The 141,813-nt window shown below is 46.9% G+C and overlaps 5 protein-coding genes and 2 long non-coding RNA genes across 14 annotated transcripts in view; 4 read left to right on the forward strand and 3 right to left on the reverse strand.

Moving 5' to 3' along the window:
* The window catches only part of LOC121012158 (uncharacterized), a 31,574-nt gene extending 27,324 nt beyond the window's left edge, over window positions 1-4,250 (forward strand). The window contains exons 4-5 of one of the 3 annotated variants that reach the window (XR_005781975.1): window positions 1-2,777; window positions 3,377-4,250. The exon at window positions 1-2,777 is cut by the window's left edge and continues 2,946 nt beyond it. This is a non-coding gene — a long non-coding RNA (uncharacterized LOC121012158). Of the gene's footprint in view, window positions 3,095-3,376 lie in introns of those variants that run through there. The other 2 variants (XR_005781974.1, XR_005781976.1) reach the window with 2 other exon arrangements.
* A 5,458-nt stretch (window positions 4,251-9,708) lies between these two features.
* On the reverse strand, window positions 9,709-20,590 carry R3HDML (R3H domain containing like). 2 transcript variants are annotated; one of them, XM_040446990.1, is made up of 6 exons: window positions 20,448-20,590; window positions 19,379-19,681; window positions 16,315-16,433; window positions 16,059-16,191; window positions 14,360-14,475; window positions 9,709-10,018 (listed from the first exon to the last, which is right to left on the reverse strand). In XM_040446990.1, exons 2-6 carry the CDS (start codon window positions 19,634-19,636, stop codon window positions 9,886-9,888), a joined length of 759 nt encoding a protein of 252 aa, XP_040302924.1. In that variant the 5' UTR covers window positions 19,637-19,681; window positions 20,448-20,590; the 3' UTR covers window positions 9,709-9,885. The 2 variants fall into 2 exon arrangements, with proteins under 2 accessions (XP_040302924.1, XP_040302923.1); XM_040446989.1 differs by having other exon boundaries at window positions 19,379-19,685; window positions 20,448-20,589.
* A 14,151-nt stretch (window positions 20,591-34,741) lies between these two features.
* FITM2 (fat storage inducing transmembrane protein 2) lies at window positions 34,742-40,321 on the forward strand. Its single transcript, XM_040446991.1, has 2 exons — window positions 34,742-34,986; window positions 36,988-40,321. The coding sequence occupies exons 1-2, from the start codon at window positions 34,814-34,816 to the stop codon at window positions 37,601-37,603; spliced, it is 789 nt and encodes a 262-aa protein (XP_040302925.1). The 5' UTR covers window positions 34,742-34,813; the 3' UTR covers window positions 37,604-40,321.
* A 9,943-nt stretch (window positions 40,322-50,264) lies between these two features.
* GDAP1L1 (ganglioside induced differentiation associated protein 1 like 1) lies at window positions 50,265-101,358 on the reverse strand. Of its 5 annotated transcripts, none has more exons than XM_040446995.1 (8): window positions 101,258-101,358; window positions 90,133-90,267; window positions 77,089-77,230; window positions 69,175-69,367; window positions 67,974-68,147; window positions 63,470-63,567; window positions 62,575-62,689; window positions 50,268-51,700 (listed from the first exon to the last, which is right to left on the reverse strand). In XM_040446995.1, exons 4-8 carry the CDS (start codon window positions 69,278-69,280, stop codon window positions 51,357-51,359), a joined length of 837 nt encoding a protein of 278 aa, XP_040302929.1. In that variant the 5' UTR covers window positions 69,281-69,367; window positions 77,089-77,230; window positions 90,133-90,267; window positions 101,258-101,358; the 3' UTR covers window positions 50,268-51,356. The 5 variants fall into 5 exon arrangements, 4 of the variants coding, with proteins under 4 accessions (XP_040302928.1, XP_040302929.1, XP_040302931.1 ...); XM_040446997.1 differs by having other exon boundaries at window positions 69,175-69,420; XR_005781977.1 differs by lacking the exons at window positions 90,133-90,267; window positions 101,258-101,358 and having other exon boundaries at window positions 50,265-50,943; window positions 51,043-51,700; window positions 77,089-77,386.
* A 148-nt stretch (window positions 101,359-101,506) lies between these two features.
* Window positions 101,507-115,448, forward strand: OSER1 (oxidative stress responsive serine rich 1). Its single transcript, XM_040446998.1, has 4 exons — window positions 101,507-101,636; window positions 105,842-105,958; window positions 108,870-108,983; window positions 114,616-115,448. The coding sequence occupies exons 2-4, from the start codon at window positions 105,882-105,884 to the stop codon at window positions 115,301-115,303; spliced, it is 879 nt and encodes a 292-aa protein (XP_040302932.1). The 5' UTR covers window positions 101,507-101,636; window positions 105,842-105,881; the 3' UTR covers window positions 115,304-115,448.
* Window positions 115,449-122,511: 7,063 nt separating this feature from the next.
* JPH2 (junctophilin 2) overlaps window positions 122,512-141,813 on the forward strand; it is a 69,945-nt gene continuing 50,643 nt past the window's right edge. The window contains exon 1 of the mRNA XM_040446792.1: window positions 122,512-123,680. Coding sequence (XP_040302726.1) covers window positions 123,302-123,680 — 379 coding nt within the window. The 5' untranslated portion in view covers window positions 122,512-123,301. The remainder of the gene's footprint in view (window positions 123,681-141,813) is intronic.
* LOC121012164 (uncharacterized) overlaps window positions 136,647-141,813 on the reverse strand; it is a 6,554-nt gene continuing 1,387 nt past the window's right edge. The window contains exon 2 of the long non-coding RNA XR_005781978.1: window positions 136,647-137,183. This is a non-coding gene — a long non-coding RNA (uncharacterized LOC121012164). The remainder of the gene's footprint in view (window positions 137,184-141,813) is intronic.

The following is a 141,813-nucleotide window of genomic DNA, read 5'->3' on the forward strand; positions in this document are numbered from 1 at the left end:
GCTGTTGTAGGAGTTAAAGTAATAGGCATAGAACATCCATCCATCCAACCATCTATCCATCCAACCATCCAACAAATGTGTGTTGAACACTTGCTTTATGGTGAGCACTGCGTACAGGTCGGGATGAAGGGGCATGAGGCCACCCTACAAAGTACATAGACCTGGAATACAGTGAGAAGCTGTCAGGTTATATTATTATAGTACCCCCCTGGGAGAAATGTGGGGGGCCTTCTGTTCATCCCTAGCCTTGGCTTGTGGCCTGGGGCCCTCCTTCCACAGCAGCTGACTATCTGGTCCCTATGCAAGACACAGTCTTGTTCTGGCTACAGGGTCAACCAAGTCTTATAATTGTGTTTCAACCTTGGATGGAGCACCTAAGACATGCCTAGCCCTTCAACTGTGCTATCTCCTCTCACTGCACCACCCTCTGTGAGATAGGTCCATTTTCCAGGTGAGGAAATAGATTCAGAGAGGGGAAGTAACTTGCCCAAGGTCATACAGCTGGTATGGGATGGATCCCCAGGCTATTTTGGGTTCCTTAGCCTCTGCTCCTTCCACTACAGCACAAACTTCTGTTTGGTGGTAGGTCGAAGAAAGATCCCAGTGGACCAGTCAGGAGACCAGTCCTTGATTCCTTGAGGCCATCTGTCCTCAGCTAATGACAATATTAAACAATATTTGTTGAGTCCTTATCATGTGCCTGGTGCCTAGGGCTTACACCCTTGGTCTCCTTTAGTCCTCTGTGAGGGCCTGTAAGACATCCTATCTCCACTTCAAAGAGAAGGCAACTGAGGCACAGAAATGTTGAATAATTTGTCTAAAGTCACAGAACTAGAGCCTGGATTCCAGAGGCCAAACACTATGTGTGTTTGTGTGATTTAAATCTCTTAACAAAACGCACCTAATTTTTAAAAATCCAAAATGTGCAAGAAAAGGTTGAAAAAAAATTTATTGAACCTCCCTCCTCAGAAACACAACTCTGTTACCAGTCTCTTCCTGTCTGTCTACTGGCTTTCTATGCAAATACAAACGTGTGTGTACATATACATGCGAATATCCGTTCTGTTATCAGAAATGTAAAATGCTACACACAGTGCTTCGGTTTGTTTTTTTCACTAAGTGTAACCTGGAGGTCCCTCCCTATCTGCAAACAGATCTACATTTTTGCTCCTTCAACAATGGGCTAGCATTCCTTGCTAAAGATGCATCACGCTGTGTTTACCCATCCTCTACGTTTGCTGCGTTACCTCCAGTATGGAGTCACCCCAGCCACAGAGCCCAAGCTTTCACCTTTCAGTGACATGTTCTTCCCTGGCCTTGCACCTAAGTTTCATACATCTAGCAAGAGACCATTCTTTTCCGACGCCCCACGCCCCACGCTGTGTTGCTCGACTTGGCTTCCCTTTGGTGAATTATCCAGAGCTCATCAGAGCGGCCTGCCCCGCCCTCCCCCGGGGTCCCATCCCGCCTAGACCCTGAGCCAGCTCTGTGCTAGGCCCAGCAAGGCTCCGGTCGGCTTCCACTCGTCCCTGGTCCCTGGCAAATGGGTTGGTATTTCCAGCCCCGCCCTCTGTGGAATTTTGGAAAGACCCTTGGGACACGTGCCCAGGAAAGCAGTCTCTCTTGGCCGAGGCGAAAGGAGCAAGCCCCTGCGGGGGGGGGGGGGGGGGGGGCTCCTACGGCCCCTCCCAGCCCTTCCCAGACCAAATCTGCCATGCCTCTGGGACGTTAGCGAAGCAAGCCACATGCATCCCCTGAGGTTCCTGCCATTCTGGAGGAGGCCCTAGAGAGTCGTTGTGTTCCTCGGAAACACATAATGGGGCGTCCCATGGCCTCCCAAACTTGACCATGGTCCTGCCCTGTCCAGTCCTCCCCCCACCCGACCCTTGGTCCCACTCACCATAGGGACTCTCCACTGGAGCCCCGAGGGGCGCGTTCACACTGACCATGGCCGAGCCCACCCAGCCAAAGACGCGGGGGCATGGAGGAGCCGGGCCCCACACACAGCGGCAGCAGGCCACCGGGAGCCAGTCCACCAGGAAGGCAGTGAGTACAGCCAGCTGCCACCGCCTGGTTATCTTATTGATTCTTCTAATCACCCAAGGTGGGTGGATATGTTAAAGAGTAACCAGTCACTTAGGGAACCTGCGGCTGAGGACTGTCACTGTTACCATGGCAATGGCAACCTGGCCAGATCCGAGGTCCACTTGGGCCCCAGTCCTGCTCTCTGGGGTTGGGGGGCACCTGGAGCCAGATGTAGGGGACATCAGCCCCTCACCCCAACTTGAGGTAAGGGACTGGCCAGGAGGCGATGAGGAGGTGAGAGTCCAACCTGGGTTGGGTTTTATGGCTCCTCATAATGGGTGTGGCATTGTGGCAGGAGGGAGGGGTAGCAGAGAAAGGAGGGGAGTGGAGGACTGTATTATTGAGCACCTACTGGATGCTGGGAGTAGCACACAGGTATTGCCACATTTAAATTAAGCCTCTGTGAGGAAACTTGAGCCACAGAGAGACGTGGCCTGCCTGTAATCTCACAGCTGGTGACAGAGGAGTTGGGTCAGCATTATAAACCACAGTCTCCCCTTCATCGAATATATATTTACTGAGCACCCACTGTATACCAGGTCCTGTGCTAGACTCCAGGGATACAGAAACAAGCAAAGCAGGCATCAGCCCTGCACCCATGGAACTTGTGGACGACTGGGGGAGATGGGCATTCATCAGACGATAGTAAAGATTATTCAAAGATATTATGACACAGACCTGATTACAAACCGGTGAGTGTGTTGAGGGACGGAGAAACACAAACCAAATGTCAGACTCTGCCCACCCCCTCTCCTGGTCCACTGGTCTCCTTCTTACTCAAAAGGCAACTACTGCTGAAATCTGCATTCTGTTCTCTGACGGCAGAACCCTCCTGCATCTCAGCTCTCTTGCATGCACACCTGCTCCCTGGCTTCTTTTGGAGCAGTCCCTTTTCTTTTGTCCCAGCACTGTGCCCAGTGGCTTGATTTGGGATTCTGAAATCACCAGCTTCGACAGACCCCTCCATGCCACCCTGAGCTTCTATACTGTTTCCTTTATCCTGGCTTGTCTAGTCTCTACCTCTATTTCCAATCTTTTTTTTTTTTTAATGTTTATTTATTTTTGAGAGACAGCAAGTGTGAGGGTGCGGTGAGGGGGGACAGAGAATCCGAAGCGGGCTCTGTGAGGTCAGTGCAGAGCCAGCCCGACATGAGGCTGGAACTCACAAACCGCGAGATCATGACCTGAGCTGAAATCGAGAGTCAGACGCTTAACCGAGTGAGCCACCCAGGCGCCCCTCTGTTTCCAATCTTTTCACTCCTCGCAACTTTTCCTTTCTCATCCTCAGCAGGACGAGACTACCTCTGCACAGAGAAGAAGCCTTAAACCTGGACATGCCCAAATGCCTCACCCAAATTCACCTGCACCTCCTTCACCCAGATCCACCTGGTCTGCACCTGCCTCTTCCCCCTGCTCAGGAACCCCCCGTGAGCCCATGGGGTTTCTCCTACATATTTGACCTCTCCCTCTTTAGACTTTTAAAATCAACTTTCTGTTGAAAGTATAATTTACATATAATCAAATGCACTCTTTTTAGGTACACAGTTTCATGAGCTTCGATAAGTGTATGAACCCATACAGAACATTTCCACGACCCCCCAAAACTTCTCTTTGTTCCCCTGCTGTTAATCCTCCAGCACCTCCCCCTCCACGCAACACTGACCTGCTTTCTGTCACTCTACATTAGATTTGTCTTTTCTAGAATATCATAGAAATAGAATCAGACAGCATTTACTCTTTTGTGTCTGGCTTCCTTTGCTCAGAATGTTGGTGAGGTTCACCCACATTCAGGTCCCTTGGTACTACCTCCGTATTCCACTGAATAGATACTCTGTAACTGGTTCACCCAGTCACAGGCATTGAAGTTGTTGCCAGTCTGGGGCTATTGTGAATTACACAGCTACATATGGTCATGAACAAGCCTTCCTGAAGGCATATGTTTTCATTCCCTTGGTTAAATTTCCAGGAAAGGAATTGCTGGTTGATCAGTTAGGTGTGTGTTTAATTTATAAGAAACTCTCAAACTCTCAAACTCACCGAAGTGATCAGACTTTTGTATGAATACCATTTTGTAGTCCTGCCAGTGGGGTAAGAGAGCTCCTGTTTGCTCTATACCCTTATCGCTGTTTATTGTTGTCAGTCTTTTTAACTTTAACCATGTGAGATGATCTTTCCTTTTGCTTTCACTTGTTTTAAACTAGTTTTTTTTTTTAATGAAAAAAGTAATACGTTAGCATATTAAAAATGAAAATTGTGCAGGGGCGCCTGGGTGGCTCAGTCGGTTGAGCGTCCAACTTTGGCTCAGGTCATGATCTCGCGGTTCATGGGTTCAAGCCCCACACTGGGCTCTGCGCTGACAGCTCTGAGCCTGGAGCCTGCTTCCAGTTCTGTTTCCCTCTCTCTCTGCTCCTCCCCTGCTCACACTCTGTCTGTCTCTTAAAAATAAATCAACGTTAAAAGAAATATAAAAGAAAAAGAAAATTGTGCGAACAGCATATGATGAACAATAAGCCCATCTCCTATAATACAAATTCTTGTTTATATTCCCAGAAATTAAACATATACACACGTACACACTGCTGTGGACTGAATTGTATCCTCCCCAATTCCTATGTTGAAGCCCTAACCTCCCAATGTGATGGTATTTGAAGATAAGACCTTTAGGAAGTAAGTAAGGTTAAATGAGGTCATAAGGGTGGGGTCTTGCTTTGATAGGATAAGTGTCCTTCCAAGACTGTGGGAGGACACAGTGAGAAGGTGGCTATCTGCAAGCCAGAAAGACCGTTTTCCCCAGAACCCAAGTATTCTGGCTCCTGGATCTCGGACTTCCTGTCTCCAGAACCATGAGAAATAGTTTTCTGTTGTTTAAGCCACCTGACCTATGGTATTTTGTTATGGTAGCCCAAGCTGACTATTGCATAGACACAAATGTAAATGCATAAAATGCACGGGAACGTGTTAAACACACTCTAATGCCACTTGCTCCTTTCCCTGCTTGGTATCTAAGGGCTGTGTCCGTCCTGGCATACCTACCTCATTCACTTGAGTATTGATCCAGTTGTGTGAGTGTCCTATAATTGATTTGACTAGTGTCCTCTTGCTGGACATTTAGGATGTTTCCAGGCTTTTGTCACTACAAACAGTGAATGTCTTCCTGCACAGGTCTTGAGCCGCATGTGGGGAGTATATCTCTAGGAAATTTCTAGAAGCAGAATCCTATCAATATTGAAATATGCTATAATATCTCTTTTATTAAAAAAAAAAAAAAGCCTTCCAGGGCACCTGGGTGACTCAGTCGGTTAAGTGTCTGACTTTGGCTCAGGTCATGATGTCACGATTTGTGAGTTCAGGCCCCACGTGGGGCTCTGTGCTGACAGCTCAGAGCCTGGAGCCTGCTTTGGATTCTGTGTCTCCCTCTCTTTCTGCCCCTCCCCTGCTCGTGCTCTGTCTCTCTCTGTCTCTCAAAAAATAAAATGTTAAAAAAAATTTTTTAATAAATAAATAAATAAATAATCCTCCCTTAATAACTTCCTTCCCATCTCTGCCACTGTATCACCTTTCTCCTCCCTTCACTGCTGAACTTTCAAAATAGTCGCCTATACCAGGGCTCTCTTTTTTCCCCATCTCCTGTGGCACAGCCCACTTCAGTCTGGTTTCTGTTCCAACTGCCCCCTACACACACACACACACACACACACACACACACACACACAGAGTCTTCCTTGGTGGAAGAGATGATTTCTTACTGAAGCATTCAAAGGACATTTGGCAGCATTTGACAGTTGACTCCTCTTCCGTTAGCATCCACACTACTATAGTTTTCTGGATTCCTTCCTTCTTGACTGTCTCTTGACATTTCATGCTTCTCAACCTGTCTTTAAATACTAAAGTTACTTGGAGCTTAATTCTAGATTTACTTCTTGTTTTTCATTCTGTTATCTCTCCTCCCATAATCATATCCATTACCATGGCCTCAAGGCCAACTGTATACTCATGACTCCCAATTATGTATCTTCAACCTAAATTTCTCCTCTGGAGGCCAGATTCATATATCCAACTGGCCTCATCTATCTCCTAGATATCTCCACTGGTATGTTTCACAATCTCAAATATGATATGCCCCTATCATTGCACTCCTGGTCTTCACTTCCATCGAAACTCCTTCCCCTAAATTCCCCGTCTTGATAAAATGGCACCCTTCTCTACTCCACTTTCTTCACACCCGCACCCAACCACTACAAAATCCCCCTGCATTCCACTTAAACATCTCACAAAGGCATCCACTTCTCCCTGTCTCCAGTGCCATCATCTTGGTAGGAGTCATCCTCATTTCTCACCTAGATGATTGAAATAGCCTTTCACCCAGATCCCAGGATCCATTCTGACCCTGTCAAGTCTATTCCCCTTGAATGCAGCCAGAATTATCTTTTCAAATGCAAATCTGACATGTCTTCCCACTGTTAGAATCTTGTGGTGCCTCCCCCTTGTCCTTGAGTGAAGCTCCAAGATTGTGCCTGACTTGGCCCCTGCCTCTCTTCCCAGGATCAGTTCATTCCCTTTCCCTCTCATCCAGCCGGCGTCTTTTAGAACCTGACAAAGCCCTGTGCTCTCTCCCCTAGCTTCCTGCCCCCTTGTCCTTATGGGAGCCTGTAATTCCCTGTTCTTCTCCCAGATGGCACTTACTTCCATTACAATAAAGTATTTGTATTCATCTTCTGTTTAATGCCTCCCTGTCACACTGGAATTACAAGCTCTAGGAGCCTGGGAACATTATAGGTCTCAGGGGTCAATAAACATTTTCTATAAAGGGCCACAGAGTAAATATTTTGAGTTTTAGATATGCGGTCTCTTGCAACTACTCCTGTCTGCTGTGGGAGCATGAAATCAGCCATAGCCAATATAAAAACAAATGAGCTTGGTTGTGTTCTAATAAAACTTTATTTATAAAAACAGGCAGTGGGCCGGATATGGCTTGTGAGCCATAGTTTGTCCACCTTGATCTGTATATTAGTGACCACTGTGCTCAGAGCTGACACTTTTATAGTACTTACTATATACCAAACACTGTTCTAGGTGCTGTCCATGTATTCATTCATTTAATGTTTTGAAGGACCTCATGAGGCAGATACTATTAGTGTCCCCATTTACAGATGAGACGGGCACTGAGAGCTCACAGTAATCTACCCAAGCACACTTAGCTCTGAAGTTAAATTTGAGCCTCGGCAATCAGGCTCCAGAGTCTATGCTCTTAACAATCTCAGCTGGCGAATGAGCAACCAAATGAGGTTGGGGTATGAAAATCTTCAAAAAGTAAAATCCTACAGAGGCTTCAATGTTCCTGCAGATTTCTTGCAGGAGAAAGTGGGAAGCACTGTTGCCCTTCAGTGGGAACAGCAAAGTAACAAACCAGGATGCTATGGCAACTCCTCTCAGCCTGAGCCCTCACCCTGGGTCTGCAGGGTCCAGGGCTTGGCTGGCATCAGCAAGCCCAACCTGCTCATTTCTTGGTCAGCGTGGGCTCTGCTCAAGGGCAGTTTCATGAGAGGGAAGCCCCAGAGGTCACCTGGAATTCCCGCCCCTACAATGTCACTTTTTGCTTAATTGTCCCTACCTTTGTCCAATCTCTGAGTTTCTCCCTTCTTAGCTGAGAAGCAGAGAGCAAATGGGTTAAGACATTGGGGTTTTGAGTCACATAGAACATATTCAAATCCAGCTTCTTTAGCCTCAGTTTTTATGTCTGTAAAGGGCAGATGGGAACAGCACTTATCACTTAAGATAGCTGTGATAATTCAATGAGGTTGAGAGGGGACTAAACAGTTCATAGATGCCAGTGATTGTCCTTGCCATTCTGGTACTTCGGACACAGGAAGGCAATGTCAAAACAACACAGGCTTTGAGAGCAGATGAAGCTGAATTCAAATCCTACATCTGCTCCCTACTAGCTATATAACCTTGTGCATACCTTTTAATTCAGGGGATCTCATGCCACTTAAATTTCCAGAACATTTTGGGAAATTGGCATAGGGTGGCAAGCCTTTCCCCCCCAACATAAGGACGTTAATAATTTTTTTAAGTTTATTTATTTCTTTGAGAGAGACAGACACAGCATGAATGGGGGAGAGGCAGAGAGAGAGAGAGAGAGAGAGAGAGAGAGAGAGAGAATCCCAAGCAGGCTTCACACTGTCAGCACAAAGCCTGATGCGGGACTTGAACTCATGAACTGTGAGATCATGACCTGAGCTGAAACCAAGAGTTGAGTGCTTAACTGACTGAGCCACCCAGGCGCCCCAATATTTTTTTTAAAAAACTAACATTTATCATCACCACTGTTTTACAAATGAAAATACTCCATCCCAAAAAAAAAAAAAAAAAGTAGGAAGGATATAATCTGCGAATAATAAACTCACAACAGTGTATTTGTTTCCCGCATTTGGAAACGGGCACTCATCCTAAGCCTCACTTTTCCCACCAGTAAAATGGAACAGTAATACATACACATGCAGTTGCACGCTGATCTATTTGTCGTGCCTGGCACAAAACAGGGGCTGAGGGGCCGTTAGCCCCCTCTCCTGGTCTTCCTCTGGAGCTGGTTTTGCCCTCACTCCATCTCCCCCTCCTCAATTCCCTTCCTTCCTTTTTTGACCCCTTCTGAGACCTAAGAGAAGGAGGAACCAGAAAGAGCCACCACATCAGATCTCAAAGGACTTTACTGGGGGCCCGAGACAGAGGGTGGAGAGGTGTTGGCATGCACAGGTCGTGGCCTAGGTGGGAATGACCAGTGGGAAGAAAACTCACTCCATTCAGCGCGATGTAAGGAGTCTAGGGAAAGGGGCTGTTTTTCCATCAGGTCTTTGAATGGAGTGTTCTCTGGTCAGGCAGGGAGTGGTCCCCAGCTGGAGGGCAAGGTCTGTGGGGGAGATTTTACTATCTCTGGAAACAAAAGGACTTTTGTGTGTTATGATATCTGGGTGGAGTGGGGCGGGGAGAGGGGAAATGGTTTATGGGAATGAGAATGAGGCTCTATGGGATGTGGGGGAGAGAGAGATAGACAGACCAACATGTGGAGTGGTAGAGAAAAAGACAGGCTCAGAAGAAGACAATTCTCTCAGGCGGCATGGGCTGAGCTTTGGTTTTGCACTCCATCTGGGCACTCAGAAAGGAGTCAGACAGCCTGTAGGGCATGTCAGGACCTGAGCTCCCAGCTGGGTGCCCTTGCAGACAAAGTGTGAAGCCATCAGTAGGTCACACCCTCCTCTGAGCCTCAGTGTATCCATCTGTAAAAGGGGAGCTTGACAGGTGGCTCCAGTAACACGCAATGGGAGTGAACCACAAGTCCTCAAAGTTTGGCTGTTATTGAGTGAATGAAAGTGGGTTTCAGGCTAAAGATCGTTTCAGAAATACTCTTCACTGGATGGACAAAGACCTGTGGGTTTGGGACCTGAGAGTTAGCCAGGCAGCCCCATCTAGCCCTGGCTCTCTGAGCACTGAGTCAATGAAAGATATGGGCCTCTTTCCCAGAAGTTGGAGAGAAGAAAGCTGTAAGAAAGAAAGAAAGAAAGAAAGAAAGAAAGAAAGAAAGAAAGAAAAAGAAAGGAAGGAAGAAGGGAAGGAAGAAAGAAAAGGTTGTTTTCTTCAGGCACATGCTGGACATTTTGGGAATGGAAGGAGTCAGGAGGGAAAATTCAGATCAGAGGAGTGAACCCAATTATGTCCTTTAAAAAAACAATTATTCTTTGACCTGGTCTTTGGGAAGCGATCCTCTGGAGGAGGCCAGAGGCACCGCCAGGGCCTGGGGGAAATTTAGAACCACAGAAGCTTATTGGATTTGAGTCCAGAGAAACACATGTTGCTACTGCAGGTGCCTTGGTAACTTGGGGGACAGGCAGAACATGGCCGCCCCATCTTGTATGGTGCCTCGCCGATCCAGTTGCCCCTGGAAGAGAAAAGGTCCCAAGGAGATGGGGACAGAGAGTTATGTGAGCAATGTTCACACAGGTTTCCAAATCCCAGCACCACCACTGACTGGCTATGCGACCTTGGGCAAGTCACATCTGTAAGCCTTGGTCTCTTCATCTATAAAACCAAGAGAAGACTCCTCTCTCTCACTGGGATGCAGCGAAGATCAAATAAGGGAGCCCTGTGTGCATGCACCCAGCACCATGCCTGGCGAATAAGCGACTCTTCAGTAAGTGTTGGGTTTCTTATTTCCTCCACCCCACCTCCCATCCCTGACTCAGGCAGCTCTGAGTTCTGGTCTGGGATTCTGCCCAGCTGGTAACAGAATAAACCACCTCGTTTCTTCTGAATAAAATAAAGAAATGAGGGGCACCCGGGTGGCTCAGTCGGTTGAGTGTTCGACTCTTGATTTCAGGTCAGGTCAGGATCTCGCCATGGTGAGATCAAGCCCTGCGTCAGGCTCTGCACTGACAGTGCCTGCATGAGATTTCTCTCTCTCTCTCTCTCTCTCTCTCTCTGCCCTTCCCCGCCCCTCCTTCTCTCTCAAAATGAATGAATGAATGAATGAATGAATAAATAAATAAATAAATAAAATGGTATCTGCAAAAATGTGTGAACATTTTATGACCTTCAAAAGTTCTGTGCAAAGCTAGAATAATCAGATGACGAGTATAATTCAATCATGGGGGCACATGCCCTTGAAGCCTCATCATGGCCACTGCTGTCCGTTTCTTCAACAGCCGGATCCCAAATCCATCCTACCTGAGTTAGTCCTTTCAAGAGACCATGATGGCCTTTTGGAGGAAGTGGGATAGGGAGTTGATTGTTCGGTGTTTACAGAATTTCTCTTTGGGATGATGAAAAAGTTTGGGAAGCAGATAATGGTTATGGTTGCACAGCATTGTGAATGTAACTAATGCCACTGAGCTGTATGCTTAAAAATGATAAATGGTAAATGGCAAATCTTACGTTACACATATTTTTTAAAAATTAATAATGTAACAATATACCAAAGCCCATTGAATTGTACACTTCAAATGGGTGAGTTGTATGGTATGTGAATTGTATCTCAATAAAGCTGTTAAAAACAAACAAACCACTTTCATCACTTTCTCCTGCTCAAAAACTTTTAGTGGCTTCCCATTGCCTGTGCAGGGGTCGACAATTTTTTTTTTTTAATGTTTATTTATTTATTTTGAGAAAGAGAGAGAATGTGCGCATGTGGGCATGCATGAGCCGGGAAGCGGTAGAGGGAGGGAGAATCCCAAGCAGGCTCCGCATTGTCAGTGCAGAGCTCCATGTGGGGCTTGATCTCATGACTGTGAGATCATGACCTGAGCTGAAATCAAGAGTCAAACACTTAACTAACTGACCCACCCAGATGCCCCAGGGTTGGCAATTTTTTTCATGTAAAGGGCCAGATAGTAAATATGTTAGGGTTTGTGGGCCGTCTATCTCTACTGCATTGATACCAGCCCTGGATAATATGTAAATAAATGGCGTGGCTGTGTTTCAATAAACCTTTATTTACAAAAACTAGCAGCACGCAAGATTTTGGCCATGAGCCATAGTTGGCTGACCCCCAGCTCACAGAAGCACATGTGCAGCTTTTGGGCAGGTGTTCCAGACTGCTCCAACAGATCTAACTTACATACCCGCTCTTCCCCATCCCAGCCCACAGATTTTTCTTTTCTCCCTCCTCTTCTCAAGGCCTAAAATCATTCCCTAGCTCTTGCTCATGACTGCCTCATCATCTCGCCACTGTTAACTTTGCCTTATTTTCTCGCACTTCATATGAATACTCATTGTGGGCAGAAAGGATACCTTTTATCTCCAAAAGTGATTGTTGAACGACTGTAAATAAAGTCAGCCAAAGTGCTTAGAAAAGTATGCATTTCTGGTTTTATATGGAGTTCACTCACTTATTCATTCAACAAACACTTCAGGAGCAGCTATAGGGCACCAAGACTTGTGCCGGATGCTGTGAGTCCATAGTTTTCGAAAGGTGCTTCTGGAAGTTTGGGGGCGGTGGGGGGGTGGGGCGGTGGGGACACCTGGGGGTGATGGAACAAAAGTCATTCTTTTTTTTTTTTTTTATTTAATTTAACCACTGGGGAAAAAGTTCTGCTTTTAAAAAAGGGGGTTGAAATCATTGTAGTAAAAGGATATAAAAATGAATTAGGTCTATTTCGAAGAGTTTATAACCTAGTTATAATCGTGGCCACCATTTACTAAGCATGTACTGTGGGCAACTATGTGCTGTGATGTTCTGTGAGGTAAGTAGGATTTAGTCCTATTTTATTTAGGGGCAGAGAGAGAGAGAGACAGGGAGACAAAGGATTCAAAGCAGACTCCGCGACGAGAGTGGAGAGCCCAATGCGGGGCTCAAAGTCATGAGATGTGAGACCATGACCTGAGCTGAAGTCAGACTCTCAATCAACTGAGCTACCCAATTGCCCCCAGGATTAGCCCTCTTTTAAAAGAGGAGAGTGAGGCCTGTAGAGATGAAATGCCTTATCCAAAGTCCTCATATGCACATGGTAGAGCTGGACATTAAACCCAGATGTGGTCGCAGCAGTAAGCATCAACATATATTCTGACATTATCATGAGCCCGGGGGTGTTACCTGGGTCAAATCATTTACTTCTCTCAGTAATAACGAGTAGGTACTATTTTATTCTCATTTTGCAAGTGGAGAAACAGGCATGGAGAAGTGAAGTTAAATCACAAATTTGAACCCTGACAGTCTTGACTCCAGATAATAAAAATCTTAACAATTATGCTGTTAATGCTGCAAAAGTTTGATGTATCAGCAAATTGGAACAGCCCCTTAAGCCATTTGTAACAAAATTTGCTTTGTGTTTTTGTGTCTGATAAAGCTGGGCTGATACTTTGTTAATAGATGTCACCATTAACAGGTAAAGGGCTTGAGAACTTGTGTTCAGGCTACCAATGACTTCCAGAATATCAGAATAATGTAGTAGACAAAACATAGGACTTGAGGAGCACCTGGGTAGCCCAGTTGGTTGGGCTTCCGACTAGATTTCGGCTCAGGTCGTGATATCATGTTGTGTGAGTTTGAGCCCTGCTTTGGGCTCTGTGCTTGGAGAGCATGGAGCCTGCTTGGGATTCTGTCTCCCTCTCTCTCTGCAGCTTGTTCTCTAACTCTCTCTCTCAAAAATAAACTGAAAAACAAAAAAGAACATAGGACTTGAAATCAAGACTTGTGTTTCAAACAGCTTTGCTACCTCCTGGCTTTGTGACTTTTGTAAGTTACTTAACCTCCCTGATCCTCAATTTCTTACTCTTTAAAAAAGGAAAAAAGTTTCCCAGTATCACTCTCATTTTTTCTTCCTTCTTTCTCTTTCATCTCTTCAATGAGATAACGAGATGAAAATATTTTGTAAATGGCTAAGGACTACTTGAGAGTAAAAGGTGCTTATCAGCATGTGATTTTGAAATTCTAAATATTATGTTTACTTAGAATTTGTTCTTGTTTTTATTTATTTAGTTAGTTAGTTAATGTTTACTTAGTTTTTTGAAAGAGAGAGAGACAGAGCATGAGCCGGGGAGGGCAGAGAGGGAAGGAGACACAGAATCGGAACCAGGCTTCAGGCTCCGAGCTGTCAGCACAGAGCCTGACTCAGGGCTCAAACTCACAAGCCATGAGATCAGGACCTGAGCCAAAGTCAGATGCTTAACCAACTGAGCCACCCAGGTGCCCCTGTTCTTGTTTTTATATGAGAGTCTGCAATGTTCGCAAATTTGTATAGTGTAAGTCGGCTGTAACTTCCATTCCTCTTTCTCCATGTTTCCAAGAGGCTTACCTACGAAGGCCACTCGTGACCTCCCTCCCACCAAGCTGATTGGAGAGTCTGGAGGAAGGAACTGAGTGTGCTTCTTCTCTTTCCCTTGGGATCTGCCTGGCTGCAGGGAGCGTGTGTTCTCGGTTGCTCTGTTCCTGTGACGAGCTTGGAGGGGCCAGCAATGCACTTACTGGAAGAGGACTGCGGTTGTCAGGTGTCCCCAGTCAATCGGTGTGCAGGTCCAATTTGAGAGTGAGCTATTTGCAAGCTTGCTTGCCTGGCACATCTCAACCACTTTCTCTGCTATTGACTCCATCAGCGCGGCTGCCTATCCACCTGACTTGGTCCTCTGTCTCCCAATCACTTTTGCAATTTGGGTAAAGAAAAAGAATTATCAATTGACTCTAAAACTACCAAGTTGTATGGTATTGAGGTTTCTTTGAATTCTGCCCATTCCACCTTCAGGGTCCACCCCTGTGCCCCACGGCCCCCTGCCTGGGGGTTGCACTTACTTAATGGCGTAGTTGCAGACCAGGTACACTGCCTGACGCCAGGTGTTGCCCCAGACGTTGATGCTGCCGCAGGTGTGGAGGGCACAGCCCAGCCGATTGGAGGATGCCCACACCATCTGAGGAAGGACAATGACAGGGGAGGCTTTGAGAAGAACTCAGGGGGGCCCAGGCCCCTTGGCATAGGGAGGCTCCTGGCTGTGGTTCAGGGTGTGGGCATTACGTGAGGTCTTTCCGGGGAAGCCATCTGCCTCCTGTTCCTGGAGACACATTGTGCTATAATGTTTCTCAAGGTTTTTGTTTTTTTACTACAACCAACAGTAAGGAATGAATTTCGAATTGTTAGTGCACAAAATACACACACACACACACACACACACACACACACACACAGCTGGAACACACGTTTTGTGAACCCATATTTAATATTTTCATGTGTGACATATGCTAATATTTTCTATACTGTTCTATTAATTTTCTTTCTTTCTTTGTTTCCTAGTGACTACCGCTTGAAAATCATTATTGTGTTAGAGTTAAAACACAAACTTTAGAGTTAAACAGCCTTGGATCAGAATCTCAGCATCACTAGTGTGTGGCTTTGACCAAGTCATTTCACCACTCCACACCTCAGTTTCTTTGGTAAAGTGAAGGCAATAATGTCCTCTGGGATATCAGGAAGGACATTGTCTAGGCCTCATATTTCCTAGAGGGTCTCCAAGGTAGAGTTTTGACATTAATTCCAAATGAGTCACAGAGAGATAGACAGACTGAAAGAAAATATTGGTCCTGGGACACCTGGGTGGCTCAGTCAGTTGAACGTCTGACTCATGATGCCAGCTCAGGGCATGACCCCAGGGTTGTGGGATCAAGCCCCGAGTCAGCCTCCACACTGAGTGTGGAGCCTGCTTAAGATTCTTTCTCTCTCTCCCTCTGCCCTTCTCCCCCACGCATGCATACTCTCTCTCTCTCCCTCTCTTTCTCTCTCTCTCAAAAAGAAAAGAAAAGAAAAAAGAAGAAAAAGAAAATATTGGTCCTGTGATGGGAATTTTCGGTCCCATTTCCTACATTACGTGGCATTATATTTTTTATGTGTAACAAGTGGTAACATATTTAATATTAGCACTCAAAATATACTACAATTTTGTCATTTTATTTTACCACTTTTTTAAGATAGTGGGGTTCTTAGAATATACTAGAAAGTGTTTGGACCTATTGAATTCAAAAGCATTCTTGAACTCGTCAGACCACACATCTCCATTTTGGGGGTCAAACAATCTGGTCAGGCCCACACAAGACACTCAACACAAGATGCAATTAGCTCAGTTCAACATACACACAACCTTCCAGGAATATGCTTATTGTGTGAGAGGAAGTCCATAGGGCCTCTGTTCTATTTATTTTTTTTTTTCATGTTTATTTATTTATTTTTGAGAGAGAGAGAATACAAGCAGGCAAGGAGCAGAGAGAGAGGGAGGCAGAATCTGAAGCAGGCTCCAGGCTCCGGGCTGTCCGCACAGAGCCCAACATGGGGGCTCGAACTCACGAACCCAGAGATCATGACCTGAGCTGAAGTCAGACGCTTAACCACCTGAGCCACCCAGGCACCCCCTCTGGTCTATTTCTAATTTCTGTCCCACCGCATTCTTCTTCTAGGCTCCCAGGATTTGTTCTCCCTCGGCCCTTCCTCCCAACAAAGGGGTACCTGGGTATAGTGGGAGCAGACAGGGCCGCTGCAGCGCCAGGGGCAATGTGGGCGACAGTCCCTGGGGGCCGGAAACGAGTAATGCCGCTTCTCCTCAGACCAAGACTTGACGAGGTCCACCACCGAGTGGTACCTGGGGAGGCAGAGCAGATGGAAGGCACACTGGCTGGGGAATGGAGGAGCTACCCTGCCGCCACCACCGTGCTCCGTGACCTCATCGAGTGACCGAGAGGACGAAGGGAAAAAGGTCACTCACCGGCCAGAATGGATGGACAGGTTCTGGCCCACGTGTCTCATCAGCTGTGAGGGCCCGTGGGCCCAGATGCACTGGGTGGCCCAGGCCTCGGCAGACCTGGCCAGCCGCTCGTCCCAGACCTGGGGAAAGAAAGGCCATGAACCTCCCTGGGGCCGGGGCACCGGCGTGGGCGGGGAGGAGGGGGAACCGCTATCCCAGCGGTGTCCTGAGATGGGCATTGTCCTGGTCCTGTTTCTCCTCCATCTGCTTGGAACCCTGCACCAAATCCACTGGACAAATCAGAAAACTAAGAGTCAGAGAAGGCCTATGACGTCAAGGTCAACAGCAAGTCCACACCAGAGCCAACATCCACCCTGACCTCCCATTCCTCGTCTGGTACCCACCCCCACTCCCGCCACTGGACTTCAGGCTGGGGGCTCTCGGCTCTGAGCGGGCTCTGTGGTGTTTGTGCGGGAGCTCCTAGCAGTCCCTGGAAGTGACTGAGCCCAGGGTGATGGGGAGGGAACCGGTTTATTATTTTATTTATTGTATTTTTAAAATGTGTTTATTTTAACATTAAGCATTTTGAGTTCAAAAGGTTTTTTTTTTTCCTGAATAGTGAAAACATGCACAAATTTAATATGTGAGATGCCTAAAGGAGGAAAAGTAGAAAGTTTCTCATCTTTTTTTTTTTTAATTTTTTTTTTCAACGTTTATTTATTTTTTGGGGGACAGAGAGAGACAGAGCATGAACGGGGGAGGGTCAGAGAGAGAGGGAGACACAGAATCTGAAACAGGCTCCAGGCTCTGAGCCATCAGCGCAGAGCCCGACGCGGGGCTCGAACCCACAGACCGCGAGATCGTGACCTGGCTGAAGTCGGACGCTTAACCGACTGCGCCACCCAGGCGCCCCGAAAGTTTCTCATCTTAATCCTAGACTTCCTCCCCCACCTGTCCTGCCCCATAGAGGCATCCTCCTCCAGAAACACTCTATACCTGTACAAGTATATATACATGAATATACATGCATACATATAATTATATAAGTATATGTAAAATATATGATTATATAATACATATAATTATATAAGTATATATGATTATATAAGTGTATATAAATATATAATTGTATTTAATATAAAAGTTATACATTTTGTTGACAAATGGCAGCTAACCAGACCTTCTATCAGGTTCCTGGCTGCTTTTGCTCAACCAAACAGGTTATCTTAGTGGCTATTCCACATCAACACATAAAGAATAACCCCCTCCTCCCTCCCAACAGCTTCATAATTTTCCAATGTGTGACTGCCGCAAGTTTTATAACTTGAAAAAGGACCCCTTTTTTAGAAAAATACCAGTTTCCTTCCACTCTGACTTCCTAGGATTCTCTGAGATACTATTCATTCATTCATCATATTTGTTCACTCAGCAAATACTGAACAATATTTCTAGGCACCCAGAACTGACGGTCTAGCAAGGAAATGAGACATTAAACAATCATTACGATCCTGGTGGGTGTGAGCATGTGAAACAGGCGACGGGAACTTTTGGGGAGGCTGTGGGAGAGAAAGGATTCCTTGGGCAAAGGATGCTTAGTCAGATGGCTGTCCTGCGGGCAGGAGGCAGCTAGTGAAGAAGCCACAGGGATAGCAAGAGAGGGGTCCAAACATGTTTCCAGGGTTGTCCAACTGGCACTCTTAGGGAATGCAGAGGAATGTTTCCTTCGTGCACCAAAGGAGTAAAATGAGGGAAAGAGCATGCTAACATCAAACCCACATTCATTGACCCTGCTGGGGTCCATGGTGAGCTGTTTTCACTCTCTCTGTTCCACCACGCATGCAACAATTAAACACTCGTTGGGATGAGTGCCTTACACACACTCTGGTGCACAATAAACGTGTCATTGTTTGAAAAATGGAGGACCTTCCGTGTGCCAGCCCCTGTGCTAATAAATGCATGAGTCAGTCAATGAACAAATAAATGACTCCCCCACCTCTAGCTGCTTGCCGATCTGGTTCCTATCCCCGCCCTTCCCCAACACCTTATGCCTACTTGACATTGTATTACCCATTTGTTATGTTGTGGATGTTTGTTTTCTGTCATCCCCATGAGGGAAGACACCTTTTCCATCCTGTTCTCAGCATCTCCATGAGGCTTAGCGTACTGCCTACCTCTGAGCCGCGGTTACTACCTAAGTGAATGGACACATTGCAAAAGCATAGGGATTTGCAGGCTGTTGAGAAGCACATGTTTGTCTTGGAGCGGGGAGACTGGCCATCTCTTTCTGTAAAGAAATCTGTGGGTGGGCTAGAAGCCTATCTCTCCAGGCTGGTTTGAGACAAAGGTCCGGGGGGAGGGACTGTGATAAAGAGAAAGTCCCCTCCTCCACTCTGAGAGTCTGGCTTCTGTGGGGCTGGGGTGACAGCCACTGGTCCCGCCTCCTTAAGGGAATATCTCTCAGCTTCTTCAGCCGCTCAGCTGCCAGTTTTCTTCAGCTTGAGACCCCAGGTACCAGTCCCCGCTGCTCCAAACTCTCCCCCCACAGGCCTGCTGAGTACAGTCTGTGAGTGTCCATCAGACCCCTACCGCAAAGAGACAATAGCATGGACCTCTCCAGCCACCCACCCCCTGCAGACCCCAGCAGGGAGCCAAAATCCTTGGGCAAGGTGTTGTGTTGGTTAAGACCACAACCTTTCGCAGTAGGCTGACCTGGGTTAGAATCCCAACCAGATGACCTTTGGCAAATCTCTGCCTCTTGGTTTCTTTATTTGGATAAAGGAGACTGCAATCTCCACGTCGAAGGCAGAGGAGAACCCTCAGGGTTATGTGTAGGTGAGGTGCAGGCACACAGTGGATGCCCCATAAACAGCAGTCTGCTGACCCCACTTCCCAAGACAACCTGTGCGCATGGCCTTAGTGTCCTCATCTATCAAATGGGGAGAGTAATTCCTGCCCTTTGCACAGGACCCAGACACCGAGATACTGGCTAGTGGGGCCAGGCTGGCAAGCGGTCCAGCCCTTCCAGAACACGATGAGTTGACTGACATTTGCTGGAAAGGGCACAGGGGAAGGCACGGGGACTCACCATATACTCCATGTTGGCCGCAGGTGGGTGCACACTGGCCCGGATGTGGTTGTGATAATCCAATAAGGCACTCATGTCCCGGGCAGAGATGTGGCGCTTCCGCCGGTACCGGGGCACCCCCAGGCCACTCAGGGGCCACACGGCTGTGCCCTCGGTCCGGGCCAGTGCCAGGGTGGCATTGGGCATCAAGGCGTTCACTGCCTGGCCTGCCCAGAAGAGCAGGCCTGCCAGGCCCACGGTGCTGGGCAGCAGGGGCATAGCTGGCTGGAAGGGTCACGCGTCACCTCGTGCAGTCAGCGCCGGCTGCCTGGAGGGGGTGGGCACGAGGGCACCAAACCCTGAGCGTTCTCCAGCACTGCCACCCTGAGGGTGCTAACTAACCCCTGGGAACTTGGCAAAGATCTCCTGACTCAGCTCTAGTCCTGATGCCCCCACACCCTGTCCTTCCCACCCCCGTGGACTCAGTGGATCGGGCGATGGAGGGACATGCCCGGACAGCAGCTAATCCTGATCAGGCCGTGTGACACAGATGGAGCTGGCATCACAGCCAGGGTCCCATCCCACGAGCCCAGGAGACAGACACCTGTCCTCTCCAGCCCGGACACCCTCTTCACCAATCCTGCTCCCAGTGGGCTCCATCGATGCCCTCAGAGGGCAGGGCCAACCTTCCCCGGGGCATACTGCCAGGCCCTGTCATCCCTGAATTGCTGTGTTTTGGGGGTTGAGAGTGAGACACAGGAAGAATCGGGTGGCAGAGGAGATGGAGGAGGATGAGGCAGAGAAAAAGAGAAGCAGCGAGGAAGAAAAACGAGAAGAGACCCAAGAGCCGTCTGAAAAAAAGACAGAGAACAGGGGTGAAGGAAATTGGAAGGTGGAAAGATAAGGAGAGAATGGGAGACAGTGACGGGGGAAAAAGAGAAAGAGCATGGGAGAGACAGAAGCAGAGGGAGAAATTCTGACAGGGGAAAGAAGAACAGAGAAGACGAGGGAGAAAACAGTTAAAGAGAAGACAGCCAGAGAGAGGCGTGCGTGCGGGCGACCACGCAGCAGGCTTCCCAGGGGCGCGTACCCAGGCCGGGCAGCCCAGGCGGGTGGCAGCGGGCGTCGAGGAGGCAGGGACCTCTGCAGACACCCTGGCCCGCCTGGCAGCGCGGCGACTTTAACGGTCCCCTGGGAGCTGATGGCATCTGACGTCAGGGCCGCACAGCCCCCTCCCCTTCCAGCCAGGCCAGGCTTGGACCGAGGCTCCGCCTGCCCGTTTGTGGGCTTTCCTCTCCCGCCCTCTGGCGCCTCTGCTCTTCCTGCTTCCACCTGGGGTGTGCAGGGCTGGGCTGAGATGCTGGTTGGGGTAGGGATGTGACAATGGCAGGGACTCCAGGAGGAAATAGCACTCCTACCTTGGAAACCCCAGAGACAGAGGCTTTTCTCTGCCTTCCAGACCCCAACATTAAGGCCACCTTGCTTTGGGAGAGTATTCTTTGACTGTTTTCCCTACGAAGCTGTCCAGCCTCAGAGTAAGCAATTAACTTGGTCCCATCTAATGAGCACCTACTATATGCCAGGCCTGGGCTGAGTGCTTTACACACACAAGTTCAGCCAACCCTCAGAAGCAGATACTATAGCTCCCCATTTAACAGGTGAAGAAACTGAGCCCAAGAGATAAAGGGACGAGCCCAAAGCCAAGCCAGCCGTCTGCAATAGAGACAGGATTCAAATCCAAGTCTGATCCCAGAGCCCTGTTAGTATGTAAAGAGGATGCCATTTTCTGGGTTTCTTTGTTTGTTTCTAAGGATGCTATTTTTTTTTAAAACCAAACCAACATCGAAGCCCAGAGAAAGAGCCCAGGAGGATGTTCACTAGCATGCCACTCGAACGGAGCACCATGCAGCCTAATGAATTAAGCGATGGATCTGGGTTCAAATCCCCATTATTTCGCTCACTAACTGGGTGTCCTTGAGCAAGTTACTCAGTCATTCTGTGCCTCGTCTGTAAAATGGGAGTAATAATGGTACCTACCTTCTAGCACTGTTGTGAAGATAAAACAAATTAACATTGTGGAGCGCTCAGAACTATGCCGGTACACAGCATGTGCTCTGTGCGTGTGCGTGTGTGTATGTGTGTGAGCGCACGTACGCGTGTGTGTGTGTGTGCTTGCACAGACACATGCACCAGCGTGCAGATGTCTATACAGGCATGTGCACGTGTGTGTTGTCAAAGCCCCTTTGGTCTCTGAGTTGCTGTATTTCTAGGTTAAGACAGGAGTTTAATTTCTCCTCTCTGATTACTTGTATTCTTCACAAATAACAAGCAATACTTTTGTAATGGAGACAGTAGACTTACAGGAAAGAGGTTCTATGAAAACACCCAAAGTCGAAGCATTTGTAAGCCTTCAGCCTCCTCTTCCAGTGACCTCTGAGAATCCCCAGAACTCAGTGTTGGGGTCCCCAGCTGAGCCAGGTGGCAATGGAGCGCTGGGGGCTGGGGTTCTCCCCAGACACATGGCATTCCCGCCCTTGGCAGCCACCCAGCCTCAGCCTCCCGGCCCAGACCATGCCTGCTGCCAAAGCACACATCTTCCTGCCGGAGTGGCTGCCTGCTGGACGCTGGGGGAGGTGGGGCAGGCCGAGGCAGTGAGGGCTGGGGGTGCTGGCCCTGTCTGGGACAGGCTTTCACCACCGTGCCAGAAAGACAAGGGGGCTGGGCTCCAATCTAGCCCCATCTCTGCCTCCAGAGTGCTGTGTGTCCTGAGGTAAGGTCCTATCCTTCTCTGGGCCTTAGACGTCCCATGAAAAAAGCTGGACTGAGGGCTTACCCGCCTATGGCAGGCTGGGACCCACGGCACCCAGGGGGAGCTCTGCAGCCCAGGGTAGGCACACGCGAACAACCTTGGCCCTTACAGACCCAGGAGTGCCAACGATTATGCCCCCCTCTGTCAGCACGCTCAACGGACCTTCTTCTATGGCTTGCACACGAGTGGAGCTTCACATCCACGGTTCACTGGTTTTCACAGCAGCCTTTGAGGCAGTAACCCCACCCATGGCACAGCTGGGGAGACTGAGGCACACAGAGCCTCAGGGACTTGTCCTAGGGCCGGGAGCTTATTTGTGTGGTAATGGGGACTCTGCAGTGAACATCCTCACATGTTTACAGAATGCACATGCCTCCCCTGGGCACACACCACACGTACCTGCATATACACATTCCCGCAAGCGCATCCTCCTCCTACAAACCACGGAGATGGCTCAATTCCCCATCCCCTTAGATCCTTTCTACTGTGCCCCCTCGGGTGCCCTTGCATAAATATACAGGAACTCACCCTTTACACATTTAATCCTGTGAAAACATATAAGCCATCCATACTTGCTCCTATCTCAGTGCTCGGCACTATTTTAAGCACTTACTTGGATGAGCTCAATGAATCTTCAGAAAAACTCTATCAGGTAGGTACTAATATTGTCATCATATCCATTTTTATAGGCACATGGCAGCTAAGTCACAAAGAGGTGAGTCACTTGCCTGGGGTCACACATCCAGTGGGTGGCACAGATGGGTCAGGTGCCCGGGCAGGCTGGCCACACTGCCTCCGCACAGAGACACAGACAGACAGCTCCACATACAAAAGCATCATCTCCTACCACACACATTCACACATCCACAGAAACCCAGAAAATTGCACCGGGCAAACACACAGCAACACCCCCAGGCCACTCCACCAGGTGGGAACGTCTCTGCTGTCCTCCTGGTCTGAACCTGTTCCCGTGCCCCTCTCGGCAGGTTTTCAGTAGATCAAAACAGTAGGGGTGGGGCAGGAAATAACCAGGGATGGCCCAGATTAACGTCCTGGGCCGGGATCTCATTTTAGGGTAAGAACACCTTCTCACCTCTGGATTTTACCAGCTGGATTCAGCTACTACGTCACCCTCCTCCCTGTCGGAATTCTCTCCGGGCTTGGGCAAGCAAAGGGAAATTCTTCCAGAGAGTAGTCGTATTTGAGGCAGTAGGGCTCAGTGGCTACCAGCACAGCTCTGGATCTAGACACCCAGGTTCGTGGCTTACCATCTGTGCGATGGTGGGCAAGTTACTTAACCTTTCTGTGCCCCAATTTCCTCATCTGTAAAATGGGGCTGCCTCACAGCACTGTTGTGAGGATAAAATCAGTTAGCACATCTGAAGACACTTGACACAGAGTAAGCGGTCAATATACGGTAGCCCTAAGAGCAGCTAACAACAATAGCAACAGCGGTCAACTGTGATTAGCACATACTAGGTGCCGGGCACTAAATGCTTTAGGGGCCTGATCTTATCTAAGCCAGGCTCCAGTTTCTTGCGTGAGGTATCAGAATCCCCATTCTATAGACTAGGAAGTGAAAACTCAGAGAGGTCAAATAATTTGCCCAAGTTCACACAGCTAGTGCCAGTGGAAACTGGATTCCAGAGTCAGGTCTCTGATCCCTCACCCTGTAAAGTTGCTTTTGAGTAGACTGCAGGACAGAAGTCTGGTGTTCGAGGAAGGAGGCTGAGAGCTTCTAGGTCCCTCATTTGCCAGTTGAGGAAAGAGGTTCAGAGAGGTAAAGTGACTTGTCTAAAGTCACACGGCAACTGGCAGACTCGGGACTGGAACCCAGATCCACATCACTCCAAATCCAAGGAGGAGAGGGAGGAAGCTAGAAGGTGCTTTCCCAAGCATGTGAAAAATAATAGCGATGATCCAGACTCTTCAAAACTTTTCAGGTCAAATGCTCCAGATTCTTCCAAAAGATAAATTAAGAAAATGCAACGGACAAGGGAGGAATCAGTAGAGATTTAAAAGATACACATTTTTTAATATGGACAAGGCTAACCTATAGTCTTTAGGGATGTGTACTTGGGCAATAAAACTATAAAGAAACACAAAGAAATACTGTCAAAGTCAGACTGTGATCAGGCTGGGACATTTGAGGGGTTCCTATTTCTTGGTCTGACTGGTGGTTACAAGTGGTTTGCTTTATTGGGTTCCCTCTCTGTTTTGTGTGACTTTCTGTATTCGTTTTATTTTACAATAAAACAGGCTTTTAAAAACATAACAGCAGGAGTCATTTATACAATGACATCCTCCATCTGTTACCACCTTAACCATGCATGAGGATTTTAATCTCCTTTTAATAGTTAGAGGATGCGAGGCTCAAAGAGGGAGGCAACTTGCCCACAGTCACACAGCAAATAAGTCTGGGAGCTGGGACTCGACCCCTGTGGCATGGTTTGTCTCTGCAGCACAGCAGTGGTTCGGCTGCCGGTGGTAGTTCCTGGCCCAGCAAGGAGAATCAGAAAGGCCTCAAGACAGATGCAGAGAAACTCACGCCTTAGAAAATAAATCACACTCAGAAGCACCTCTGGGCTCCCAGGTCGGCCTCCTGCTCTCTCTGCAGCCCGATAGCAGTGTCACCTCCTTGGCAGGTTACCCAAGAGGGGGCAGGATGGTCTAGCAGTGGGTAAGGAGTAGAGCTGTGGTTTCAGACACGTGACCTGGCTCTGAACCCTTTCTAAACCTTAGTTTCCTCATCTATAAAATGGGAACAATAAATAGACACTACCTTATTTGGCTATTAGGAGAAATTCAGCGTGATACATGTTAGCACACAAGCCAAAGTTTGTTCAACGTTAGCCGTTAACCTCCCCAAACAGAAACACGGTGTGATTCCATTGACACACTGCGCAAAAGCAGGTAACACTAATGGAAGATAACAGAAGTCGGAACAGAGGCTACACTGAGGGGTACTGACCGAGGGGGGCAGGAGGGGGCTCCCACTGAGGGGCTGCACCTTTTATTTTGATCCAAGTGGTGGATCCAAGGGTGTGTGTATGTAAAACTTCATCTAGTTGTATACTTGAGATTTCAGCACTTAAAATTAAGTTATGCTTTAATTTTAAAAGTTGGACTTAGGGGCGCCTGGGTGGCGCAGTCGGTTAAGCGTCCGACTTCAACCAGGTCACGATCTCGCGGTCCGTGAGTTCGAGCCCCGCGTCGGGCTCTGGGCTGATGGCTCGGAGCCTGGAGCCTGTTTCTGATTCTGTGTCTCCCTCTCTCTCTGCCCCTCCCCCATTCATGCTCTGTCTCTCTCTGTCCCAAAAATAAATAAACGTTGAAAAAAAAATTTAAAAATAAAATAAAATAAAAAAATAAAAGTTGGACTTATATATGGTTTAAAAAGTCTTTGTTTAACGTAAAAGAGTTTTTTCAACAAGTATAACATGAAAGTCCTACGTAAGAAAAAACACATACCAACAGAAATATCCCATTCTTGTCTCCCCAACAACACATCCATTCTCCCCCATACACCCAACCTAAATCCCCAGCAGTCTACACACATAACCAAAGACCCCAATATCAACACAGACAGAAGTCACCATCCAACAGAGCAGACACATCTGCAAACTCCCACTCAACCCCATAGCACATCCATATTCAAATATAGATGCTTTTCACTCCGGGCCCCTGGAAACACACCCTCCGTGCAAACACACAAACAGACACACACAAACACGCCAAACCCATAGACCAAACTGATTCAGTGAGTAGATTCGTGAGTCAGACTCCACCACTTCCTCACCATAGGACCCGAGGCAAGTCATGTAATTCCTCTGCGCCTCAGTTTCCTCATCCGCAGAATGGGCCCAATGAGATCTTCTCTCATGAAATAAAATACAATAAAAAGGAAGACAATGGGCAAATAAGCGCTTTGAGGGAAGGAGCTGTGTGTTTTGTGTCTCTATCTTCAGTGACGCACATCACGCCATTATTAGTGAACTTGAGTATGTTGTCCGTTCTCACCAAATTACACTTTAGATTCAAAGGGATCTTTTTTTTTTTAAGGACATGATTTTAATAGCCTTTATGTAGTTATTTTATGCAATTTATGTAGCTTTTTAAAAAAAGTTTACTTATTTATTTTTGAGAGATAGAAAACATAAGTGGGGAAGGGGCGGAGAAAGAGAATCCCAAGCAGGCCTCGCGCTGTCAGCCCACAGCCCCGATTCCTGAGATCATGACCTGAGCTGAAATCAAGAGTCAGGCACTTAACTAACTGAACCGCCCAGGCACCCCTAGTTTCAGGACGCACTTAACCAAAATTCCAAGTTATTTTGGAGGAAGTTGGCAAGCTGATTCTAGGCTTTGAATAGAAGAGTCACGGCCTAAGAGTTTTCAAGACATTCTACCAGTTGAAACGTGAGTAACAGGTGATGATTAAGGAGAAGCAGAGACATGAGTTGGGGGTGAAGCTGGGACACAGGGTCGGGACAGGGACACCAGTACAAGCACTGGACGGGCGTGGGCAAAGGCTCTGAGGCAGGCAGGAATTTGGTGGGTGTGAAGAACTAAAAAAAAAGGCAGGTTAGGGAAGACTCCCGGGGTAAGAGTGTGTAAGGGGTTAGGTTGAGAGATGGGAGCACATCTTACAGGTTGGAGACCTTGGAGGCCATGCCAGCCACAGGGTGGGCGATGACCTGAGGGCCTCCTTTTCTGCTTTGCCCTGTGCCCAGTCCTGCCGGTGGGGGTTGGGGAGTGTGAGGGGGGCAGGGAGAGCAGACCAGGGCGTAGCCCTTTAGGGAAAGGGGGCACCTCACCCTAGTCCAGAGCAGGGGAGGGGCAGAGAGAGAGTGCTGGCACCAGGGAGCCCCTCACCTCCTGGGTGAGGGTGTCAGAGAGGACTTTCCCCTCCAAAAGAGATGGGGGAAGCTGGAAAAAGAGGCTGGCCAGGGGCGATCCAGCTAGGGGAGGGGGCGCCCAGTGATCCTGCGCCCTGGCGCGCCGTCCCTGCCTAAGGCCGCGGCTTGGGGGCCGGCGGCTAGAGGACTGGGGAATCCTCCTCCGGGTCCAGCCTGGACAGCTGCATGGCCAGGTGTGGTCGCGGAATTTGCTGTGTCGCCGGCCGCTGCAGCTGGAGCGGAAAAGCCTCTGTGTCAGCTCCCCCCCCCCCACCCCCCCGCCTGGCCACCACCACCGAGGCGCCCCACATTCCTGCTCCGGGCGCGGAGCTTGAGCCCCGCGGCCACATCCCGGCTCCATCTCCGGACCCTAAGAATTCAGCAGGGCGGGGGCGGGAAGGGACCAGGGGGAGACTCTGTGGCCTGAAAACTGAGTCAGACTTCTCGTCTGTTCAGTGAGGACAGTGACACTTTGCTGTGCCTGTCTGACAAGTTACTATGAGCAAAGATGAGCGTCTTTATTTCAGGGGTGACCATCTCTTGTGTGCCTACTGTATGCACACTTAGTACAATAAGGTTTCACTTATTTATCCCCGCAACAAGGCTGGCACTCCAGCATTGTCGTTTTTCAGATGAAGAAACAGAGATAAATGACTTGTCCTAGGACACATAGGTAATAAATCCTGAGTCTAGACTTGACCCTGTGTCTGCCTGGCTGTGTTCTTAACCAACATACCACATGGCTGCTAAATCTTCCCAACTGCGCCAGTGGTAAGCTTTGCAGAATGCTGTGTGACCCTGTGAGTCGTCTTTTCTTTGGCGGGCCAGTGAGGTCAGAGTGACAACCCCCAGACCTAGGAGACAGTGGTGGCTACTGGTTAAGCGCTTCACCCTGTGAGGCATACTTTACCCTGGTCTGAATCCCAGCTCTGATGGCCTGCTGGCTGTGTGACCTTGGCTAAGTTTCTTGGCCTCTCTGTGCCTCAGTCTTTGCAGAATGAAGTAATAACAGCCAAATACAGTAAAGCATTTAGTGCCAGACACTTAGTTAAGTTTCAATAAAACGGGTTCTTCTTAGAACCTAAGTATTTTATTCCCAGTCTGGTGTTCCTTTTTGAAATGTATACCTTCTCATAAATTGTGAAATATAACATAGGTACTAGATTTATAAAATACAAATATACAGTTTATTCCATTTTTATTTTTTTTTTAAATTTTTTAATGTTTATTTATTCTTGAGAGACAGAGCATGAGTGGGGGAGGGACAGAGAGAGAGGGAGACACAGAATCTGAAACAGGCTCCAGGCTCCTAACTGTCAGCACAGAGCCCGATGAGGGGCTTGAACTCACGAACCATGAGATCATGACCTGAGCCGAAGTCGGCGCTTAACCTATCGAGCCATCCAAGGGCCCCTAATCCATTTTTAAAAGTGAACATCTGACAACCCCCAGGTAAAGAACTAGAAAACTGCCCATACTCTCTGTGATCCCAGTGCCCTCCCTTCATCCTATAGGTAACTGCTCAACAACACTGGAATACTTGGTTCCTTTCTTTTCTTTCTAGTTTTACCAACATTCTTTCAGTACCCCAAACCTCAGCCCTGTGGCCACCTGAGACAGGAGGGTCTGGGGTCTGCAGGAGTCTGTGGCCAGTGGAGGGAGTGGGGGTGCTTGGGGTGGGGTAGGTCCCAGGCAGCTCCTCGCACTGCTGTGTCTGTGGCCCGTAGATGAGCAAAGCCAGATCCCTGTCCTCCTGCAAAGCCCTTCTGACTCTGTGCCCACATGATGAGCAGTCGGGGGTTGTGTGTGTTGGGGGCACAGCCAGAGGACACAATCCCCTCCGAGTTAGCAGTCTGGCCTCTGGCAGACACAGGCTTTGCTCAGCTGCCTCACCCCAGGGAGTGGCTGGTTGTCCCCTCCGGCCAGAAAGAGGTGGCCAGAGGTTAGGAATGGGGGAGGCATTGCAGAGGAGAGTTCAGAAGGAAGGAATTGGTCCTGGCTGGCCAGGAGCTGTGGACAGAGCCAGCTGCCCACTGGGAGAATTACCCGGCTGCCTACCCCCTCCCCCAACCCAGAGTGAATTATTTCCCACACACCAGCCAACTAAAGGGCACCTGCTGGTCGCTCTTCCTGGAATGATCGCTTCCCACTGTTCTTCTGGACAACAGGGGTCGAACCCCATCAGGGGTTCTTCTTCAGATGTCCACTTAGATGGAAATCATCTCCTTCAAGAACTCTTCCCTGACCCTTCCCTGGCCCTATGTGGTCTTTTCCTCAGTGGCCTTGAGCATCCTCTACTTAATCCATTGTCATTCTGCTGCAGCTTTGTTCAGACTTTATGGACCAGAAAATCTCTTTCCTGGTGATTTATAATCTTTTTGATCTTAAGATAAATAATAATAATTTTATAACTATTATTCTCTGTCATCTCTCCTCAGTTTGTAAAAAAGCAATTTAAGTTTAAAATAACTTCTTTTACATAAACATATTAATATTAATAAGGATTCATTAATTTATTTAACAACAAAAAGAGTGCTTAGGAGGTGCCAGCCATGGTTCTAGACACTTGGGGTGCATCAGGCAATGTTCCCTGCTCTCTGGAATTGACATTCAACTAGGGGAGACAGAAATTTTAACAAATGAATAAGTAAATTATAAAGTGTATTTTTTAAAGTCTATTTATTTATTTTGCAAGAGAGAGAGGGGAAGAGAGAAGGAGAGAGAGAATCCCAAGCAGGTTTTGCGATGACAGTGCGACTCGAGATCCTGATTTGGGGCTCAATTCCACAAGAGTTCATAATCAGAGCCCAGGTTAAGAGTCAGGCTCTTAACCAACTGAGCCAATCAGGTGCCCCTAAAGTATATTTTTTTAAAGGATCCTAATGATACTCCTGATTCATAAAGGCCTTCTAGTCTTTGCCATTTAATCAAGCGATTCAGACCAATATACTTTAAAACAGACCAAGATCATTGTCAAAATAAAGATCTCTTTTCCAATGAAAACAAACACTCAGATTTTTTTTTTTTTTTATTCTACTCGGGCAGAATGTAATCTCCTTATAAATCAGTGGCACTACAGTATAATGTTATAAAGAAGAAAAATTCTTTATGAAAAGGCAGCACAAACTTATATTTCCTTTAAAAAATTTTTTTTCAAGTTTATTTTTGAGAGAGAGAGAGACAGAGTGTGAGCAGTGGAGGGGCAGAGAGAGAGAGGGAGACACAGAATCCGAAGCAGGTCCCAGGCTCTGAGCTCTCAGCACAGAGCCCAATGCCGGGCTCAAACCCACGAACTGCGAGATCATGACTTGAGCCAAGGTCGGATGCTTAACTGACTGAGCCACCCAGGTGCCCCCTATATTTCCTTTTATTTAATCTTGAGCTTATATATATATATATATATATATATATGTGTGTGTGTGTGTGTGTATATATGTATATATGTGTGTATATATATGTATATATGTGTATATATGTATACATATATGTGTGTGTATATATGTATATATGTGTATATATGTATACATATATATGTGTGTGTATATATATGTATATATGTGTATATATGTATATATGTGTATATATGTATACATATATATATATATGTATATCTATATGTATATATATGCCTGTCCAAGCTGGCTACAGCATAATGAATCGTAACGTCTGATGATTTCCACGCAACCATTCCACACTTAGTGATTCTGCTTCCAACTAGAACAGATTGTGTTTTCAAAGGGTGATAAATCTTTGGTTATCAAGGAAACTCACCTATTCAACACACTGGAAGTGCTAACATCTAACCCAATGCTTGGTTCATTAGTAACTTAATAAATGTTGCTTGGCTGAGTAAATGAATGATGATCACCTTCACTGGATTTTAAGTTCCTTGAGGTCAGAGACCACTAGATTTTAAGTAGTTGCTGACTAGATAAAGAAGGAATGAAAATCAGCAATTAGGTGGTACCATGGAAGCAGCGGGAAGGGAAGAACTCTGGAAATTGTGGCCTTCTATCACCCTCTGGTGGGGAAGGGCGGGGCATTGTCATCCAGTGCCTTAAAATCTTCTGTGTTTTTCAAACTATAGATCCCCACCTATTAGTGAATTGTAAAATAATTCAGGGGGCATGACCAGCATTTCTAAAAATTGAATTTATGACTAAACAGAAAATATGAGAGCGCCTCACACCCAGCAGAGGCAAATTCTGTCATGAACTGTCATGAAGCTGTATTTATAGCTATGTCTATTTATCTGTTAGCATGTATATTCATTCATATGTTACATACTATTTTTGTGTATTTACTGGGTTACAGCCAGTGATTTGTTGATAAATGTTTAACAACTAGCTCTCTAAGAAAATGTATAAGTATATATATACATAGGTTTTTCATAAAGTTTTCTCAACATACAGAATGTGTAGCACATAATTTACAAATAATAAAATATACAAGTATTCTTCACTGTACATTTCATATAGTGGATCGATTCTCACAGAACACTTTCATTGCTTTTTGCTGGACTCTTGTATCTGTAGACAATTTATCGTTTCAGTTCAACCATACTTGACAAATGGAGTTGTATTTCAATCTACACAATCAACAAACCAAATAAAGCCCTGATTTGTAGTAACTGGTGAAAAGACTCCCACCACGGATGGTTTTGAGCTACCAGTGTGATGTCACTGAACGTGCAGCTGGGAAAATTGTGCAGTAACATGCCATACAGCTACAACCGATATGAGTAACCCCAAGAGCATAGATAAGAAGCACAGGTAATTGGAATATGTAAGGATAGGTAATTAGGAACGAATGGGTTTTGAATATTAACGTTGAGTTTCACTGTTAGTTTAGATAATGTAATTTTTAATAATGGCCATGTTTAACAATCATCTTGCCAAAGTCCTGAAAATGGAACAATCTGCTGTCACAGGCCTGTATAGTTGGCTCCAGGACACCACTGAGTTCACAACATAAACATATATTTCTTTTTTTTTTTTTTTAATTTTTTTTTCAACGTTTATTTATTTTTGCGACAGAGAGAGACAGAGCATGAACGGGGGAGGGGCAGAGAGAGAGGGAGACACAGAATCGGAAACAGGCTCCAGGCTCTGAGCCATCAGCCCAGAGCCCGACGCGGGGCTCGAACTCCTGGACCGCGAGATCGTGACCTGGCTGAAGTCGGACGCTTAACCGACTGCGCCACCCAGGCGCCCCAATAAACATATATTTCTTAATATGGGTTGAGGTAGGAAGAAAGAAGAAAGAAAGAAAGAAAGAAAGAAAGAAAGAAAGAAAGAAAGAAAGAGAGGGAGAGGGAGAAAGAAACGGAGGGAAAGAGAGGGAGGGAGAGAAAGAAGGAAGGAAGGAAGGAAGGAAGGAAGGAAGGAAGGAAGGAAAACTGCTCTAAAGACGTATAATTTTTCAAGTCTGGGTTTAACCTAGTCTGCAAAATTCTCCAGGGATAAAACTACATAGTCTTAAATGGAACAAACCCTTATCCTTTGTACAGAAATACAAATCCTGAAAGTTTCAGGAGGTACATTTTTTAAAGTTCATTTGGGTGATGTCTAGAGTTTCTGTTCACGCAGAGCTCTTTCACCTTTTCTTGGAGTGGGGGATCAGCATCTGGATTTTCACTGATGGAACCGCTTTAATAATATCCAATTACCTCCCTGTTCTTGACATTATGCAGTTTGCCATGGAAAGTAACAATGGTTGAGCATCTGGCAACCTTCAGCAGATAGAGATGGTTTCAGACACTATTTACAAGCTGCCTTCACAAATGGCATCTTTCTAGCTGTGTACTTCCCATTCCCCACCATGAAAAGCCACGCGGGTGTGATCACCATTATAGATATATTTTCTTAAGAATGTAACTTTTTGAAGGCCCAGAGATATCTTGTTACAGAAGAACCCCAATTAGATAAATGTGATTTTCAGATATGAAGATCATCTTGAGATGGTTCTAAGGAATTAATGCTGTTGTTCTCATTAGTTTATTAATTCCCTGCATGAGAGGTTTTTTTTTAATTTTGTTTTTATTTTTTGAGAGAGAGAGAGACAGAGACAGGGAGAGAGAGAGACTCCGGAACAGGCTCCACACTGTCAGCACAGAGCCAGATGTGGGGCCCAATCTCAAGACCATGAGTTATGACCTGAGCCGAAATCAAGAATCAGACGCTTAACCAACTGAGCCACCCAGGCGCCCTTCTGCATGAGGGATTTTAAATGTCAGTCCATTATAGGCATAGATCAGGTCAGTGCTTCCCAAGTTTGGGGCATGAGAATATTTTAGACAGCTAGTGATGATGAATCCTTGATTTAGGGGCATGAGAATATTTTAGACAGCTAGTGATAATGAATATTTCAATATAAATGTTTATTTGTGATAAATACAATTGGCACACATAATCCATAATCTCAAGGATATTTTTGCTCGGGAAGCTATTCGGGAGGTATTTAAGTTTGAAATGTGTGTTGTTTAAAGAAAAGCTTTAAATAAATATTAGTATTGGTGGTATGTGGACATAGCAAAAGCAGCTAAGATAGCCGTAATGGCCTAAATGGTGATCCTCAAAAAGATGTGTCTTAACCCTGGTACCTGGGAATGTGACCTTATTTGGAATGGGATCCTTGCAGATATAATCAAGGGTCTCAAGATGAGATTATCCCGGATTTACGGTGGACCCAAAATCCAAGGACTATTACCCTGGTTAGAGACAGAAGGAGAAAGACACACAGACGGGAGAAGGCTGCTGCTGATGGAGGCAGAGACCGGAGTTACACAGCTACAAGCCAAGCAACGCCCAGGATTGCAGGCAGTCACCGGAAGCTGGGAGAGAGGCCTGGACAGGAGTCTCCCTCAGAGCCTCCGGAAGGAACCATCCTTGCCAACAGCTTGGCACTTCCGGCTTCCAGAACTGTGAGAAAATAAATTTCTGTTGCTCTAAGCTAAGCAGTTTGTAGTAATTTGTTACAGCGGTCCGAGGAAACTGATACAGCGGCAAAAAAAAAAAAAAAAACAAACAAAAAAAAACAAACCCCAAAAAACAAAACAAAAACAAAAACAAAAAAAGCCACAAGTTTGAGAAACACTGAATTGGGCACCCAGCCATGATGGGGGTGAGAGGATTTAGCTCTGTGATAAACTGAGCAACTGAGTCACCAACACTCTCATCTGACCTTAACCCCCAGAGTCCAGCATTTTCACTCAATACACTAGTTGTTTAAAATGAATCGACCAGTTGATAGAATGAAATCTCATGTGCCTATACCTGGATCACCGTAATGACCTCGGGGTCATAAACTAACTCTTGGGAAGGGTTGAGCTCCTCTTGGCTCCCCATTTACGGATGAGAAAACTAAGGCGCAGATGGACGAGGTGTCTCCAAGCTTCCAAAAGAGACTAAATGATTCTGTGACCACTGCTCCAATCCCTACAACACTGCACTTAACTCTTTCCGGTATCCAGCAAATACTCCCGGAGCGCTTTTTCCCAGACCCAGAGAAGACTCCGAGGCTGCCACCTGGCGGCGGGACTGGGAGAAGTGAGAGAAGGACCGCGGCGTTCCGCAGCGGACGCCCTGCAGAGGCCGTCAGTGGCCAGGAGGGGGAGCGCGAGCGCCCCGCGAGGGGTGGGGCTCACGGGAGGCGCGCATGCGCCCAAGAGGAGGCACGGCGCCTTCCCGAGCGAAGGGCAAGACGGTAGCCGGGAGGACACCGGGAGGCGGACGGTGGCCGACGAGGTCGGGCATGGAGCATCTGGAGTGCTGCGCGAGGTTCCTCCGGGGGACGCTGGTGCGAGCGGCGGTGCGGCGCTACCTGCCCTGGGCGCTGGCGGCCTCCATGCTGGCGGGCTCCCTCCTCAAGGAGCTCTCCCCGCTGCCCGAGAGCTACCTCAGCAACAAGCGCAACGTCCTCAACGTGTGAGTGCGTCCCGGGTCCTCCCCTGTCCCCGCCATAGCCGACCCGCCGTCGCCTCGTCCAGAGAGCCGGGGCTTAGCTGCCCTGATGGACGAGTCAGCGGAAGGGGAGGCCTTCCCCGTCGTGACAGGTGCATCTGCACGCGTGTCGCGACCGAGGGATCCCCCGAGTAGCTAGTGTCATTAGCAGTTGGCGTTTGCACGCCCAGACGAGCCAGCCTGAGTTGACTGGGCAGGGAGTGACTTGCAGGGCTGTGTGCGTGTCTGTGTGCGCCTGTCGGGGTGTGGGGTGGGATGGGGCGTTGAATTAGCCTCTGTCGCTGCGCCCCCACCTCCCCGTGGAGTCCGGAGTCAGCCCTGGACCTGCTTGGGTGATGCCACCTCTCTGCTGCCTGCCTGTATCAGACCCCACGCTAAGGGGGGGGGGGGGGGGGGGGGGGGGGGGGGGGAGGGAATCCCGTCACCACCTGTGAAAGACCTGCCTTCCCCTGCTGACCCTGCAACCTTTGCGAGCCTTGCCCCGGCCTCTGACCCAACTCCCGCTCCAAGACAGTCCCGAGGAGTGGAACCCTCCAGCCTCTGACCTTTCCCCTGGATCTCCTGGGACCTTCTCAGCCACTCCGAGTTCATGGCAGTGGCCCAGGAAAGTAAGCCCAGTGGGGCTCTTTGAGACATCTCCTTAACTCCACCCACTCACGCCTTTTTGTTTGTTTGTTTAACGACTGGATTTTAAGTTTATTGCACAAAAACACTGTTGCGGTCTTAAAGGGAAACTCTGGAAGATAAGACTTGGCCCTTGAAGTGAACTTCGATTCTCCTTTAGAATTACAGTGTCAGCAGCATCTCCCAAAAGTCAACCTAACTTTCGTTACCTGCGTGAAACCCCGGTTTCTCTCCGCAGCAGTTTTGTCAAATGCCTGACAGATCTTGGCTCTGGCAAGATCCTTGCATATCAGTCCCAGGGAAGAAGTGAGTGTCAGGCTCTTGGGTGGTGTGTGAGAAGCCTTTGGAACCCGGGAGAAAGTCATCCTGTCCTTGGCCCCCCTTCCTTCCTCATGCCTCCATGGAGGCTGGGCTAAGAATAGATGGATGATGAGTGTGGTTGTTAGCCCCAAGTCTCTTGCGTGTCTGTTTCCTGTGGCCGGTCCCCAGGTCAGCCACCTTTGATGAGCAAGGGGGGACAGGCAGGCAGCTGCCACCTTATCTGGCCTGGGTGAGCTGGGAGCCAAGCAGCCTGGCAGACGAGTCCCTGTTGTGTGTGGGTAACCATAGGTTCTGATGTTTGGTTCCAAGCCTCTGTGCTAATTGGAGGGAACCAGTGAATCATTGGCTCTGGGAGGGATTTCAAAACTCACTTGGCCTCCTCAGCTCTATCTTTACAGCTGGGGAAACTGAGGCCTGGAGAAGTGTAGTAACAAGTTGAGTCGGAATCAGGATTTGAACCTGATCTTCTGACTTGAACTCAGGCTCTGTTCTGAGATCATTTCTGCCATGTAGGAAAGAGCCACAGTGTGGGGGAGAAAAGACATGGGCTTTGGGCTGGCCAGACCTTGGTTTACTCTGGGTTTGCTGGAGGTTTGATTGTGACCCTGGACAGGTTATTGAAATTTTCTGAGCCTCACATTCTTTATAAAACGGGGCAAGTGAGACTTTCTTCCCAGGGTAAGTGGGAGTGTTCTTTGTGTTCACTTTCCCAGAGCCTGGATCACAGACTAAGATCCCAGGCCCTGGACTTGAATCCCAGCTGCACCACTTGTGACCTCTGCTTTGGGCACAATACTTGTGTACCTCAGTTTTCTGATCTGTGAAATGGGGATAGTAACGGTAGCCAACTCCTAGAGTTGTTTAAAGATTACATTTAAAGAACTTAGTAAGTGAAGTAGCTATCAGTAGCTGTTGTCAACTTTTATTTCCCCTCCCTTGAGAGTCTGGAGACCTGAGTCATGACATTGTTTCCTCTCCACCATGTCCCCTCTCTTCACTTCCACTTTCCTCCTCTGCCAGGTATTTTGTCAAACTGGCCTGGGCCTGGACCTTCTGTCTCCTCCTACCTTTCATTGCCCTCACCAACTACCACCTGACAGGCAAGGCCGGCCTGGTCCTGCGGCGGCTGAGCACCCTGCTTGTGGGCACGGCCATCTGGTATGTCTGCACAGCTCTCTTCTCCAACATCGAACACTACACGGGCAGCTGCTACCAGTCGCCGGCCCTGGAAGGGGTCAGAAAGGAGCACCAGAGTAAGAAGCAGTGCCATGGGGAAGGAGGCTTTTGGCACGGCTTTGACATCTCAGGCCACTCCTTCCTGCTGACCTTCTGCGCCCTCATGATTGTGGAGGAGATGGCTGTGCTGCATGAGGTGAAGACGGACCGAAGCCACTGCCTCCACACCGCCATCACCACCCTGGTGGTGGCCCTGGGCTTCCTCACCTTCATCTGGGTGTGGATGTTTCTGTGCACGGCTGTTTACTTCCACGACTTGTCCCAGAAACTGTTTGGCACCCTGTTCGGTTTGCTAGGCTGGTACGGGACCTATGGGTTTTGGTATCTGAAACCCTTTTCCCCAGGACTTCCTCCCCAGAGCACTAGTTTGAATTTGAAGCAAGACAGTTACAAGGAATAAAAGAGAAACAAAAGGGGTGATAGATAGCAGGGCAATGGCTAATGTATTTTTCATGATTTTTCTTGGCTACTTGACTAAAGTATCAGTCCTCCTTCAGTGAGGGAGCTCACCAGGCGGTTTTGGTGAGTGGCGGTGGAGTCTGGGGAGGGACTTGAATCCCCACACTTCTTGGCCATGTCATCTTGTGTCACAAACACCACCCTTCCCAGTCGGGCACTTTTTGTCCCTGGCAAGACTTGACCTTAATCTGGAATGTCCCTTTTGTCCCTAGAGGGCAGAGCTAAGGCTCAGAGAGACGACAGAATCAGGAAGGCCTCCACTGTGTGGCTGGAGGGGAGGCCAGGGCTTCAGCACCCTTCTCTGCCACTGTCATTCTCTCCCTGATTCTAGTCGTCTTGTATTTTAATGGCTGACTTAACGCTGTTATTTAATAATATTACCCTCTGGTCAGCTTTGCGTAAGCATTTATTTCCAGCAGGGTTCTTTATAAAACAACCACCTGCCTGAAGATACTCTCTGGTGGTGGTATTTGTTTATCCTCAGAATGTTCTATATCACAACTGGCTTGTGATTACCTACCCAAACAGTTCAACTGGAGTGCCTCTGTGGCTGAGTATTGGATGATTTTTGTGTAACGAACATTGCCAGTTTTCTGTCTGTGTTGCCCAGTTTTACTGGCTTTTGGAGCAATAAGGTTACCTTTTTTTCCTACTATTTTGAGCAAATGCTTTATTGTTTTCAATAACAACTATGGCGTTTGTTCTGTGTTGACAAAACTCCTGACGATAACCCACAACCTCGATGCTGCACTTTGGCACGTGCGTGGATAGCTTTGAGGGTTTTCTTAGAACACTAATTTACTTTTTATAAACTAGACTCCTGGATTATGGTATTAAACTCCCCCTCGCTTCATGGGGCTGTTTTCTCTATTAAGAATAAAACCTGAAAGCAGACATTTTAATACTAACTTGATGAAATTTAAGCTGAGTCAGAGTAACTGCAAAATGCATACTTGCACTGAAACTTTCCTGACCACGCATCAGTGGTGTAAGCTGAACGGTGTCCTTCAGACTCAGCTGATAAGTACATTGACCAGTCTGCTGTGGCCCAAGGAATTTTTACATTTTGGACAAGATTATGATAAATTGGAGGTGAAGGAAAACGTCTTCCATCGTCTCTGATGGCAGGAAGCCTACTGTTTGCAAAAATGTCCCTGTTAAATGTCGGCACGACTTTGGCCCTACCCTCCACCAGACCCAAACTGGGCCTGCTCAGCTGGCCTTGAAATCGGTCTTTCCTTTCCCCTTTGCACACTTCTCAGTGTCCAACCTGTCCTTCTGTGGCCTGTCACCTTCACCCGCAAAGGTACGTTTACAGCTCTGTGATAAGACACTCCCCCGCCACCCGTCATCTCCACAGGTTGCAGGCTGTCTATTTACTGTCTCCTTAGGCCTTTTGTACCCAGCCCTTCACATTTTGGATAATCATCCTGGAAGCTTCCTTGATGCTCCTTCTCTCCCTCAAAGCTAAGCCTGACAAGCACTACACTTAACTGCCTTAACTCAAGCTTACGTGTTAGGAGCTTGAGGCCTGAAAAACCTTCAGGGTAAATTGTCTTTCTTATAAAGATGTATTTAAAATATATATTTGGTATCCCACCAGGCTGCATGTTAATTTGTATCGATCAAAATGTGAGGTATATACGTTGTACCGAAAGGTGGCAGAAATGCTGGCTCTGAGATTTCGGAGGTGTCACCCGTGGTGCTTTGGGACGTTGGGAGCGTTGGCAAGATATGACGGGCCCCATGAGATTTTTTTTGCCCTTTGGAGTTTTTGTCTGTAAACGGGGAGGTAGAGTAGGCGGGGTGGGGGGGGCTTGTTGAAGGGGTTGAAGTCTCTCCTGAGTTTCATGTTCAGCACCAAAAGGCAACAGACACAAGGTGACTCTATGTGTCTATTTGTCACACTTAAATACCCAGACGTTTCCCCCTGGCAGATCTGATTCAGGCTCAGCATTAAAATTAACTCTGTGGAAAGTGTCAGTTACCGACCCTTGTGTACTGAGCAGTCTTCTATCACTTCCTGTTCAGTCTTAGCACCCTCGCCTTTTCCTTGGGAACGTGCTCCCTACCTCTCTGTGAGGCAGCGTGGTTTGGTGAAAGAGTTTGGGCTTAGGAAAATTCGAGATGTGGGTTCAAATATTGGCACCACCACTGAGAGGTGTCTGACCACAGGCAAGCTTCGTGTCCACACCTGGACAATGGAGATGATACGTTAGGATTACGGGAAATGATGTATGTAAAACACCCAGCACATGCGCTTAGCGGACCAAAATCCCTCATCTCCTTTTTCCTCACCTAAAGCCTTTAGAACTTTTTGGCTCCTTAGAGGAGGCAGGGAAACTAACATCTACTTTTGAGTACCATTTGGGGTCTGGGTCTCCTGTTGAAATAGTCTTGTATCATCTTTTGAAAAGTGTCTGTTGTCCCCAGGTGCTGAGCAAGAGGCTTTGAAGGGCATCTGTGATTCCAGAATACCACCATGCTTGTTTGGCGTCTCCACACTGAGGTTCATTCACTGACACCTCATTTTCCATGTGCATCTGTCGCAGTCTGAGTACCAGATTGTATTTAGAGTTTGGCTCCTGCCACTGCTACATACACACAGATCGTGTGTGTAAACAAGCAAATTAAGTAAACTGGAGATAATGAAATCCCACGTTCTGTGTTTCATGTGTTCCTTTCTAAACCCCTTAAGAAAGTCCAGAACCAGGAAAGCGCAGCCTACTTTATGAAAATGGTATAGTTCTTACTTGAGCTACTCGTTAGATACAGGGTGTTTCATGACTATGGTTACTCTTTTTTTTTTTTTTTTTTCCTCCTCAATTCTATAACCAAGTATATGTTCAGTCATATTATTTCTTTTTATGGTTTTGTTTTCCAGTCATACATTTCTTAGCTTGATTTACTCCTTCCCTTTGTGTCATAGCTATGTCTGAGAGGCCTGAGGTCTGAATCAACCAGATTTGGGAGTTTTCTGGGCAGAAGGAGAGGAGTTGAGCCTCATGGGAGTAACACTGACGAGCGGGTACAAAGTCCACTCCAATGAGGTCTGCTGTGAGAGTGCCCTGTGCCCTGGAGGCCTAGACCTCTTAGTGCCTGCCTACTCATTTGTCAGCCTCACCTGGTTGGCATCTCCAGGTAGTGTCTGTTGAAAGCTCCAGAAAGCTCTACGGCTGTAGGATTAAAAGCTCCTTAGACTGCTGTACTTCCCTCTGCAGATTTCGTCAGCAGCACCAAGCTTCCTGAGTTCGTACTGTGAGCCAGGAGCTGATGGTCAGCATAAACTCCCTCCCCGCTGGAGTTTGTGGTCCAAAGTCTGTCCGCTCAGAGCTTCAGGCAGGTGCTGGGGTTGCAGAGAACTTGATACATCTGTGCATTAGAGGAATTTTCAGTCTTGTGGACGAGACACAAAAGGAATCAACAACCACCATCAAGTGGTTTTTTTTTTAATGTTTATTTATTTTTGACAGAGAGAGAGAGAGAGAGAGAGAGAGAGAGAGAGAGAGCGAGCAGGGGAGGAGCAGAGAGAGAGGGAGACACAGAATCTGAAGCAGGCTCCAGGCTGTGAGCTGTCAGCATGGAGCCCAGTGGCCGGTTGTGGGGCTTGAACTCACGAACCGCGAGACCATGACCTGAGCCGAAGTCGGACGCTTAACAGGCTAAGCCACTCCGGTGCCCCTGAAATGTTCTGAGTGCTGGGGCAAGGTCAGGGCCTGGGAACATAGAGCAGGGGACAATCAGATGCCCTGGGAAATTAGAAAATATTGTCACAGAACATAACCACTCTTTTGGGTCTTGAAGGTGGGGAGGAGTTCAGGCAGTTAAGGGAATCCAAGCAAGTGAGAACAGGACGCACAAAGGCACAAAGATATGCTACAGGGACTTTTATCCAGACATCCCTTCTCAAGGAACATAACATTCCCCCCATTTTCCAGAGCAACGGAGCATGAAGAAAGGCATGAAGGACTGCAGGGGTGATGGATGTGCCCTGCTATAACATGGAGAGCCCGCAGCTAGAGGTGAGGATACCTGGCTTTGTGCTGGATTCTGCCACTGCTGATTCTGCTCTCCTGTGTGACTCTGGATTCGTCAGTCACCATCCCTGGCCGTCAATTCCTTACCTGATAAAAGAGGGGGGTGGACTGAGTAATCTCACCAACGCGTCTGCTCTATTCCCTTTCTCTGTTCTGCTTCCCAAGCTGGTTATGATCCTATTTTAGGAAACAACATGAAAAGAAACTCCTACTCAGAGCTGAGGTGGCAGCTGGTTTTCTAGTGAGTGATGGAGAAGCCCACCTCTGGGTGCTCTTTGTCACCCCCCGCTTTTCTGTGCATCCATAGCCTAATGTAGTTCAGACCTGATTTGTACACATTCATCCGGACTTACTGGACATGGGGAGCTGAGCCTCATTCCCAGAGGGATGAACTCCAGAGGCCTTACCAAAAGAAGTCTCTAAACTCAAGCCATTTTTGACAGATCACTTTTGACCAGGGAAGGGGTAGGTTCTGTTCAGAGAAACCCTGTGCAGTGTAGTCACCTTCAGAAATTGTCCCCAAAGCCCCTAATACAGTCACTGAGTTTTGAAAGCTGAACACACAGCACAGAAAATAGGTGCCCTCCTTCCCTGGGGAGAGGGGAGGTAGTAGATTGGCACCACGTGTTTAGAAGGTAAACTAGTAGTGTCCAAACTTAAAATGTGCGGACCCAGCAACCTCTGTCTCGGGCCGTGGGCTGTGGAAACGGGTGTAGAAGCGGGCAAACGAGTATAAAGACCTCATTGCGGCAACTTGTAACAGCGAGAAGTTGTCACGATCTGTTGTCTAACCAAATTACGGTAACTATATCAAAAATAACAGTGCAGTCACTACAAAGAATCAGTGATGTATCAGCATGGAATCGAGGCAGGCAGACTCGGATTTGCACTGCCTGGAACTTACGGCTGTGTGTCCTCTCTCCAGTCATTCTCTCTGAGCCTCTCCTCCTGGGAGTATAAGGCCGGGATGATGGTGGCTTCCCTCACCCAACATCCGGGGCTTCAGTGTTCAAGGCACACTGAGGGAACCAGGCACTGTGCGAGGTCCAGTGTTAATTCAAAGAGACACGGTGCCTTTGGGGGGATTCGTCCAGCTGGGTGCAGGCAGTGAATTGAGGAACTCCCAAGCTGTGCTGAGATTCTAAAGCACAGTGTGCCCCCAGCCTACTCTGACCTTGTCACAGCCCAGGCAGAAATGGTTTGTATAAAGCGCTTAGAAAAGCAAAAGAGGGAGGAGATTAACGTGGACTCCAGCCAGACTGCCTGGGTTCAAATCCTGGCTCTGCCACACACACTCTGGCTTTGTGACCTTGAGCGAGTTCCTTAATCTTCTGGCCTCGGTTTCCTCATCTGTACAATGGGGATGATATAAGTACCTAGCTCATAGGGTTGTCATGAGGATTAAATGAATAGATACCTGTAAAGTGTATCTTAAGTGGATTAGAACAGGACCTAGTTTATTGGAAGTACCATACACATGTCTTCAAGGGCACAGTAAGTCTAACGTGCCATCATTACCATAACTTACTTTAAAATCAGAAGAAAGGAACCCCATACATGTCAGCACTTTAATTTTGATCAACTCAGAAGTAATTAAAATGGACAGGTAATGAATGTAGAAGGCCATGTCCCAGTGACCTAGCGTGGGAATGGGGCCTCTGAGAGTCTGCGGTCTGCTTTCAGGGCTCACGGAGGGATGAGGGAAAGCAAGAGAGGTGTTATCCAGAAGAGCCGAAAGGAAAGGCCATCTGTTTATCCATGGGGATTTGGGGGCAAGGAAAAGTAGGTCTCCCTGTTTGAGGTGCTGTCCACTCACAGGCAAGCTAAAGGCTGGCTGACCCGGCTTTCCAGGCTGCTTATTTTGGGGAACTGGGCTGGGTGCCTTATCATGGAGCCTGCCTTCCCTCGTCTTCTCTGCCAGGGCGTGGCTGAGGTGTCTGAGTGCTTAGGAGATAAGCAGGTGGAGAAGCCTGGGAGCCACCCCTCATAAGCATCTTAATTTCTGGAGCAGTGTTGTTCAGGTCCTGCCCAAACAAGCTGCTACCACCCACTGCCCCACCCCACCCCTACCCTTCCATCCCTTTTTGACTTCTGCTCCAATTGCCTGAGGATTCTGTGTCTGCTCTGTGTCTGCCAGATACTCCCCTGCTCCTGGGGACTAATGCAGGGGTTAATGGTGACTCTCATCTGGAGTTAGTAGAAGCTTTGGATTAGAGCAAGCAGACTGCATTCAAATCCTGCCTGTCCACTCCTGCCTGTCCACGGCTGTGTGACCTTAGGCAAGTCACTTAGCCTCTCTGGGCTTGTGAAATGGGGATAGGACTTTTTTTCTACCTCACTAGTCTTTGGGTGGCTTAATGAATATCATGGATGGGAAAATATTTTATAAGTTTTAAAATGTCAGGCACCCACGAGGGCTGCTTATTACTGAAGAGATTCACCTTTGTGTAGTGAAGCTAGAGCTAAAGCTAGAGCTTTGTCTTTCTCAGAAGCCTGGGCCCTGTAACCCCTGCATGACCCCAGGAACCCTAAAATGAGCTGGTGTCATCAATATAATTTTAAAAATGCAACATTGAATTAAATTAGTAACAGCTAGCATTTGTTCTAATTTTTTAAATCTGGTGCCTGACGTTTTTATTGTATTATCTCAACCTAGGCCATAGAGAGAACAGGAAGGTCTTTGGCTTCTAACACAGTTGGTTTCATATCCCAGCTCTGCCACTGTATTGGTAATGCTTTGTAATAATAATGCTTTGTAACAAACCTCCCCCAGCGTGATGGCTTATGACCACAGATGCTCACAGGTAACTGCAACTCACTGACGTGGGCGGGTCTTAACTAGTGACCTCTGCTCCAGGCCACAGCTGGGCTCAGGTCTGTTCTACTTTCATTCTGGGGTCCAGACTAAAAGGGCAGCAACTACGTGGGGCATGTTCTTCTTGTGATGATCCCCGGGGCACAAAAGCCTAAGACGAATTGAACAGTACATGCAAGCCACTGCTTGTGTCACATCCTTCCATTAACATTCCACTGGCTCAAGGTGGTCATATGGGCAAGCCTGGCATCTGCAGGAAAGGAAATAAAGAAAACTCCACCCACAGTGGGACATGCTACAAAATTATATGGCAAAGGCTGTGGATGTATAATCCTGTTAGGAAATCCAGCAACCCAATCTACCCCTTGTGCCTTGGGTGCTTAACTCTCTAAGCCTCTGTTTCTTCATCAGTGAAACATAAAAGTCTATGTTTTGCAGAGTCAGAAATAATGTATGTGAATTTCCTAGGGCATAGTTAGTATTCAATGGATGACAGCTATTATTATTATCAACTCCATTTTAGAAATGAGAAAACTGAGGCCTCTAGGCAGTGTGGTCTTAGATTGCGAGGGAAAGATGAAACAGGTCTTTGGAGATATGTTGAAGTGACCTGGACAAGTATTCTGTGGCTTTGGGAGTAAAAGCTGTGAGCTGAAGAAAATAGGGCCTTATTGTCCTCCCCGCTACAGATCTGTGAATGATGGAGAGACATTTTGCAACAGTGTAAACTTTGGGGATGCCATTACCACGTCTGGGTGGTGGTGGTGACTGAACTCTGATAGCCCCACAACCTCCTCCTCTCTGCTTCCCTCCATGGCACCTCACAGAAGGCTCAGCAACTGATGGATTCTGAGCAAATGTTTGCATATTGATTCTTCTTGTCCTCCACCCTAGGTTCTCTCCATGACATTCCAAGAGACAGAATGGGACCAGGGAAAAGACTCTTGGCTTTAGCTCACTCATAGTGGGATCCTGACCAAACCAGAAACCAGCCCATCTAGGGCCTCAGTTTCCCCATATGCAGAACAGGTGGGAGGATGTTCACAGTGTCTTCCAGCCTGGACTTTGAGTCTATGATTTTCTCTAACCACCTGCCTGTGCCTCATCTCATTCAGTTATTCCTTGTGTGAGAGTCTGCTAGCTGTGCACCAAGATCTGTTCTCTCCTTCCTTAGCAATGCTGTGCAACCGCAGACATTTTCCAGTCTCCTGTGCAGCTGGACAAGGCCATGCGATTAAATTCTTACCTATGCAATGTGAGTGGAAGTGATGTGACCCTCTTTCAAGTGTAGGCCTTAAAATACTGGACACACACTCTTCCAGCCTCTCTTTCCCTTCTGATCAGATAAAACCTGGGCCTCACGTGCCCTGTGAATGAGGACAATGCACAGGAGGAAGGAGGGGAAACAGCATGGAAGGAGTCTGGGTCCCTGAACAAAGACAGGAGACAGACTCCAGGCCAGTTTATACCACTCCCCTCATTAATGGGACAAAACTGAATTTCTACTCTCCTAAGTCTTGATGTTTTTTTTCCCCCTCTTGTTAAAAATTGCTTGGGGGTGCGCCTGTGTGGCTCAGGTGGTTAAGCGTCCGACTTCGGCTCAGGTCATGATCTCATAGTTCATGAATTCAAGCCCCGCATCGGGCTGTGTGCTGACAGCTCAGAGCCTGGAGCCTGCTTTGGATTCTGTGTCTCCCTCTCTCTCTGCCCCTCCCCCGCTCACATGCTGTCTCTCTCTCTCTCTCTCTCACTCTCTGTCTCTCTCTCAAGAAAAAAATAAATAATAAACATTAAAAATTTTTTTTGTAATAGAAAAACAAACGAAACAAAACAACAACAAAAAACTCACTTGGTCAGTGTAACAATTCTGCCTTCCCTGCCTGCTGTACTCCATCTCCTTTATTCCCACTTCTCCAGGCCTGGCTTCCTTGCTCTCCAGGCAGATGCCCTGGGAGATGCCCTAATGTGTTAGGTGTTTGGTGGAGACACAGCTCAGTTGGGCATCAACCTCTCTGCCAGCTCTTCTAACAGCTGAAGACCCTGTCTCCAAACTGACATTGACTGCTTCTTAGTCTTTGCTGTGGGCAGTCACCTTACAGTCTCAGCAGGACCAGACAGACCTCCACCTCTTCCTGCTGGTCAGTCACTGCCTTCCCCCATCCCAGGCTAAGCCTCCACTCATCACCCGAGGCAAAGTCATGTGTTAAGGCCATCCCAACATTTCTACCTCTCCAACTAGGTAGAAGAGCTATTCGGGTAGACCAGGGAAAGTTCCTGGAACTCCCCACGCCCCCACACACCAGACTAGTTACAACACTGGAAAATGGGTGGGTCTGGAGAAGGGTCATGTTTCATCATGAACTCCTTCAGGTGGTGACTCAAACTGCCGCTTTTCAGATGTGGCTTCTTTACTAAAGAAAATCAACACAGTGTCTAGCACTTTTAATGCAACATCTGGTCTGGAAACTGTTGTTCTCTCTACCATTTGGTGAGGACCACCAAAAGCCATTTGCTGTTATTGGGCAGAGCAGTGGCTTCTTACTGTGGGGCTATGTCAGCTTTTTTGTTCTCTGTCGTAATCTCATGTATAGAGACCTTGATTACCCTGATGTCCCCATAATGAGACACTGACCCACTACGTTGATGACATCATGTTGTTCCCAGTGAAAAGGAAATGGCAAGTGCACCAGATGCTTTAGAAAGACCCACACATGCCAGAGGGTGGTATATAAACCTCAGGAACATTCAGGAACCTGTAGCCTTGTTAAAATTTCTAGGGACCCGGGGGTTAGGAAATGTCAGGCTATGCCTTCCAAGTGAAGAAGTTGCTATGCCTGCCACTAAGATGGAAGCACTGCGATCAGTAGCCCTGTTTGGATTTGAGAGGCAACGTACCCCCCTTTGTGTGTGTTGCTCCAAACCATTTACAGGGTAACCCATAAGACTTCTGGTTTTGGGTGGATCCCAAAGTAGATGCAGGCTGCAGTTCAGATGCTCGGAATGACCCAGCAGATCCAATGGTGTTGAAATTGTCTGTGGTTTAGACATGGTGGGTGGAGCCTCCAGCCAGCCCTAATAAGAAACTCTCAGCACATACCCCCACGCTCTTGGAACAAAGTCCTGTCCTCTTCTGCATATAACAACTGTCCTTTTGAAAATTCGTTTCTGGCCTGCTACTGGGCCCTGGAAGAGACTGAACACCTGACCATGAGACACCAAATGACTAAGCAACCTGAGCTGCCTGTCGTGAACTGGATGCCATCTGATTGATCAAGCCATAAGGCTGGGTATGTAGAGCAGCATTCTATCAATTGGAAGTGAAACATCTCAGAGGATGTCAACTATTCCTGCCACATCACCACCTCTTCCTCATCCAACACCTAAGGCCCTGTGACGAACTCACTCTGATCAAATGATGGAGGAAGAAAAGTCTCAATCCTGGTACCAGCTGGAAGTGGGTGGTCGCAGCACCACGGGGAATGCCCTCAAAGACATTGAAGAAGGAGAATCCTCACTGTGAACAGGACTTCAAGCAGTAACTGTGGTTGTCCACTATATCTAGATGGAGACAGAAGTCCAGAAAGACGGATCTACACATATTCATGGAATGGATGGTTTGGCTGGATGATCAAGAGCATGGAGGGAGCGAGAATGGAGGATTGGTAACAAGGATATCTGTGAAAGAAAGAATGTGGGCGAATCTGTAACAATGGGCACAGAAAGAGAATGTTTGTATCTCCCCCAAAAGTACTCATTGTAGAGGAGCGTGTTAACAAATATTTGGACAAAATGACTTGTTTTGTAGATACAAGTCATTCCCTTCCCCCAGCCACCCTAGTGCTCGCTCAGTGGGCTCACATACAGAATGGCCATGGTGATCGAGCTAGAGGTTCTAGGTGGACCCAACATGGACTCCCTCTCAGCAAGACTGATCTAGGTAATACCAGCATCAAGTACCCAACATGCACAGAATTCCTGATATGGAGCCATTCCCTGTAGGAACTAGCCACCTAGTGGCAAACTGGTCACATTGACCCCTTCCATCATGGAGAGAGCAGCGAGCAGCAATTTGTATATCCTACATATGGATTTGCCTTCTTTGACCACGACATCCACGGACACCTTGGCTCCAGTCCTGGTATTCCATACAATATTGCTTCTGACCAAGGGGTTGATATCACTGCAAAAGAAACGCAACGGCGTAATTATCCCTGTGGAACTTTCTGGTCTTACCATGTGCTCTATTATCTAGAAGCAGCTATGCTTACAGAACATTGAAATGGCCTATTAAAGACTCCATTACAGCACCAGCCAGGAGACACTGCAATGTTGAGGTGATGTCCTACAGGATGCAGTATAAACTTTGTATGGCCCATAGTGCTGTCACTTCCCCATACAGAAAACATAGGTTCAGCAGTGCTGAGGTGGGAATGGGAGACTAGCTCTCACTATTGCACATAATAGCCCATTCACAAAAATGTTGCTATCCATTCCTGAATCTTTGGACTTTTATGGTTTAGAGATTATAATTCCCAAGGAAGGAATGCTTCTGTTGGGGAATACGTCAATGGTTCAACTAAATTAGTAGAAGCTGGGATTATAATTTGGCCATTTTGATCTCCTACCATTGAAACAACACGCAAAAAGTTTACAGACTAGGGTGATTGGTCCTGGTCGTCGAGGGTAAATGGGGTTGCTGCTGCAATGGTGGCATGGAAAACTATGTATAGGAAATAGAGGATTCCCTGGGGTGTCCCATGGTATTTCCATGGCCAATAGTAAAAGATTAATGGACGACCACAGCAACTCAAGACCACCAAAGCCTGAGTCAGATGAAATACGCCAACCATGAGGTGCTGGTCCTCAGACAAAGAGAATATGGGATAGCTAGTGGAAAAAAGAGAAATTATAAGTATCAACAATGGCCTTGGGATCAATAACAGACATGAGGACTCTGGCAGCTATGAGGATTTTCTTCCTCGCTTGTTATGTGTGTGTTTACATTGTATACAAGGAATGCTAGTGATGGATAAATTAACATTTTAATATGTAGATTAGAGTATACTGAGGAGTGCCTGTGCCCTGCAGAAGTAGAATCCGATATCATCCAGAGTGATGTTACTGATGAGGCTTTGTGAGTCTCATTTTGGAGAGAAGGTGCAAGCAGACCAGTCAACCTCATCGGGATTAGGCATGATGTCATTGTTCTTAAGTGGAGTTTAATTATGTGGAGAGTCTGTGTAGATGTTTGAGTAGCCTAAGGGGTGGACAGTGCCAGATGGTGACTATTATGTCCCGTGCTTGTCCTATCAGGGCCCTGGCTATTTTTTTCTTTTCATCACACACACACAAAAAAAGGGCAAATTCTTATACATTTTTGCAAAATCAATAAACTATGCTTTATGTTCTATAAGTTATATCCCTGGTTTAATGTTCTTCAGACATTTTAACTCATTTTCCCCTCTGGGAATGTGACCTGGGTATACCCTGGTCTATGTCCAGGTTAACACAAGCAGATGGTTGTGAACATGCTCTGTAAACTGAGAAGCCCTGTGTCCAAGTGAGGTGGGTTTATGCCAAGGTCAGGACATTGCAAAGTCCACCCAGAAGCCATCCCCACAACCAGCAACTTGAGACCCGGACTTTATTCTTGCTTGCTCTTGCGAACCGCTGAATCTGAACCTCGAGTCTCTGCCTCTCTGCCCCAAACTTTGGAAAGGAGAGATGGATGGACAACACATGTCTAGAAATGAAAAGCAACTGCTCCTCCTGAATGCTTTATTGGGGGCTTTCGGTGGTTTCTAAGCATGAGCGGCAGTGACACCCAGACCTTCTCCCAACATGCAAAAGGCACAGGAAAGTGAGACACGACCAGGGAGGGCAGCAGGGATGCAGAGACACCACACTCCCCTGCTCCATGTGGCATGGTGGGGCACAGGGGAAGCCCCACGTGTGATGGGGAAGGTGGGCAGTAAAGGAGGTGGCTTTGGCAGAGGCAGAGGGAAGGACCTGAGTCCATCCACCTCCAGACCCACCCCTGCACGCAGGCCAGGACTGACCTTCTGAAAGAAGGTCAACATGGCTTTTGCTGCAAGTCCACCTCCCATGGTGGGAAGTCAACCCCCAGCGGGAAGAGGTGATGGGTGGGTGCTCTTCCAGGGACTTCTGGTAAAGCAAACACATTGGCCAAATCAGGAGGGGATGAGAGGGCGTGCTCATGGTGTCGGTCCCAGGCATGGCCTGGTGGTTGGGTGCCACTGTCTTGGCTTGTGCCAGTGCTGTCTCAGTCCACGTGCAGGAGAAGAGTGGAGCCCCTTGGGGTCTTCAGGAGCCTCCCCAGGGTCCGCGGTCTCCAGCCCCAGCCCCAGCCGGAGGCACCACTTGGAAGAGTCAAGTGTTGATGTTGGCTTTGTCCTGTGGAAGAGTTCCCTGGGCAAGAGGGAAGGGGAGGCGAGGGGATCAGGCCCTCTGAGCCCCCAGCACCTCCCAGAATCTGGGCCCTGGTGGATCAAACAGCCTGGGACTCACCTCAGATCCTAACCAGTCCCCACAGTTCCATCTTGAGACCTTGAATCAAAAGAAAAGGCATTCGTGTTTTCTGTTCTCTCTCTCTTTCACACTCACGCTCACTCTTTCTCTCCTTTAGTAGAGCCGTGGCCTCAACTCACGGCATTGGCAACGTCTACTTCTAAACTATGGAATGTTTTCACATTGACGATAGAATTACTCCAAACGGGGTGGGGAGTGGCTGTCCAAGTGTTCATGAGACAGTGCGTTACTGAGAGCTTGCTGGGAATCACACAGTACAGAGACACCGACAGGCGCTGAGCCTGGGCCTGGCTCTAGATGTATTTTTTCTTGAGGTACCAGTAGGCAAAGTAGCCCATCCCCCCCAGGGAACCCATGAGGAAGGATGCCCCAAAGAAGGATGGGGGTTTCCGCTTGACCAGCCGGAATGCGTTGGGGATGACGGCCGACAGCAGGGTGGTGTGGATGTCTCCGAGAACTTTCCGGAAGGCCAAACGCCTCTGGACCCTCTCAAAGAAGGACTGCAGGTTGGGCCGGCTCCCATCTTCCCAGTATTTCTTGGACAGTCCCAGGAACTTGAGACGGTGCAGGGTGGCTCCCAGGAGGACATCGGCGAGGGTGAAGGCACAGCCACAGAGCCACAGCTCACATTTCTGCCCTGGGGGGAAGGGAGAGGAGATGGGGGTGGACAGGTCAGCTTCGTCCCATCAAGCTGATGGGACTTCTCTCCCTTGGACTCCTCCAGCCTCTGCCTGCCTGCCACAGCACTGCCCCGAGGTCACTCACTTCCATACAGCTTTAATGATGTTTGCCTTATGCTTATACTACCTCTATTACTATTTTTTCTTTGAACCAACTGACTTTTTAAGTGCAAATATATGTATTTAAACTCTAGCCTCCTATGTCTAACTTCCCATTTTACAGCTCCACTTGGATGTCCACTATGCATTTCAAGCTCAGTATGTCCAAAATAGAATTCCTGATAGTCACTTCCAAACCCACCACAGTCTTCCCCATGTCAGCAGCCACATGCCTACCCTGTCAGTTGCTCAGGCCACAGCCCCATGCCACATTGAGTCCTCTTTCTTTCATTCCTCACGTACAGTATGTCAACAATTCCCATCGGCCTCTCTTCAAAATACATCCAGAGTGTGATGTTACCTCCATTGTTACCACCCTAGTCCAAACAAACATTCTCTCCTACCTGGGTTATCATCATGTCCTCTTACAAGGTCTTCTTGATTCTGCCCTGGACTTCCTAGAGTGTGTTCTCAACATAGCAGCTGGAGGGACTGAAAATGGGCATGGCTTGCCTGGGGGACCCAGTGGATAAGTGGATGATTCATGAGAAGTCAAGATTAGAGAAGTGGATGCAGATAAACTAGTGAAAAGGCTTAAAAACCAGGCAAAAGAATTTGGACACTGACATGGTCAGTGGGGAGAATGACGGGGTTTTGAACAAAGGTGATGTAGGAGACCAGAGGAGCTGCCTGTCCACCTCCGGGCCTTTGCCCCTGCTGTGTCTCATGCCTGGAGACTCCCCTCTGCCTCCTCTCTGCCTCCACTTCCTGTGAGGTCTGCTGTCCTAGGAAGCTTGCTTCTGCATCTTTGAGCAGGTGTCCCTTTCAGCTCAGATATTTCCTGAATCTGATGCCCTCCACCATCAAAGCCTGATCCCTTCCATCCCTTTCACTCTGTATCTTCTTGTTCATTCATTTATTCATTAATCCAACAAATGTTTATGTATGTGCTGGACATGAAGACCTGACCTGACATGACACAGGACAAGACAGTGTCTTGAGGGGTTGATGGTTTCATGGAACGAGGAGGTAAAGTGTAATGAAGGCCCTAATAATCTGAAGTTTGTTCTTGAACAACATAACCTTCAAGATGCCCGTTGGATAGCCAAAGGGAGATGATGAGTCGGCAGTTAGAGGTACATGTACCTAGTTCAGGTGTACATAATCAGCATGGAGGTGGGGGGACATCAGCGAGAAAGTGAGTGCAGACGGATCTGAGAATAGGACCAAGGACTGAGCTTGGGGGTTTTAAGATTTAGATATTGGGCAGCAAGGAGAAACCAGCAGAGGAGCATAAAAAGGAGCACCTGGGAGGTGGGAGATAAACCAGGAGACTGTGTTATCCTGGAAGTCAAGGTTAGGAAGTGTCCCAAGGAGAAGGGAGTGCCCGGCTGTGTTCAAACGCTGCAGAGAGGTCAAGTAGGAGGCTGAGAACTGTGGTGGCATTTGGTGACTGGTGACCATGACAAGAGTAGATGCTGATGTTGAAAGCCTGGTTGGAAGGAGTTCAAGAGAGAAATGGAGAAGAGGAACTGGAGACGGTGAGCGAAGATCACTCTTTCAGGGAATTTCGCTGTAATGGGAAGGATATGCCAATATGAGAGACAGGTCCAGAGTGTCTTTGCAAGTTGGGAGAGGAAACCCAGGATGTTGATGGGAATGATCTAGCAGAGAGGGGATGACACTACAAAAGACAGTGGAGGGAATTACGTGAGTCCTTGCACGGGATGGCTAGTATTCACGGGGAAGAGTTACTAGTCGAAGGACAGTTCACTCTTGGGAATACGAGGGAGTGTGCGGTACTACGTTTCATCAAATCTAAGTTGCTGTCAAACGTAAGACATCCACCCTGGAGAGAACAATGGTGCCAATTAAACTTTGTGAGAAACGCTGCAATTTCAGAGATGCTGAGATGTGACATAAGAGAGGTGCACCTTTGAGCTGCTAAAACATGGTGTGTGTATGGGCACTGATGCTGGTCGGGGAGAGGTTTTGGGGTCAGAGATCTGAGGGTCTCCTCCTAAAATTTCCATTTTCTCAGTGATATAGAAACAGTCAGTGAGGGGAGGGGTGGAGGCAGTGGTTAGAAGGTTGAGGAGGAAGAAGAAAGTATTATTAAGTAGTCACCTGGGGAGGGGGACAGGGGTGGCCCAGGGCAGCCGGAGAGCCATCTAAGGCTAGTGGTCTTGAATCCAAAGTGAGACCAGCCTGCATGCATGTGTATTTCTCTAGCCTCTAACTTGGGTTCACAGGTGCCGGTGCTGACTAGGTCAAGTCGGGTGTAACCATGTTTGAGGTTTTGCAAAGTATGATAAAGCAAGAGAAGGGCACGGAAGCCGACGGTGCAGGCCAAGGAGTGCTCTTGCTGGTGGACAAGGGAGTTACCACTAGGTCCGGAGCAGGGTGAGATCAGGATGGGGGTGAGGGGCAGTGAAAGGAAGCAGGACCAAGGGGCCTGTAGACCCCAGTGACAGACTGGAGGAGACAGACAGGTTTGAGAACAGGACCAAGGACTGAGCGCTGGGGCACTCCAAGGTTCTCCAGTGAACGAGGAGAAACCAGCAAAGGCACATGAGAAGGAACAGCCTGTGAGGTGGGAGACGAACCAGAGCACGTGCTGTAATTTCCTTAATCCTCATGACAACCCTATCAAGTAGGGATTATTATCCCCACTTTACACATGAGGCAACTGAGGCACAGAGAGGATAAGTAACTTGGTCAAAGCCACACAGCTAGTACACGGCAGAGCAGAACCTGGATTTGAACCGAGCCCATCTGGTTGCAGAGTCTTTGCTTACAACCACTACATAACACTGCTTCTTTCCGTGTGCAGATGAAAAAGCGCGTATGCATGTATCTCCACATACACTCGGGCCTCTGGGTGGCTCAGTCAGTCAAGCATCCGACTCTTGGTTTCAGCTCAGGTCATGATCGTATGCTTTGTGAGACTGAGTCCCGAGTTGGGCTCTGTGCCGACGGTGCACAGCCTGCTTGGGATTCTCTCTCTCTCTGCCCCTCCCCTACTCACACTCACTCACTCTCTCTCTCTCTCTCTCTCTCTCTCTCTCTCCCTCAAAATAAATAAATAAACTCTAAAAAGAGAAACAAAGAGGTGTATTCTTTGTTGGGTCTGTGTGCAGATCTATGTGTCTGTCAGCCTATGTGTTTGCCTGCTCAAGTCCCCGCAGCTGATTGTGTGTGCACACGTGGATATCCGCACACCTGGGCATCTGTGTCCGTGTGGTGTGGAATCCCCGCGTGTATACGTGAAGTGCCTGCCCACATCCACTTGGCTGTTGGCCTGCAGACAGATGCTCACGAGCATGTATGTGCATGTCGCTATCTAAGTGTGGCCATGCCTGTGTTTACGTCTGTGGGCAAATTCTGATAGCCATGACCACCACGTATGTAGACATCTGGTATGTCACCAGAGGGCCGGATCCATTCGGTTTCCCCCTCCCCTCCAGCTATGCGTTCCCTTCGGAAAGCCCCCAGCCCTGGACAAGCTCTGTCTTGTGCCTTCTCCGAGTCTGCCAGCTGAGTGTGCTGGAGACAGTGACGCTGACTGGCTATGCCTCAGATTCATAACCACAAAGCCCAGGACAGCACTCAGCCATGCCTGGGCCTCTGATAGTTCTGGAGTAGGCTGGCTTTCCCACGCCCTGCAAAGACAACCACACTCCTATCCTCACACTCTGTCCCCAGTCCTCACTCAGCTGATGATGCCACCGTGTGCTTCATTCAGAAAATAGGAGTCTTCGGGGGTGCCTGGGTGGGTCAGTCAGTTAAGCGTCCAACTTCAGCTCAGGTCATGACCTCACAGTTCATGAGTTCGAGCCCCGTGTTGTGCTCACTGCTATCAGCTCAGAGCCTGGAGCCTGCTTTGGATTCTGTGTCTCCCTCTCTCTGCCCCTCCCCTGCTCTCTCTCTCTCTCTCTCAAAAATAAACATTAAAAAAATTAAAAGAAAATAGGAACCTTCAGCCAGAAAAGCCCTCACTCCAACCAGGAAACCTACAAAGCCAGTCACCTACATGCACACTACCTTGGGCCACCCCGCGGTGGAGGGCGCCAGCCACCTCCTCTCGTGGCCAGGTCCTCTGTGGGTCTCTGCCCCCCACCCCCCGTCCGAGGCCACACATCTTCCCTTTGCCTTCCAGATCTACTCTCCTCCCTTCTCCGTGAGGCTCTGTGCCACAGGAGAATGACTTGATGGAGAAACCGGTGGGGCTCCATGCCCTCTGGCTCCAGCCACTGGGGAGCAGAGGCAGGAGATGGGAGGGTGGGCGAGAGTGAGGTCAGAGTCTTGCTTCCCTCAGTGTCCTCTCTGTGCATCGCCACGGACTGGGTGTGTCCACAGACTGAAGGTCACAGCTCCTGCCAGGGGGTCCCCCTCTCCACACAGCCTCTCTGTCCAGGTTCCTGAAGCTGCTCCCACGCCTCACGACCTCGCGACCTCAGGCCCAGGGCACTGCATTTGTCCCTGTGCTCTTCCTGCATCCTGCCCACATATTTGTAAATAGTCCTTTGATTAAGTGCTTTTCACCTTTACCTGATTCGAGGTGCCCTGTTTCCTATGGGGCCCCTGCCTTGAAGCAGGTCCCTAGTGTCCCCTCCTGGACTGGGTGCCATCCATCCTGCAGCACTGATTTCTCCCTCCCACTGGGTTACTTCTACCAGCTTGGAAATATGCTCTTGGATGTCCTATCTTAAATTTTTTTTAATGTTTATTTATTTTTGACAGAGAGAGAGAGAGAGAGAGAGAGAGAGAGAGTATGAGCTGGGGAGGGGCAGAGAGAGAGGGAGACACAGAATCCGAAGCAGGCTCTAGGCTCCGAGCTGTTAGGACAGAGCCCGACATGGGGCTCGAACTCACAGACCGCGAGATCATGACCTGAGCCAAAGTTGGACGCTCAACCGACTGAGCCACCCAGGTGCCCCTTGGATCACCTATCTTAAAAAAGATTCCTCTCTTCACCCCGCATCCTTCTTCAGGCACCATCCCATCTACTCCCACAGCTAAACGTCGCAAAAGAGGTGTCTTCATTCTTCACCTCGTGTTTACTCTTTAGCCTTCAGCCCCCACATTCCAACTAAACTGCCCTTGGCAAGGTCACAGCCAACAGCCATGAGACAAAATTCATGGCTTGACACTGTTCTTTCCTTAAAGCACAACCCTTTCTGGGTTCCATTCACACAAGGGTCCTACATCACTGGCTCCTCTCTCTGTCGGCTTTGCTGGCTCCTCTGCCTCTACCCTCTCCTCGATGTGGGGGGATCTCAGGGCAGGTGTGGTAGTTTTAAAAATATGCTCACAAAGGGCACCTGGGTGGCTGGGTCGGTTGGGCATCCAACTCTTGATTTCAGCTTGGGACATGGTCTCGCAGTTCGTGGGTTCAAGCCCCTGGTCTGGAGCCTGCTTGGGATTCTCTCTTGGTCCCTCCCCTGCTTGCATGCAAATGCTCACTCTCAAAAATAAGCACGTGAACTTTAAAAAAAGTATACGCTCATGAACTACTCAATACTTCTCCGATGGAACCCAATTTCCCTCCCCTTGAATATGGACTGTATTTTGTGACTTGCTTCTAATGAATAGAATGTGACAGAAGTGACAGTGACTTCCAACAGTAGGTCATAAAAGGCATTGTGGCTGCTTCTCTCTCTTTCTGCGTTCACCCGTTCAGGGGAAAGCGATCAGCCATGTTGTAAGGAATCTCAAACAGCCCCACTGAAGCTTAGGTAATGAGGAACTGAGGCCTCCTGCCAATGGCCAGCGGGGAACTGAGACCTTTAGTTAAGAACCATGTGAACGAGGGGCGCCTGGTCTGACTTGGGCTCAGGTTCTGATCTCACGGTTCATGAGTTCGAGCCCCACATTGGGCTCGCTGCTGTCAGTATGGAGTCTGCTTTGGATCCTCTGTCCCCCTTCTCTCTGCCCCTCCCCTCGCTCTCGCGCGCGCTCTCTCTCTAAAGTAAATAAACATTAAAAAAAAAAGAACCACGTGACTGAGCCATCTGGGAAGTGGAGTCTCCAGCTCAAATGATTGCAGCCCCAGCCAAGCTTGAGTGCAACCTGCATCATGCAACCATAAATTTAGAACCAGCATCTACCCTGCTCCAGAATTCATGACCACAGAAAATGTGTGATGTAAAACATGTGGGTTTTGTTCCTGTTTCAGCCCCTAATTCAGGGGAAATTTGCTGTGCAGCAAAAGGACACATCAGTCCTTGACTCCTCTGTTTTGTCTCTCTCCACTGTCTCCCTGGATGAATTGCCCAGTTCTATGGCTTTAAATACCACATATATGCTGGAGTCTCACCAATCTCTCTTCAGATTCCGACCTCTCCATTACAAGGCAGACTAGAATACCAATGGCTATGTGACACCCCCTCTTGGGTGTCTGAGAGGCATCTTGAACTCACTGTGCCTCAAATTGAACACTCAGCCTCCTTTGCCCGTATCAGGAAATGGCACCACTCAGTAGCTCAGACCAAAACCCAGTAGTCATCCTTTTCCTTACTCTTCCCACCTCACTCGACCATTCAGCAAGTTCCAGTTCATTCTGTCTCCAACATGCCTCTCAAGTCCATCCACGCCTCCCAATCACCCCTGCCACTTCCTCAGTCCAGGCCAATATCATCCCTCCTGGGCTGCTGTGACAACCTTCCATCAGTCTCCCTTGAAATCCATTCTCACAGCAACCAGAGTGCCCTTAAAGTCAGAACACCTCACCATTGGTGGATTGCAACAATGGCCACCAATTTCCCCCATCCTGTGTGCATGTGGCTTTGCTGCTTCTGCCAACAAGAGGCAGAGTCTTCACCCCTTTAATCAAGACTTGCTCTAGCCAACGGGGTTCTAGTAAATTCCACACAAATAGAAGCTGGAAAAGGGTTTATGTGCTGAGCCTTTGCTCCCTCGCTGCTCAGAAATGGCTTTGACCACCACCATACGAATGAGCCTGGGTTAGCCTCTGGGCGATGAGCAACATGTAGCCCACTTACTCCCATTGACCCTGCCAACAGCAAGCCAGCCACCAGACATGCCAGGGAGGTCACTGACTGCCAGCTGGCCACAAATACCTGAGTGATACCACCACCAGCATGTGGGACAGAGACAAGCGATCCCAGCTGAGCCCAGCCCAAACTGCCAAAGCACAAATCATGAACAAATAAAAGGTTCTTTTAAGTCACTCAGATTTAGAGTTTATTCGTTATGCAGCAAAAGCTAACTGATACAATCCCTTTCTCAAAACCCTCCAAGGATTCCCCATTGGATGGATTTGTATATAGTATAAAATCTAAATTCTAAATATGAATAAAATATAAATATGGGTACATTCTAAATTCTAAATACAGGTCCATTATCCTGCATCTCTCTGGCTCTCTCCAACCTCACTCATGCCACTCCCCCCATTACTCAGCACACAGTAGCCAAGTACTGGAGAGCTCCCAGCTCTCCCCCCCGCCCCCACCCACTGCAATGGTATCCCCTCAGTGTGGGACACACCTGTCCTGCTTCTTCACAAGGCTGGCCCCTCCATATCCTTCAAATCTTATTTGAAAAGTCACCTCTTCAGAGAAGCTTTATCAGATTTTCCCTGCTCTTTTCATTATCAATCTTAACACTTACCACTGTGTACAATTCTGTTTTTACTGATGGGATTATTTGATTAATGTCTTTCTTCTCCATACAACTGTAAACTCCATGAGAGCAAGAACAATATCTTGTTTTTTCTTGCATTTTTATCCCCAGGACCTGGCACACAGTAGGTGTCCAAGAAATATTACAATAAATGAATGAAAAGAATGGTAATGGTAATTATTTTTGAAACTGCTATTTCTAAAACATTTTACTTTTAGCCAGGTAATGTGGAGAGTGACCAATACTCATTATCTTTATGAACCCTCACAACCTCCCTGTGAGTTGGATTCTATTATTACCCACATTTTGTAGAAGAGCTCAGAGAAGTGAAGTGAATTCCATAAGGTCACAGAACTAGGAGACAGCTGATCAAGAACCCACATCAGTGTCATCTGGCTCCATGCTAGGGGTCTTAGCTGTGACATTATAATACCTCCCAACCCTGGGCTCTGCCTCACGAGGGGACAAGTGGAGGGCATGAGTGATCCCCCCAGGGAAGTTTGGGGATGCCCCAGTGGGTGAATGAGTGAGAGACCATGTGGGCCCAGCTACTTCCTGGACCTTTGCTGCCTCCCCCAGCCATGGAGGGACACAGGACTGTCCAACATCCCCATCTGGAACAGCCCCAGTCATCTTGCCATGGAGCAGTACAATGTTGCCTCCTCTTGGAAGAGCTCATGACGAACACAGAGACTGAGGTCAGGAGGCTTCCAATCTAGGGATCACCTGAGCATCCAAAGCTGTTCTCCAGGACTATCAACCCTGCTCTCCATCTAGGTCACACTCTGTGTCTCCCTTGATCATATCAGCAGCTAATATTTGTGGACATTTCCATACTGTGTGTCAGGCCAGGTGTTTATTCCCTTTCACGTACTTTCTCATTGAGCCACACAACAGCCCTGTGAATAGGCTTTCATTTTATCACAGAAGAAGTGGCAGAGTTTGAGCTTAAAAACTCAGACTCTGGGAGCCAGGGTTTAAATCTAGGCTCCCCCATTTCTATCTGTGTGACCTTGGGAAGGTTACTGAACCTCTCTGTGCCTTAGTTTCTTCATCGTAGTTACTCATATTATCTCCTAAAGTTGCTATGGGGATTAAACTATGTGAAACAGAATAGTACTCGACACACAGTAAGTGTTGTTAAAGATGAAAGCAGTATGGGTTGAAAGGTGTCCTTCCAAAATTCATATGTTGAAGCTCTAATCCCCAGTATCTAAGAATGTGACTATATTTGGAGAAAGGGCCTTTAAAGAGGTAAGCTAAAATGAGGCCATCAGGGTGGGCCCTAACCAATCCGAGGTGTCCTTGTAAGAAGAGGACATTTTGCCACACAGACACCAGGGGTGTGTACACAGAAGAAAGCCTCTGTAAGCCCAAGAGAGGCCTCAGAAGAATGAAACCTGCCAGCCCCTTGAACTTAGACTTCCAGACTCCACAACTGTGAGAAAATAGATCTCTGTGGTTTAACTCATCCAGTCTATGGGATTTTGTTATGGCAGCCAAGCAAATTAACCCATGAATATATAAGATGTGCCTGAGAATTAAGGTTGACCAATGAGAGAATGGCAGAGCTAGAATTCTGTCTGACCCCAAAGGCAGTCTTAGAAACACCATGCCTTCTGGCCTCTGAGCACTCTTCTGTAAGGGCTCCCTTAAGCACCTTCCCTGACAGGAAGGAGAAAGTCCCTTCTTGAGATGTGTATATTAGTTTCATTACTAAGCCTTGCCATGCTTTTTTCTACAGAGGATTTAGGGCCCTGACTTTAGAACTCATGGCAATGTCCCTATTCAGGACTCTAGGTATCTATGTGTACCTTGTGCTTGCCTCAGTTACGAGATGCTGGAAGAGCACTGGACCTGTCAAGAGGGAACATGTTCTTGCCCTAACCGTGCCATTTATGAGTGGTGTGATGTTGAGCACGTCCACGTATCTCTCTGAGCCTCATTTTTCTCAAATGGAGAATGTGCATGCCGTTAGCTGTTATATGTTTAAACTAGCATGTTCCAGGCAATGTGCAAAGTGCATTTACTTTTTATAAGAGTCCAACAAGATGGCGTTAAGTTGTGTTCTTACCATCCCATTCTACAGATGAAGAAACTGAGGCTCCAATAGGGAAAACAACTTGTCCAAGTCACACAGTACAGGCGGCAAAGCTGGAACTCTAACTTAAACCTGCCTGACTCTAAACCCATCTCTCTTTTTTTTTTTCTTTTTAAGATTTTATTTTAAGTAATCTCTACACCTAATGTGGGGCTTGAACCCTGAGTTAAGAGTTGCATGCTCTACCGACTGAGCCAGCCAGGCGCTCCTAAACCCATCTGTTACAGCACTGTGCCCCACAGTTTTCCCATTTAGATGGGGTGTGCATGTGAAGCTGTGAGTGTAGCACTCCATGTTGCATAGGCTCCATAAATTAGCACAGCTGAGGAGACAAGACTAACAGGTCGCCCAAAACGGAGCAAGACGAGAAGGTCTGGAATCAAATTTGAAGAAGAGAAGTAGCAAAGACAGCACATAAAAGGAGAAAGGAGCAGAGTGGCATGGAGACTGTACTCCTGGCTGCAAGAGCTGCAGGAGCAAAGTTGTGGAGATGGGAAAGAGGCTGTACACTTAGGGTCTAGAGAGCCACTTAAACAGAAAGATCAAGGTCAGAAAGAGCCATAATGCATCCTTGAGCAGGGGAAGGCAAGAGGATGTGGTGGGTCATGTTGACCACCAACTACCACCAGCATTATCATCTTCATCAATCTTTGTTAAGCATCTACTGTGTGCTAAGCATTAACCTAAACATTCTTCGTGTATTATTTCATGTAACATTTCAATGCTTTTGGCAGGTCTTCTTATTATCCCTATTATACAGATGAGAAACTGAGGTCCAGGGAGGTGAAGTACCTGACCCATGATCACTTAACTACCAAGTGGTCAAGCTAGGACTTAAACCTAAGTGTATCTGACTCCATGGCCCGTGATTCTAATGACCTGGGAGGTCCTCTGGCATCTTTGGGATAAAGGGGCTGGAACTAAACAGGGTCAGGTGGGCCGGATGGGCTCCAGCACCCACCTACCCCAGACAGAGCTGGCACCCACCCTCATTCTCCAGCTTCCTCTTCTCCAGCTCCGCCTCTATCTGGTCCAGCACCATGGCCAGCTCCCCGAGGATCTTCTTCAAGTAGCTCACATCATCGTGCTCCAGGATCTTGGCCTGGGGACAGGACAGGCAGGAGCCAGAGGAGTTGAGTTGGCTTCCATTGAGCCTGGGTGACCAGGGATTGAAGGAGCTTGACCCAGACGCTCTTTGGCAAACCCAGCCTCCAAACATCCCCTTCAGTGTAGAGGGTGCCCCATGGTTACGAAGCACCCGCATCTGGTGCTCAGGGCCCCTTGAGCTCAGCTGTCCTGGCCAGACCTCTTTCACAGGACTGACACTCTCATATACCAACTGCTGTAAGGGTTCATTGATAGGAGCTCATTGCTGCCCCTTCTCCTGAGAATTACTCCCAGCCAAAGAAAAGCTGCCTGGAGATACAGGCCCCTCAAGCCCCCGCAATATGTAACCACTGACTGACAGATACAGAAGTATAAAAGGCTTGCCCCTTGCCTTGGGGTGGATCAACTTTGTGGTGCCACTCATGTTGCAGAGGTGAACTTGGCCCCTCCCTCTTTCCTATCCCTCCCACCCTTACAGGGTCCTCCTCAGAACGCTCCCTCAACGTCACTCTTATCCAAGAACCTCCATCCAATGCTCTGCTCTTAGGGACACAACCTAAGACATGAGGAGACCAAGGCTCCAGGGGGACAGTGGCTTGCCCAAGGTCAAGTAGCCAGTAAATGACAAGAGGAGACAGAATTGGAAAAACAAGCCAGTGTTGTTTTCATTTCATGTCATCAGCTGATCCTCTACTTTGAACCAGCCTCGTGCCTTTGTTCTTTTCCATGGGAAAGATAGGGGGGAGTGGAACTGAGCAGGTCTGGAAGCACTCACCATGAGCTTCTTCTGTTTGGAAAGGTAGGGCTCAGAGAGCTGGGGCTCCTCTTCATGGTCCAATTTCATGAGGTCTGTGGTGGCATTGGCTAAATGTCCTGGAGAGAGAATAAGGAAGGTCCCATCTTTCTGATAGCCAGTGCCACCCCCAGCCCTTCTTCCACAAACTTGTGAGTAGATTCCATTCAAACGTTGGTCTGAAAAGTAACAATATGGACAGCCAACACTTGGTAGGCACAACAGGCTGGAACCCGGGGATGGATGAGATGCCATCCTGCCCTAGGCTCAGGCTAGTGGGAGAGACAGACATGCAAAGAAATCTCTAGGATACAGCACCATCAATCTGCAATGAAGGGTGAACAGAATGCTGTGGGATAGAGGGCCACCTGCCTGGGACACAAGGCATCAAGAAACCCCACTGAGGAGGGGACTACTCGAGAATGAGTGGGAGCTTGCCAGAAATGGATAGGTTATAAACCTGGACAGACTCATGCTTCAGTGCATGCCACCCCCTACTCTTTCTCGTGGTTAAGGAAATGGGTTCGGAGAGGCTAAATATCCCACACTAGTAAACGAAAAGCAGGATAAGATCCTAGGGTCTGTTCTGTGATTGGGGTGGGGTTTCTCCAGAATTTTTGGCCAATGAGTCTGGGGTGTGGTGAGTCAGGTGGAGAGTGGTGCCCCAGTCCTGCCTGGTCCTTTCCCTTGGGCCCCAACTCCACTTAGCCATCTCTTAGGCTCCTTGAACCTCACCCAACAGACCTCACCATCTTCCCTGCTCCCCCTGCTCCTCGCCTGCATTCTCGCCTAACTGCAGCACCCCTCCCCCACACCAAGTTAAGCCAGATGCCTGGGGGTTGCCTTCAATTCCTCCTTCACCTCCTCCCTGAACAAAATCAGTCCTAGGTCCTATTGATTCCTCCTTCTTATTCTTTCCCATACTTAACATCTCCTTTTCAACCCTCTGACTCCCTTAGTTCAGACTGGATGATTCTGACCTGGCCCCAGGCACTGGCATTCTCTCCACTCTGTGCCCTTCTTCCCACTCACACTGAAGAGGTCTTCCTCAAACACACACTTGTCCATGCCATTCCCTGCTTAAAACCCACTCTGGCTCCTCACTGACCTTGGATAACCTTCAAACTCTTCAACGTGCCTTAAAAGACCAGCAGGATCCCTCTCCTCTCTTCTCACCAACTCCACCTTTCACTGAGGAAACATTTCATCCACCCAAATGCTTGGCATGAATGTGCCAGACCATTCCAAACCTCAGGGCCTCTGCTCACACTACTTCTACCTTCTGGAATAGCTTTCTCCTGTATTCCTGAAAATCCCCTTCTAGATCCAGCACAAGATCACCTCCTCCAAAAATCCCATCCTGATCCTTTGAGAGGTCTGACCATTCAATGCCTTTGTCCTTCAGTGTCCATGGTGCAGATTTCTGCCAAAAAATGCAAATATAGTAATCAGAGATGCCATTGCACCAATCCATTCACATTCCAATCTGTGCGAAAAGTGCCCCCTGGACTTGTGCAGTTCACCCTGTAATGCTATCCACAGAGATTCTGATGTACTTCTCTCTGAATGTATATGTCTCCCACTAGAATTTGGGTTTCTGGATACCTGTGGCTATGTCAGATTCACCCGTTTCCTTAAAACACAGTACAGGCCTGGCACAGAACAAGAGTTTAGTGAGTGTTGAATAAATGAATGAATGAATAGAATAGAATAGAATAGAATAGAATAGAATAGAATAGAATGAATAAAATGAGTGAGTGAATGAGTGACTGCAGGTGTTCAGCTACTGCCCTCTGACGTCTCACCATCTACCACCCTATCTCCTGGCCTGATACAAAAACCAGTAAATACGCTCCCGGACCTTCCAGCTTTGGGGCTATATTAAATCTCATTGATATTTTATGAATGTGAAGGTCAAGTATAGCATTTCCTCTCTTTCCAGTCATCCAGGGCTGTACACGTGGCTCTCTTTAGACTCTAGAAGGGCAACCCAAGCCAAGGAAAGACCTTGGACTGATTGGAGGGGTCACTGCAGGATGACTGCTACATCCTGTTTGATCCCTCTCCTCTCCCAGCTCGGCTGGGGCCCTGAGTTCTTGTCTCTTCTCAAAGGAAGGAGCAGGGTAGGCCTTCTCTGGACCCCTCACTGCCTTCTAGGCTCCTTTAAATGACTCAGGGTGGAATGAGGAAGTGCCTCCAGCCCCCAGAAGCGTTTAGGGACTGCCTCCATCCAGTCCTGGCCACCGTCATTGCTCACCTAGATGACAGCCAGGACCTCGTAACTCAGTGAGGGAACTTTGTAAAATGCACATCAGATCATGTCACTGTCCATCCCTGTCTCTCCACTGCTCTTTGGGCAAAATTCCAATTCTGTCAGTCCTACTCCCCAGACTCACAGCATGGCCACTCATACCTGCCTCGGACTACACTTCATCCACATTGAACTTCCTTCAGTTCCCTGAGCACACTACACCCTCTCCTCCCCCTCAACCTGAAAGGGTTCTCCCTCCCCTTCTACCTCCTGGTCATCCTTGGATGTTGCTGCATTTCAGAAGCCCTCCAGGCCCCCAGTGGCTGGAATGGGCATCTTCCCATAGCCTCCATGCTTCCTTTACCATAACACTGATTGGTTTTGGTTAAAAAATTTTTAACCAATTAGTTTTTGAACAGTTTATACATGTATACTTGTTTAAAACTTCAAATATTAGGGGCGCCCGGGTGGCTCAGTTGGTTGAGCATCCGACTTCGTCTCAGTTCATGATCTTGTGGTTTGAGTCTGAGCCCTGCGTCGGGCTCTGTGCTGACAGCTCAGAGCCTGGAGCCTGCTTTGGATTCTGTGTCTCCCTCTCTCTCTGCCCCTCCCTCACTCATGCTCTGTCTCTCTTTCTCTCTCTCTGTCAAAAATAAATAAACATTAAAAAAATTTAAAAATTCAAATATTAAAGAATGTGCAGTGAAAAGTAAATCTCTCCCCCCTCAGTCTGTGGTCTCTTAGTTCTGCTTCCTGAAAGCAAACCCTATTGGCAGCTTCTCGTGTATCTTTGTGCTTGCAAGCACCTGGGTATCCATTTAACGCCCTTTTAAATATAGTAATGATAGCACACTAGATGCATTTGTTTTGCCTTCCTTTATTCTTACTTCCTAACATATCTTAGGGAGCATCCCTTATACTCATTTTTTAAAACAGCTGTACAGTATTCTATTGTGGGAATACTAGAATTTTTTTGCCCAGTTCCCAACTCATGCACTGCTGAGTTATTTCCAACTTCTTGCTATTACCACCTATGCTGCAATGGTGATTCTTGGTGCACACATCCAAGTGTAACTGCAGGATAATCTCCACGGTGTGGGCCTTTTTGTGTTTGATATAGGGTGCCAGACTGTCCTCCTGAGAAGTTGTTCAAATGTGTTTAGTCCCACACTGCAATTACCTGGCCACTTGTCTTTCTGCTTATCTGTGATGGAACAGATGGGATGGTAGAAGCTGTGTTTGTCCCCATTGGTCCCCAGACCCCTGCCCAGCGCCTGGGTCGTAGGAGACCTCATAAGTGTTGACTGAATGGAGACAAGATGATATTGATAGATTCCAGGTCTTACTCAAGGGTACTCTAAAGGGACAAATCAAGTTCCACAACCTGCCCCTTCCCACTTTTAAACAACAGCTCACTCCTTTGAGAGGGAGGAAGTGACCATTAACTAAGTACCTAGTATCTACTTAGAATCATCACACTTCATCTGTCTATAGGATCCCATGGTGTCTGCACAGGGCCTGGACCAAAGTCTGTAAATAACTGTTGATGGATAATCTGATTTAATCTAACCCCCATTGACCAGGTGCTAGAAACAAAAAGATGAACCAGGCTATGGGCATGTCCAGACTAGCAGCTAGGACAGGACGTGGGTGATGCTTCAATCAGAAACAAGAGACCTCACAGGGGCCTTGCATATCTGGGCAGCCTTCCTTGGTGACACCAACCCTGAAGTCACTCATTGCCCTGGATCACCAGCTATAGTCCTGACCTCCTTGGGCCCTGACCCCAGGTGTCTGGGGCTGGGACTCCTCCAGTACAAATGTGCTCCAGCTCTCCACGGACAAGACAAGCCTCTGGGAGGGCAGACAGCCCACAGCCTCTGTACAGGATGGCAGGACAAGAGGAGGGGCAGGAGAGGGGAATGAGACGGCCAGAGAGGGAGAGACATTTTGGTTTGAAAGCGGGTAAATGAGATGGACGGCCAGGGAGAGTGGTGGAGAGAAGGCAAGCAGGAGGGAGGAAGGGAGAGAGCCAGAGGATGGAGCACGAGACACCCAGAGCGAGGGCCAGAGAGATGAACAGAGACAGAGAGAAAGGGGGTGGAGACAGAGGCAGGGATGGGAAGAGGGAGACCAGGAAGGATAAGAGGAAGAGGGGGAGTTAGAGACATACAGTGGGGAGAAGATGTGGAGGAGGGGAAGGACTCCCATTGAGGGGTCACCCATGGCACTCACTGCGGATCTCAGCCGTGGCGTACTTGGGGATCATGGAGTCCGTGGTGAGCTCGGGGTGTAGGATGCAGCCGTGCGTGTAGGCGTCCATGGGCAGCGCGTCCAGTAGCTCCCGGTACTGCAGGACCCTCGCGTGCTGTGGGCTGCCCGCCTCAGGCATCAGGGCCACCACGTGCTCTGTGGGGCACAGCCGGGGCTGGGCTGGGGGGCAACGGGTCCTGCCCCGGCCCCCTACCCCTCTCATTCAGACAGACTGGGCTCTGGCACCCTGTCCTTCAACCCCGGTGTGCTGGAACCCCAATCGTCATGGCCCAGGTGCCACCCCTTTCCCCAGGCTCTTGTGATAAAGTTTCCCCCCAGCTGACAGGGGATCCTAGTGGTCTTGCCTGCCTACCTCACCTCCCTGGAGTCCTGCCAAGCTGTCTGCTGAGGAGCTGCCCGATGGGAGTCTAGGCCCAGTGTTGGCAGGCTTCAAGAGAAGCCAGAAACCTGGATGTTTAAAACTGAACTCTCCTTAATCCTTAATTGTTGGCAACTAATTCGTATTCTTTCTCCACAGTGCATGTCTGGGCCCTGGACCCCTCTCAGCTGTGGTTTGCAGCACCTGCTATAGGCAGTGGGCTTCTGAACCTGAAGAAGGCTGGAGGGCAGGAGAGGACATAGGGTCCTGTGGTGTTCCAGGGTGTCTGGGCCCTGCTCACATCTGCAGTGTTCCGGGGCACCTGGGGCCAGGTCTATGGGGTTTCTGGGGAGTCCATGGCCCTAACTACGCTTATAGGGATTCAGAGGGCTGGGCCCTGCCTGTGCCCTGGCATCCCCAGAAGGCCTGAGCCCCTCCTGGTGACTAGGATGGTCTGGGTCCAGCTCCTGCCCGGGGGCTCGGAGGGCCTGTGGCCATGCTTCTGACTCCAGAGCTCCTGGGGACGGAGGTTGTAGTCCCCTTGCTCCTAGGGCCATGTCTGGGCCAGCCCTTTCCCTGGAGTCCTGGGGATAGGGTTTGTAGCATCCCAAGGATCGTGGCCATACCTGTGGCCCTGTGGTCCCTGGGGGCGGTGGGCATCTGAGCCCTGTCTGCCATCCCACTCTTCCTTTTGGGGGAGACTGGACCTTGTCCACAGTCCCAGTGAGCTTCCTCAGGCTCCCCAAGGTTCTGTGGGGTCCCTGGGGTCTGTGGCTGAGCCCCTGGTGGGTGTGGCGGCCGTACCTCCTGTGAAGGTCCGCTCCACGTAGTCGATGATCTGGTCATAGTCACTGATGATGTTGTCCCGGTGGATAATGACGGGCACCTCCTCCCCCAGGTTGAGCCGCATGAACCACGGCTCCTTGTGCTCACTCTGCGGCAGGCTCACGTCCCTCTCCTCACACGCCAGGCCCTTCTCGGCAATCACCAGCCGCACCTGCAGGCGCCAGGGTCAGAGCGGGGAAGGCGGGTGGACGCACGGGGGACACTCTGCCCAGGTGGGGTGGGGCATGTGGGAAGGGAGGTCAGAGGTCACACACAGGAGGGGGCACTGTTGCTTCCTGCTCATTCTTTGGGCAGGTGGACTCTCCCAGGGCCCTGGCGCCTCTTGGTGGGAGGAACACAGCCCTATGTGGGGCCAAGGGGCAGGGCTCCCTCATAGTTATGGGACTGGGTTTCACAGCTGGACATACCTGGGATAGGATTCCTGGCTCTGCTGTGTGTGTTTGGGCAGATTCGTTAAACTTCCTGAGCCTCAGTTTCTTTATTTGCAAAACGGAAGTATTAATAGTACCATGCCAGTGTCTGGCACATAGATGGCACTCAAGTCATGGTTTCACTATTATGACTGGACACTCAGCCTGGCCTCCAGGGGTACATCTGGCCAGGAAATTCATAGGAATTCTTATCATCAACATGATCGATAGCAATATTTCTCAAATTATTTAGGAAACAAAGCAAGGTGGAAAATAATTTGCCAACATCAGCTGAGCCTTTTATTGCCCCCAGACACTTTCCCATCTGGTTGTTGTTCACAACAGCTTCCCCAAAGAGGGTAGAATAGAGGCTATCTCCCTGTTTTTCTTGATGAGAAAACCAAAGCCCAGAGAGGGCAAGTAACTTACCCAAAGTCACACAGCAATTTAGCAGTAGACCTGAAACCGGAAACAGTGGGTCCTGACTCCTGCGGGCACCTTCAGGGAATCCTGGGCCTGCCCCCTCCTTAGTCTTTCCCTATGTCTCTAGGGGGTCCCAGACGAATATTTGAGCTGGTAGAAGTTAATGGAGAGTCTTGAGGCTGGGGCCTGCTCCTGACCCAGCCCAACATTTCTGAGTTGGAAGATAATTAGAGATCACCTGGTCCAACTGTCCCCTGCTTGTGGACTGAGACTCAGAAAGATGACTTTTGTCCAAATTCCCCAGCAAAAAGATGGCAAGCGACTCTACCAAAGGCTCCAGGGCAGGGGGAAGGGAGGGCATCCCTGAGCCTAGCAAAAGTGGTTCTCCTTGAGCATCAGTGTCCCCACACACACTTGGTTGGTAGCTCTTGGGACTGGATGTCCGCAGCCTCCCTCCCAGATGCCAGGAGTTAAGCACTCAGAAGGGTCAGCATGGTGTCATAGTCGGACCTTGGACTCGGTGCCAGACTGTCAGTTCAAATCCCAGCTCTGGCACCTACTTGCTGGGTGACTTGGCTTTACATCTGTGTGCCTCAGTTTCCTCATCTGTCCAATGAGAGCCCACTAGCAGTTCCCGCAGAGGGCTGCTGTGAGGATTAGATACATTAATCCCTACAGAACAGTGCCTGGCACCCCATAGGCATATTGTGTCTTAGCTACTTGCATGAGATCAGGTTCTGGAAGCAGACAGATCTAGACTTGAAGCCTGGCTCTGCTGCTTATTTGCTGTGTGATCTTGGACGAGTTACTTGACTTCTCTAATCTTAGGTTCTATGAGATGAGGAATGTAATCCATTCCTTCAAGCTTGACATGAGGTTGAGATGGGATCATATGGATAAAGTCCCAGCACGGGAGGTTAATACATGGATTCTACCATCATTATTACACACACACACACACACACACACACACACACACACACACACTCACCATCATGATTGGTATCCTAGAGTACTTCATGCCCAACCCTCACAGCTAACATGAACACCTCTTTCCATGTGGGGAGGAAGAAGTAACTAGCCCCTGAACCCCCAATGCTCATTCACAGATTCATTTGCTTCATTAGCCAAAAGCAGGTCCTACAGATGGGGCTGGGAGGTCCTCACCCTGGCTCTGCCACAGCAATGCTATTATGTGATGTTAGAGTGTCACTGCCCCTTCCCGAGCCTCCTTTTAATCATGAGTAGAATGAGGGCTGGACTCCACGTTGGAGGAGCGCCTTGCTGCCAGCTGACGCTACATTCGGACCACACAGGAGACAGTGGGAGGAATGGCTGATTCTAAGAGAGGCGGAGGAGTTGTGGCAGAGAGAGAGCACCGGGGGTGGCATCTGTTGGGTCTGGGTGTGTGAGTGTATACATGTGTGAGCCTGAACGTGAGTAGCAACTGCATGAGTGTGCAAGTGTGTGTGTGTGTGTGTGAGTGTGTGTGTGTGTGTGTGTGTGTGTGTGTGTGCATGTGTTCATGAGTGCGGGTGCGTATGGATGAGTGTCTGAGTGAGTATTAAAGCATTGTGTGAGTGCGTGTGCATTAGTGTGGATATGAGCGTGCATATGCACGTGTGAGTGTGTGTCCTTGTGTGTATGTGTAGGTGAGTGTGCATGTGTATGTTCTCCTGCCTGAGCCCAGGAGGAGCCCCAGAGCCATCAAGGCTGGAGTTTGGCTGGAGCGGAACTGCCCATTCCCTTCCTCCGGCCCATCCTGGCATCCTTGGCCCTGAACCATCGCGCTCTGCCCAGCCATCCAGCCTCCAGGCCAAGCTGGGACCGCTGAATGGATGGAAACAGAAACCAAACCAGGCCTCTGTCCTTGACAGGTCCGGACATTTGGCCTTGCATCCTGGCAGGGCACCTGCTCCTAGGACCACTCCCAGGTCCTGCCCTGGAATTCTAGTGAGGGTGCCAGATGGGGCTAGTGCCTGGGGAGGGGACTATCTTTAGAGATGTAACAGTTTTGCTTGGAGCTGCCTCAGGGTCAGGCCGGCAGGCGGCCAAGGAGACTTTCTCCTTTAGCGGAGCTGCAGGCCAGAACCATGTGCCATCCTGCGGGGGAGGGGAGTGTGGGAGGAAGCCAGGTCCAGGGGAAGGGCATGCAGTCACCAAGGCCATCTGCCTCTCTTCACCCTGGAGGCTGGACCAGCCTTGGTGGTCACCACTCAGTGTGACCAGACATCAGCCACCCCTGGGCAAACCATCTTCTCTGCGGGTGCATGGAATTAGCTCACTGGTGCTTCAGAGTCGGGACTGTCCCTCCTCACCAGGCAATTGCAATGGGCTGGCTTGGAGTCTGCGCCCAACCATTTAGTTGTTGTATGACTTTGTAAAAGACACTTAAGAGTCTCTGAGCTTCAGTGTATTTATCCTTTTTTTTTTTTTTTTTTTTTTAATTAATAAAGGTGAAGGAGGGGTCCACACAGGGATCTGAGGAAAAAGAGTTCCAGGCAGAGGGAACAGTCAGCACAAAAGTCCTGAGGCAGGAGCGTGTCTGGCATGTTTGAAACACAATGAGGAGGCCAGTGTGGCTGGAACAGGGTGGGCGGGGAGATGAGAGGGGATGAGGCCCTGCACAGGGCATTTTAATCAAGACCCCAGATTCCGTGAATAAATTCCGTGGCTCCTTGAACTAAGATGGGGAAATCACATGTTTACTTTCAGTAATCTCATACTGACAGTTATCATTTTCTTCAATTATGAGTGTAGGCGACAAAGCATGGTAGTGTTCGCAGTGCCTGAAATATTGTCACCACAAGGCATCAGATACTTTCATCACTTCACATTGCTACGGTTACACTCATCACGACTTCAACACTACAGTGATCAGTCCTGCCACCAGGTAAGGTTATAGAATGGGTTAATCCAGAAACATATATTATTACATAATGAATTTGTTTTAAAAGGATGTCAACAGCTATACTTCGATTGGCTTCCCTTCTGGTAATGTTATGTATTTTACTTTATTTCATTAAAAGCATTATTCTGAGAAAGGTTCACAGGCTCCCCTCTATTGATGAAGGGGTCTGTGACCCAAGGAAGGTTAGGATCCTGAGGTAGAGCCTGAGGCCATGAGGAGGATTCTGGCTCTTTCCTGGAGGCACCTGGCGAGCCACTGCAGGCTTCTGGGAAGAATGGGGAGGTCGGCAGTTGTCACCTGTGAGCCTCTGGGGGTGGGGGTGGGGCAAATTGTCAAGGGCAGCGTGGACAGGGCTAGGAGCCAGTGCCCAAGAGCTTGAAAGGCAAGGCCCAGGTAGGAGGTAGAGATCACCCTCCATTCTCACTTCCTCCTGCCATGTCTGAGAGGGGCCTCTGGAAGACCTGCTCAGTCTTGGGTGTCAGGACTGTCTTCTGACAGGACCCTGACCTGGGCCTCTCACTCCTGGGGGCAGAAGGCTGGGCCAGGTTCTCCCCAAAGTTACCTCCAAGAAAAGGGCAGACCCTGAGAGGATGGAATAAGGGAAACTTGAACCAAGCTTGTTGCAGGAAGCCAAGGACGGCTCTCAGAGGCTCACCTTGGTGGAAATCACAACAATATAGCTAACTCCCAAAAAGGGCTTTCTCTGTACCAGGCGCTACTCTAAGACATTTATGTGTATTAATTAATTTAATCCTCACAAAAAGCCTAATGAGGTAGGTACTAGTATCACGCCCATTTTATAAAAGAGGAAATAGCCACAGAGACAGCGCTAAGTTGTCCCAAGTCACACAGCCAGTAAATAGCAATCTTGGTTTTTGAAAAACTGCCTGGTGTGAGGACAGAAAGATGCTCAGAGGGATGGGGACACACAGAGACAGGGTAATTCTTCCCGCCTGGGGAGGGAGAAATTCAAGTTGTATCAACATGTAGTCCATTTTCATGTGGAAGAAACTGAGGACCAAAGGGGATCAGGAACTACCTGAGGCCACAAGCTGGTGAATGAGAATGCCAGCACTGGATGCTGGTGTCTTGACTCTTGCCCCTTCCAGTCTCACCCTTCTGCCCCCTCCCCACCCCCAAGCCAAGGAGAAGGTGGCTGGGGGGCCAGAAACAGCCTCAGAAGCAAACTAACATCTACACTTTGCATTTAGAACCCCCTTTGAACCCTGTGGCCTCAAATGATCACTTATGATGGTGCCTGAAAGTTCACTGTTAGCGTGTCATTTTTAAGGCATTGTGCGAAGTGTGTGACCATGCATGATCTCAGTCTTCACAGCCCTCTGAGGTAGGAACCGTTCCTCTTGAACACAGGAGGAAGTGGAGACTTACAGAAGTGAAGACACGTGCACAGTCACGCAGTGGGAAGTGGCACAGTCAGGATTTGCTCTCCTGTCTAGTAAATGTAAGTGCGCTTACTGGGCACTTTCTGTGTGCCAGGTGCTGCTCTAGGTGACTTAATGGATACATTTGCTGAATCCTCACAACAGCCCTATCCCGGAGGTGCTGTTATTATTCTCAATTTACAGACGTGATGCCTGAGGCATGAGAGGCTGAGCAACCTACCCAGAATTACTCAGTTGGTCAGTGGCAGAGTTGAGACTGAACCCTGGGCTGTCTGGCCCCAGAGTCTGGGCTCTGGCTCCCCTCACTGTCCTACTGCCCTCTAGCTCTGGAATAGTCCCCAGATGTCCCATGGAGCCACTGCCATTCTTGGGGGTAGGCTATTTTCTGCTATTCATGTACCATTAAGGACAGGCTTCTCAGATGCTCCACAAAGGGGAACTGCTCCCCGAATGCAGGCAGGGCCCTTTGGGACTGAAAGGAAGGAAACTCACCTGCTAAACTCCTACTATGTGCCAGACACTTAACATATGTCCATGTCCTCTCAAACCCTCAGGAATTCGGCAGGGTTGGATGCAAAAGTCCCTTTTGCCAGATGAGGATATTGAGGCACAGAGGGGTTAAGTGACTTGTCCAAGGTCAAACAGCCAGTAAGCACTCAAGATGAGAATGGAATCCAAGACCATCTGACTGCAGAGCCCATGCCCTTTCCACCAGGATACACTGTCTCTAGAACCCACCACAGGCCCCTAGGCAACGGGAAGTCCATGGACAGGGAGGCAGGAGGATTCCCAGGCTGGCCTGGTCACAAATGAGGTTGCAGTGAGCAGTCCCATGCCTGAATAAGGGGCTACCTGAGCCCTGAGTGCAGGCTGAATAGGAAATCTTCCATGGGGGCAAGGGGAGGAGCAGGAAGCTCCCTTTGGGAATGGTAATGGAAGGTACCATCCCTCTGTCCCCTGTCCAGTCCCAATCACTGGGGTCTGGATCCTGAGGTTCTGGATAGGAAGGTATTCTGAAATCTGGACGTCAGTCCAATACATCTCCAAACTCCCAGCAACTTGCACGGAGCCTGGCATGCAGTAGGTGCTCAGCAGGCATTTGTAAAATTTACGGATGAGTCCCAGAGTGGCCCTGGTTAACTTGACCCCTCCTTCACCTAGCACTGTGGTGATATCACACCTATAATTATCAGAAACTTCACCCTGTGCCAGGCACTGCCATCAGCACTTCTTTTGTGTCACCTTATTTCACCCTCAAAATAGCCCTCTGAGAAAGGTACTGTCATTAGCTCCATTTTACAGATTATAAAACTGAGGCTTTGGAGTGGCAAGGCGACCTGTCTAAAGTTTTACAATGAATTACTGGGGAGGATGGCTCTTCCACTGGAGACTGTCTGGCCTCAGTCTATACTCTAAACTGGAGCTACTCAAAGGGGGATCAGTGGACCAGCTTTATCAGCATCACTGGTAGCTGGCTGGACATATGCAGCATCTTGAGCCCCACTCTAGACTTGCTGAATCAGAACATCTGGAGTGGGACCCAGCAGTCTGTGTTTTAACCAGGACCATGCAGTGATTCCAATGTATGCTCAAGTTTGAGTACTGCCAGTCTAGAACACGAAATTATACTGCCTTTTCAACAACTCTCTCAGCAACTCTGAGAAGGGCTGGGAATTAGAAGTAGCTGCTATTATTATAATTATTGTTACCTCATTTTCCAGATGATGAACTGAGCCTGGACCAAGACTCAAACCCAAGTCTTTTGGCTCCAAGGCCCTTTCTACTTACGGAACCTGTTTCTCTATCTGGAAAATGAGTGAATGGAACAAAAGGATCTCCCAGGGAGAAGAGGAATCCCAGGGTCTGACAATGGGTGCCACTTGGAACCCAGCAGCACACGTTGTTGGGCCCTGGCCATGGTGCTGAATTCGTGCCCCACTGACGGACAGCCGCCTAGGGTGGGAGATTGCGCCCCTAGAGGCGCCCCTGTCACAGGCGCTGTGCCTGGCCCTCGCCCCCAGGAAGCGGGAACCCTGATAACTCAGCATCAGGCTGGATTCCCAACTGCGACCCAGCTCAACTGGGTCTGCGAAGGCTCTGAGGGGCCCTCTCTGTCTTTAAGAGCAAAACAGATTTTAGGGGCCGAACTGAGCTTGCCTCAGGAGATGGGTTAACTCCTTTCTCAGCTCAAGATAAGTGGGGGTGCGGGAGAGGACCAGGGACAGACCCTTCAAGCCCCAGCCAGAGGAAGGCTCCCAGCTGGGCAGAAGCTGTGATCTGGAGGGCCTGTCGTATCCAGGACAGCAGCGTGGAGGGAGGCCCACAACCGGGCTACCGGGGCTGGAGGCTGGATCCCAGGAAGCGCTCCTCCTCCCTTCCCGCAGCAGCCGCCCCCTCCAACAGGCCGCCTTCCCAGCAGTGCCCATTCCCTTCCCCTTGTCTTTGTCTCTCTTCTCAGCCCTCCAACAGACCAGGTCTTTCTGGGAGGGAAAGAGGCAGAATGGATGTTCCCAGAATTGGGGACGGTGCTCCTGGGGCCCAAGACAGCGCCAGTCACCTCCCTGGAGAGCGGCCCAGCATCCTCCATCCTCCGGGTCCCCGAACCCCCACATCCCACCCTCCAGCCTCTCACCAGGTCCTCGGACCCCTTCCTCCTCCAGAATCCCCTCCCCCAAGCCTCCTCGCTACTGGGTGCATCCGGCTCCCCTGCTCCCTTGGGCTCTACCTTCTGAGAGCTGAAGGACTGGGTCCAGTGGTACAGAACCAGGCTCTCCTTGGGCCAATGGGCGGGGCTGGCCGCCTCGGGCGCGTCGGGGGCCTCCACCGGCTTGGCCGCATCGCTCTCCAGCGCCGAGATGGGCCACCAGCTGCAGTTGGTGGGGGTCAGGTTGTTGGGGGTCGCCATGACAGCCCGGAATCAGAGGGAGGAAAGAAGGAGGCTCCGCGGCGGCGGCTCTCTCTCGCCCAGCATCACATGGCCTCGCCGAGCCTGCCCCTCTGCTTCGCTCCCTCCCTCCCCTCTCCGTGAATGTCATTACTCGCTGGGCAAGTGGGGGAGGGGTGCGGGGGATCCCGGGATCTCCTTCCCTCCTCCTCCCCTAGGGACGCCCCTGGCCCCTGCTAGAAAAGCTACCAGTCCCCTCCGTCAGGCTCCGTGGAAGGGGTGGAGGAGCCACAGGAGAATGGGCCACGTCCCCCAAATAGCTCATATCTGGCCAGCCACCTGCCAAGACTCCACCATTGTTAACGCATTCTGACTCTCAGTCTTCCAAGAAGCAAATACCTCTTAGGACACCTGGTGTTATAGAGACCCATTCCTTGTATAAATCAGTGTCTGGAAATAGCTTTTCTCTCTTTGGAGCTTTGTTTCCTAGCATTTCTCCTGAAGGATCTCTAAGGGCAGAGGGGAACAAACTATGAAATATAGAGCAAACGCTTACATAGCACTTGCCGTGTGCCCAGGCTTTACAACCATCAACTCACTGAGTCCTCACAATAATCCTATGAGCCTCATTTTACAGAAGAGGAAACTGAGGCACAGAGAAGCTAAGTGACCTTGCCCAAGGTCCCCTAACTAGTAAGCGGTGGAGCCGAGATTCGAACCCAGCCTGTCTGGCTCCAGAATATATGCTCTTAGTGATAAGGTCATGATACTACGATAATGATATAAACAACAGCACAGCAAGCTTTTTATCAACCCAAGCACTTTGTACGCATCATCTCATTCAACTGCACAATAATCATTTTTACTAGAGGAGGAAGGCGAGGCTCAGAAATGTCAAGTCATTGGTCCAAGGTCACATCTTCACCCAGGAGACTGAGGCACAACTACAGGAGCCCAAGAAAGCCTGTAATGCCCTGCTGTCACTTAGTTTATGCTTAATATTCATGGGAGTTCCATAGAAAGTTCCCTAATACACCCGTGCTTCCCTTGATATAAATATTGTTTTGATTTATTTACCATTGAACAAATAGATGCACCAGGGAGATAGGCGTCTCAATTTTCCCTCCCTCCCTCACGTGATGCTATCAAGCAAGGACTCCTTAGCACATCTTCCTTTCAGATTGATGAGCATGGCTCTTGAGGAATCAGTGTCCTTCCTTCTACCAGACAACAAAAGTTCTGTGGTCCATGGGTTTCCCTTTTTTGCTTTGGCTGCCAGGAGGCTTGGAGCTACATTTTCTATTAACTCCCAGTTGCCACATTAGCCTCCCTGGTTCGGCAACTTCTTTGTCACCCTTTCAGGAAATTTTTATTCCTTCTTTTTCCTCCAAGTATATTGTTGCTCATGATTTGGTTTTACAAAGAAGGATATGGTGTGTCTTGAGGGAAAATTCAAATGTCTGAATTCAGGGAAGTAAGACCTTAGATATTCCATCAAGGTGAAAAATCTGGTCCCTGTAGAGGCTGCTTTTAGGCAACAGACTAGAGCAATGGAATGTAGAGCGAGGCAAAAGGGTCACAAAAAGAGTGACCACCGAGCTGATGCAAACAGGTTCATTAAACAAGCCACCGTGAAATAGCCATAGGGCCTAAGAGACCAATTGCAACCAGGCACAGTTCCTAAGATTACCCAAAAAGGACAATTGCATACATCCCCATAACTCTTTTACTCCACCCTATAACTTTAGCCCCTCGCCACCACCTCTCAGCAGTCTCCCCTTTGCTGTCTCACAAGTGCTGCCTTGCAGTGTATTCAATAAACTTTTATCTCTTTTGTTCTGCCTTGGGTGAATTCTTATACCACCAGAGCCATGACCCCGCACCCTACTGGGATGCCCCACAGTCCCTATCTGGGTCTTCAACCTGAATGCATACAGGTGTCCATGCCACAGCAGTTACACCTTAAATGTGTATTCCTCCCCTCAACAAATATTCATTGTGCACCCATTGTGTGCTAGTCACTTCAGTGGTACCAGAAATGCAGTGAAAAATAAGACAGACACTGACCTACTCTTTGCATATTTCACTTAGCAATATATCTGGAAAGAGTTTCCTATCAACACAGATCTAGCCCATACTAACAGTCTGCATTGTATGAACGCGCCATAATAAATGTAACAACTCCTATGCCACATGTGCTGTTTCTAATCTTTTGTTATAAAAACAATGTTGCAGGGACACCTGGGTGGCTCAGTCAGTTAAGCCTCTGACTCTTGGTTTCAGCTCAGGTCTGACTTTAGGGTCTAGAGTTCAAGCCCTGAGTTGGCCTCTGCGCTGGGGGTAAAGCCAACTTACAAAACACACACACATAAAAACCACACACACACACAAAACAATGCTGCAGTAAAAATCCTTATTCATACAGATTTGTGCACATGTTTGAGTATAATTTATACGACAAATTCCAATAAGTGGAATTGCTAGACCAAAGAATTTGTCTCTTAGGGCGCCTGGGTGGCTCAGTTGGTTAAGTGTCTGACTTCAGCTCGGGTCATGATCTCACGGTCTGGGTTCGAGTCCCATGTTGGGCTCTGTGCTGACAGCTCAGAGCCTAGAGCCTTCTTCAAATTCTGTGTCTCCCTCTATCTCTGCCCCTTCCCCACTCATGCTCTCTCTGTCAAAAATAAATAAACATTAAAAAAAACAATAAAAAATTAAAAAAAAAAGAATTTGCCTCTGTCAAAGTTCCCTCGGAAGAGGCTATTCCATATTACGCTCCCCACTAAGAATCCACAAAAGGGCCATTTCCCTGCACTTTTCCAACCCAGCGTACCGTTAAACTTTTTTGTTTCTTTTTGAATCTCTGGGTAAAAAATGGTGTATCACAGTTTTTATTTGCTTTTCCTTTTTGAGTTTTTATTATAAAAAATTTTCAAACATATGACATAGCAAACAAGACAGCTCAATGAACACCCATATATCCATCACCTGAATATAATCATTGGTTAAAGCTTGCCATGTTTGTTTAATTAAGGGAGGAGGGTTTGAAGTATTTTGAAACAAATTATAGGCATCATGATACTTCATTGGTGAAATTCTTCAGTATTACATAATTTATATCTAGCATAGGTCATTTTTCTCACATAAACAACACATTTTTCACATTAAAAAAAATTCACAATAAGGCCCTGATATCTAGTTCATACTCATATTTCTCCAGTTGTACCAGAATGATCTTCATAGTTTGTTTGAACCAGGATCCAGTCAAGGACCATGCCATGAATTCTGTTGTTACTTCTCAAGTCTCTTTTTGGAGAATGGTTCTTGTTTCTTTTTATTTTTTTTCCCCCACGGTGTTAACTCACAGAGAGACTAGGCCAGGTGTCCTGTAGAATGTTCCACTTGGGGGTCTGATTGGTCACTGTTCTGCCCTTTAACTTGTCATACTCTCCCTTGTATTTCCTATAAACTAGTACTTGGGTCTAAAGGGAAGACTAGATTCGGGTGAAGCATTTTGGGGCAAACATTTAATCATTCCTTCATGGGTGGTGCCATGTGCTTCATTTTGCCTTGTGTCAGGAGCTCCACGATGTCTTGTTGTCCCGCTATTAATGACGCCAAGTTGGATTTGAGGTGGTGACCACCCCTCTCCATGTTTAAATGCCCATTTTGCCTCTTCTCATCAGGACCTTATGGGTATCCAGTTTCTCCTCCATTGATGGTCCTTGGCTGAATCAGTTATGAGAGGCTGTAAAAATATTTTCTACTTTGCCCTTCTATGTGTATTTATCGGCTGGCATTCTTTCTTTGAGTTTCATTAAGTCATAAGTGAAGTTGACCATCTTTTCAAATGTTTCCCATCCATTTTAACTTGTGCCAGTGAATTGTCTGTGTTTCTGTGGGGACCCGGGCAATTATACCACAATGTGACGAGTGCTGTGCTAAGGTAAGGACTGGGGCTGTGGTAGAGTCAGGGAGGGACATCTGCTTGTCCCACTTGCCAAGAAAGGCTCTCAGGAGCCATGGCTCTCAGTATGGGTTTCTCCGAAGCAGATCCTGAGACAAGAATGCAAGGACAACCAGTTAATTTGGGAGAAGGAAACTCTGGGAGGGCAATGGCAGGATGACACAGACAAGAAAGGCAGTCTTGGAAGGTATATGTTCAAGCAAGTTAGCACCATGGGCGCCTGGAACTTAATCCCGCAGCGAAATTCTGAGGCTGGTGTAAAGCCCCTCCCGAGGAGGAAGAGAGCCAGGGTATTTATGCACCGAGTCCTGCCAGTCCGTTGTTAGAAGGCTGTTCCTTGCAGGGAGTGTTGATTCCCCAACACTTCAGGCCTGCCCCGCAGTCAGCAGAGTGGGTTCCCGTGTCTACGAAAAGCCCTCAGACCATAAATGTGGGTGCTGCCACCTGGGGGTCAGCTGGTGTGCACAGAAATGGTGAAAGTAGGGGACACAGATAGGTCACTATCAGCATCTACTCAGGACGTCTAAGTACAGAATTTAAGAATGAGGAGGAATTAGCCAGATACAAGAAGATGGGGAAAGGGATGCGTGTTCCAGGCAGAGAGAAGAGCAGGGACAAAGCCCAGAGGTGAGAGAGAGGGTGGGGTGTTCCAGGGACCCGTGGCTGTTCATCTGGCTGGAGACAGGGGTCACAGTTGAGGCTCAGTAGTCATGCCAGGCCTGGTAAGCCACATTTAGGAGTTATCACATCATGCTAAGGGCACTGGGGTGTCACTGGAGAGTTTGAATCAGGAAAGTAACATTCAGATTGGGTGCCGGGAATCTGAAAAACCCTGAAATACATATACTGACAGTCCAGTGCATGAATTCACACTGGACACTAGCTGTTCCTTGTCAGTGATGGGATTGCTTCTGCCCTTCTTCCGTGAGAACTAGGGATGGACTCAGCCATCAAGGGGTTGCCATTGAATGTGAACTCAGTGCACAGCGAGATGCAGAGCCTGACGGAACTTTTTCACTTGGGTCTACCACTGGTATTATAATATGTATGTTATTATAGTAACAGCTTTGAGGGTTTTCCATGTGCCAGACACTGTGCTAAGCACTTTTTAGTCATTATCTCAGTTGAGGTGGTATCGTTACTATCTTGATAACACAGATGGGGACATTGATGCTCAGGTGAATGAAGTTATTAGCCCAGGTCAAGAGCTAACATCCAAGTCCATAGAAAATGGAGTTCTAAGTGTCCACACAATAGGGAATTAGATAACTTACAGTATGTTCATACCATGGAATAATTTATATCTACCAAATGAGGAAGGTTACAACTTAAAGGTTACAATTAAAAACAGGTTATAATTATATAAGCTACTCTAAAAACTCTATTTAGTTTAGCTTACTATAATATTTAAAACACAAAAAGAAGAAAAAGCAGGTTGCCAAAAAATACATACAATTAAATTTTAAAGTATATAAATTATAGAAGGATAGTCAGTAAAAGTGGTTTACATCACAGTGAGTGGAGACGGGCAACAGGAGATCACGCGTGCTTCTTTTTTTCTTTGTTGGATCTTCCAGTCTTCCTTCTATTATGGACTGAATTGTCCCCCCACAAAACCCCCATGTAACTGTATTTGGTGATGAAGGGGCTTATTAAGGCTAAAAGAGGTCATAGGGGTAGGGCCCCAATCCTTTACAAAAGCAAGAGACACCAGGGATCACAATCTCCTCAAGCAAGCACCAAGGGAAGGCCCTGTGAGGACATGGTGAGAAGGGGGCTGTCTATAAGCCAGAAGAGAGGTAGAATCCAACTCTACAGGGACCTTGATCTTGGACTCCAGCTTCCAGAACTGTGAGAAAGTACACTTCTATTGTTTAAGCCACCCTAATTGGTGGCAGCCCGAGCAGACTAATACAGCTACAATAGAAGTACTTTATTTATATCTTTTAAAAATAATTTGAAGTTGGTTTGGGTTTTTTTTTGTTTGTTTGTTTCTAAAGATACTGCTTGATTTCTCCCTCACTCCCGGGGGCAAGCCAGGCCTGGGAAAGGAGAAGGAATTAACATGGTCTAAGTGTCCTTTCACCGGACACTTTACAGAAATCCTATGAGAAGAGTTCTAATGTCCACACCTGACAGATGGGATCACAGAGGTTCAGGAAACACGAACTGCCTGACCCCAGTCACCATCTAGGATGAAGCAGAGCTGGGGTCAGGATGCAGGTCTGTCTGATCTATCCCCAGATATACCTGAGCCCTTTTCTCCACACACCACTGCCTCCATATATAGCAGATGCTGAAAGGGCCCTGGCTATGGGCGGGGTGGGGTGGGATGGGGGTGGAGCACATCCTTTCAGCCTGTAAAGATCCCTCAGGAGATTTTGCTTCCAAGTTTCGGGCAGGATGAATGGTTTTCCTGGGAGTTAGAAGTCACCTGAAGAAATGTGCTGTGAAAAATCCCAACAGTGGGGGGGGGCGCCTGGGTGGCTCAGTCGGTTAAGCATCGACTCTTGATTTTGGCTCAGGTCATGATCTCACGGTTCATGGGATCAAGCCCTGAGGTGGGCCCTTGGCTGACAGTGCCGAGCCTACTTGGGATTCTCTCTCCGCCCCTCCCCCACTCAAGCACACATGCTCTCTCTCCCTCTCTCTCAAAATAAATACACAGATTTTTTTCTTAAAAAAAAAAATCCTAACAGTGAATGCATCTAATATCTGCATCTATTACATCAGGGCCTGCTGACTCAGGAAGCTACCAGGGTCCCAGTAATGCCCTAAGGGTGTGGCGGAGACATGGCGGGCTGGGAGGGCACATGCTCCACCTGGTGCAGAGCTGCTCCTTGTTCCAGCCAATTACTCCCACGGTGGATTGCAACATGGCTGCCAGCTATCCCAGGTTTTCAGGAACCTGGAGATCCAGATGATCACATGAAATCTCTCCTTTTAAAATGGTTGAGAGGGGCACCTGGGTGGCGCAGTCGGTTAAGCGTCTGACTTCAGCCAGGTCACGATCTCGCGGTCCGGGAGTTCGAGCCCCGCATCAGGCTCTGGGCTGATGGCTCGGAGCCTGGAGCCTGTTTCCGATTCTGTGTCTCCCTCTCTCTCTGCCCCTCCCCCGTTCATGCTCTGTCTCTCTCTGTCCCAAAAATAAATAAAAAATGTTGAAAAAAATTTAAAAAAAAATAAATAAAATGGTTGAGAAAAAAACAAAAACAAAAACACTGCCTGGCACAGAAATAACAAAACATATTTGTGGGTTAGATCAAGCCCTCGCATTGTCAGTTTGCAGCCTCTGCAGGAGATCATTTTTGCCACAATCCTAGGGGCAGTATGTTAGTTAACAAATCACTAGCTACTCTAAGAGATAGATTGCCAAATCACAGTGACTTTACACACTAGTTTATTTTTCACTCACATGAGGTCCAATTAGCAGCAAGTTAGGAGAAGGGCAGAGAGTTCTGTTAACCCTCCCATGTGGCTTCCAAGATCACCCAGGCATTGCTATCCAGTGGGCATTTAATATCCAATGGGCAGACAGTGGAGAGAGAGAGAGCAGAGGACACTGTGGGAGGTTTTTATGGGTAGCAGCCCTCCTCACTTATGCCCTTGTTCCATTGGCCAGAACTCAGTCATGTGGCCGCCTCACCTAAATGTAAAGGGGAGCTGGGAAATGTAGTCTCTGTGACAGCCTGTGACAGCCAGTTTTCAACACAAACTGTCCTATAGACTGCGTATGTAGACCTCTGGGGTAGTTATCCATCTCTGCCCCATGCAATTACCATCACCTCCATTCTACAGATGAGGAAATGAGCCTGTGACCTGTGAGAAGTCTCGAACCAGGAGCACGGTCTTTCTGACTCTGATCCAGGGATCTTTCCTCTACCCCAGTGTTTCCCAAAGTTGCCATTTCAAAAGTCATCCATGGCACTTGTTAAACACTCAAGTCCCTGAATGTTCAGGGGAGCATGTGGTAACCTGTATCTGTATCAGGAATCCCAGAATATTCTTCCCTCAGACTCCACACCAGGGGCTTCGCCTCAGAATCATCTAGGGAGCTTTGTGGAATGCTCATCTCTTGGCTCTAACCCCTAGAAATTCTGATTCAGTGGGTCTGCAGGGAGGTGACCTGACACTGACATTTTATTATTCTCCCAGGTGATGTGCAGCTAGGGCTGGGAACCTCTGCTCCCACAACAAATTAGGCCGGTCAGGTTTTCAAACTAAAGCAGCAAGAGACAGAGACAGAGACAGAGACAGAGACAGACAGAGAGAGAGAGAGAGAGAGAGGGGGAGAGAGAGAGAGAGGGAGAGAGAGAGAGAGAGGGAGAGAGAGAGAGAGAAAGACAAGTGAGTCTCTACCCTGAGAATCAACATTTTAAAAACTCTTCACATGATTCTAATGTGCAGTCTAGGTTGAGACCTTGTCAATAAATGGACCAGAAGACTGAATCAGTCAATTTGGGGTAGGCCAAACTTTCTGTACTTTTAAAGCTCCTCCAGGGTATTATGATACCACTGCCCTAGGGCTCTGCTTCTCAAAGTATCCCCTGAAGTATCAGCATACCTCTGGGAGCTTGGAAAAAATGCAGAATCTCAGGTTCTACGCCAGACCTGCTGAATTAAACCCCCAGGAGATTAGCACACACATTAGTGTGGGAGGCACTGTTCCAGGCACACAGGCTCTTTTTGGGAGGACAGCCAATTAGGTCCTCCAATCAGGGCTGGCTCATCTTCTCTCTGTCCCCATCCACCCTCCTGAAGCTGCAGGAAGTTTTCTAGTGTCACTAGCATAATCTGTCCTCAAAGGTCTGGGCCTTGCTGCCCCCATGCCGTGACCATCTGTTCATGGATACTTTGTTTAGTCTGGGCATGCGCATGGTTTGATGAATCAACAGGGGACTTGCAGGCCTATTCTGCCAGGGAAGGACATCACAGATGCTGGGTACCGTCTTGGGGGCAGACCATGGGATTGGGTGCCTCCCCCGAAGATCTAAAAGCTCTTTAGACCTGCAGGTTGGAGATAAAGGCAGACTTGTTTTGTGAGGTTCTGGGACCAATCAGAGGAGCCTACAGGGAGGGAGGGTGTAGTTCAATAGAGGGAAAAGTTTCAAACGAGTAGAGTTCAAATCCAGGGTAGTAAACTTCCTGTTCTCGGAAGAGGACAAATAAATGTTGAATGGCCTCCATTCAGGGGCACCTGGAGGGAACCTCTGGATTGGATGTGAGCTGGAAGGAGAACTCTCCTCAAGGCTGAAACATGAAACACGCAGGCCCTCAGAGGCTGGGAGGCTGGGTCAGGAAGAGCTTGGGGAACAAAATGATTCAGGGTTTTACTGTGCCAATCATGCATGAAGGTAGTTTGCTTAAACACAAATGACGGTTTCTGCATGAAATAATTTCCGTGTCGGTCTCCACCAGTTTGAAAGCTGTGAGGTCAGTGGCTGGGCTGCCTGTAGAGTCCACAGCACCTGGCAGAGATACAGCAGCACCTGTCCAGTAAGTATGTGTTAACTTAAACGTAAATGGCTTAAAGTGAGCATTGATCTATTTGTCTCTTATTGGCCATTTCTGTGCACTGTGGGACAATTTGGCATCCTTTTGTGCCCTTTAAAGCACCTTTGTCAGGTGTTCACATTGTCCATTTTTTCTGCTTGCTTTCTCAATTAAGTGCTAATTCTTTTTCATCCAGCTTGTATGTGCATGGCATTCTTTGTAATGGCAAAACAACTCAAATATCCTAAATGGACCACAAAAGGGGGTTGTTGAATCATTCAGGGGCTCTCTTCCCACAAAGCCCATCCAAACAATCCAAGTTAAGAACCTCTTATCTGGAAGGATCCCAGAAAGATGCCAACAGCATGATCTCCAGGGCAATGTTCTCTATGAACTACTTTGTGCTTGGCCATATCTTGGTTTTTTGTTTTGTTTTGTTCTGTTTTGTTTTTTCTGTTCTGAACATCTATTACTTTTGAATGAGAAAAACCAACCAGCAGATATTGGACTGGTTTTAAACTCTATTTTAGATCTCTCCTTTATTTTAGCCAGCTTTATCTAGTTGGCAATATTATATGAGAAAATTGCACATTGAAATACAGAGTGAATGCTTCCAATAACCACTTAACAAGGAAGCTGAGGCCCTTAGAGAAAAACAGTTATCTGTCCCAGGGTACATGAGATAAGAGCAGAACTCAGCCCCTGATTTGCAGATGGGTGTTCTTTCTCATAGATCACTCCCCTCCCTTCCCATGTTGAACCTCTAAATGTTTTCTCTCATGAAGATAGCAATGCAGGGGTGTCCCAGGCAGTCTTGGCCTCACAGGTTGGATGCTTCATTTCACTGACATGACTTGTGTGGCTTTCAGAGTAGAGAGAGCCATCAGACCAGGCAGCCTCCGCATATGTGTTTGCTTACTGGATAACCATAACAGGTTGCAGATCAAAGGCACAGAACTTCTGGCAGAAGTCCTGGACCTGGCACTAGGCCAGGAGCGATCTTCCCACTTTGAAAGTCTGCTATTGGGTGATCTTCAAAGGCTGCAGGCAAGTCTGTGCCATTTCTGCCATGTGGGACACTTTCTTGGGAGTATCCGGGATTATTGAGAGGTTGTCCATGCACACTTCCTCCAGGATGGCTCCGGCTTCTCTGAGCTAAGTGAAAGGTGTAGGCACTTCTCCAGGAGTCCTTGACATGCTGAGCAGCACTTAGGACTGGGCTCCACTCCTTTTCCATTTGATGGGACCCAGCAGAGGGAAGGTGAAAGCATTCATGCTGCATCAGAACCTATGCCAGCAGCTTCAGGCTCTGCAGAAGCACCACGGGCTTGGCTCAGCTGTGACAGGCTGGACAATTCACAGGGTGAATGGATCTCCGGTTTCACAGCTGAGAAATAAGCATGAGGATTTTTTATTGTCGTTGTTTTTTTCTCCTGGCATTTGGGCAGATGAGTCCATGGTGGGTATTCTAGGTGTCCTGAAGTCAGCTGCAGAATACATTTCATTTTGGGGCCCTGGTCTGTGATAAAGAATATGTCTGGGCTAATATAATTCTTGGACTTGGCTCCTGGGTCTGGGTGTTCATGGGGAGAAGGTGCCTTGGAAGTGCAGTAGAGAAATTCTGAAGGCCAGAGGATGTGAGCATTGACAAGTTCTCAAGGCCTACACTGAGGGATTCTTTCTACACCTTCTCAGGGAAAGACAAACAGGCACTTACATGACTCTTTTTTTTTTTTTAATGTTTATTGATAAAGAGAGAGCGTGAGGGAGAAGGGAAGGGGCAGAGAGAGAGGGATAGAGAGAATCCCAAGCAGGCTCTGCACATCAGCGCAGAGCCTGACACGGGGCTCGAATTCGCAAACCGTGAGATCATGACCTGAACTGAAATCAAGAGTTGGACATTTAACCAACTGAGCCACCCAGGTGCCCCTACGTGACAAAATCTTAAGGACAGATTGCATAGTAATAATCAAAGGGGTGTTGCTTAAAAAATCTTCGGTGGCTTTACTAGAAAATTACAAAGTTAATACACATTCGTCATAACAAATTCAAATAATATATAACATAAGCAGTAAATATAACTCCATTCTCTTTAAGAGGTACAAAACAAAATAAGGTATCATTTTTTCAAACTATCAGAAATAGCCAGCTTAAAAAACTGGTAATATCCGGCACTGGCACAGGTGTAGGCCAGGGTATTTTAACCTCAGCACTACTGACATAATTCTTTGCAGCAGGAGCTGTCCTGTTTATCCTTGGATGCCTCAGTCCCCTAGACACCAGTAGCATCCAGCACTACCTCCCAGGCTGTGACAACAAAGAATGTCTCCAATGCCTGTCAAATGTCCCCTGAAGGGGTACAAAATCACCCTCTCCCCCAACAGAGCCACTGAAGACAAAAGGACACCCCAAACACCACTGGTGGGAGTGGAATCTGGCAGTTTAACATACCTATCAGGTATTAAAATGTGTTATCACAAGGATAACCCTTCAAAATATATTTACAGGGGCACAAACTTGTCCATCAAGCACTCATGGTAACAATGGTTAATGGCACTAATGGTTAATACAGTACTATTGGTAATATTTTAAAAATTAGCAATGATCTAAATAACATTGGTAGGAAATTGGTTAAATATCTATCTATCTATCTATCTATCTATCTATCTATCTATCTATCTACAAAATGCCCAGACATACAACTGAATTAGGCAGCTCTGATATAGAGGTCTTCAAGATAAAATTGTTATAGGGGAAAAAAGCAAGGTGCAGAACAGTGTAGAGAACATTTTTTTTTAAATTTAAAGAACAAAATTGTATGAATAAGTGAGTGTGTGTGTGTATGTGTATGTGTATATATGTATATATATACACACATATATACACGTATATATACATATATATGTATATATATAAAGATATGCATAAAAATATGTATGGATATATGGTTTTAAAGCCTGGAAGGAGGTGCACTAAACCACAAACTGGCTATCTCTCTGCAGAGCAGGATGTAGGGGTGAGGGGCCTAGGTGGGGGGGATGGTGAAGGAGTACCTGGGGTTTTCTATTTCTACTTTAAATATCTCATAATCAGAGCACCTGGGTGGCTCAGTCCGTTAAGTTGGATTTTGGCTCATGCCATGATCTCATGGTTCGTGGGTTTGAGCCCCACGTTGGGCTCTGTGCTGATAGCTCAAAGCCTGGAGCCTGCTTCGGTTTCTGTGTCTCCCTCTCTTTCTGCCCCTCTCCCCCCCCGCCCATCTCAAAAATTAAGTGAAACATTAAAAAAAAGTTTTTTTTTAATCTCATAATCACTTGCATCGTTTTACAAGGACATTATAAAATAACAAAGGTAAAAATAAGAAGTCGAAAAGGAAAAAAGGAGAGAAAGAAAGGAACCCACATTGGAGTCCCACCTGCTCTCACCTGGAGTAAGTAAACTTGGCTTAAAGGACTCCTCGTGCCCTGCACTTTGAAGATCCCACAGCAGCATCATAGGCACCACGGCACCAGATCATCAAAGCAATTCTTCTAGTTGGCAGAGGAGTAGTTATTTTCATCCTGCAAATGGGGAAACTGAAGCTCAGGGAGTGCAGTATTTGCCCAAGGGTCCATACCAGGGAGCAGTCCCAGAGACTCCAAAGTCACAGGCGCAGGTCTGGCCACAGGCTCTCATAACCATGGGCCCAACAAGTCTGCCCTATCCCAGTGCTCCTACTTGTGGCCCCTTCAATCCACTCCAGCAGAGCTCATATTCCTGCCCCCAAGGGCATCTTCCTCCTTCTGGTTCTCCTTTGCTGCAGGCAAAGGTCAGTTTTTAGGAAGAGGCGGGTTTGAGATCTGTCCCTGTCACTCACCAGTTCAACTAGTGGCTTCACTTCTCTGGGCCTCATCTGTAAAACGGAGATAAATGTACCTAACTCCCAGAATTGTTTTGAGACTCAAAGCAATCACATTTGTGAATGCATTTTGTAAAATATAAAGCTCTTAAAGATATTAGTTGATTTATTTTTTAATGTTTATTTTTGAGAGAAAGAGTGCAAGAGGGGGAGGGGCAGAGAGAGAGGGAGACACGGAATCCAAAGCAGACTCCAGGCTCTGAGCTGTCAGCACAGAGCTCAACGTGGGGCTCAAACCCATGAGCCGTGAGATCGTGACCTGAACCGAAGTTGGACACAACCGACTCAGCCACCCAGGCACCCCCAGTTGATTTTATTTTAGCAAAATAAAACTCTAGCTCTCTTCCCATGGGGTTGATTAGAATGAACACTGCTGGGGTGACTGCAAGGGAGAAGGCATTGAATGGAAACTGGAACCCGAAACACCGTACAATGATTTGCAATATATTGCAATGTGCTGAGAAGGCCATACAGAGTTCAGAAAATGGGTCAGTCCACCTAAGCCAGTACCTTACCTGAGCCAGGTTCTCACAGAACCTTTTACAGGGCTCTGGGACCTGTGCTGTCACCAGGGATAGATGCCAAAATGCTAAACATCTTAGGGCAGAGGAACAAGGAAACAAGTGAAGAGTATTGCCAGCACCATGGATTGTCTTTCTACTCACAGGAAAATGGACTGGGCAGTAAGCAAGTTAATAGTCCATCCAGGATTTATGGGAATATTCAGTTAATTTATGAACATTATGTATATATATTTTTAATGTTTATTTATTCATGAGACACACACACACACACACACACACACACACACACACACACACACAAAGCATGAGCGGGGGAGGGGCAAAGTGAGAGAGGGACACAGAATCAGAAGCAGGCTCCAGGCTCTGAGCTGTCAGCACAGAGCCCAACGCGGGGCTCGAACTCACGGACCGCGAGATCATGACCTGAGCCGAAGTCAGACGCTTAACTTACTGAGCCACCCAGGTACCCCAATTTATTAACATTCTAAAAAGTAGGTATGCAGAAGCACATGGGGCAAAATTCCATTTCCTACCATCCCAGTGAAATGCAGCAAAGCCTTGTGAAGAATATGGCAGCAACAATGGGCAGACTTAAAGGAGCTCATCTCATGCTGGAGGGGGTGTAGTGAGGGGGGCCCTGAGTGTGTGAGTGGTTGATAACCTTGCCTTTATGTAACTTCTAAGCACATTACTGGAGACTTTAGACAGCCCATACCTTCTTCAGGTGTAAAATCCTATTCTAAGAAAATAATCAGGCTTATGGTCAGATGTAGAGACAGACACAAACGCAAACATTTTTATATGTACATACACACATAAACAAGGATTTTCAGATCAGAGTTCTTTATTATAGCAAACATACACACACCAACGGTCCAAAAATAGAGGAATGGTCAACTACAGAGGAAATTATGAATGTATTTAAGTGATGGACCATTATACAGTCATGTAAGTCATGTTTCTGGGGAATATGTGTGACCTGGAAAATGCTTACAATAGATAATGAAAAGAAGCAGAATATTAAACTGTATATACAGTTTATCAGCAATTAAAATATATACATTTAAAATAATAGTAATATTAATAATAGCAGCTACGAGGTACTATGAGTCAGGCAGTGTCCTAGCCCATTATTCACTCAACTCTCTCCAAGCCTTCTAAAGTGGGTACTATCATTATCCCCATTTTTCAGAAAAGTACATGGAAGCACAGGGGCTTGGGCAGCATGTCCAGGGCCACACACAGGGGTGGGGGTGGTGAAGCCAGAGTGTGAACAGAGCTGGTCCAGCTCTTAGGCACTCTGCAGCCCCATGACAAAAATGCTCGTAGTGGTCGTCCCCAAGTGCTGGGGCTGAAGGACATACAATTTTCTTCTTTATATTTTCCAAATTTTCTATAGAGGTACATTTTTCTTTTGTGAAAATTACGCCTTATTAAAAAATAATATATAAATACATTAAAAATACTTCCAAAGTACAAAGGGTATTAAATAACTTAGGAGCCAGATGGATGGGAGGTGGTGAATCAGATCCAATTTGATCCAGTACAGTGGGAAAGGATCAGGAAAGGCCAGAAGACTAGGCTCAGCGGGAAAGATAACCTGTTAGATTCTGAACACATCTCGTTTCACTAGGCGTTGTGGAACATCCATGTGGAGACAACCAGCAGGACACGGGACACAGAAGTGTGGTGAGGGGTGCAGGGGCCAAGGGCAGGTTGCCCCAAGATGGCCATTTTGACATGAAGATTACTGTGAGCTGAAGGCAACAGAGACCCTGTGAGCTCAAGAGAAACTTTTGCCCCTCCTTTTAACTATACAAAAGAATCTAAATTGGGGATCTTTCCCAAAATATGGGTTATTAGCAGAGATAAACTTTATCTGAGTGACCCATCTGCATGGCAGGACAAATGTCTAATTACCAACATCTACTTTTTTTTTTTTTATCACTCTGGGAAACGCATTCCTTTCTTCTGAAGTCCCAGGCTCCTGCTCCCTTCTCCTTAGTTCAGAATGACATATGTATTTATTCTGGCTGTCTGTGTAGATTCCCTGTACATATATTCTCTGTCCGCCTGCCCCCGATCCCTTTCTTTGGGTAACAACAACCCATCTTTTCCTTTGGAGAAGTACCCTACCTGTTCTCTGTAGTGCTGGTGAGATTGGCAATCAAAGTGCCTGGCTATCCAAGAAGTGGGCACATCTATCAAGCTAAAGGAGAACTTTTCTTGAGGTCAAAACCTGTACTTCTGCTGCAGGTAATTCACGATTCCTAGTAAGCCTGCAGTGCCCCCAGCCATTTAGTGAATGGCCTTCGCTGCTTGGGAAGCCATTGCTCGGTTTTGAGTCTGAAATTCCATTTTCTTGAGTCCATAATGAGATAAGAGTCTTAAAATCTGGCTTTTGTGGGGAGGAAAAAGGGTTTTTTAATTTCCAAACTCTTTATAGATCAAGAGCACAAACTGAGGGTGAGAGGATAGACGTTCTAGAAGTTACAGTGTGGAGGTGACACACTAAGATTAAAGAGAAGTTCCCATAAAAGGCCTTCTAGGCTTGCTCAGGAGAAAGAGGAGGAGGACAAGAACCAGATACAAGTGTTCTGGTCCACCTTTCTCTAAGGCCAGATCCCTTGCATGGGGCTTAGAAGCATCTAGACAGCCTTGGAGGACACTGGTGCCCCATTCTCTGAGCACAGCCGAGGGGCAAGCATGGGCCGCTCAGAGAAGACCCACGCTGGCTGGGTCGTGGCACCAGGTTGGCACCCAGGCTATACAAGTAGCCCCAGGAGAGGATGTGGTGGACAAGAGCAGTTCTCCCTTCCCCTTCACCAGTGTGCCATGTGAGTGACTTGGAAGTGCACACCTGTCCCAGTGCCGTGCAGAGCAGACGAGGAAAGGTCAGGAGACAAGTTGTGAGAACTGCGGCACACGAGGACCTCATGACTACAAACACTAGCACTTTCCATGATTTTGCTCAGAAACGAAATCAGGCCAGCCCCATCCTGGTGGGCCCCACCAGAATCCATAATGCCTAGGGACAAGTCTAGGGCAGCCACATGGCAGCGGAGACCAGCAAAGGGGAGGGAACGCATCTGAACCACAAAGCTCATCTGCTGCCCCCTTCTCCTGCCCAGATGATACTCTGTGTGTGTGTGGCGGGGGGGGGGGGGGGGGGACGGAAGGAGAAGAGGGAGGGAAGAAAACTCTAAAATACTGCATATTTGTGCAAAACTGTGTATGAACCAGAAGGAAGGGAAGCCCCCCAGGACTGGGGGAGGATGGAAGTCTGAGCAAGGTGACACTGCATGAAACACGAAGTTGTGTGGTTTCGCACCCAAGGAGCAGCAGGCAAAATGTGATGCTGCTAAGGGGCCAAATGAGGAACCCGACTACTGTACAGGGGGACACAGAAGAATGAAAAATGTGTGGGACCAAATCACTCTGAATGGCTGCCTGTGAACTCCTGGCATCTGGAGAAGCTCTGGTCTCCAGTCTGAGAAAGCCTGGTTGTTCAGCACTCCCTTTTGCAGAGTGAGCTTTCTGGTAGCCTCTCCAAGAGAGTCACAGCATCATCCCAGGATGACAAGGATGTGAGATGGGAAGGATGGCAGGGCGAGGCCCTTGAGGACCAGCAGCTGGACAGAGGAGGAGCAGCTAAGAGCATGGCTCTGGGTGCAGGGCCACACAAGCTAGAAGGGAAATGGAGTTAAGAGGGAGGTCATGACTAGTGTCAGACAATGTTCAGAACTCAAGCAACATTAAAAACTGAGAAAGAGACACTAGTTTCGGCAAGAAGAAAGTTACTCATGACCTTGGCAAGAAGTGTTTCAGTAGGGATGGAAGTTGGGCTGCAGTGGGCTGGAGAGAGAGAGAACTGAAGAAGTAGGGATACTGGCTATGGTTCTAAGGGGGAGAATAGGACAGGAGCCTTAGGGGGGATCTGAGTAGTAGGGGGCTTTGTGGGCTTGGGTTTTGTGGGTTTTTTCCCAGTGATTTTGTTTTTTAAAGGATGGGGGAAGACATGGTATGTGTTTGCACGTATGGAAAAATGGAGTAAGTCTCCTGATAACGGGGGCAAGATGGGAAGCAAAGTGGTGTCAGAGTAGGGACCGGTCTTAGAGAAAAGGGGAAGGCATGGCTCTAGAGACGGGCCCAGACAGAAACAGACCTCATATCCAAAGCTTCTCAGGACACAGGTGCACCTTTCTAGTGAAACCGTTTCTTTTTCCCTCAGGCAGAACTAGATGTTCATGAAAGTATAAGCAGAGAATGAAGAAATATTTTGACAAATTATAGCTATGCATCAATGCCTGAGAGGGAAGATTAGCTAAGAGACCATGCAGGGCAAGGAAAGAATTCTTGGAGCCAGGAAACCATAATCCAACAGTTCAAATGTAGAATAAGTTGAAGACTTATCAAGATTTAAGTTAAAAAACTCAACCTGCCATTGCCTAGTCAATTGGCAGATGCGGTAAAGTATGAACGCCTAAATAAATGCTTAGCTCAACAGCCTTGGAGCAGGGGGTCTTTACATTTTTGGTTGTTATTTTGCCTAAGTAATACATTGCCAGGATCCAAAACTCAGAACACAAGGTCCAGGCTGTCTCCACCCCAACCTAGGTCTCCACAGGGCTGCCCCAAGATCTCTCAAGTTCAGTGTGACTAAAGGGAGCTCCTCATGTAGAGGCATCTCACTCCAGTCAGGTGGTGAGAGTAGACTTTTAGCCAGACTGCCTGGGTTCAAATTCTAGCTCAGCACGTACTAACTGTGTGACCTCAAGCAAGTTACTGTACTTTGCTTTCAGTTTCCTCATCTGGAAAATGAAGATGATAAAGGTAATCTCGTAAGATTGTTGGGAGGATCAGACGGGGTTTGCAGACTGTAAAAGTACTAGCTTTTATTATTATCCTCCATCTAAATATCATTTTTCATCTGTCCCCCATCAAATGGATTCAGTAGGATTACATTAGAAATAGGCAATAATACCCATTCAGTGGCTCAATCCAGAAAGCAGCTTTTCATTGTCCACTTTTGCTCACATTTAATCTCTCACCAAAGCCTAATGTATACAACTTTCAATCTGCTAACATGCTCTCCATTCTTATAGCCACCTGCTCTTTAGATCACTGCCAACTCAGGATGGGATCACTGTGACATTCAGGCTGAAACCAGAGTAACCATTCTAAAATAAAGTGGTCCTTTCTCTTCTCTTCCATAGTCTCCACGATTCTGAAAATAAACCCTTTGACATGGCCTCTAAGATGAAGACCCTTGGTTATGGGTCTGCTTTCGATCTGCACATTAAACCCCTTATGCCCAAAACGAAATTCACCCATTCCCCAAGCTTACTGACTTCATGGATCTCCCTCCCTGGTGAATGGTGCCACCTACTGGCCACTCATTCACTCAGGCCAGACGGCTCTCTGACCAGCATACCCAGCCAAGTGCACTAATTTTAAATGCCAGGGCTCCTTAGATGCTTCTCCCCGCTTTAGCCATTGTTTCAGTTCTGGCCTTCATTTACATTATTTCAAATGTCTTCAAACTGGCCTTACATCCCCCTCCTTCCTCATCTGCTTTCTAAGAGGCTGCCAGAGTGATATATATGGCTCATTGGCACATCACTTCTTTGCTTAAGGACAAAATGCAAGCTATTTAACACGATTCTCTCCTGGAGTTGCCTTGGATGCTCTCCGTTCTCATCCCAGTCCCTTCTCACATTCGAGGTCAATGCCTGCCTTTCAGAACCCAGTTTAGACAGAACTTCCTCCAGGAAGCCTGGAGACATCCCTCTGCACCTCCAGATCAGGCTAGGCAACCCTTCTGGGTGCCCACGCAGCACCCTGTGCCTCTGCTTACACACAGCACTGGGCAAGCAGCAGGCAGTCACTAAAGTCTGTGAAAGAAGAGTGGGGACAGAGGACAAACAAGGAAACGTACACACTGCAGTCCCACAGCAGAGACCAGGATGCAGCTCTCTTTCCCAGACTTCCAAAATGACACCACATATTTACTACCCACTACCAAGTTGCTTTGGTAACAGAAATATTTCATAACAGCATGACGGGGGAGATTAAAAATATTTAAATAGTTTCTGGCACATAGTGAGCAGTCAATGATTTCACTTGACCAGTAATTACTGCGTGCCAACTCTGTGCCAGGCAAGAGTTTGGGCCCTGAGAATACACTGTATTTTCATCAACTCTAAGACACCGTCATTTTAAACCCTCACTATCTTTTGTAGGTATAATTAAGAAAAAAACCAAATGCTATCAGGTCACAACTGTCAATTATAAGACACATCCAGATTTTTAGAGTGCTAAACTGTGGGAAAGATCATCTTAGATTCAATGACAAAAGTAGTGATAAACAAAAGAGACAAAGTCTCTGTTCTCAGGTCCCTTCTATTGTAGTGAGGGGAGTGGTAATGAATATATATCGTCAGGAGGTGTTAGGTGCTATAATGAAAAATAAAGCCAGCTGAAGGGATACAAATGAAGAGGCATTCTGGGGTAGCCAAGAAAGTCCTGCTGGGGAACTAATATGAGCAGAGACTTGAATGAAGAAAAAAGTTATGGGTAAACCACGTTCCAAGCAGAGGGAACATCAAATACAAAACACTTAAGAGGGAAATGTGCCTGGTGAGTTCAAGGACAGGCAAGTCAAGTGTAGCTGGCACAGTCCCAGACCTTGGGCAGCCAATTTCCTCAAGCCCAGTGTATTTTCTAGGTGAAGGTAAGTATGCCTGATCTACTTAGGGTGTATAAAGGGGAGATGGGTTGAGGCTAAGAAAAGTGGTGTAACTCAGTGATCAGTAAGTTGGGTGTACAGTCAGGTGGCCTAGATTTGAATCACAATTCTACCACTTACAAGCTGTGTAACCTTGGACAAATTATCTAACTGCTCTGATCGTTAAGTTTCCTCAGCTGTAAAATGCGGAAACAAATAGCAACTGCTTTGCAAATTGATTATGAAGTTTAAATGAAACAGTCCTTGTAAATCAGAATACATATGATCATTATCATCACCATCATCTACTCCAAAGTCATCTTAAAAATTACATCAAGGTGGGGCGCCTGGGTGGCGCAGTCGGTTGGGCGTCCGACTTCAGCCAGGTCACGATCTCACGGTCCGTGAGTTCGAGCCCCGCGTCAGGCTCTGGGCTGATGGCTCGGAGCCTGGAGCCTGTTTCCGATTCTGTGTCTCCCTCTCTCTCTGCCCCTCCCCCGCTCATGCTCTGTCTCTCTCTGTCCCAAAAATAAATAAAAAACGTTGAAAAAAAAATTAAAAAAATAAAAAAATAAAAAAAAATTACATCAAGGTAAGGAACAAATAAACTTATTTGAACTTTAAAATGTTTAAGACCAGGGCGCCTGGGTGGCTCAGTCGGCTGAGCGTCCGACTTCAGCTCAGGTCATGACCTCACGGTTCGTGGGTTCGAGCCCCGCATTGGCCTCTGTTCTGACAGCTCAGAGCCTGAAGCCTGCTTCAGATTCTGTGTCTCCCTCTCTCTCTGCCCCTCCCCCACTTGTGCTCTCTCTGCCTCTAAAATAAATAAACATTAAAAAAATTAAAAAAAAAATGTTTAAGACCCTGATTCCAGATTACCAACTGGTAGGATGGCAGCCACGTTGTTGAGAAAATAATTTTTTTAAGGTTTTGAACTTGCCTTCTCCAAAGTCATTTATTTATTTATTTATTTGAGAGGAAGTGCATGCACACGCAGGGATAGGCAGAGAGAAAAAGAGACAGTGGGGGAGAATCTTAAGCAGGCTATCATGACCATGAGATCATGACCTGAGCCAAAATCAAGAGTTGCATGCTTAGCAGACTGAGCCATCCAGGCACCCCCAAAGTTATTTTTTAGAATTAAAAGCTATCTTCCTATGTAGACAGATTGTTTTTGCAGTATAATTTGATGAAATTAAGTCTCCTCTATTCAATCAGTTAGAAGATACATGAAATAAGAAGTACTGCTAAAGGAATTTTATAGCTGCTATAGCTTTCTGATTAAATGACATTGCTATGTGCATTACATTAATACCAAGTCAATTTCTTAAATACATATAAAGTCTGCAAATAAGCTCAGAGGTTTCTCCATGGCTAGAAAGACCCTGTGTTGCTAAAACAGGAGGCATATCTGGCTTTTTGTTTCCTCGATCACATGTTTCGTAGCTTCTCTCATTCGGTCATGAGGTACCACACAATGAGTCAGGCCTGTATGTAATGACTTAGATCTCAGGCCATAGCAAGTGGTGTGAGTTAACAGACTTTGGTATTCCCAAGAGGCTCTCACCTTCCAAATACTCCCTGAGTAATGAGCCACATTCTCAGAAAGCATCTGACTTTATGATGGAGCTATGCTTACATGAAGCGCTTAAAACTTTTTTGGTTGTTAGTATTTAATGTCATAATGGATAGAACTAAGGTAGAAGGAAGAAGTCACCAAAATTGTATTTAGCACATACTAACCTCAGGAATTGTGTTTGGCTTTGGAGATTCATTACTGACCTAGACACAGTTCTTGTCCTCAAGTATGATAGCTTAATACCACATATTTAGCCTTGATGCAACTCACCTCACAACTTCTGAGAAAAAAATGCACCACATTTCCCTCTCCTTTCTTCTTTCCTAAGAGATGTTGAAAAGGGGGCAGCAGTATACAGACAGGCTTTTGAGACATATTAAATCCTGACTCAGTTACTTCTAGCACTGGGTGACAGGACAAGGGGAGCTAGAACAAGTGATCTGAGTCCCAGGCATCCTCATCTGTAAGATGGATAAAATCCCAGGAATATTAAATGAGAGAATATGCACATAGCTGCTGCATGGTAGAGGGGAGCCATTATTATCAGCATCATTAGACCTGATGTTGGAACTTTACAGTTAGCAGGTTTTTTCATCCCCTGTCAATTATTAAACCTTTGGTATGAACAAGGAGAATTTAAAATGTTATACCCAAGGCCCACTACACACTTTATGCTCAACAACCTTGTACAATGACCTGTCGATTCAATTCCTAGACGTGGATCAGGCATTCCAAAGTCTGGCTGTGGTTAAGCTGGACAGACTGAACTACTTCTTACAGCCTCTCTAGTTAGGTGACTATACCTAAGGATCAGTGGGTGGGGGTGGAAGGGTCCCATTTTGGTTCAGGTAACAACCCTCACCCTAGTGCTGGGCCCAACCAATTCTAACCAATTCTAGCCAATTTTATACAGGAAAGCGATATTTTCCACAAAGCCCAGGGAAATACAGACGTGGAACCGTGCCATGGCGAGTGATGAGAGAGGCATAGCTGCTTCAGTGTAACCAGTCCCGGTGGTGGGGGGGGGGGGGGGCGGCGGGGGGTGGTTGCAACTGTTGCACACATCACCCCTTCTCGGCCTTTCATTTGAGCAACTGTCAGAGTCATACAAATGGAAAGATTCCTGAAAAATCACTTACTTGGGTGAATGCCCTATAAAACTTTTTGCAAAATTTAGTGTCTGTGTGTGTGTGTATGTGTGCATTTCTCCGTCGAGTTCTCAGTAGATTTTTAAAGGAGTCCATGCCTGAAAAAGAGGGAGAGAAAGAGGGAGGGGGAGAGAGGGGGAGGGGGGAGGGAGAGAGGGAGGGAGGGAGGGAGATAGAGGGAGGGTGAGAGAGAGAGGGAGCGAGAGAGAGAGAGAGAGAGAGAGAGAGAGAGAGAGAGAGAGAGAGAGATTCGCTGATATAATAGTCTAACTTCCTCCTCACTTAACAGTTGGAGAAACCGAGGCCCAACCAGGTAAAAGCAGATGTCTCAAGTCAAACAACAGGGGCACGAGAGCCATTCCAATTCCAGCCTCACATCCATAGCCCTGGCAGTGTCTGATACCTCCCCTCATCTCTGCAGGTCTTGAAAGATGTCCAGGGCACGAGGGCTATCGTCCGAGCTCTGGAGATGTCGCAGGCGGTCCGGTTCCTTAGCACCAAGGAGACTCAGGCCAAGAGCTCAGCGGGGCTCCGGTGCCGCGAAGATTCCCCACCCTGGTTCAGGCACCGGAATTTCCGTTGCCTTCGTGACTCCAAGGCGAGCACCAAGCGCAGGGAGACCCCGGGAAGTGAGGCTGCTGGGCGACAGCGAAGAACAGCGCCTACTCACTCACCTGACAGAGGAGGAAGCGGGCACGCCCCAAACGCGGTCCCCAGCGAATCCTCCTAGGACCGAGGAATCAGAGAAGAGAATAACAGGAAATGACGTAAGATGCACGTGCTTCCGAGAGGGGCGGGTGCGAGGTGTTTGAGAGGCTAGGCTCCGCCTCGCGCTTGCGCAGCCACCGCCTACCGCGCTGCCGAGTCACTAGGCTAGGTGGAGCATGAACTGGAGGCGGGGCGTGTGCCTGAGTGACGCAGGCGCAGTGCGACCCCGGAGGCGCGGGCTGCCCCCTCCGCGGGTTTGGATCCGGGTCAGTCAGGCGCAGCGATCGGGGAGAGACTATCTGAACCGACGGGAGTGGATCCCCGGAGTGCCCCAGCTGCGAGGAGGTGAGTACCTGGAGGTGATCGGGAGGGGCCGCGGCACCCCGTTTCGCCCTGGCCGCCCGGCCTGGCCGCTGGCGGCTTCCTCTGGGCCCGCCCGCCTGTCGTCGCGTCGTCCCCCGGCGCTGACTGCCTGGGCCCGGCCGGGCCTGGGCCTCTCCGCGCCCCCTTGGCCGTCGCGGCCTGGCCCGGCTCGAGCTCCGCTGTCTCTCCCCTTCCCGCGCCCCCGTGGACCCCGCAGCGTCCCGCCCCTCCGCTCGCTCCCGTCTGGCTGTAGCTTCCCCTTTTCGCCTTCCTTGGCCGCCCTTTGCCCCTTCCCGCCCTTTCTTGCTTGTTTCCGAGACCCAGCCTCGTTGGCTGCCTCTTCGGCTCAGCTCCCGCCTCCTCCTGCATCCCTTGCGCCTCGGCGCCACTCCAGCCTCCCATCCTGGCTCGGGGAGTATCCAGCAGGGGCACCTTTCCAGCTGGAGATCCCGAGCGGACATAGCTTGGGCCTTCGCTCCCCACTTCCCGAGCCTCCCCTCCACCCCAGTTCTGACCTTTCCCCAGATCGCGTTTAATCGCGACCGACCCAGTTTCGGGGCGGGGGGGAGGGAGACAAAATTAACCTCGTGCTTTGACTCTAGCACCGAGAGTGTAGGGGGTGAGAGAGTGGGTAGAGAGAGATGTGTGTTTTGATCTGGGGGCCAATTGTTTCTACCAAGACTTGTTTGCATCTTAGGGAGTTGCTGTACAGGGTTTTATTTCCCGCACTCCACGCTTACCCGGAGGCTGGGAAAGTTTCTAAATCTTTAACATTGTGATGACACGCTTACGCGGGGATCCTTTATTGATCGATCTCCGGTCTTTTCAGGGTCCTGGATGTTTGGACCTAGGCTTGAGGTTCAAAGAGGTCTTGGTTAAAACTACAAGATGTAAATAAGATTGTGACACATGCTATTCGTTGAAAGTCAGAGAAAACCAGGAATTTGCCCTTTTGATGGAGGAACTTAGAAAATTTTTATTTGTCATTTTTGAAAGGTTTGGGAAAATCCGAGGCAAAGTTAAATTGCCCCTTGTGATTTAATTTAAAACAATACAAAGTAACTTCTAATAGGCCTTTGATCTCTTTGGGGATGGTTCCGTTTTCAGAAGTCAGCGCAGTGAAAACGGCAAGAATGTCTTCACAAATTTAATATTAATGAAAAAAGGCCAAACCAATTATAAGTGTCCCGGCGTTAGTTTTGAGTGAATGGGAAGCTAGGAATACAGAGGAGCATTATGAGCCTTTTGTAATTACAAACATGCTCTGATTTAGCTCTTAAGATCATGTCTAAGACTCACTTTTGCTCTGGTTAATATAACTTAGGGAAAAGATGCCTAGTCAGAATATTGGAAATAGCTTAGAGCTTCATTCCTAAAATTTTAGTCTATAGCCAATTTTTATTTTGATTTTCAAATAATCTTTTAGTGTGTCGACAAGAATGTTAACTAAGTTTGTATTAACATCTAGAGGTCACCTGCAGTGCAATTAAGTTAGCACTATATAATTAAAAATTACATATCTGGGTGCAGAGCTTTTTAGCACAATGTTAGGGCAGGAATGAGAGTCCAGTCCTTACAGGAATGGCGTTCACAGCCCTGTTATGTGTCAGGTTATCCTTCTGTTTTAACATCTAGTCTGGTGTTAAAGCACATGGTGGGAATTCTGTAAATATTTGTGGACGGAATAAATTTCTGCCTGTGGAATTCAGCAGTGTATTTAGATGTGATGTGTACTGATTTCCAGAGAGTCCTAGAAGAGGTTTTGTGTGGGTCTTAGGAGATGGGGAGACTGTCTCAGATTGTTTGATTCTGTCAGGGCCAATAGTCTGAGCATTGACTGACTGGTCATAAAATAATTGAGAAAAACTATAAGCCAAACTTTAATTTAGTTCTGCCAGCAGGAAGAATTTGTTTACAATCTACAGTAGCACTCTTTTAGGTTCTGTGGAGCTTCAAAAATATTGGGATCTGTGATCTTTGCTCACCTCCCTCCCCAGATATGTAGGATATTATTGCGTATTTGGGGGAGGATCCTGCTCTAAATCCAAAAGAATTAGAAACCAGTGAAATAGGGAATTGATAATGTTTCCTCAAGTTCATATACTGATTAAATAAGTCAGCCAAATATGTGGGGAGTGTGTTTAAATTTTTTGACTTAAGAAGTTAGAGTAAAAGCTAGCTGAATTCCTTGGAGACTTTTCAATGTACGCCAGAGAGATCTGCCTAAAATACTTTCTTCTACATGTAAGTAAATAAAGTGAAATGAAAGGAATAGTCTTAATTTCTTGCTTCTTTATTCTACCACTGGCACTACATGATTACATTATATCAAACATATTATGACACCCTGACCTTTGGAATATTAGAGGTCTCACAATAACCTCAAACTCACTCCTGAGAAATGAGCAGATAAGGAATCAGAGAAGTTACAAGGGTCCACAGAGAGGCACTGCTCCTTCTGAGAGCGCCATAGGGAGGTTGGGGGGTGGGGGGAGGTTTGATGGGGTTAGCAGGTTAGAAATAAGGAAGAGGTAAAGTTAATCCTTTAATTCACAAATCTGCCATCTTTTTTTTGTTTTACCTTTTTTTTCTTTTTGCTTCTTTGTGGTATGTTCATAGATACTAACTTGTTTATTTTTTTGTTCAGATTTGATATTAGCTAATTTATTGTCTTGAGTGAAAAAGTCAGGAAACTAGATTTCGAAGGATTTATTAACAGACTTCTCTGTTGTGTCTCTTATTGCTTTGGTTGGGCCCTGTTCCCCTTTTCTTTCTTTAAATATAAAAATCAAGGTGGAAGAATGGAGAATTCTCGCTAATCAAACTGGTTGATTAACTGGAGGTCATTTAATGGTGCCTCTACAGAAAAATAATTTATATACATATATATGTGTGTGTATATGTGTATATATGTGTGTATATATATATATAGATCAGAAAAATAACTTATACATATAAATATATTTATATGTATATATGCATATACATATAAATATACATATAAATTTATACATATAAATTATTTTTATTATAATTACATATATATAAATTATTATTTTTTATTATATATATTTATTTCCCACCTTTATCTTTTGGCTAACTTTGTTCTATTTATCTTTTTGAGTTGCAAGCATAGTTCATTTATTTTCTCTTTCTTGTGTAATAATTAAAATGCTTCAAAGCTGGGGCGCCTGGGTGACGCAGTCGGTTAAGCGTCCGACTTCAACCAGGTCACGATCTCGCGGTCGTGAGTTCGAGCCCCACATCGGGCTCTGGGCTGATGGCTTGGAGCCTGGAGCCTGTTTCCGATTCTGTGTCTCCCTCTCTCTCTGCCCCTCCCCCGTTCATGCTCTGTCTCTCTCTGTCCCAAAAATAAATAAATGTTGAAAAAAAAATTAAAAAAAAAATGCTTCAAAGCTAATAAAAATGAAGGGATCAGCCTTATTGGTAGAGTCTGGAATAATCAGTAATCATTGAAACATATTTGTAATGCTGCTTTCACAAAGGTAACATCTTGATATCTGAATATGGATACTTAAATGAATGTGAATATTGATGTCTGGGTCAGTATTGCTTTAGAGAAATATTATTGTGTGTCATGAAGTTACACTTAACGGGATATACTTCGGGTTGGACTACACAAATACTCAGTATCATCTTAAAGAATCGGAAGTGCTATATAGGTTGAGGTTTTCACTTTTACCGTATTTCTGATGCAAAGGACATTTTGTTTGTGGGTTTCTAGACCTCTACAACCAGATTTTTTACTTTCCTGTTAAAAAGTGTACTTAAACAGATTTCAGGTGATGTAGTTTCCAAAACTGTGTAATAGAATATTGGCATCAAGTATTTTTGGACAGTTTAAATTCTATGATAATAATTAAGATACAGAATTGTTGAATCGCTGTGTTGTACACCTGAAACTGTTAATATAACGTGTCAACTACAATAAAAAAATCTGTTCTAATAAATCTATGTTTCTGTATCATTTCATTTTTCTTTTCTTAACAAATAAAACCTACAGTCCCCTGTTGTCTACACTGAAACTTTTCCTTTTAGAAATAAAAATTTGCTTTTTCCCCCCCAACAAGCAGTAATAGCATCAGGAATATAGACTTTAACAAAAGGTATACTTTTGAACCTGCCTGTTTTCATCTTGCTCATTTTATTTTTATTTTATTTTTTAGTATTAACAGCAACATCCATAGTAGCGTAAAAACTTTCACAATGAAATCTGAAGCCAAGGATGGAGAGGAGGAGAGTCTACAGACTGCTTTCAAGAAATTAAGAGTGGATGCCTCAGGGTAATTAAATATGTAATCTATTATTTGGGGATTGTTTACTAGATTTAAATAGCCTTTTCCTCTGAAGAAGATCTTGTTTTCTTCTGAAATTTCTCATTATTCATAGAAGATAAAAACATTAATGGTGTGACATTCTACCAAATTAATTTTGCACAACATTATTTTACTTATACAAGAAACTCTTTTTTTTTTTTTTTAAAGAAACTCTTAATGTTACATTTTGAAAAAATAGCAGCTCATTTGTACTCCAAGTTGGGTGTTTTGGTTTCCTTTAGCTTTGAGGAGGGTTCCCCACCTCTGTCTTTCATCAAAATTATCAAGCAGTGTCCCGTCGGGAATTTCCTCATACGTCTCTAGGGAATCACCATATTTTTTTCCTAAAAGTGAATTGGCTCGATAGAAATCTGCAGACATTCTTGATTTCATGGGCTCTGATTGCTGAGCCTATCACTATGGAAACCTCTATTCATTAGGGTTCTGTCACTGAGATCAATAATCTCAGACCCTTTGGCCAAACTAATTAGAGCACCTGCAGACCAGCTGCTGTCTGAATGTTAATATTTCACTCTTTGCAAAATGTTCTGTGCCGGACTCTTTTCATCCCCATTCTTCACCCCAGGCCAGAAAAAAAATCTCAAATCTTTGATAGATAAGGAATATTTCTTTTCACAATGGAAAATAAACACTGGAAGCCGAGAGTAGAACACTTCCCAACAAGTAACAATCACTGAGATTTATCGCTCACCTACTGTGCCCTAGACACTGGTTTAAGCATCTGTACACGTTACTTAATCCCCACTACTGACTTAGAAGATGGGTTCTGCTCTTATTCCAGGTTACTGATGAGCTATAGATGATAGGTCACTTGCCAAAGGTCACTTTGGTGAGAAGTGGTAGAGTCAGGATTTGAACCCAGACAGTTTGTCTCCAGAACCAGTGCTTTTTTAGCCCTTCCTTTATATGCTGCTTTGAAGACAACATGAAGAGTTGTATACAGTACTTGGCACACAGTAAAAATGAAATGGTTGTTGTTCGAGCTGTTTGCTTACTGCTAATACTATTTGTTTTGGGTTTGGCCTGCCAAGTGAGAAGATTTGTGCTAATGGATTTGCACAAGAACTGCTAAAGGTGCTCACATTTGCTTCCCTGACACTTCAAATAAATCTCTTTCTCCACCCAGTAGCTTTTCCGATATGGTCATCTGCCATTAAAATTGAACAGTACCTTTTAAGTCATTTTGGGAAACAAAAAGCAGAGAAACACGGAGTTCCAGATTATGGTCACGTTCCTTTGTGATACCTGGTATAGGAATAATGCTGGTAATGTACACACACACATATACTTATAAATCCCTTAATGTATCAATTCATATGAGTTACTCTTCATACACAGATTTCTTTCCTGGTGTTTTAGGAAGTTAGAACATAAAATTAAGCTATCTCACTACCCCTAAAAATTACCTGGGACATGGAACATTTAAAAACAACAACAACAACAAAAACCTTTGAAGATATCTCTCTTCAAGCCTGTGGTCAAATATTATATCTTTGTAGTGTGTGATCTGCCTGGAGTAAAATTACAGAAAGGGAAGGAGCGATGGAGAACATTTGAGAAAATCAAATAAGAGTAGAAGGGGTGAGTCATTATCATGACTAAGCAGAATAGGACTTGTGTAATGTATCATATGTTTCTAGTTGTTTCACATTGTTGCTGATTTACAAATGGGACATCTGAGGTCCTGACTCATAAACTAACCAAGCCTTGCCAGGAATTTAGCACTATCCTGTTCAACAGGTTTTGATTCCCAATGGTATTTGTTTTATCAGTACAAATTTCTATATATATATATTATAAAACAACATAATCTTTTTTATCTGATTATAAAATAATGCATTCTATTATAAAAATTCACAAAAACAAAAAGGAAGTAAAAATCACAGTTTATATTAATATTGTTAACATCTAGACCATCAGTATGTAATATCATACAGTATATTTACATAGTTGAGATCATAATACACGTATAGTTGTTTATCTACGCTATTTTCTCTTAATGTTATTAGCGTTCTCCTGTCATTAGAAGTTCTTTGTACACCTAATTTTTTAAAATTCCTAATATTCCATTGAATAGATGTGTCATCACTTATATAATGTAGTATTTTCTATTTTCTACTGGGAATTTAAGTTATTCCTAGTTACTTTTTATTTTAGATTATTTCAGTGAACATCTTTTTACTTTAGTAGATTAATATTTCCTTCTAAAGGATTTTTATTACTACCACAGCATGTGTAGCAGGAGCCCAGTGTGTATGTATGTGTGTGTGCATTGAAAAGGTCTGGAAGGATTTATACCAAAATATTAATGTTTTTAATCTCTGGGTTGTGAGATTATAGGTATTATTTTCTTTCAAATTTTTTCATCTTCTTTACTGGGAACCCATATTACTTGTGTAGTTTTAAACTGCAAAGATTGAACTGTCAGTAATATTTCAAGTTTATTGGTTGTGAAAAATACTCATTTTTAAGTTAGTCCCCTGAAGGTTTTGCCCCTCAGCTTAGTTTTCCTGGCTCTGATTGGCCTCTACCTACAATAAGTGGTCAGTGTCATGAGCATTCTCTGTGGACATAAGGCCTTATCTGCCCCAGATAAACAGCCTAAAAGTCTGTTTATATCCTGTTGCTAGTCATACTTAGGAATTACTATTTGGTTTGTGATTTTGCAACCGTGGGCTTTTAGGCATCCCCTAAATTTGGTTTTAGAGGAAAATTTGCTATAAAAGCAGCACTTTTTTGAGAAACCCAAATGAGAAGGAAGAAAGGTATTAATACAAGTTGTGTTTAAGTTGGTGACAGCAGTAAGTTCTCCTCCTTTCGGTTTTTTGTAAGCGGTAAACTTTGTTCTCCTCTTCAGGTCCATAGCATCTCTGTCTGTTGGAGAAGGCACAAATGCCAGAGCATCGGTCAGAACAGCAGCAGATGATGCCAAACTGAAAACCACATGTGCATCGAAAGACAGTTGGCATGGGTGAGAGCGTCTTACTGCAGATGGCGTTTGTCCCAAATCCTTTATTTTATTTTTTTTCTATGTTTGTTTATTTTTGAGAGAGAGAGACCGAGACAGAGACAGAGTGTGACCTGGGGAGGGGAAGAGAGACAGAGGGAGACCCAGAATCCGAAGCAGGCTCCAGGCTCCAAACTGCACAGAGTCCAACACCGAGCTCAGACTCACCAACCACGAGATCATGACCTGAGCCAGTCAGATGCTTAACCGACTGGGCCATTCAGGCACCCCGATCCCAAATACTTTAAATTAGTATTGGACTTTGTTCCCTGAATATCCAGAAAAGAATATGTTAGATACAGAACCCAAGACCCAGTGATTAGAGAAGAGCTGTTCTTAATGGAGAATTTGCTGAGACTTGCTATATGGCTTGGTCCATAGTCAGTTTTTTTAAATGTCCTATGTGTATTTGAGTAGAATGGGTCTTCTGTCATCATTCTTGGGTTTTCTTTATGTCCATTAAATCAAGCTTTTAAATGTATTTGAATCTTTTTCCAGTAATTTTTTTTCAATAGTTTTTTTTCAGTCTATCAGTAATTGAGACATATATGTTGAAATCTTCCCCATGGGAGTGAATTTGTCTATTTTCCCCTTAAATTCTGTATTTTTGCTTTATGTATCTTGAAGCTGTTTTGTTAGGTTTTTACACTGTAGGTTCATACCAGCTTAGAATGTTTTCTTTCCTGATGAATTGAGATTTTTAATTATATAGTGACATTCTTAATTCCTCCTAATGGCTTTTGTTTAAAGTCTATTTTGTCCAGAATTAATATAGTTAATCCAGTCATATTTTGGTTGGTATTTACCTGTTGCATCTTTTTTTAATCTTTTATTTTCAACCACTATGTGTTTTAAAATTTTAGATGTGTGTGTCTCATATACATATGGCTTATTTTGTTTTGTTTTATTCAATCTGATAATCTTTTTAACTGCTCAGTTCAGTGCATTTATTTATTTTGATTGTTGATAAATTTAGACTTGTTTCTGCCATTTTACTTTATGCTGTTTGTCCTGCTCTCTGTTTTTGTGTTTGTTTGTTAGTTTTTTACTCTTCCTATACCTCCCCTCTTCTCCTCACCTTTTAAAAAATTGTTTGAAATGGGTGTGTTTTTTTCCCCCCTCTACCACTTTTCCTTCTACTGGCTTACAAATTATATGCTGTGTTTCTATTCTTTTAGTAATTCGCCTTGAAATTCCACCATACATGCTTAACAAAGACAAAAGTTATTACAGTGACCCTTGAACAGCATGGGGGTTGGGGCACCAATCTCTCTGCAGGTCAAAAATCCATGTATCACTTCTGACTCCCCCAGACTTTACTAATAGCCCACTGTTGACCCAAAGCCTTACAGATAACATAAACAGTCAACTAACACATATTTTGGATGTTTTATATATTATATAGTGCATTCTTAAAGTAAGCTAGAGAAAACAAAATGTTACTAAGAAAATCATGAGGTATAAAAAATACATTTACAAGTACTGTAAAAAATCCATGTATAAGTGAGTCCATGGAATTCAAACCTGTCTTATTCAAGGGTCCAACTATTCCTCCTTGTAATCTTTTCACTTTGACCTCCTGATGTCCATGTGTAGTTTCCCAAAATTTTAGTTTTCTTGCTTTTTAATCTCACAAATTAGGTTTTATTATTTAAATAAGCAGTGTTTGCTTAGTTTTATCTCATTTACTGTTTCTTTGCTCACCATTCTTGCAACTCAGACCTTCCATACAGGGTGCCTTTCTTTTGAAGTATTTCCTTCAGAAATTCCTTTAGCAAAGGTCTGTTAGTAAATAGGGTCTCTTATAGAACTACCTATAGAATAAATTTGAATGGTGTCCCCCTCACCCTTCTTCCCTGTTGTATAACATCAAGTTCTATTGGTAAATATACCTTGCTTTGATTTATCTGAAAATATCTTTTTTTCATGCTTGTTCTTGAAAGACACACCTGATTTGCTGAAGCTGTAGTTCTGAGTTATTTTTTCTTAGCACTGGAAGATATTCATTGTTGATGTTGAAAAGTCTACTTTCAGTCTTACTGTTGTTCTTTCTGGAAATAATCTGTCTAGTCTCTGGCTGCTTTTAAAATGTTACAGTTTTGGAGAGTCTACAGTTTTGTTACAGTGTGTCTAGATGTGGATTGCTCTTTATTTGTCCTGTTTCAGGGTGCTGCCTGTATCTGTAGATCTCTTCTTTCATCAATTCAGAAAATTTCTCAGCCATTATCTCTTCAAAAATCACTTGTCTCCCATGCTTTGTATTCTTACCTTCAGAGACTCCAGACTTCTTGTTCTATCTTACGTCTCTCTCTCTTTTTTTAATTAATTTTTTTTTATTTTTAACGTTTTTTATTTATTTTTGAGACAGAGAGAGACAGAGCATGAACGGGGGAGGGGCAGGGAAAGAGGGAGACACAGAATCGGAAGCAGGCTCCAGGCTCTGAGCCATCAGCCCAGAGCCCGACGCGGGGCTCGAACTCACGGACCGTGAGATCGTGACCTGAGCTGAAGTCGGATGCCCAACCGACTGAGCCACCCAGGCGCCCCTCTCTCTCTTTTTTTTAATATGTAATTTATTGTCAAGTTAGCTAACATAATAGTGTATATACAGTGTACTCTTGGTTTTGGGGGTAGATTCCCATGATTCATCACTTACATACAACACCCATTGCTCATCCCAAAAGTGCTCTCTTCAGTGCCTGTCACCCATTCCTCCCTCCTGTCCCCCCATCAACCCTCAGTTTGTTCTTTGTATTTAAGAGTCTCTGATGGTTTGCCTTCCTCTTTGTAACTATTTTTCCCCTCTCGCTTCCCCCATGGTCTTCTGTTAAGTTTCTCAAGTTCCACATATGAGTGAAAACATGATCTGTGTCTTTTCCTGACTGACTTCACTTAGCATAATACCCTCTAGTTCCATCCACATTGTTGCAAATGGCAGGATTTCATTCTTTCTCATTGCCAACTTGTATTCCATTGTACACATAAACCACATCTTCTTTATCTGTTCATCAGTTGATGGACATTTGGGCTCTTTCCACGATTTGGCTATTGTTGAAAGCGCTGCTATAAACAAGGGGTACATGTGCCCGTATGAATCAGCACTCCTGTATCCTTTGGATAAATTCCTAGTAGTGCTATTGCTGGGTTGTGCTATTTTTAATTTTTTGAGGATCCTCCACACTGTTTTCTAGAGCGGCTGCACCAGTTTGCATTCCCACCAACAGTGCAAGAGGGTTCCGGTTTCTCCACATCCTCGCCAGCATCTATAGTTTCCTAAGTTGTTCATTTTAGTCACTCCGACCAGTGTGAAGTGGTCTCGTTGTGGTTTTGATTTGTGTTTCCTTGATGATGAGTGATGTTGAGCATCTTTTCATGTGTCTGTTGGCCATCTGGATGTCTTCTTTGGAAAAGTGTCTTATGCCCATTTCTTCACTGGATTATTTGTTTTTTGGGTGTTGCGTTTGGTCAGTTCTTTATAGATTTTGGATACTAACCCTTTATCCGATACGTCATTTGTAAATATTTTCTCCCATTCTGTCGGTTCCCTTTTAGTTTTGTTGATTATTTCCTTTGCAGTGCAGAAGCTTTATATTTTGATGAGGTCCCAATAGTTCTCTCTCTTTTTTTTTTTAAAGTTTATTTATTTATTTTGAGAGAGGCAGAGATAGCGCAAGTGGGGGAGGGGCAGAGAGAGAGGCAGACAGAGAGGATCCCAAGCAGGCCCTGCATTGCCAACACAGAGCGTGATGTGGGTGGAGCTTGAACTCACAAATAGCGAGATCATGACCTGAACCTAAACCAAGAGTCGGATGCTTAAATGACTGAGCCACCCAGGCACCCCTTACATATCTCTTTAACTTCTTTTACATTTTTCCAAGTCTTCAAGCCTCTACTACCTCTCATGTCAGGGGTAGGCAAACTTTTTTTGTAAAGCACCAGATAGTAAATATTTCAGGTTTTGGAGGCCAAGAGGTGAGATCTAAGGATACTACGTAGGTACTTACATAAGCGAGAAAATTCCTGCCCTGCCCCATTTGCCTGATGCGCACTGTCCTGGCTGGTGGACATACTTTGTGTTTAGTTGCTTAGTGTCCGCGTGAAATGACTAGCCTGGCAATACTGGAGTCAGTTTTATCCTGTGCCCCAGTGGTACCCGGATTCCAGCATGCCCCTCTTTCCTCCAGAGAGCCCAGCACAAGCCAGACTGGAACTGAGATTCCACCTCTCAGGGCCCAGCAGTTACTGACAGCAGAGCCCCATGTAGATGGCGGCCAGCGTGGGACCAGGCAGTGGTGTGACACATCTCCTGGCTGGGAAGGCAGGCACAGGGAGCAGAGGACAGGGTGGACTGTGTCCCTGCCCGGTCTCCGTGGATCACAGTGCGAGTCAGCTGGGGGCCAGATTTGACCCGCAGACCACAGCTGGTTCAGTCCTGTTACGAAGAATTCAGATTTATCTTCCAGTTCGCTGTTTCTTTCCTTAGCTCTATGTATTCTGCTGCTTGGCCCATCCAGTTAGTTTAATTTCAAATACAGTTTTTTTATTTCTTAAAGTTCTTTTTGGTTCTGTTGTCAGTTTTGCTTGGCGGTTTTGAGTCTCTCTCTTTTTTTTTTTTTTGCCTTTGCTCAGTTCTCTTATTTAAATATTTTATTAAAAGTTATATAGAATGTCTGGTAATTCCCACTATCTGAAAACTTGAGGGAGTCTAAATCTGTTTGTCAGCTGTTACTAGTGATAGAAATGAATCCTGGGTCACCTGGGTGGCTCAGTTTGTTGAGCGTCAGATTCTTGATTTCCACTCGGGTCATGATCCCAGGGACATGGGACTGAGCCCCGTGTCAGGCTCTATGCTGAGCATGGAGCCTGCTTGGGATCCTCTCTCCCTCTCTTTCTCTCTTAAAAGAAAAATAAAGGGGTGTCTGGGTGGCTCAGCCTGTTAAGCATTCGACTTCGGCTCAGGTCATGATCTCACAGTTTGGTTCGTGAGTTCGGGCCCCACGTCGGACTCTGTGCTGACCGCTCAGAGCCAGGAGCCTGTTTCAGATTCTGTGTCTCCCTCTCTCTCTGCGCCTCCCCTGCTCATGCTGTCTCTGTCTCAAAAATAAATAAAAACATTAAAAAAAAAAAAAAGAATCCTAAATCTGCTGCTCTGTTTGGTAGTCATGACACAGTGGCCATTTGCACCATCAGCCTCACACAGTGGTCCGGAAGCTGCTGCGTTCATGGCATAGAGCACAACAGTTGGACTTTACAGCATTTAGTGGTTTGGTGCAGAGTGCTTTCCCAGACCCAGTGGCCAAAGGTTCCCAGGCCAAGGGTTGGGACAGGGCAGGTGTTCTGCACCCAGTGTTTGGCCCAAGAAATGCAATTAAAAACTACCCTTTACCTCTCCTATTTCTGTAGCTTGCTGATAGGGAGATGTTGAAGTTTTTGAGATGCCGACTTAGGCAGCTTGAAGATGGAGGTAAGCACGTCTCTTTGGTGGAAACTTATGACCCTAGACTCCAGAGGAGAGGAGGTAAATTTCCAGCTATCGCAAAGAATCTGTTTAGGGGAGCTGTGTATCCCAACATCTTGTGCGTTGTTTTCCTCTTAGGTCTTCAAGGAAGTCTTCACGAGGAGCAGTGAGGACCCAGCGCCGTCGACGTTCTAAGTCTCCCGTCCTTCATCCTCCAAAGTTTATACATTGCAGTACAATAGCTTCTGCTTCCAGCAGCCAGCTCAAGCACAAAAGCCAGACTGACTCCCCTGATAGCAGCAGTGGGCTGGGAATTTCCACCCCTAAAGAGTTCAATGCAGGAGAATGCTCTACTTCTCTCGATACTAATCTTACAGGGGCAGTTGCTGAGCCTTTGAGAACTTCGGTTCCCAGGCTCCCATCAGAGAGTAAGAAGGAAGACTCCTCTGATGCTACCCAAGTCTCCCAAGCAAGTCTCAAGGCCAATGATCTCTCTGACTTTCAATCCGTTTCCAAGCTAAACCAGGGCAAGCCATGTGCATGCTTAGGCAAGGAGTGCCAGTGTAAGAGATGGCAGGACATGGAAGTATATTCCTTTTCAGGCCTGCAGAGTGTCCCTCCCTTGGCCCCAGAACGAAGATCCATGCTTGAGGACTACTCTCAGTCGCTCCACACCAGAACTCTGTCTGGCTCCCCCCGCTCCTGTTCTGAGCAAGCTCGAGTCTATGTGGATGATGTGACCATTGAGGACTTGTCAGGCTACATGGAATATTACTTGTATATTCCCAAGAAAATGTCCCACATGGCAGAAATGATGTATACCTGATAGCAAGAAGCTCATTAATATGCTTTAAACCAATGAAGGGTTGTCAGAGAGATTTAGTTAATGGCAGACCTTGCGGCCACGTTGTGTGAGAAGACGTCTCCTTCTGCTCACTGTGCTTGCAATAAAAACTTTTCTTGGCATCTCAGTTCATCTTCATTCTTTAAACTTACTCCCTGCGTTCTTAACATACGCACCAAGGTGAGCAGACCAAAGGAAAACCCCTCTCATTTAGAAAAGTTTCTGGGAGTTGAAGAAACCATAATTGCTTGACTGGTAGCAGTGGTTATATGGTAAAAGCCTTTGTAAAGCAGTGCATTTTTCAGATCTGTTTAAGATTTTTTAGCCAAGGAAAATGAAACGTTTCGTAACGGGACCGAACATTCGTCATGCTGTAGTCGCCAGCCCAGAATCTTAGAATTTATATGACTGGTTTAAACCATCTCTGAGTTAACACAAGTTGATTGTGTCTTTCAAGGTTTGTTAATGTTATTGTTAAGCCAGAGACCTAAGGTTTAGATTCAATATGAATAAACTAGCTGGCCTGCCCTGTATTGTTTGAGAGAATCATTAACCATCACCAAAACACCCCTGCTGGCGCTTGGCTCCTGGAGGCTGTGTTACCTTCGTGTTCCTCAGGTAGGCAGCAGCAGGGAGCGGGCTGCTTCAGAGGAAGGAGGGGGTGTAACGTTTGAAACTAGCATGCATCTTCTCCAGCTCTGGCATTTTAACACATGAGGCATGTTTCAGTCAGTTGTAATGTGGATCTCATACCTCAGTTTCAAATCTTCTGGATGCATATGATCTCTTCGCACTGCCCTCCTCCCTGGCAGCAACCCTGAAACTATTTTGTACGTGCTATATATCCTGTATTTCTGGTTGGCCATCCCAAGATTCCTTCCAAAATTTGGTTTAAAAAAAACAATCCTGAGTTTCAGCTGGAGGATGAATCCCACTTTTTCAGGTGGCTTCCAAGTGGACTTTACATATACCAGATAACATATATATATACACACACACACACACACACACACACACATATACACACACATATATATGTTTTGATTTTTTTTAACGCCTTTTTTTTTTTTTTGAGAGAGAGCAGGGGAGGGGCAGAGAGAGAGGGAGAAAGAATCTAAAGCAGGCTCTAGGCTCTGAGCTATCAGCACAGAGCCGGATGCAGGGTTCAAACTCAGGCATGGGAGATCATGAGCCGAAGTCAGACGCTCAACTGACTGAGCCACCCAGGTGCCCCCCACATAACTTAACATTTTAATTCAAACCATCCTAAGCATTCCCATCAGATTTAGTGAGACTCTGTCCAGCCATTTTAACATCACGTTAACAGAAAGTTTGTTTATTTTTATGTAGATTACGAAACAAGTTTTCTTCTTTACTAAAACATCCCACTGACTGGAATTGGTTCAAGAATGTGAGGTCTGGGTTTCACACATACGTGATTGGTACTTGTGTGAGGTGGGAAGGGTATTGCCTGGAAAAGCCCTGAACATAAGTAGTGGGAGATCTCTGCTCGTTCCTAGTTTAGCATGAGTTTAGTGACATCTGAAGGCTGTGGTTCAAGCAAGGGAGCATGATACCTTGCCATCATAGCCCTGGAAGCGGAGAGATTTCTTAATAATGATAAGCCGAAAGAATGCTGTTCCACATCCCTAAGGCAGCAGTTGTGAAACCTTTGGGTCTCATGACTCATTTACAAATTAAGGATGCCAAAGAGATTTTGTTCATGTGGGTTATACTTAAAAATATTTACCATGTCAGAAATTCAAACTAAGAAATTAAAAAAAAAAAATAATGTATTACTCGATTTAGAAGTAGTGGTTTTATTACACGTTAACATTTTTAGTTGAAAATTAACAAAATATCTTAGAAGAGTGGCAGTGTTTTACATTTTTGCAAATTTCTTTCATGTTTGGCTTAACAGAAGACAGCTAGTCTCCTATCTGCTTCTGCATTCAGCCTCTTGTGAACATTGCATGTTGTGTGACCTCTAAAAAATTCTGTACTACACTTTTGGGGGAATGGGCATGAAAAAGGTGGTTAACATGTTAATATGAAAGTAGTTTTGACCTCACAGACCTACTGAAAGAGTAGATCCCTAGACCATACTTTGAGAACCACTAATTGAGGCCATTATAGTTTCTATTGTAAAGGTGTCTACCACCCACCCCCTCACCTCCACAACCTGTGTCTTGCTTTACCTTCTGTACTGGCGAGAGTGGAGCAAATCGGGCTTAGCGTGTTACTTGAATAAAGATGGTTCCTCATCTTTAAGTCTCAAGTCCTTTTTAGTTTGCTTTCCAATCAGGTGACCTGGTTGTTTACTTAATTCTGTATGCTAACAGAACAGTCACCAGGGAATGAAGAAAGATGCACCTTCCTTTCACAGTTGTCATGAGTGGTGTCAGGACAAAGTTCCAGTGGCTGAGTAACCTGTTGAAGAAATCCAAACTTGGATGAAGGCTAAGCATTCCAGATTCATGGGAATCAATTTTAAGTATTTACACCTCGGCCAAAATCTTCTCAAAATATGAATCTTGAGGCTAAAAATTACTCTGCTTAGACCCAGTTGGGCCAGCTTTCACATGAGTGTCTCACATTGGAACACTTGACCTTCTGCAAGTGCAGTTTACTGAAGCAATCTTTCTTGAATGCACCCAGATCGCGGATTGAGGAATTTTACTCTCATGTTTTGAAAAGTAGCATCCTGACCATGTGCCTTTAATAATAGAACATTCATTCATCCCATTTATTCAGCAAATATTCCTAGAGTGCCTACAGCATCAGGCACGTGATACTAAATGCTGGGAATTGAACAGTAAGCAGAACTACACCCTTGCCCTCAGTGGAGAGAGGAGGATTCCGAGATCATAAGGGCTTGGGGAGGGGGCAGGGTTGTTCTTTTATTTGGGCGGTCAGAGAAGCTCCTGTGATGAGGTGGGTGACATTTGAGCTGAGACCTGAAGAAAGTGAGGGAGTGAGCCTCGTGGATATTTGGGGGAAGGGCATTCCTGACAAACAGCAAAGGTGACAAGGAGGCTTGAGGCAGGCAAGGTCACAGAAGCATGGGGCAGGGGCATATCACAGAGGGCCTTGCAGGCCATTTTAAAGGCTGTGACTCCTGAACGAGGTGAGGAGCCATTGGGTGGTTTGGAGGAGAGGTGAGGAGAGGCGAGAGGAGTTTGGAGGAGAGGTATCAGACTGGCCTTTACAGAGGGCACTGGCTGCTCTGTGTGGACCCAGGGGAGCAGGGCAAGAGGAGGCCAGGAGGCAGGAGGCTACTGCAGTAAATCAGGCAATGGCTTTCGGTGGCTTGGACACTTGGCAGTGCAGAGGAAAAGGTGTATTCTGGAAGTATGGTGGAGGTAGAGCTGAGGGGATTTGTCAGTGGATTGGATACAGGGTGTGAGAGAAAGACTGGAATTAAGGACTGTAAAGGATTTCAGAAGCTGGGAGTTGGCTCGAGGAGCAGATACGGGAGAGGTCAGGAGTCTGTCTAATTTTGCTCCTGTCTTCCGAGGTGCTTATGAGACACCCTGTGGCCATGTTGAGTTGGTGGTGGACCTACGACTAGAGATCAGCAGAGAGGCAGGCATAGGCTGGAGACACAAATTTAGGAGTCGTTAGCCTATGGACATTTAAAGCTCAGACTGGAGGAGACCGCCTAGGAAGTGAACGTAGATGAAGAACCAGACAGAGGACCAAGCTCTGGGACATTCCCACGGTAGAGAAGTCGGCAGAATGAAAAGGAACTAGCCAGAGACTAAGTAGGAGCAGCCAGTGAGGCAGGAGCAGAACAGAGAGAGCAGGCCTATCAGCCAGGTGAAAAAGCATTTAAGAAGAGAGCTGTAAGCTGCCAAGTGGTGCAGAGAAGGAAAGGTGAGCACCTACAATGTGCAGGCGCTGGGCAGACACGGATGGGCCAGAGTGCCGGGCACTTAGTACGGGGTTCGTGCTTTTTTTTTTTTTTTTTTTTTTTTTTGTAATGAAGCTAATCCTTCAAACAACTTACTTTGGAGGAAGAGCCCGAATGTGCAAAGGCACCTAACCCAGGCAGCAACCTTGTCTGGGGAGGCGGGGCTTCTGCAGCTGAGAAGTACTCCAGTGGATTTCTGGGTGTAGACCCTCTCTCTCTCTTCTGGATTTTCGGGTCCCTCCCCTCTAGGCTCTCTAGGAAGCAGTCCCACCTGCGAAGTGAGAAGGAAACAGGAAGCGAATGATTACCCTCTCTGATCAAAGAACAGAACCACAGAGCACGGAAAGACCTGGGGAAAAGCAAGAATGGGACAGCTACCTTTAAAAGCAGTTTAGAATTCATTCCAAGTTTAGTAAATTCCCTTCTGTCTGAGGAACTCGGTTTTCCTGATGACAATCTGTTGACAGACACGGATGGCCTCAAGAGGTCGCCCTTTCCCTGAAATGCATTTGGCTTAAAGGGAGGGGCAAAAACGTGAGAAGTTCAACACTAATCACCTAAGGCCAATACCAAACTGGGCAAAAAATTTCCTTAACCTTTTAAGAAATCAAAGTGTCCCTTTACCAATAACATGGTTTATCAGTTTAAAAAGTGACAAACCACAGGACAAGGTTGAGTAAATATGGACTGTGTAGAGTAAGGAATGCCTCAGTGTCAAGGGGTTTGGTATTTAGGCAGTGACTCTCTTACCTCATTGGTGACTATCTTATTAAGCATTCTATTTGAAGAGCAACTTATCATGTGAGGATAATTTTTAATTAGCTAACGTTTATTAGGTGTTAGTGTGTTCTAAGCCTTTTTAGATACCAACCTACATAATCCTCACCCAACCAAAGAAGGAAGATACTGTTATCCTGAATACTAATAATCCTTTGAGACAGGTACTTTTACAGTTGAAGGGTTTGTGGCTTAGGGAAATTAACAATTGGTCCAAGGTCACACCTTGTGAGGGGCAGAACTGGGATTTGAACACAAATCCACAACTACCTACCGTATACTTATCCAGTACCTATAGGGTACTGGATTCATGAATGTGTAAATGCTATTAAGAAAGAGTTTCTTAATTTAAAAACATACAGTGATTCTTTTTTGTTGTTGTTTATTTATTTATTTTGAGAGCAAGAGCACACATGCATGTGGGGAAGGGGCAGGGAGAGAGGAGAGTGAGAATCCCAAGCAGGCTCCACACCATCAGCAACGGAGCCCAATGAAGAGCTTGAACTCACAAACCGTGAGATCATGACCTGAGCTGAAGTCAGATGCTTAACCAACTGAGCCACCCAGGTGCCTCCATACAGTGGTTCTTAACCAGAAATGAGTCAGATCCGTCTGAGAAGTTTTATTTTTTTTTAAATTTAATGGTTATTTTTGAGAGAGCCCAAGCAGGGGAGGGGCAGAGAGAGAGAGAGAGAGAGAGAGAGAGAGACAGAATCTAAAGCAGGCTCCAGGCTCTGAGCTGTCAGCACAGAGACCAACGTGGGGCTCAAACTCAAAAAAGGCAAGATCATGACCTGAGCCGAAGTTGGACGCTTAACTGACTGATAAGGGTTTATCTGAGGAGTTTTAAAAAGAATAAAACTACCTGAGGTTTTTCCCGGAACAATCTATCATTGATTTGGGGTTGGGGGAGAGGGCTCTGGAATCTGTTTATGTTTTTAAGTTCAACAGGAGTTGAATTTAAATCTTAAGTGTAGCCACCCTTGGTAGGGAACCACTGTAGGGAGCTGCACGGATGAACAGTAGCTAAATTTATCAGGTGGAACAGCACAGTAGGACACAGCAGCTCCCCAGTCGTAGAACAGGATTATGGTGATTTGCCTAGTGTTTAACTACAAAGAGTATTAACTCGGGCAATTCAAACCCCTCTAACTTCCACTTTGAGCGGTTCTCCCCTCTCCCCTTGAGAGCAGAGTTGGGAAGAAACGTGTGATTCTCCAGTGACCTTGGTGATAAGTGGCAAAAGCAGAGCTCTCTCGGGCCGGCAGCGAGGCATTCTTAAAATCTGTCAGTCAAATCCATTCACTGGCTGGATGGTGAGTCAAACACCTAGACGATGCAGTCTTTATCCACTGCTACTTGCTGCCCGCCAGCTCGGCAAGCTGCCGGTGTTGGTGAGCTCAGAGGCTGGGTGTTTCTGCCTGGGGGTGAAACGTGGGCCCAGATGGGGCTCTTTAACAGCGAAGGAACCAGTAAGGACTGGAGTCAGCTGGGATGAAGGGAGACATCATGTTCTGTCCATTTCTGAAACAAGGACAAATCTTCCACAGTGACTTCAAGTGGCCTGAGTCATCGTGGGATTTGGAGTATGTCAGATAAGTCTGAAGTCAGATAATAGTCCAGTAGTTCTCAAATGCCTTCTGGGCTTCCTTTTTAAGTGATTTCTATCCTCCCCCTCTCCATATCTCTACATCTCCCCACCCCCCCCACGCCCCGCCCACTTCCTGTTCTTGGTGTCTCCTACCTTTCCCAGAATTACTCCTGTTAACCCTGGGCTCAGTTGGGATTTCCAATCATTAATCCTGGCCACAGCTTCATGTCATGGAGATTTATTTGTCCCTTTCACTGGAGTTTGGTGGGAACCTGAGTGCTAGGAATCCACGCAGGCCCTTTGCTCCTGACTCTGCCCCAAGAGCTTTCTGAAGTCTGGCCTCACAGGCCCTGAGGACATCAGAGAAAGAAAGCTTGGAAAGGGGATATTTTTAAAAAATCATGATCTTTGACTACTGCTAAGACAACCTCATTCCAAATAATCAGCAACCCTGTGTCTCAGAGATAAAGACAGGCTCCTCGCCCCTCAGAGAAGAGAGAGAGGGAGCCATCGGTGCCTTTTCTGGGCTCTTTGCAAGGTGTTCCCAGGGGTGCAGAGAGGGACTGGAGGTTGTGCGTGAGCCCTGGACTCAGATTTGCTCCATCTTCCAGAATCTGTTTCCAGAACCTCACTTCTCTTCCCGAGTTCCCTCCTCTGCTTTCAAAAGCATATGTGAACCATGCCCGTTCCTTTCTCTTTAGGTCACCAGATTCCTTTATGGGGCTGGCAGCATGGATAGCCCCGGGTCCTGTTAGGGCATGTGAGCAGTGGTGGGGCTGAGATTTGCCAATCGCTCTGCTCTGGGGGATTTTAAGTGTTCCAGGACTGGGTGTTCCTCTAGTCCTCCTTTCCCCTCCCTTCCCCGATCCCTCTGCCTGTTCTCTTTCTGCAGACTCCGGCCAGCCGGGGACGCTGGAGGTGGAAGGGAGCTCATAACCAGGGGAAGAAAAGCCACCAAACTGTCCCAGCTGCCTACACTTAGTTCTCCGCTGCCCTTCCTTGCCCCTCCAGCCTCTCAGCTGGGTCTGGAGCACTAGCCCAATTTGAAACACCCCTCCCGCTTCGAAGGAGGCTGGGCTGGCCAGGGGGTTATTTTGGGAGCAGCCTCAGAGATCCAATGGCCTTGTTAGGGCAACACTGACCTTTCCGTCCCAGGAGGAGGGCAGGATTGGAGAGGGGCGGGGCAGCGGCTGGGAGATGGACAGCCCCGCACACCCACTGGGTGGAGAAGGGGGCCAGCCGGCTGCAGGAATTCAGCCTCGGGCTGGGGGCTGTCACCAAGGAGGAATTTCTCCACTTTGAAACAGACTGGGGACCCCTCCACCCCACCCCTTTCACTGTGCTTCTTAAAGGGATCACACCGTTTTTCCTCTGACTCCAGGGAAGCCAGACTTGGGACGCTCTATGGAGACTTTGAATCTTGCCCTCCTGCTTCCTTCCCAACTGGCAGCCTTCCTCTGGCTGGTTGAGTGGGGGCCTCCCAGGCATGGCACTGACCAGCCGACCCAGTGCTGATTTGGCTCCTGGGCTCATTCAGTCTCTGGTGGCATCTTGCTTTCCCCCTCCTGGGGCACAGTGGTGAGTCAGGGGCGTCCAGCCCTGAGTGTGCTTGGAGAGTGTCGCTGGCACCACCACCCCCCCCCATCACCCTCTCTCCCCCACGCTGGAGGACGGTGAGGTTGTCAGGGGCTACGATGAGATGAGTGGGGGCCGCTTTGACTTTGATGATGGCGGGGCGTACTGTGGGGGCTGGGAGGGGGGAAAGGCCCATGGACATGGACTGTGCACGGGCCCCAAGGGCCAGGGCGAATACTCGGGCTCCTGGAACTTTGGTTTCGAAGTGGCGGGCGTCTACACCTGGCCCAGTGGGAACACCTTCGAGGGATACTGGAGCCAGGGCAAAAGGCATGGGCTGGGCATAGAGACCAAGGGACGCTGGCTCTACAAGGGCGAGTGGACACACGGCTTCAAGGGACGCTACGGAACCCGACAGAGCAGCAGCAGCGGTGCCAAGTATGAGGGCACTTGGAACAATGGCCTGCAGGATGGCTACGGCACGGAGACCTATGCAGATGGAGGTGAGCCCAGCCTGGGGCCCCGCAGAGGGGGCCGATGAGTGAGGGAGGCTGGTGGAGGGTGGGAAGAAGGAGGGGGGATATGACACAGAATCAGAGGAGCCAGGACGCTATTTGCTGTGTGGCACCGGGCAAGCTGCCCTACCTCTCTCAGAATCCATTTCCTTGTCAGTAAAGGTGGGGCCAATGACAGGGCCATTGAGAGGGCTGGCAGCGGTGTTTAGGACAAGACCTGCTGTATAAATACACACTCAACACACATTCAGTAAAACCTAACTACTACTGTTTGCATGCTAGGCTTACAAACAGCCATGGAATATACTCTGGCTTGTGCTCTAGAAGAATTTGGGTCTAATCTCAACTTTGCCATGAAAGTTATTTTCAAGCAATAGATCATGAAGTGTTCATTCATTCACCCATCCATCTACCCACTTATCCATCCATCCACCCACCCACCCATCTAATCATCCACCCACACATTCATTCATCCATCTATCCATCCTTTCATTTAGTGCATATTTCTGTGGTACCTCCTATTTGCCAGGTATTATGAAAAGAGTTAGATATAAAGAGGAATAAGATACAGCCCAAGGCTTCAAAGATTGGCTTTAAACAAGCCATTATACATGAGTAGGTACAGAGTGCTGTGGCAGAGAAGTTAGATTTGAGGAGGTCAGGGGCTGCTTTAGAAGAGGTGACATCTGAGCTGGATCTTGTTGGGAAAATTGCTTTAGAGAGGGTGTGAGAGCAGGAGAGAACGAGTAAGAAGCTCAAAAGCATGAGCGTGCCCGGTGGGTTAAGGAAATGGAGAGGAATTTTCTGTGGCAAACAGCCATGGGGAGTGGCAGAGAAGATATCATCACATCATCCACTGGGTACAACTGCATGTATCACTTAGTTGAGCCTCAGTTTCCTCATCCACAAAATCGGTTTTGGAATGTCAGCGCTGCTCAAAATGTGGTCAGTAGACAGTATCAGCATGATCTATCCACCAATTCAAAATTCAAAATCAGGGGCCCCAACTAGACCTTCGGAATCCAAATCCAAATCTTGAGGGCAGGACTAGGCATTTGCTTTAACAAGCCCGCCTGGAAATTTTCATATACATTAAAATTTAAGAAGCAATGCTTTAGATCAGGTGCTTGCAAATGACAGATAGCGGGCCAAACTGGCCAGCTGCCTGTGTTTGTATAGCTTGTGAGCTAAGGGTGGTATATTTGAAAAAAATCAAAAGAAGAACACTACTTTGTGACATGTGGAAATTGTATGAAAGTCCCTACATAATATCCTTTTGGCCCACAAAGCCAATACTATTTACTATTCAACTGTTTACAGGAGAATTGGCTGGCTCTTGCTTTAAATGGTCATTTAGTTTCCCCCCAGATCAGGATAATTCTATGAAGTCTCCATAACTTGCCCCATTGGGAAGAGGAGCTAACACAGATACCTCAGAACTATATATTTTGGCATCTGTCAGATGCATGCGTAGTTATATCACTATGACAGAGGGTGAGCAGTGGACAGTCCCAGAGTGGGTTTGGGGAGGGGCAGGAAGGGGCATGAGCCATCCCAGAGCAGAAGTTGTGCTCAAGCTGAGGCTGGTGGGCATACACAGAGGGGCCTCACGTACAGGATGGGCTCCTGACTGGGCTGCCCATTGGTGAGCCCGTGGTGAGGACCCACCCTCAAATGCATCTGCATGTTAATGAGGTTGTGTCCCTGGAGTTTCTGTGGGTGCAATGGCAGCTACACAGCACTGGCTGGAATTGGACAGCGCTGAGGACAATTTCTGGCTCCACGCTTCCTAATTTGGTGACCATCAGCTGTTTGCTGAATGTCTGCAATTCGGTGCAATTCAATTCACTGGATGTTTATGCTGGACACTGCACTGAGCGCTGGGGACAAGTAGAGAGCAGGCCTCAGCTTCTCTGGCTACAACAGGGAGATGATCCTTGAGTGCTTGCTGGGTGTCAGATACTCATGCAGAGTGGTGCACAGAGTGCCAAATATTCCTTCCCTAAGGTGTCTTAAAAGGGGAAACCTATTCATTCATTCATTCATTCATTCACGCAACCAATATTATGGGGCACCAACCAGGTGTCAGGCTCCATCCTACAGCAAGTTCCAGGAGCCAGGGCAGTGGGCAAGCAAAATTATGAAACAAATAGCAGAGAAGGAAGAGGGTGACTTTTTGGATGGTGTAGCCTGGGAAGCAAGATGGGAGGACTAGGGAGAGAGTAACGACTTCCAGGCAGAAGGAATGATGGTCACAAAGGCCCTGAGGCAAGACTGGACTTGGCATGCTTGAGGAACAGCAAGAGTGCCAGGGTGGCAGGAGTAGAGTGGAGGGGGACAGGCAGGGGTTGACGTTGGAGCTGAAGGTGTGAGCCAGATCACGTAGGCATTGCAGGGCCCAGGGCTTGATTCTGGGTGTGCACAGGAGCTCTTCAGGCTAGGTAACTGGAAGGCCTGTTCCTCTGGTTTGTCAGAGGCCCAGACTCTTCTTCCGAATGAGACAGTCCCACATCCAGCGGCCCTGGAAACCTCAGATCTCTCCCAAGCCACACACGAGGTGCAACTCTCCAAAATTAGATGTGGCCACTGCTTCGGAAAATCTCCTTAATCAACCTGTCATCAGTTCCCCGAGGGTTTGTTAAGGACCTGCCCTTTGCCCCATCCTGGGTAGTGCTGAAGAGAATGTGGACAAATAAGATCCTGTGATTAGAAACGTCTGGGAGTCAGGCAGCCCTGGGTTATTATTGTGGCTCTATCCTATTATTTAATCTTTTGGAGCCTTAGTTTCCTCACCAATAAAGTGGACTATGCTAATCTCTCATAAGATTTCTCATGAGATAAACAGGTACTCAATAAATGGTAGTTGCTATAATTACTATTCACTTTCATTAACTCATTCAATAAATATGCATTGAGTGATTATTATGAAGCTAGCTCTATACTATACTGGTGGTGGGAGGGAGGAGTATAGACATGAACAGGATGGGCAAGGTCCCTATCTTCCAGAGAATCTAACAAGAAATTGTACTATAGTGTGTTAGGTACTAGGCAGGAAAGTACTGGGAACTAAGGGAGGAAGAGGTGGGCAACTAATCAGACTGAGGCATTCAGGAAGGCTTCCTGGAGTAAGTGGCAAGCTGGGCTCTGAAGTATGGAGTAAGCCAGGTGACAAGGGTGGGAGATGAGTGCCCCAGGTGGAAAGAACAATGCACGCAGGTCAGGAGGTCCAGAACTTACTGCCATCCAGGAAATAAAGCTGAAAGTTGCATCTCCTCCCCAGTTTTCGGAAGGACTGATCAAAGGGACAATATGTTCCATTTCCTCCAGTCCCCACCTTGCCTTGCGGTCAAATGTCACAGGTGACTGCCTCCTCTAAACTAAAGGAGGGGCACCTGGGTAGCTCAGTCTGCTAAGTGTCCGACTCTTGATTTCAGCTCAGGTCATGATATCATGGTTCATGAGTTTGAGCCCCACATCGGGCCCTGCACTGAGCATGGAGCCTGCTTGAGATTCTCTCTCTCCCTCTCTCTCTCTCTGCCTCTCCCCTGCTCGCTTGCTCTCTCTCTCAAAATAAATAAAATAAATATTCAGAAAATTTATAAAAATAAACCAAAGGAAACAGCAGTTTTCCAAACTGGAGGTATTGACCCACTAATAGGTAGTAAAGTCAATTTAGTGGGTCATGACCTGCATTTTTAGAAATGAAAGAACAGAACAGAAAAATCAGAGTGTTTCACAGAGGATAAGAAAGCATTGTTTCCTGAAACATTTGTTCAGCTGAAGACATATGTACATATATAATGTGTGTGTGTGTGTGTGTGTGTGTGTGTGTGTGTGTGTATAAAAACTTCTGTGTTTACATGCATCGTGTATTTCTTACATGATGTGTGTATAAATGTATTTCCTACTGCAGGTCATGGTCAAAAACATTTGAAAATCACTATTCTAAAGTGACTTGACGTGGAACCCTCATCCAAGCCTCTCCATTCCCACGTCCACAGACTCTCCCTCTCCTCCAAGCCTGACACTTCAGCTGGGGGTTAATTAAGCTCTCCAGCAGCCCCCCTCCCCAGGAAGGAGAAGATGGAAGGAAAGGTGCCCCCTGGGGTCCCAAACCCTGCTGTAAACCTCCTGGCACCCCTCCCCTGCCTACAGCCCTCTTCCTGCCCTGGCCATATATAGCAAAACTAAAAATAGCTGCTGACTTAAAGCTCCAAAGCAAGCATACACCCAGGCCTTAAGTAGTAATGCTCCTTTGACGGCCTAGCTGTCTCCACCCCAGGGACCCACAGACTCCAGGACTGGAAGGGCCATTGGCGATCTTTGCTTTCCTAGGTTCTTGATCTGGGGCCCGTGCCTTGGCCTCAAAGGCCCATCAGGGTGCAGGCAATATGTGTGCATATGTATATGGGTTATCTGTGTTTTTCCTCAGAGAGCCCTCAGATTCTTAAAGTAATCTGGTACTCCAATAAGTTCTAGAACTCCTTACTTATCTAGTCAGTAATCCCCTCCCCCAAATGTGCAGTGGAAAAACCAGGCCCAAGGCTGACTTTGCGCATAAAGCCAATAGTAATAATAATAGTTAATATGTTTGGTGTGCTTACTATGTGCCAGGTGCTGTTCTTGGCATGGAACACGCTATGTTATTTAAACTTTCACAACAACCTCATGGGGAAGTACTGTTATCACCCCGATTTTACAAACGAGGAAACAGAGACAGATGATTTAAGCACCGTATTCTTACTCATGGTCCTCTAGCTAGTAAGAGGCAGACATAGAATCGGATGGTAGTAAGTGATAATTAAATATTTCACAGTATAACTATTTCTAATAAACAATAAACAACTATACAAAATAAGACTGGCTACACCATGGGTGAGACCTAGTGCAAAATGAAAACGCAAGACCCCTTCTTCAATATCATTAAGAATTTCAACACAGTGACAGCCAAGAATTAAACCAAGTGCAGGGCCTTCTAAGTGCAGAGCCTGGAGCTATGACACAGGGGGTATGCTCATGAAGCAGGCCTTGACAATGGCCATATCTGCATGAGCCACTTACTGTGTCTTTACTCTGTGCCAGGCTCTGTGCTAAGAATCTTACACGTTTTATACTATTCAGGCTTCTTAATACTTTCATTGACTACCCTAGCGGTGTTTACATCTTTATGACTACAACCCGCTATAAGTTAGGTATTTCACATTGTAATTCTAGACATACACACACAAATGTAAAACTGAAATATATCACTGAAAAATAATATTTCCTTCCTATATGCAGTACTTGCTATTGTCTCTTTTATTCCATCCTGTTGACAGAATTAAACTCTGCCCTGATAGAGTACAGCACTTAGAACAGAATTTAACATGTGGGTTAGTGCTATTATTATTATTATTATTATTACATGTTTAGCTATGACAACTGGGTCAAAAACCCAAGCTTCTGCTCTCTGGATCCAATTTTCTTTCTCTTGCCTAAAGCTGATGGCTTAAGCTCATTTTAGCCCAATTGACTCTGAACATGGGAACAAAATGGATTTGCCAGGATCTGGGTCTGAGCAATACCTAGTGTCCCATTATCTGGGCCTGGGATATGTGTTCCTTGAAGCAACCTTATTTATTCATTCACTCATTCATTCATTCATTCATTCGTTATCCACAGGAATATCTTCTCTATTGATCTGTTTGTCTACCTTTATGCCAATATCACGTTGCCTTTGTTACTGGAGCTTTACAGTAAATTTTATTTTATTTTATTACAGTAAATTTTATTTTTTAAGTTTATTTTGAGAGAGAAAAAAAGAGAGAGAGCACAAGGAGGGGGGACAGAGAGAGAGAGGGAGAGAGAGAGAATCCCAAACAGGCTCTGTACTGTCAGCTCAGAGTCTGATGAGGGGCTCGAACTCATGAACCATGAGATCATGACCTGAGCCGAATTCAAGAGTTGGATGGACACCTAACTGACTGAGCCACCCAGGCACCCCATAGTCAATTTTATAGTAAATATTAAAATCAGAGTAAATCTTCCAACTTTGCTCTTTTTGCTTATGGCTGGGTTCTTCTAGGTCATTTCCGGTTCTATATACATTATCAAATCAGCTTGTTCATTTCTAGTAAAAAGACTGATACGCATTAAAGTGATTAAAATTGCCTTAGACCTAGGGCGCCTGGGGGGCTTGGTAGGTTAACTGTCTGACTCTTGATTTCAGCTCAGGTCATGATCTCATGGTTCATGAGTTTGAGCCCTGTATCAGGCTCTGCATGCTGGCAGTGCAGAGCCTGCTTGGAATTCTCTCTCTCCCTTTCTCTGCCTCTTCCCTGCTCACTCCCTCTCTCTCAAAAACAAACAAACAAACAAAAACTTAAAAGAAGTGCCTTAGACCTATACATCAATTTACAGAGAATGGGTAATGTAACAGTAGTGACACTTCCAATCCATGGACGTGGTAGAAGTCCCTATTTATTTAAGTCTTTCATTTCACTTAGCAATGTTTTGGAGTTTTCAGTGTTTTGCACACTTTTTTTCATTGAATAAAATTACAAGCTTATTAAACGATATTGTAAATGGAATTTTAAATTTCATTTTTCCAATTGTTCATTGCTAGGTTATAGAAATGCAATTATTTTTGTCATTGACTTTGAATCAATTAATTTACCCTGCTAAATTAATTTTTTAGTTCCAGTGGGATTTTTTTTTTGTTCTTTTTCAGATTTAAAAGGAACATCTTTTAGTTTAAAATTTCTCGATTGCTATTAAAAATCAAGTGTGGAAGTCCTAAGAGGGGCACGTGGGACTTAGCATGTGGGGCTTGCAGTAGCCAGATCTGGGTTCAAATGCCCTCTGTGCCACTTCTTTCTTTAAAAAATTTTTTTTAAATTTAATTCTATTTTTTTATTTTTAATTTATTTGAGAGAGAGAGAGAGCAGGGGAGAGGCTGAGACAGAGAGGGAGACATAGAATCCAAAGCAGGCTCCAGGCTCCTAGCTGTCAGCACAGAGCCCAATGCGGGGCTCAAACTCACAAACTACGTGATCATGACCTGAGCTGAAGTTGGTCCCTCAACCAACCGAGCCACCCAGGTGCTCCCCTGCTGTGCCACTTCCTAAATCTTTGAACATGGGCACTCTGAGCTTCCATTTCCTTTTTTCCCTTAGGGATATCACATTCTCCTTCAAAACATGGCTGAAACAATGGAATGAGATAACACATAAAAAGCACTTAGCATAATGCCTGGCACATAGAAAGTGCTGAAACTATTCTCCTTTCTTGCATTCCCTTCACCGTCTCGAGGGTGAACTAATTCAGTATGGTCTGAACCACAGCTGTTTTGGGGAGACTGTTTCAGCACAGAAACTAGCTTTTGACTTGGGAGCAGTTAATAAGCTAAGACTTTGATTCAATTAGTTCTGCCTTGAGTCCTGCCAGTGTTGATGGAACTCCTGCCAGGCACGATTCCATTTCGAATGTAGAATCAGCATAATTTAACCTCATCTTGAAAATCTCATGTCCCAGTTCACAGCCAGGGGGCCAGTGTGACAGCCGGCTGAGCTGCTGTCATGACCCCAGGAGAGCCGAGCGGACCCTCAGGGAGACAGGGAAGTGGACACAATTAGTCTTTCTTCTCTGCAGCTTTGCTTTCTGTGATGTGTGTGTCCAATTGGCCAAGTCTCTGCACACATGCTCCTGTCCAAGGCCAGGCCCTTGGGATTCATGGGGCTTGCTTGTTTCCAGAGCCTGCTAATTCCATGTCCCCAACAGCTGTTCCCTGGACCAGCCCTTGCTGCCACACCCTTGTGAGGAATGTTGAGCCTCATTTTCTGAGGGCCCTGGTTGAGGTTGGGGTGCAGGCTGAACGGGGGGATGGTGTTGCTTCCTGCCATAGACCAGAGGGCTACCCTTGTTCTCTTCTACCCCTTCTGGAGCTAGAGCCACAGAGTAGGTGGACAATTAGGTCCAGTCACGAATGAAGCATCCAGGACCCCTACTCGTTCCTCTATAACTGAGAGTTGACTGGCCCAGACCCACCTGGAAAAATCTATAGAATGATCCAGGGGCTGTGGGAAGGCCAGAACCCCTTCTCCCCAGGCAAGTAGTGAGCACCGTGAGCCTGGAAGTATCCAAGCCTATGCTGTTGACCACCATCTGGGCAATGTAGAGTGGGGGTCACACACCGAGGCCTGAGGGCTGCACACAGCCTGCAGGAAATGCTCTATTTGGCATGCACAGTGACGGTGGGTTTTTTTAAATTGTTTTAATGTTTATTTTTTGAGAGAAAGAGAGAGACAGAGAGACAGAGCACGAGTGGGGGAGGGGCAGAGAGAGAGGGAGACACAGAATCCGAAGCAGGCTCCAGGCTCTGAGCTGTCAGCACAGAGCACGACTCAGGGCTGAAACCCACGGACAGTAAGATCATGACCTGAGTCGAAGTCAAATGCTCAGCTGACTAAGCCACCCAGGTGCCCCTGCACACATGATGTTTTTAAGACTTTTATTTTTAATTAAATTTGAATCCTTTATGGGTACCATCTTAGTAAAGTGATCAAATTTCACATCACCGATTACAGGACGGTCTTACAACATAGGCCCTTGATGGGATGTACAGAGGAGGGCACAGCATCACCTATATATACACCATTCCTGCCAGGAAGGTGTGGAGAGGAGGCAGTTTATGCAGGGCCTTGTAGGCCATCATAAGAATCTGGCTTTTACTATGAGAAAAATGAGGCCTATAAGAGTGACATGGTCAGATCTTGTTTAAAGGGATTCCTTTGGCTACTCTGTTGAGAGACTGGGGAGAGGAGGTGGTGCAGAAAGGTAGAAGCAGGGAAACAAATCAGTGAGCTTACTGACAGGTGAGAATACAAGCTTGGGCCACCATCTGACGGCGGCAGAGGTGGAGAGGTGGCTGAATTCTGGATCTACTATGAAGGTAGCATCAATAGATTTTGCTGATAGATTGGATAGGGGGAGTGAGAGAAAGAGGAGTCCAGGATGGCTCCAAGGCTTTGGCCTAAGCCTCGGAAAGATGGCATTGCCCTAAGCCTCGGAAAGATGGCATTGCCCTGACCTGAGATGGGCCAAGAGTTCGAAGAGGGAAGGTCAGGAGCTCAGTGTTGGACGTTGTGGGTGAGAGATGCCTGTCGCACATGCCACCTGGGCATGAGGGTTGTGGGCAGGCCTGAGCATAGAAAGGGGGCCTGAAATGGGGCGCCTGGGTGGCTCAGTCAGTTAAGCCTCCAACTTTAGCTCAGGTCGTGATCTCACAGTTTGTGAGTTTGAGCCCTGCATTGGGCTCTGTGCTGACAGCTTTGAGCCTGGAGCCTGCTTCAGATTCTCTATCTCCCTCTCTCTCTTCCCCTTCCCCACTTCCTCTTTCTCTCTCTCTCTCTCTCTCTCTCTCTCTCTCTCTCTCTCTCTGTCTCTCTCTCTCTCTCTCAAATATAAACAAACATTAAAAAAAAATTTAGAAAAAGAGGGCCTGAATGACCATGGGGGGCCTCCTTTGAACCCAGACTCTCTCCCTTTGATATCTTTTTGCCTCCCCTACACCCAATTATTTCTGGTTTCCCAGGCCCTCAGGGTTACTGAGCCGACCTAGAGCCTGGCAAAGGCACTTTCACCCAGGTGACTGGTGTGCAGGGCTGGCAGCACCCAGGTGATGTCGCCTGGTTAATTCCCTGCTTCTTGTGTGACCTGTGGGGTGTCATCCGGGGTAGCAGCCTCTGAATGTGGGGATGGTGGAGCCCTGCAGGCCATGGGGACTTGTCTTACACCCGCTGTAACCTGACTCTGCTCCCAGGAGCTGGTCACAAATGCTGCCAGCTTCTCCGCTTTGGGTTGCCTTTCGGTGATCCCGGGAAACCAGGGACAGTGGAGCTCTGATGGGCAGCAGCACTTGGGGGCCGTGGGAAGGGAGTTTGGTGCCACCTTGCAGGCAAGCCAGAGAACAAGGCCTTGGGGTTGTTATAGGAAAAAAGAAATGCAGTCTAAATGCTCACACAAAAGGACTGCTACACTAACTCAAGAGAACCATGCCATGAAGTACTAAAACCATTAAAAAGACAAAGGCAGACCCACCTATACTAAGACATTTTAAGGAAACAAGAACCATTTGACAAATATTTATTGAGTGCTTACTATGGGCTAGGCAGTGTTTTCAGTGATGGGGCTAATGGTAGAGTGGGGGAACAGCTAAACATTTAGTCTATTTGTTATATGTATATCCTTGTAAATGAGCAGAAAAGGCCTCTTAGGACCTAGATTGTTAACAGTGATTACCCTTCTCATCTTGGGGAAATAGCACACAAGTTGTTGTTGTTGTTGTTGTTGTTTTAATTTTAAATACTCCTGTATTGTTTGAATTTTGTGCAGTGAGCATATATGATTTTTATAATTTTGTTCCAAGTTATTTATTTTGAGAGAGAGAAAGTTGGGGAGGGAGGGAGGGAGAGAGAGAGAGAGAGAGAGAGAGAGAGAGAGAGAGAGTATCCGAAGCTGACAGTGCAGAGCCCAATGTGGGGCTTGAACTCACCAACTGTGAGATCATGACCTAAGCTGACGTTGGATGTTTGACTGACTGAGCCACTCAGGCACCCCAACTTTTATATTTTTAAAGAGTGTCCTGCCCACCAACACATATACAACACTTACATATACAAATAAAAAGCCTTCAGGGTGAGGCGCCTGGTTGGCTCAGTTGGTTGAGCGTCTGACTCTTGGTTTCAGCTCAGGGCATGATCTCATGGTTTGTGGGTTTGAGCCCCGCATTGGGCTCTGTGCTGGGGGTGCAGATCCTGCTTGGGATCCTCTCTCTCCCTCTCATTCTGCCTCTCTCTCTCTCTCAAAAAAAGAAAAAAAAACAAAAAACAAAAAGAAAAAAGAAAAGAAAAGAAACTGTCAGGGTACAAAAAAGGTTTGGAGGCTCTAAGCAAAGTTCCCCAGAATCTAGGCTCAGATCTCAAAAGATCCCCCTTTGTTCTCCATTCTGGGGTATTCAGCAGTTCAAAGCGAGGCGGGATTGAAAGAGCTGGCAAGGCAGTAGATCTATTCTTTAATCTCAGATGAGCTATGGCCGGGCTGTGTGGCCTTAGGCAGGTCCCTCCGCCTCTCTGTGTGCAAGCTTCCTCTGTAAAATGAGGAGGCTGAACCACACTTACTCCCAAGGGTAAGTCACTTTTTTCTTATATGCAACACCAGCTAATTGACTATAGCTACCTGCAGATGTGATAAGGGGTCCTATGCTCAGCCATATCAGGATCATGATTGATTAGCAATTACTGTTGTGGACACACTGTGGGTAAGAGATGGACCAGATGACAGATTACTTGGAACTAGGTGGTCTCGGAGGGCCACTTATTCTCGGGATTGAGATAGTCTCACCTTGAAGTTGAGGTTGTCAGTGAACATGCTGCACATTTGTAGGTATCAGGAACATATCAGTCTGTATTACATACGGGGTGCTGGCACCAGCTGCTACCATCTCATGAGAGCCCATTACTAAATTTTCAGGAATTTTGCAAGCTGGCTGTTCAACTGTTGGTAGCCTGTCTGGCCACGGTGGGTATACTTACAAGATGGAAATTGGCTAGCACTACAAAATCAGGGTTGTTTGTTTATTTTTCCAAAGAGCTATTCTACCAGCACACCACTGAACATTGTGCTAATATGACATGCCCTTTTTACCTTCTCACCCAGATGAAGGGTAACCGAGCAGCCTGCTTTGCCTGGGAACTGTCCTGGTTTTAGTACTGAAACTCCTAATCTTGGGAAATCCCTCAGTCTAGGGCAAACTGGGATGACTGGTTACCTTGCAATCCTTTCCCATGAGGTGAAGGGAGCCAACATTTGTTGATGAGAGTCTGAGAGCTCTGCTAGAGAACCCATGTAAATACTCCAGCAGTAGACGCTGCAGGACACCCTCAGATACCCCCCAGGGGCAGAGTCCTCCTTCCCCTTGCTGCCAGGAGCATTGGTCACTGATGGCTCACAGCCAGGCACTGTTGTCTGTCAGAAGGAGCTGCCTAGCTCAGTGGGCAACCCAGAGCTAATGACTGCTTGATACAGGAGTCCAAAGACCCAGCCTCTTTGGACAACTCTGAAGGGCCATACTAGCTCCAGAGATCCCCATGGGATCACTACAAGCCTTGCCTTGTTCAACTTGAAGAAGTTCAACTTCTTCTGCAGTTGAATCCAGAAGATTCCTTCCTTCCTTCCTTCCTTCCTTACAGATGCTCATCCCAAGAGTATTCCCCCAAAATCACTCACATGCAATCTTGGCTTCCTAGGGACCCAAGACTATCCTTGAGGCACTCGGAAACCACTGCAGGGTTTTAGGCGGGGTCACCTGATCAGATCTACATCTTATTAAGATAACGACTCTGGCAGCAGCAAAGGGTGGACTGCAGCATCAGGGGAGGCGGGAGACTAGGGGAGATGCTGTTGTAGTTAACCAGGAGGCACTGGTGCAGCCTGGACTAGATGGACGGGGTGAAGATAAAGAGAAGTGGGGGAAATTAAAGAAATATTCAGAGTCAGGTCTGTCTGTTTCCAAAGCCCAAACAATTTCCATTATTCTGCTGCCCCCAAAGATGTCTCAGGCCTGGTTTGCTTTCTCAGGGACACTGGGTCCATGGTATTTATCAAGGTGGGTTAGAGTTGAGCTGGGATGGGTCCCCTATATTTAGGAGCATCTATATAGGTATCTGTGGCATAAGGGCAAGCTTGTTCACTGCTGTGCATTCCTGGTTTACATGGCCCAATTTTGGTGCACCTGGACAAGAGCCACTGACTTCTGGACTCTCGGTTGCTCAGTCCCCTGCCTGCCATTCTCCATCTTAAACAATGTCTGAGATCTGCTGATGACACTTCCATAGTCCTGTCAAAGATCTTGTGCTGACATCTGACACTATGGTAAAGGATTTGAGGAAGGACCAAGAATGGCTATTAGACCAAATAGACAAGATATAGATGAGATAGCTGTATAAGAGGTAAGAAGTGACAAATGTCTCAAGCAATGAGAGTATGGAGGAAAAAAGATACTCCAGGAAGGTTTTCTGGAGGAGATGACTTTGAAGCTGGGCTTTGGTGGATTTAGGAAGACAAAACTAGGAGGGTGAATTGGGACCAGGTCATGAAGACAATGGACTGTCAGGTCAGGACTTCCATAGGCAGCGGGGACCACAGGAGAGGAGTTAGCCCTGATTCTTCTCTCTCCATCTCTGTTCAGTCCTCCAGGGACACTGGTGTTCAGACCTCAGACAGTTTCCTGGAAATAGGCAGGTGTCACTGGCCAGAGGGGGTGATGTTCTCAGTGTCCATTCTGTATTTGGAGGCAAAATTCCTGGTCTGGGCCACATGTCTCTTCTCTGGGTCAAAGTGGGTTCTGGATCTCCTAGACTTCCCTTGGGTTTCTGAAATGGTCCGCTCCCTTCAGAGCTGAGGTCTGGATGAAGGATTGCAAACCTTTAGCTCGTAAGGGATGTTCTCAGATTCCTAGAGGCGTAGAGGAGAAAGCACTGGTCAGGACACCTCGCTGTGACCACCAACAGCTGCTGTACTTGAAGCAAGTAATTTAAATTCTTAGTTTTGATTGTTCCAACTATAAAATCACAATGATGACACCTATACCTGTTAGGGTATTTTTTTTGTCTGTGGGAAACAGAAAACCCTAACTCCAAGTGAAATAAATAAGCATTTTCTATAGAAATATAATGTGGGCTACAGATGCAATTTAAAATTTTCTAGTAGCCACATGTAAAAAGGTGAAATTAATTTTAACAATATATTTTATTTAGGGGCACCTGGATGGCTCAGTTGGTTAAGCGTCTGACTCTTGATCTCAGCTTGATTTCAGGGTCTGAACTTGAGCCCTGCGTTGGGCTCCATGTTGGGTGTGGAGCCTCCTTAAAAAATATATATTTTATTTGACCCATTGACCAAAATACCATCTCTACATGTAATCAATATATAATTATTAGTGATGTATTTTACATTTTTTTGGTGCTAATTCTTTGCAATCTGGTGCTCAATAACCACCTGTGTCTCCTGGCTGCCATGTTGGACAGTACAGACTTAAACAATAAGGATATTTATAATCTCACATAAAGAAGAATCCAGAGGTAAGAGAGTCTCAGGATTGGTTAACTTGGAGGCTCAACAATGTCAACAAGGACCCAGGGTCCTGCCATGTTCTGCTCTGCATCCATATAGTGTCAACTCTATTCTCAGTGGCTTCATGGTACTAGGTTGGCTGCCACAGCTCCAGGGGTCACCTCCACATGCAGCAATACCCAGCAGCAGAAGAGTGTATGCCTGCATGTTTCTCCTTATAAGAACTAGGAACTCTTTCCTGCCTCCCTGGCCCGCCCCCCAGCAAACTCTCCCTCCGGTCTCAATGCTGGATTTCATCAAATGCTCACATCGAATCCAATCATTGGCAAGGTAAGTAGACATGAAGTCTGGCTGAGAGCAATCAGGATTTACCCCTGGATAAGGAACCTTTCTCTGAGGCCCAGGAAGGAGGTCTGGGCCCTTGAACAGAACAAGGTTCCATCAGCAAAGGAGAAATCCGCTATTGGGTAACCACTGGGATCTGCATGACACCTGCCAGGTACAGCATGTCACAGGTTTGACAGAAGGAACGGAGCCAACTGGTTAACGAGAGGCTAGTGTAGAGTTTTGCAGCTCTTACTCAAGTTGCATATTTGAGCCATCAGAGGTGCTTTAAAAAACTCCAGTGTCCACGTCGGTTAAGTCATAATCTCTCCCCCAAAGGGTGGATCTTGTACTATAAATATGGTTTCCAGAAACTACTCTCTCATGTGTGTCTAGAGGGTGTGGAGGCAGGTCTCATTGATGAAGAGACCCCCCCCCCCAAATTTTCTTCCTCCCAAGGACAGAAACTTTAAGGCCTCCTGGGTCAGAGATGTGGCCAAAGCAGCCAAGCCTGGGCATCCCAGCACATAAGCCTGCTTTCTTACAAGCAAGCAGACGTAGGTGGAAAATTGGAGCTGGGCTCGTTCTCTCCCTCTGAGTTCTTTCTGTCCTCCCCGGCTCCTTTTCAACTCTCCAGTTAATCCTTTCTGGGCGAGCTTTTCTGAGCAAAGATTCTAGCCTGCCAAAACTAGCCTTTATTGAGCACTTACTGTGTACTAGCTGCCTCACATATGGTTCATTTATTCCTTGGTCCGCCAATCCTCCCTCACCACCTAAGGCCTGGACCATTATCACTCTGCATCACTGGTGTGGCTGCCTAACATTTATTTCTGTGGTGGTTGCTTAAATCTAGTCTATCCTTGGCGCTCAATTCTATGCCTCTTGAGGGTGGAGATCATGTCTATTTATCACTGTGTCCCTAGTATCTAACACCAAGAATTCCAGGTCCATAGCAAATACTCGTTAAATTCAAACAAGTGAATGAACAATGATCTAAAGTATGTATCATTATCTCCATTTTAAGAAGGACAAGCTGAGGCTCAGCAGGCTTAAATAGTTCGACATGTTTTAGAACTATTTGGCATCAGGGGCGCCTGGGTGGCGCAGTCGGTTAAGCGTCCGACTTCAGCCAGGTCGCGATCTCGCGGTCCGTGAGTTCGAGCCCCGCATCGGGCTCTGGGCTGATGGCTCGGAGCCTGGAGCCTGTTTCCAATTCTGTGTCTTCCTCTCTCTCTGCCCCTCCCCCGTTCATGCTCTGTCTCTCTCTGTCCCAAAAATAAATAAAAACGTTGAAAAAAAATTAAAAAAAAAAAAGAACTATTTGGCATCAGAGTCAAGGTTGAAACCCAGCTTATTCTGTACTAAACCAGAAGGGCAACTGCAGGGAGAAGATGGTATTCAGGTTTTATTAACTTTAGGAGCCTGGTCTGAGGGACAGAACAGTATTTACCAGCCTTTTACATGCACCCCAATCATTTCCAGGGTTTGGGCTGCTAAATCTAGACCTGACCACATTGGCAGCCACCGCCAGTCACTATTGAGTACTTACCGTGTGCTGAGTCATGAAGGAAAAAAGAAAATGTGGTTCCTGCCCCTGGAAGAATGGAAGGGTATCACTGCAGAGATACAGATTCATCAGACGTTTACTGTAGGCTTCCTTGGGGCCTGGGAATTGTGCTAGATGCTGGGATCATAGCAGGAATAAGCTGGATATGGCTCCCTCCCTCTTGGAAGCCAAAGTCCAGTGGGAAAGGCTTATGGTGGACAAATGACCTTAACAGTTATTTAATTGCAATTGGGAAAAGTGCCAAGAAGAACAGGGAGACATGACATCATATGGCAGTACTCAGGGGGCAGGGTTCAAGAAACCCTCCTGGATGAAGTCATATTTAAGCTGAAACTTGAAATATCAAAAGAAGTTGGCCAGGGGAAGAGAGAAGGGAAGAGCATGCTGAGAAGAGGTGGAGGGGGGCGGGAGCATGTGCAAAGGTCCTGAGGTGGAAAGGCAAATGTGACTGGAGAGGGGGTCAGAGGCAGAGAATCCTGCCTCTTACCCTGAGGGCAGTGAGAATCCCTGTAGAGTCTACAAGGCCAAGTGAGGGGCCAGCCCAAAGGTGATCAGGAAGCACTTCCTTCCATAGAAAGCTCATCTTAGCCAGATGGCTGTGGGCAGGGTCCTCCTTTTCCCTCTCTTCAGATGCAGATGCTGCGTTCTTCCAGTCCCCAGGGAGAGCTGTCCTGTCTTAGAGAGAGTCAGGCTGGGGATGGCCCCAGCACTTGGCTTTTCCCCCTTCCCAGGGCCCCGTCACTCCCAGTCTCCCCTGGGTGTCTGTGCCTCTTGCCACTTGCTTGTAAGTTTCCTAATATAGCCTGGCCGTTTCCTCCCCAGCTGGTGGCCAAGAGCAATCTCAGTTTCTCTTGGGCTTAAAGGGACCATGTCAGCCCATCTCACGCCAACTTTAAGCTAAAGGTAGATTGGTTGATTTAATTTCACAAACGTGTCCAACCCAGAGATTAGATGTCCTCTGTCTTTCTCCCAGGTTACCAACTTCTCTGCTCCATTCTTGTTCACTTTCTCCTTTCACATATTTGTTTTTCTTCTTTCTTCTGAGCACAGTAAGGAGCACAGCTGGACATGGATGGGAGTTTTGGTATATTTATTAGCTTTGTCACCTTGGGTGAGTCTTATAGGAACCATTAAATACCTCTCTGGGAGTGAGCTGTGCAGATTTCTGGAGGAAGACTGTTTCAGGCAGAGGGAGCAGCAAACAGAAAGGCCCCGAAGCAGGGGCATGGCTCATGGAACGGGAGGAACAATAAGGAGGACTTTGTGGCCAGAGTGGAGTGAGGGAAAGGAGGAATGGAGGGATGTGAGGACAGAGGAGCGATGGGGATGAGATCAGGTTAGGTCTGTGGATCACTAAGGACTTCAGCTTTTCCTCTGAATGAGAAGAGGCAGAGCAGTGTCGTGATTTTTGACTTTATTACATTTGGACAGAATCCCTGTGATTAGTGAGCTAGGAATGGACAGAGGCGCACGGACAGAGAGAGACCAGCGTGGCAGCCATTATGAAAATCCAGGACGAGAGACAACAGTGGCTCAGGCTACCGCCTAGTAGCAGGGGGGTGTGAGAAGTGGCCGGATTTCAGATTCACTTGGAAAGGAGAGTTGACAGGATTTTCCAATGGCTATTTGCAGAATGCTGTGCTGGAGTGGTTTTTTTCTTAAAAATTTATTTACAAATTAGATTATTTATTACATCAAGGTATAGTTTCCAGGCAGAGAATTCATTTTAAGTGCACGGTCTTGACAAATGTATACACCTGTGTAACCACCAGTACAATCAAGGTGTAGAACATTTCCATCAGTTCGGAAAGTTCCCTTGTACCCCTCTGTGGTAGATCCCTCCTACCTGCAGCCCTGGTAACCACAGATCTGCTTTCTGTCACTATACTTTAGTTTTTTTCCCCCAGGCTTTTATGTAGTTGGAATCGCACAGTTTGTATTCTTTCATCTCTGGCTTTATTCATTTAGCATGTTTTTGAGATCCATCCGTGTTGGATATGCCAGCAGTCTATTCCTTTTTTTTTTTTTTATTTTTTTTTTAACGTTTTATTTATTTTTGAGACAGAGAGAGACAGAGCATGAACGGGGGAGGGGCAGAGAGAGAGGGAGACACAGAATCAG

The sequence above is a fragment of the Herpailurus yagouaroundi genome, unplaced genomic scaffold (assembly GCF_014898765.1).
Source record: "Herpailurus yagouaroundi ecotype Mexico unplaced genomic scaffold, PumYag 196, whole genome shotgun sequence".
NCBI classification, from domain to species: domain Eukaryota; kingdom Metazoa; phylum Chordata; class Mammalia; order Carnivora; family Felidae; genus Herpailurus; species Herpailurus yagouaroundi.

Coding starts and splice junctions, on each gene's coding strand:
- R3HDML (XM_040446990.1), bottom strand. CDS start 19,636: ATGCCCCTGCTGCCCAGCACCGTGGGCCTGGCAGGCCTGCTCTTCTGG. Junction 16,434..19,378: donor CGGCCAACATGGAGTATATG/GTGAGTCCCCGT, acceptor TTCTTTCCCCAG/GTCTGGGACGAGCGGCTGGC. Junction 10,019..14,359: donor GTCTGCAACTACGCCATTAA/GTAAGTGCAACC, acceptor TTTCTCTTCCAG/GGGCAACTGGATCGGCGAGG.
- FITM2 (XM_040446991.1), top strand. CDS start 34,814: ATGGAGCATCTGGAGTGCTGCGCGAGGTTCCTCCGGGGGACGCTGGTG. Junction 34,987..36,987: donor AAGCGCAACGTCCTCAACGT/GTGAGTGCGTCC, acceptor CTCCTCTGCCAG/GTATTTTGTCAAACTGGCCT.
- GDAP1L1 (XM_040446994.1), bottom strand. CDS start 77,268: ATGGCGACCCCCAACAACCTGACCCCCACCAACTGCAGCTGGTGGCCC. Junction 68,148..69,174: donor GGAGCGGACCTTCACAGGAG/GTACGGCCGCCA, acceptor TGTGCCCCACAG/AGCACGTGGTGGCCCTGATG. Junction 63,568..67,973: donor CGCCACGGCTGAGATCCGCA/GTGAGTGCCATG, acceptor TTCTCTCTCCAG/GACATTTAGCCAATGCCACC.
- OSER1 (XM_040446998.1), top strand. CDS start 105,882: ATGAAATCTGAAGCCAAGGATGGAGAGGAGGAGAGTCTACAGACTGCT. Junction 105,959..108,869: donor TTAAGAGTGGATGCCTCAGG/GTAATTAAATAT, acceptor TCTCCTCTTCAG/GTCCATAGCATCTCTGTCTG. Junction 108,984..114,615: donor TCGAAAGACAGTTGGCATGG/GTGAGAGCGTCT, acceptor TTTTCCTCTTAG/GTCTTCAAGGAAGTCTTCAC.